This window comes from Ictidomys tridecemlineatus, chromosome 2 (genome assembly GCF_052094955.1).
Source record: "Ictidomys tridecemlineatus isolate mIctTri1 chromosome 2, mIctTri1.hap1, whole genome shotgun sequence".
In the NCBI taxonomy this organism is placed as follows: Eukaryota; Metazoa; Chordata; class Mammalia; order Rodentia; family Sciuridae; genus Ictidomys; species Ictidomys tridecemlineatus.
This window is the reverse complement of record NC_135478.1, coordinates 120460683-120604861: the sequence shown is the minus strand read 5'-3', so window position 1 is coordinate 120604861 and position 144179 is coordinate 120460683. Positions and strand designations below refer to the sequence as shown.

Genomic DNA, 144179 nt, shown 5'->3' with positions numbered 1-144179 from the left:
TTAGAAATGCTTTAGGATATAATTTTTGGGTCAGTAAGTAATATGCTTAATAAATATTGTGTTAGGTCAGCTTAGTATCTACATTTTTGTATTCTAGTAGCATTTTTATCTCATTTTAGTATGTTGATGAGAGAACCTATTTATCTTGAAAGACACTATTTAATGCTACTTTCAACATTTGCAGCTATGTATGTCCAGATGCTTGGGTGAAGCAGCTGTTGTGTACATAAAGCCTTTCCTGTTAGGTCATGTGTCAGTAAGGCAAAATCAGCACATAAGGAGTCTGCTGTCCATCGGAAGCCCCAGCAAAGGGACCAGGAGCTGCAAGGGCATTTAGGTCTTTTGGAAGTTGAATCCTGATTATTTCTTAACCAGCTTAAGTAATCTTCTCCCATTTACTTTTTCTTATGGTATTTTGAGTTGATGATTCTACTGCTATTTTTGGGAGAGCATAAACAATTTTTTAAGTTTGGTATAGTTTAAAAGAACATAGGATCATGTGCTTGTCACCTCTGGTAGGAAGGTAATGAGCAGCCACTTAGCTCCCTGTGTACAAGGAAGATGATCCTGAGTCTCCTGGGATAGTTAGCTAATTCTTGAGGTTCCTTAGGAGAGGGAAAAGTTGTCAGCTCCTTGAGTTTTATTCAAGAATGAGCACAGGGTGCTCAGTGGTCATGTATTAGTTTAGTGAGTGTTCCCTGCAGGAAATGGTCTCCTCTTTTCTGTGCAGTCCTCAAAACTGAACTGTCTGTCTTTCTCTCGGCTCCAGTATCCTTAGCTATTGAGTAAATATTGCCTCCTGAGATACTTCTTTGTTCATATTTCTGGGGCCTTGTTTCAATATTTTAGTTGAAAGAATAGGAGGAAATTGTCTTGAACGGCACACAAAACAAAGGGTAGTGGCTTTCTGCCTCCCTGAAAGAAGCAACGAAGCCTTTCCCTAAAGTCATGAAGATAGAGTGTCCACTTCTGTGGTTAGGACCATGCTGTTGGACAAAATCTTGGCCACTTCACACCATTCTTGCTTCTTGATATATTTTGTGCATCAGTGAATTTTACAACCCACATATTTTCTCTTCTTTGAGGCACTCAAAAAGGGAAGCACAGAAATACCATCCCCTTGCCATTTCATCAGATCCCTGGATCTCTCTACCTGCTACCACACAAACTTTTCTCCCAGAGCTCTAGAATCCCAGCAGTGCCCCCAGCTGTGGGGCTATGTAGCCAGACAGAAATGAGACTTCCCTTGACTCAAACTTAGAAGTGATCTTTATGACCTGGCTGATTTCTGTTTCTTAGAAACCAGATGCTGATGTGGATCCACTTGGAGGGAAGGGAGCTACAGGCCTTGGGCACTAGGATGCTATAATATGGTCTTTTCAATCCCCTGTAATGTACCCACATAATACAATGGGAAGAGAACTTGGGACAATTCTAAATCTCACAGGAAGCCATTGGTAGGTCTCTGACAAAGGGAAGGCTATCTCTGAATATCAGTCACTATAGCCTTCAAGTGGTGCAGAGAGGGGACCATGGCCAAGACAGGATTTGACTTTCTCTCTCTCACTGTGGGACTCAAATCATGGTAGAGTTCCATGTCATCCTTTGTTCCTCACCTTCCAATGCTGTGTCATCTGTAGATTTGTGTATTACAGACTCATAACTTTAGCATTAGGGTATCTCAGGGAGTACAAGTATGTATGGGTTCATTCCCCTGATGACCACCTAAAAAGCAGGTGGTCTAATAATCCTTGATGGACACATTGGGGAGCCATAGAGGTCTTGCAAGCCACAATGACTTTTTCAGGGTCACACACATAACCTAAAAGAGGAGGTGACTGTGGACCACGTTCTGTTCCAAACCAGAGGAGCTGCCTATTCCTGGCTTATCTGTGGACCTGATCCAGGTTGTGTTGGTGTAACTGTGTCCACTGGTGCATGTGTCATGAGAATATGGGAGCAGCCCACATCCCAGGGGGCCTTTGGAACCATCTTATGTGAGAATAGGACTCAGCTAAGGAGTCCCCAAGGAAGTGACCTCACTTTTTAGTCACAAAACATACAGAACTTGCAACCCTAGTAGCTAGGCACCAACAATCAGACACAGAACCAGTCTGCTCACTGGTGTTGAGACAGCAAGCCCAGTGCCAAGAGTTTCTGTCTACTGATCTGTGGATGCTCATGCCTCAGAAAAGCCCTGAATAGGGGCTATTCCTGAGTGCTGGGTCACTGCTGGGTCCTGACAGGTCTGGCAATTTTTCCCAAGGAGACCAGAGGTGAGACATGACAGGCAACTACAAGTGACCACAGTCTAGGCCACCACTCAAATTCCCCTTGATAGCTACAGACCCTCACCAGGTTTGTGTGTATACATGTGTTCTTTGTGTGTGTGATATCTCAAGAATACAGAGATAAATCCTTCAATTTAACTTGAGTGTATGGCAATGAGTCATTTTGCAGATGGCTACTTTTTCCATGTTGCAGTGTCCCTATTTGATTCCACAATCTAGGGAGAAGATGACCAAGATTCATCAACAGATGTGTCCTGTCTACTGAAAACCTTCACAGCACTCATCCTCCAGGAGCTGAGGAATGGCCTGGATCCTGTCCTACAGAGGGGAACACCTCCTATGGCCATAAATTTTTATATTCCTACTCATATCTGGTCAGTTGTCAGAAGGTGCCAGAGCTGCTATGTAAAAGGTGTGTATCAATCACGTCCAAGCCCTGGCACATAGACATCTCCTACTTGGTCCTGGGATTTCTGGGCAATCAGTCCCCTCTGGAGAAAGTAGTGTTTTCAGAGGAGAACCCTGCCTGGATGTTTAGAGAACCGAGTAGGATGAGTCCAAGGAGTGTCTGCCTCAGGCCTGGTTCTGTGTAACATGCTTCCTGCAGCTCTGGTCTTACCCTGTGAGAAAGTTCTCTACCTCAGGCCTCACTACTCTGAGGCTTCAGGAAAGCAATTTTCACATTTGGGAAGGAGTCTGTGGATTGCATCTGGGAGTGTTCCAACCTGCATGTAGTCAGAATAGGGACCCTTAGGGAGAAAGGAATGGGGTCCTGGCCCTGAGGTAGCTAGGCATTAGGTGGTTGGGCTCAGTCATCGCTCAAATGTATATGTAACACCACTATTGGCCATCACTTGGCCTATCAATTAGGAAGCAATGCAGACAAACCTCCTAGCCCTCCAGAACTTCCATGATTGTCAGGAAGTTAGTCAACCCACCAGCCATCTTGGCAGATGAGGGGCACAGGATGGTAGAGGTGACAGCCTCCTCACCTTCTCTAGGTATATAAACCTGCAGCCAGATGTTTGTGAGGAGTGGCTTCAAAAAAAAAAATGAGTGGTTTTTGGGCCAGTTGGGAGGGCTCCTGTTCTAAGAGGGGCCAATTGAGGGGCTGTTGTCAAACATAGCTGGGTAAACACCAATTTCCACCCTATGTGATTTCCAGCAGAGGACTCAACTATGGGGCTTATGCTGTAGAAAGGACATAGTGTGCTGCAATGGGATTCTGGACACCCAAGGAGGAGAGGAGTGGTTGGGGCCTCAGAACCAGGCTCTTGAGGATCCCATCTCAACACAGCCAATCCCAGCCTGAGTTGCCCACACATTTCTGTACAGAGACTGGACAGCAAATGTGTGGAGCCCCTTACCCACACATGTGCCTCAACGGTTGCCCTTTTGATGTGGTGCATGGGCCTGCTTGGCCACTCATTGGGAAGCCCATGATGCAGGGACCTTGGGAGGTGCTACCTAAAGGAGAGGCCCAGTCTCTCATGACTCCCTGTCTCACTCCACACTCCACAGAACCCTCTGCTCCATCATTGAAATGTGGCTGTACGTCTATCCAGAATATTTTTGAGGTCCCAAGACTTGGACAACCTGAAATACCTCAGGGCCTTCCTGTTACTCATTATGCCTGAATCAGAGGGGACCTTCCATGTCCTTCCCCACCTGGAGAACACAGATCCTGTGAGTCTGAGCTCTCTGATTATGAGGATGGGGCCTGGGGTGGATGACTGAAGGTGTGTGCAGAAGAATCTCTGCTGGTGCCCCTGGGATCTGCCATATGGTCCCAAGACACACATGGCTGACATCCTGCAGCTGATGGAACCTAGTCTGGGAAGATGTTCTATTGGGGAGGGCCTGGGCTATTCTCAGAGGCAGGGTTCTAGTGTGAATTGGGAAAGGCCCAAGGAAAGCCATTCATGTTGGATCTTTTCTCCTGCAGCTCTAGCACCACCCCAAGTGATGTAATTGCCTCCAGCAGCCATGGCCTAATTTACCTGCTTACATTTTGTGGAGCATATTATCACATTCCCTGTGAAGGAGGAGGAATAGCCCTGAAAACCTAAGTTGGCCCTACATCAGCAATGACCACACAGGACCATGAGTGGCCACTGTAAACCTTCAGGAAGAGGAGACAGCTTAGCTGCCACTAAACAAGTGAGTGGACATTGAACGTTATCCTCAACTTGATTTTATATATATATATAATTACATCTGGTGCTCCAAGCTGCCATCCCATCCTTTGAAAGAGAGCCAACATTTCTGGCAGCGACATAAATTTCAGGCACCAAAACACCAGAGATAGATAGTCAAGAAACTATTAAGCCAGCAGCCCTCCACTTCTCCTGGAATGTATGCTCACCACCCTAGTTCTAATGTTTTCTATGGCACCTCCCACATGTGAGCTTCTGAGCATTACCTAGTGCCGGACCCCCCAGCTCAGCTCTCCTTCCACTTCCCTCTGAGATTGTCTATTTTTTTTGTGATGGTAATTCTTTCATTTTGAAGATGGCATTGTAAGTATTTTTAGTAACAGTCTTTTATGTTGACCTAAAAATGCTCATTCATTCACCAGGCTGTGTAGCTGCTGATGGAGCCCATGTAGAGCTCATGGTGCTGTGGGAGAGGACACAAGCAGGCCATCCTGGAGAAGGTGAGATAGAGGCCTCTGTGTATGGAGCAGAGGTGACTGCATAATGAGTGTTGAAGATTTCAGGCCATTATAACTCGTACTGTGATCTGTGATATTAACTATTTTAACTGTCACGTGGCACTAAAAATCCTGTTCATATAAGATAACAACCTTAATATGTGCATTCTTATTGCTCCACAGATCATGGCTCACAATCCTCTTATTCTCCATGACACACTATTGAAGTTAGAACCATTAATAAATCAGTAATGGTCTGTACTATTTAAACAAAAGGAAGAGTCTTATGCTTTGTACTTCACATAAAAAGCTGTGCATCTTGCACTCCTTTGTCACACTGAGAATGCAAAGGAAATGTTCATGAAGGAAAGTAAAGGGCTGCTCCAGGGCATATGTAAATGACAAGAAAGCAAATACCAGCATTATTTCTCATTTGGAAAAAACTTTCTATAGTGTGGAGAAAAGGAGAAACGACCCATGTTCCATTCAGCCAAAGCCAAATCCAAATAAGGCCATCACTTTAGATTGTTCTACTGACAAGAGAAGTGAGAAAGCTGCAGAAGAAGTTTGAAGGTGCCAGAGTTTGGTCCATGAGGTTCTTGGAATAATAAAAGTATAAGGCAAAGAAGCAAGTGCTGATGCAGAAGCTCTTACAAGTCATCAAGGAGATCTTACTAACCTATTTGATGAAGATGTTTTGTGGGTTAGGTAGTATGTGTCCCCAGAAGCTCACAGGTTAGCCAATGCAAGGTTTATCAGTGAGATGATTTAGTTTTGAGATCAGTGAGTTAATCCCCTGACAGAAATGAACAGACAGCAGGCATGGAAGGGCATGTGATGGACCCTTCCCAAGCCTGGGAGTGCAGGTGGCACCTGTGGAAGTGTCCAGTGGCTGAGAAATAAGTCTGGTTTCCAGGACTAAAGCCTATAGAGGCCAGCCTTTGCCGAAGTCTGGCTTGGCACAAATCAGGAGCCACTTGTCAAAAAGAAACTAACTTTATTTTTAGAACTACAAACGCCAAACAAAACAGCTCCAGGGAAAAACCCTCAGAGCCCAACTGCCACCACCGGCTTCCACAAGCCTCTCTCCCCCACACCAGCTTCTCAACCTCCCACAATCCTCCTCCTCTTGAGGCCGATTGGCTGGGTTGCGTGGGCAGAGCCAAAGAAGTCACCCAATGAGCAGCTCCGTGGAGGAGCCAATCAGCTAGATGTTGCTGGGGCAGCTGTGAGCCAATCATCAGCTGGCAGTCTGAAGGGCAGGGAAACAGCCCAATGAACATCACCGCAGAGGAGCCAATCAGCTAGATGTTGCTGGGGCAGTCTGAAGCTTGCTGGCAGCTGGAAGTTTGCTGGGGCCCCTTTGGCTGTGGCTCTCAACATCTCCCCCTCTCTGTTTAAACAACAAGCATGTGGCTTATGGACCGTGCCTGCCTTAGGTTGTCCAATACATATGGTCCTTACCCGTCTTCGGATGAGCTGACCTCAGGGCGTCAGCCTCCTGTCTTAGGTTGGTACCATTGTAATTGGATCTTACCCGTCATTGACTACCGGTCCAGTACAGCCACACCTGTGGAGAGGTCTCAGCGGGGGGGGGGGGGTGAGGTTCTTTGCCTCACCTCTGTTGACCCCCAAATTTTAGCTGAATGATCATGACAAGCAGAAGGGAGGAAGATATACCAAGTCAATTGACGGCTCCTTTTGGGAAAATTGTACCACCGATGATATCATCAGCAAAAATACCCCAACACTACCACAAGTCGCTGCACCAACAGATAGTTCACAATGCATACAAATGACACATAGTTCTGTAAGCAGTTCAGTGCAAGTTCTGTAAGCAGTTCAGTGATGGCTATTGCAGAAACTGTAGATTAGTTTTTTCTTTGTCTTCACCGGCACAGGGATGAAGATAGGAATTCTGGCAATAATGACTAAAGAAAAAATTAGGTAACATTCCAGAAGACACTAAAAGAAAACAATTTTCTTAACAATTTATATTATCTTCATCGGCACTGGGATGAAGATAGAAATTCTGGCAATAATGGCTAAAGAAAAAATTAGGTAACATTTCAGAAGGCACTAAAAGAAAACAATTTTCTTAACAATTTACATTATAGTGAAGAGAATTATTAAATATAATGAAAACGAAAGGTGAGAGTAAACAAACAGATCTGTTAACCTCCTTTTTTGTTTACATATTAAAACAATTCTTAACAGTTATTTACCCAATTTAAATTAAACCATTTAAATCACGTGAATAAAAAAAAATATTTGGATCCATCTTTTCATGAGCGCTCATCATATATGATATATGGAAATACGTACATTGGACATACATAAATTCAAACATATAACACAAAACACAAGTGTGCACACATAATATAATACATACAACACATAACATAATAGTAAAGGCCTTATAACTTTTTACAGGTAAAATCTCTATTGCAATGTTTAAAAACTCTATAGTCAAAAAAAAATAGAACTGATCAGCAAAACATTAACCTAGGTCTGTATGAGCTCAAAAAAATAAAATAGAACTTCATGATATGGGAAAGGGCAATAATAAAATAGATATTGAAAAAAGCATCCTGGTTCTGTCGCAGATGTAAGGATAGCCAAATTAGAGTTTTGGATATCAGCTATTATGGATTTGAGCTAAATCATCTTCTTTTTGGTCTGTAGAAATCGCTTTAGTTAATCTCTCTGGAATCCAAATCGGTTGCTGTTCTCCCTGTGGAAACACAAAAACAGACCCCCGACTCCAGACAATCACTGGGTCAGGATTTTAGTTAATCTCTCCGGAATCCAAATCAGCTGCTGTTCTCCCTGTGGAAACACACAAACAGGCCCCCGACTCCAGACAATCACTGGGTCAGAACCTTGGTTAATCTCTCTGGAATCCAAATCGGCTGCTGTTCTGGGTCAGAACCTTGGTTAATCTCTCTGGAATCCAAATCGGCTGCTGTTCTTCCTGTGGAAACACACAAACAGACCCCCGATTCCAGACAATTACTGGGTCAGGACCTTTCCATTGTCCTGTTAGAATATCTTTCCAAAGTACCTTGGGCTTATGTACATTTTTTGGACACATATGCCTTTCTGCAGCACTAAGTCCTGATGAATCCAAATTTAAAAAGTTTAGAGTAAAAAGCGTTATTTTAAGTTTATCTTTGGGGAATATATACCCCTTCCCAATTCCATCTTTTTGCTTTAATAAGTACATTTTAATAGTTTGATGAGCTCTTTCAACTATGCCTTGACCCTGTGGATTGTATGGGATTCCTGTTATATGAGTAATGCCAAATGATGAGCAAAATTGTTTAAAAGAAGTAGACGTATAACCAGGGGCATTATCTGTTTTTAACTGTTTTGGAATGCCCACAGTGGCAAAATTTTGTAAGCAATGAGCTATAACATCTTTAGTTTTTTCACCGGCATGAAGGGAGCCCATCAAAAATCCAGAAGAAGTATCAACTGTAACATGCAAATATTTTAATTTTCCAAATTCTGGCAAGTGTGTGACGTCCATCTGCCAAATATGGTTAGGCATCAATCCTCTAGGATTGACTCCAAGATTAACTTGTGGTAAAAAGGTCACACAATTTTGACATTGTTTTATTATTTGTCTAGCTTGTTCCTTAGTTATTTTAAAACGCTTTTGTAAAGTATTAGCATTGACATGGAATCTTTCATGAAAATTTATAGCTTCTTCTAGTACAGAGAAAATATGTATGTCACGTGTAGTTTTATCTGCTAAATCATTGCCCAAACTAAGAGCTCCAGGCAATCCTGTATGTGCCCAACTGCCACCACCGGCTTCCACAAGCCTCTCTCCCCCACACCAGCTTCTCAACCTCCCACAATCCTCCTCCTCTTGAGGCCGATTGGCTGGGTTGCGTGGGCAGAGCCAAAGAAGTCACCCAATGAGCAGCTCCGTGGAGGAGCCAATCAGCTAGATGTTGCTGGGGCAGCTGTGAGCCAATCATCAGCTGGCAGTCTGAAGGGCAGGGAAACAGCCCAATGAACATCACCGCAGAGGAGCCAATCAGCTAGATGTTGCTGGGGCAGTCTGAAGCTTGCTGGCAGCTGGAAGTTTGCTGGGGCCCCTTTGGCTGTGGCTCTCAACAAGCCTTAGCATTCCACAGCAGGGTTCCACATTGGAGTTTCCCAGTGACCAGGAGCAGTGTCAGGATTCTGTAGCATGAGCATCCATCTGTGAGGAGGATGTCAAACAGGAGTCCCATGGCAGTTTGGGGAGCCCAGATGTATCAGTGGCAGGATGGAGACTTGGCCTCAGGCTTGGAGGACAGCCACAAGCAGGAGCCAGGGCAGTGAAGCCTTGGCGTTGTGCCTCTGTGGAAGTGTCAGTGTCTGGAGTTCAGTTATATCAGCAGTGGCAAAGGCAACTGAGGAGTCTGGAGGTGGCAGCAACAAGCCAGGCATCCAGACAGGAGCATCCTCATCCTCTGGCAGTGGTGGGAGTCTTGTCCCAGTGCAGTGGTGGTGGCTGCAGCATTACTGGTGGCCATGTGGGGACTCCAGTGGCCACAGTGTGGAGCTCTGGTAGCAGTGATGGTGACAGCATTGGACAGTGGGCCTCAGTTTCAGAGGGCGACTGGAAGCTGTGATGGTCTCCGCAGTGGCTCCTCCAGGTGACTGGTCTTGCTGCTAGTAGGGCCTGCCTGGTCAGGAAGCAGGACACAGTACCTCGTGGTACCCAGAGAGCTGCTGAGGACCTTATACTGACCAGGCCAGCCATGCCTGGCATTGGCCTTGAGTCCACCAGGCGGCTCCTCCCCTGATCCTTGAGCCCCTCCCTGGGTTGTAGCCTCTAAGGGGCGAGTAGGCCATCTGCCAGCTGGGGCAGCCTTTGGAGAGGACACCCACCCTCCCCAGCCACATCTCCCCTGGGCTGTGGCAGCAGAGTGCAGAGGTGAGAGGTGGGGGGGGGGGCTAGCAAATCCTCACCCTCCAAGCACATCCTGGGGCAGGACAAGAGTGGAGAGCAAAGGTGACAGAGGGAGTCTAAGGGTGAATAGAACTCTGTCTTGGTCTTCTGCTGCCCTTAGCCACAGAAATGTGCTTTGGGGGTGAAGATGTCCTAGGACCTCTGCTCTCTGTCCCCACAGTCCATGCAGGATGTGGCTGGGGACACTGGGGTTCTATCCTAAGGCCATCTCAACTTGCAGACAGCCTAGTTCCTCAGTAGAAGCTGTACTGGGGGATGAGGTGAGCAGACACCAAGTGGGCTCATGACCAGAGTGAGGCATGGCAGCTGAGGGCAGATAAGTTTCTGGACAGCTGCCTGGGTACTGCTGTCTCCCACATGCTTCTTTCTGAGCAGGCCAAGTCCACCAGGAGAAAGACCAAGGCCTGGAGCTTCCAGAGGCCATCCCAGCTACTGGTCACCTTCTCACTCTGACACCCACTATCCCATGCCCTCACTACCACAGCCAGCCTGGAGCTCTTTGCTGTAGCCACCCAGACTCCCCACATGGCCACTGGATGCCACCTTCACCATCCTGCAGCTGGACCACAATTACTGCTACAGGATGGAGATGCTCACTGCTGGACACTGCCTGTTGTTGCTGCCCCTGCTTCTGGGCTCTTCTGGTGCCACCACAATCATGCAGCAATTGAACTTTTAAACTCCAGCTTGACTCTGATGCTGCCCACCAAGGACCCAACATCACTGCACTTCACCCCAAGCGTAGTATCCGACCCCGATACTGAGGACCCCTGATGCAGGTGCATGTTGCTCTCACCCCTGCCAGACTCTGGAGCTCCACCCTGCTGCCACCAGCGTTTAACATGGACACCAGACAGTGACACTCAGCACTGGATGCCAACTTCATTGCAACTGCAGCCAGACTCTTGTCACTATGGCAGGAAGACAACCCTCAGGACTGGATGCCTCTGTTGTCACAACCACGCTTTCTGGATTCTTCTACAGTCACTGCCACCATGAGTAGGAAGCAAGGTACATAGCTGCATGCTGACACCTCCACAGACACCCACACCCAATGCCAATACTCCACTCCTGGCTTTTTTTTTTTAAAGAGAGAGTGAGAGAGGAGAGAGAGACAGAGAGAATTTTTTTAATATTTATTTTTTAGTTCTCGGCGGACACAACATCTTTGTTGGTATGTGGTGCTGAGGATCGAACCCGGGCCGCACGCATGCCAGGCAAGCGCGCTACCACTTGAGCCACATCCCCAGCCCACACTTCTGACTTTTGATGCCTGATGCCCTATGCTAAAAGTGGCTGGATGCTGCTATGGCCACCAGATGCCCCCATTTCATGATTGTGCCATTGGAGTGAATTGACTCCAAGGCTGCTGGTCTGCTCAAGATATACAAGAGCTGGGAAACTGGGCATTCTCCATCACAGCCACCTCACCATGCTGCCTGCCTTTTGCACTCTCCCCACAGGACCAGCCACCAATCCTCAGGACCCTTGAGGAGTTATGGCTCTAACTCAGGGAACTCATCCAAATAAACTAGTGAGCACAATAAATAAAGGCTGAGGTCCTCACAGCAGGCAGTGGGTGGGTCTAGGTGGGTCCAGCTCACTGCTGAGGGAGCAGTTTCAGAGCCTGGGAGCTGCTGACCCGGTCTGGACCTGATCCTATAGGGCAAGCTGGAGAGGGATCTGGATGCTCTGGGAGTCCATCCCTAGAAGCACCTTCTGGTCCTCTCTCCTAAACTTCCCACCACGTCTCCTTCCCCTATCCCCCACTCCTCCCTGAGGGGACTCTGAGTCCTGGACATAGGGTCATAAGGGCACTGGGTCTCTGGGCAGTGGTGTGAGGCCTGAGCACATTGCAGCAGGCTGAGGACAGCCAGACTGGCCATGCCTGGACTTGGAGAAAAACAGCCTATTGGGAAAATACCCTCCTTGATCTACCAAATTTAGCCTAACACTGGCTTCTTCCAAGAGATTATCAAGAAAGGAAAAAGCAAGTTTTGTCTGGCTAAGGGGTAGTGTGAAGAGAGGTAAAGACTTCAGATTGGGTAGAGCTGTATTCAAATCCCTGGGTGACTTTGACCAGGGTGCAGAACTAGGTACAACCTTGGGTTTGCATCTGGTAAAGTAAAGATCATGAGGAGGATAAGCCAAGAGTAAATTAAGCTGCTGAGCACTGCCTAAACTTTGAGATCCAAGTAGGCATATGACATAATTTCCATGCAGACATATATTCTGAGCTTGAAGTTAACCCACTTTGAAGTGCAATTGACCTTTGAGACAGAGGGTTAAAATTTATTTTTTAATTTTTAGATGAAATAATAATATATGGAAGATCATAAGCCAATGTTGGGTCAGGCTTCTGAAATTATATGTTGTTTTCAAAATTGTTTAAAGTTACTTTGAGATAAATCTACATAGTTCAAGCCTCCTGGGATATCCCCCACCTCTGTCACACCCCCACACTGAGCACTGTCCACAATCCCTTACTCTTCTTTAGAGTATCACCAAATATGTCTATACATGTATGTACACATGCAGAAATATACATTATGTAATATTTTGTTCCTTTTGGAATTTCCTGAAAATAAAATCTCTCATTTTACGTACATTCTTTTGAAGCTTTCTCTCCTTAATTTGCACCCTTTAAGCTGAGCATCCGGAAGAAGGAAACACCTGCCAAGCTCAAGAATCAGAAGGACACCAACCCTGCTCAAGTCACTCTGGAAGCTGACTAGCCTTCATGTGCCCAAAGCTAGAGGAAACATCAGCCCTGCTTCAGCCATTCTGGACTGGATGATCCACACAAGGTGTCAGATAAACTCACAAACAAAAAAATGGACTGTTTCTCCCTCTAAGACAGCTTTTATATTGTCATTGCCACCACTTCTTTCCTATACAGAGTCCTTTCTTTTGTCTTGACTCTAGGACTGATAACAATCAAACATATAGTTAACAATATCAGAAAACTACCACATGGACCAGTTCAAACCGGAAAGGGTATTATGGTTGGCATCCAAGCTCACTATTTGGTGGATGGTTTCCTATTCTTGATAGATTCAAATCTTAATTGACATAGCAGGGATTATGCTATGAACTTATTCATTGCTTCCATGTTTGTTTCCTCTTTACATTACAATTAGTGGGTCTAGTATAGAAGCAGCTGTTAAGAAAAAAACTATGATGTTACATTATATAAAGCTTAAGCCAAGAAGATAATAATGCTTTTTGACTTAGAGGATTAAATAGTGAGCAGCAAAGGGGGTAATGATGTAGCCCACAGAAGAACCCACTTCATTGTAAGATATAAGTCTCTCTCCTAGTCAAGAAGATATTGTTTAAGGAGTGAGCAGGATTTCTAGAGAACTTATTGTGCTTTGAGCTCCTCTTTGTTGTGAAGGCCGGTTTCTTGTAAAGGCCTGCAGGGCTAGGGTTGTGGTCAGTGACAGAGAACTTGTCTAGCATATGTGAGACCTGGGGTTTGATTCTTGGCACCACATAAAAATAGAAAAAAAAATACATGTATTATTATCATCTATAATTTTTTAAAAAAAGGTCTCCAATCATACATGTTGATGTGCAAAAGATCTGTTTCCATAGTAAAAAATTGGTAAACCTCTGTCCAACCTAAAACGTGGAACAAAATGTAACTGTTATGTTAACCATTGTGTTGTACAACCACCCACTGAAGTCTCCAAGAATTTCCAGACCTGAGGTCCAGAGATTGTTTGGCATTAGCCCTTCTGGATTATTGCAGCTTAAATAAATCTGCTTCCTCCAAATTCCTCAGGTGTCCAGCCTCATCTATCCTACATCAATGCCTGCTTGAAATGCTAGAATGTCCCCATTCTTGAAGGGCACACAGAGACAGTCTCTCAGACTGTGTCACAGTATGAATTTTATGAAAATTCATTCATCACAAAAAAAAACTAAAGGCAGGTTACACTATAGGGACTTCCTGGAAGTAACATCAAATTTGCATGATAAAACTTGTACACCTATATTGAATTGTCGTGATATACCCGTAAAGATATACAAATGAAATGAATAAAAATTTTTAATCTGGGGGAAAATATGCTTTGTGAGAAATCTGAAAGCCATGCTTGCATTTTGTGTTGTTTTAAATGTTATACTGTACTAATATTTGATAACATCATTATACTTTTTAAATTTGAAAAAGACATCAGAATTTTGTAGCATAATATTGTCAAAAAGGGAAAATTTTATTGATTATAAGCAGAGCTAACAGTTGAATTAAAGTTTTGCACCGGACACCAACTCTATCAGAACCACAGTCTGGTGAAGCCACCATTTGGTTTCTGCCCAGGCAAGTGCCCATGTGTGCCTGGCTCTTTGCCACCCAGTAGATAGGAGCCCTGACTGCGGGTGGTGGGACCTGAATTCCAGCCCCCTTAGTGCTTATCTTGGGGCAACTTGTACAACTGTGCTCTGCTTTAATTTCTTCTCTGTGAGGACTTGTGTCCAATCTGCCCATAAAGCTGTTGAAGATCAGTGAGGAGCTTCATCAAGTTTAAGGAAGCCTGGCTGCTGTACAGTGTGAGGAGGGACATCCTGCCAAAGGTAGCTCTGTGACTGACCCCCACCCTCTCCATACTCTCCTTCATGGTCTTTGTGGAAGGCAGGGTGATTGTATTCATCTGCCATGCAGCCTGCCAGCTCCAAGGCAAAGGGACCCTCCTCTGACCTCTACTGGCCAAACCAAAGAAGGCCATTGTCACTTCTCTCAGGTGGTGAGAGATGTTAGATCACAGTAGTGAGCACTGAAATGCAATAACATTTAAATGTTATGGAAATGTCATGGGTTTTCTTTATGTTGTTCTTAAAGTTTCCCTAAAATTACTTTTAAGGCAAGTGAGTAAACAGATAATGCAGAAAAAACAATAGATATATGAATAATCAGAACAAAGGGAGTCAATTAAGAAATACACCAAGAAAGATTAATGGGGCTATTACTAACTCTTGGAAGGATCATTGGGGTCATTGTGAAGCTAGAATTTATGGCCATAGGAGTCACAGTAAATTTCAGTAGAGAAATTTTCTTAGAATTTCAGGAGAAAAAAAGGTTCTGTCTTGTCATTAACCCAATATCACACTAACATAGTATTTACTTGTAAATGAAGCCCCCTCCCATTTAATATAATGGCCACTATGACAGTTCTGGAGAGGACCAACTAAGGTCAAAACCTCTACCCCCTGACATGAAGGAGTTGAACACATGAATGGCAAAGAGTGGAGAAGGTGGACCCAGTTCTCAGGGAACCATAAAATACCAATGAATTTGGGGACAGCACTCTTTCCTTCCTTTTTCTCTGTGGTCAGCTGACCCACTCTCTTGAGAACGCTCTTCATTTGAGCCTTACTTTAAGAAAAAGTTATCTTGCATTGCCTTTGGTGTCTGACTTCAAATTTTCTTTCTTTGGAACACAAGAAGTGAGGTTTGGAGCTTCATCTTCCCACTCTCCAGTGACATCTAACCAGGTGCCTTAACTCAGATTGACAGCCATCTACAGGAAGGCATTTGAACCTCACCTTGTCCCTCTCCCAAGTTTGGTTGAAATGATGTTTAACTTAGCCCTTGACAACTTGCAATTTGCTTTGGGTTTCTCTGTCTATACTTTCCTCTGCTGAAACCTCTTTCTTACGTCCCACTCATACCTGATGTCACTTCTGTTAATAACTGTAGTGACACCTTTTGTTTTTCCTGCTCATATGTTGATGTACACTCTCTCTTGCTTTTGTGTAATCCTTTTGAGCAAGGCCATTGAGAGGCAATATGTCTCCACTGTTATGGCTGTTGCCTTATGGTGTCCCCGTGACTCTCTTTAGCTATGAGCATCATACAACCATTTTTTTAGAGGCTGCTTTCAGAATCTGGAGGGCAATGAGTTCACCATCTTTACCTACTTACAAATCATCTCATGGGGCACTAGTTGAAGATCCCTCACAACTAAGAAACCTTTTCTCAGTTGGTATCTTTTCTTCACCAAAATGGTAATTATGGTTTTTACTCGACAGTGACTGAATGGACCCTATCTCCCCTCACATTTATTATTCCAAAGGAAAGCCAAAGAATATAATGACTCTTGCTCTTTTCTATGTCAGTTATCCTGTTGTTATTTTTGGACTATCTATGCTTCCAACAGAGTGACACAAAACACCTGCTTTCCCTCCCCTACTTTTCAAAATCATTCCCATCCTACTCTTAAATGGATTAAGGGTCACTCCCCAAGTTATATCAACTGGCTGGCATAAGGTTATTAAATATTCAATAAGATTACAGGCTTCAGCAACAGAGTACATCAAATGAGGCACAAGTTGATGAATTTGGAAAGGCGTTCTATGAAACCACACAGGGATGCCTCCTGGTTCTGGGTTTAACATGGAATGTATGAGAGGGACACATTCAGTCCTTCATTTCTCTTGCCTGTCAGTACTACTAGGGACTCCTGGGCGTATTGACAGACTTATCTTCAGGAAGTCTAAACTACAATACTCTTTCCCCATTAGATTCATATTGCAGAAAGCAAGAAAAATGGCCAGAAGTCCCCTAAATAAGGCTTTCTTTTCACTAAGGGATTCAAAAAATTATGTGCTGAGTGGAGCACTGATGAGGCCTTTCTAGCAATGATGAGTCAAAACATTACTGGCCTACAGTATCCCCAAACCACACCTCCCTTCCTCTCAACAATGTACTTACCACTCTAATCTGTCAAAATTGAATTCTCCCACTCTCCTCTGTACCCACCATTACCTGCTCCTATTTCCTGCAACCCTGGTTTCCCTCATTATGAGTCTTTCCCTACTCAGCCCACTGACAGGTTACACCCATTACAAGAGAAAAATGGAGAATCATGACTGATTAAAGTGCAAGTACTTTTTCTATGCAAGATCTAATGCAAGCCCAACAGGAATTATGAAGGCTTACTGACAACCCTGATAAATATATAGCGGGATTCCAACATTAATCCAGGATTTTAAGGTAATCTGGAGTCATACAACAGTAATTTAGAGTCAAACTCCAACAAACAGAGACATCAGGGGACAGAAGTTACTAAGGTGTGGAGGATGATTGACATCATACGAACACTTTATACCCTGTGGGCCCTTCTGCTGTTCAAACTGAGCATCCTCATTGGAATTATGATGAATCATTTGGAAGCTGGCAGAGGGATCACTGATTTCACTGGAGTGAAATCACAGGGCTTTTGAAGACAGGTTAAAGGAAGGCTTAGTAAAATATGCACACTTAGACCCTACATCTCTTGAAAGGCAACTTATTTTAAAAGATAATGTTTTCTTTAAGTTACCTTTAAGGCAAATGGGTAATTCATTGTTCAACTCGCTCCAGATATTAGAAATTACAAAATTGGTATCAGGCCCTGGGACTTCCCTTAAAGGCAGCCACGTAGGACTTTTATGATCAAACTAGGAGGAAACTAAGGGACCTAAAAAAGGAGAGAAGAGGAACAAGAGACCAATACAAGTATGGACTGCAGCTCTTCATGGCCACCCTCTTTTCTCCCCCACAGGACTCTTAAGCCTAGGTGTCTATCATCATTATAGAAAGTGAGGGCAGTAGAAGAAAGACCACACAATTAAGGGCAAGCTTCCAAAGACTTCTTGCCCTATATGTGGCAGGAGAGGTCACTGGAAAGTACCTCTCCTTTAGTCCCAGTGGCTGGGGAGGCTGAGGCATGAGGACTGCAAGTACAAAGCCAGCGTCAGAAAACTAGCAAGGCCCTAAGCAACCCAGGAAGACCCTGTGTTTGAATAAAATATAAAAAATGGTCAGGGATGTTGCTTAGTGGTGAGTTGCCCCTGGGCTTAATCTCTGGTGACCCCACCATAAAAACCAGATTTGCATTCCCCAAAAGATACTCTGTCCTCACCACCCTTGCCATGGAGACTATTTTTATTTGGTTGTTTTCTAGTACTTTCTGGTGGAGGAAATTGCTGGGTTTTGGAATAACTCATTCTATCTAATATTTCTCTGTCTCTTGTTGTATGAATCTTTTGTTATAGTTGTGTCTTTTTTCACAGGGCATTTGCCTCTAGGGTGATTTTACAATCTGTTTCTCCTATATCAGATGTTGTGGCCCCCTGGATAGACCTTAACTCATAATCAAGAGCATTTCACTGACTGCAAGTATGGGAGATACCTACCCTGATCAGCAGAAAGTAGGTGATGATTTGATTTAATCACCATTGTCCCGCCTTTGATTCAGGGGCTCCAACCTTGGCAGGGGGTATTAAGTAGCAGTTAGTAGTGAGCAGTGAAATGCAAACCAATAACATGGCAATGTCATGGGTTTTCTTTAAAGTTATTTTTAAGGTTTTCTTTAAGTTACCTTTAAGGCAAATGGGCAATCATATAACTTACAGAAAAACAACAGGTGTGGAAACCTTGAAAACTAAACAGGGAAAAGAGACGTAATTAAAATATATATCCTTAAAGGAAGAATAATGGGGTTATTACTAACTCTTGACAGGATCATTAGGTGTCATTGTAAAGCTAGAATTTATGGTCATAGGTGTCTCAATATATTTCAGAAGAGAAATTTTCTTAGTAGTGCAGGGGCAGTAAGGTAAATTCTGCCTGGACATTAACCTGAATATTCATATTAACATATGACTTGTAGATGAAGTCCTCTGAACAAGAAGGCCACCATAGGAGTTTTGGAGAAGGCCAACTAGTGTCAAAACTCCACCACCCAACATGAAGGGGGTGAACACCTGATTGGCCATGTGTGCTGAAAGTAGACCCAATTCTCAAAGCAAGCACAAAACACCAATAAATTCAGAGACAGCACTGGTTCTGTTGTTCTCTGCTGGGAGACGACCTTGAGGGTGTTCTCTGTTGAGAGATGACTCTTGAGAGTGAATTCTCTTTTACAATTTTCAGCATCTGACTCCAAGTTTTATTTCTTCCGAACCCAAGAACTGGGGTTTGGACCTGCAGCCCGCACTCTCCTGTGACAGGACAGACTCCTGGTCATTTTTGGATAGGATAGTCTCAAGCATGAAATTCAAGATCTGGGGTGATGCCACAGACAGTTTTTCCTGCAAAGGTGGGGAGCTCTGCCCTGGGCTATCAGATGTCTCCAAGAGTTGGATTCCACTGAGCAGCCTGGCTCCTGGGACAGCTGAGGTGAGGGGAGGAGTGAGCTGTGTAAGCCTCTTCAGTCCAGGCCTGAGGCTACCTTATCTTCAAGTAGGCCAGCACCTGGATGTGTGACAGCTACTCCCCAGACCTCCCAAACAGCCATCCTAGGAATGAAGACACAATTGTTGGCTGGTTGGTGGTGTTTTCTCTGTGCTCATGGGCAGTGTTTTGCAATGAACTGTCTTGCCTGGCTCCTCTATGTACACAGAACTAGCTTATATCCCAGAGGGTTGCAGGGGACAAGATATCCCAGTCCAGAGGGCTACCCATAGTATCCAAACCTTTTTTTTAGGTGTAGAACACCCCTCCAGTCTCAGATAGGAGCAAACATCAAAATAGTTCTGCAGTACCCTTTCTTCATGGTGCCCTATGGGCCCACTCTCACTTCTGTTGCCAGACCATTTACCTGTCCTGTCCCCATCACCTTAGCTACTTCCAGTGTCTTTTCCCTTTTCCTCCCCTCCAAAATCCCACTGATATTGCAAACCATCCAGAAGAATAGCCTCACTTTAAGACACAGAGTGTACACAAGCCAGATTTAGCACAACTGTCCATCAACAGAACAGGATGCACAGCTTATGAGACTCTCAGGCACAGGATTTAATTCAGCCACAGTGAGTAAACAGGCTCCATACAACAATATGATGACTCTCAAAATACTGAATGGAAACAACAAAATGTGCTGTATGTTTGATTCTTAAATCCTTCAAAATCAAGAGACATACAAGTATTATTTGGGGTGTGAGGACATGGTAATGACAAAAGCCAGGGCCAAGTCCACCTTGGGGGAGTCACCAGTAAGTCAGGGAGAATATGTGTGTGATTCCATGGTTGTGGGGATGCTGAAGGTCCTGGCTGGGGAGGTGGGTGTCAGCCACACTCATGGTACAATTAATCAATCTTCACAGATACACTTCATGTACTTTGTATTTTATTTAACAATGATCACAAAAAAAAACCACCCCCATGTTCAGGCCTGCATTGGTCTTCTCAGGGCACTAGATCACTCATGTCTTGCCCAGATGGTCTTAGTGAGGAAGACTGGGTGGGGAGCTGCCAGGGCCAGAGGGCAAGCCACCCACATTCCTTCCCCTTGGGTACCTTCCTGTTCCCAACACTGCCACACATTTGTTCCATCCCTCCTGTGTTCTCTTCTGTTAACCTGGGAACCTGGCTTCCTGGCTCTGTCAGGCCTGTCTGGAGTGGCATTAACTGACCAAGGTCTGTTTCTATGGAAGGGATCAGCTCTGATGAAGCAAGAACCCCAGCGTCCATGGTTAATGGAATCTCTGCAGTGGTATCTTTAGTGTTCATTCATGTATGTGGTCATCCGCTCACTTACTTACAGTTGAGAAGCACCTTTAACTACATATGACGATATCACTCATAACAATGGAAGCTCCGTCTCCATGCCAGGCACCTCATTAGGTATACAAGGCCAGAATACTTGTCCTTGTGGAGAGAAGAGGTGTGAGAAGACAGATTCATGTGATGAATGCTACAGAGCACTCTCGGGGCCTGTGGGAGCCACCAAGGAGCAAGGCAGGAAAGGGATCCCTAAAGAGTAATGTTTAGCTGCACAGGTGGCATGTACCTGTAATCCCTGTGGCTACAGAGGCTGAGACAGGAGGATGGTGAGTTTGAGCCAGCCTCAGAAACAAGTAGGCAATAAACAACTCAGCAATACCTTGTCTCTAAATAAAATACAAAATGGTATTGTGGCTCAGTGATTTAGTGCCCCTGAGTTCAATCCCTTGTAAAAAAAAAAATGTGATGTTTATATGGAAAACAATAACCTTAAATTCTACTATAGAGTGATAGTAACAAAAACAGCATGGTATTGACATCAATACTGACATGTAGATCAATGATACAGAATAGAAAGCACACAGACAAACTCACATAAATAAAATTATCTCATACTTGACAAAGTCTTCAAAAACATACATTGTAGAAATTGTCGCCTCTTCAACAAATGGTGCTTGGAAAACTGGAAATCCATATGTAACAAAATAAAATTAAACCCATATTTCTTACTTTTTGAGAAATTCAACTCAAAATGGATCAAGAACTTACACACTAGAACAGAGACCATGTACCTAAGAGAAGAAAAAGTAGGCCCAAATCTTCACCTCATTGGCTTAGAGGTGCATTATGTTTCAACAGCAGCCCTGAATATATGAAAATACCAAGGACATACATGAAAAGGAAATAATTTCATCAGGCCAGGATGTGCGATTTGAAAAAACTTACTTTTTTTGGTAAAAATTTCTTTAATGTTGGATATATATATCTAAAAAGTCACATTATGCATAAACTATTATAAGCTAAGCCCCTTATGAAAATAAAAAAAATCAAAAGAGATTAACAAAAATAAAGCTGGCACCGGGGCATATGTCTGTGATCCCAGAGACTCAGGAGATAAGGCAGGAGGCCAACAAATTCAAGGCCACTCCAAGAGCAGAGCAAGACCCTGTCTCAAAATACAAGTTATAAAGTCCTAAGGATGTGACTCAATGGTAAAACAGCCCTGGATTCAACCCTCAGTACCCTCACCCACAAAAAAGATGAGAGAAAGAGAGAGATTAACAAGAACAGATGAAAGAATATAAAACAAAGTGTGCAGAGAAGAAAATTTGAACACTTCACGGAAAAAAAAAAAAACCACAAAAACATCTGTTTTCCAGAAATAGAAGATAATAAAGAAACTAAAAAGAAAGTGTAATCACCATTTCAGACATGTCATCCAAGATTTGTCCTTTCACTTCATCAACTTCACTCTTCAGTGCTGATGTTCTTTTGTAGCTCTTCTTGAGTGGAAATATATCCAGATATAACCTTTCTCTCCTCAATAGTTTGGTGAAAGTAAGACACACACAAAAAAAAGTATGTCAATATTTTGTGGGATTCCATATGAAGTATGCAGACTTCATATTTTACAAAAAAGTTATAAGTAATAAATTTGTTTAGAATTCTGAAGGACAATCTTAAATGACTTTGAATATTACTTCATTCAGTTACATGCCTCTCCATGTGACCAACCTATACTAGATTTTACTATGGCATCTTCAGGTGCAGAGGAGACATTTTAATTGTAGCCTTTACAATAACACTGCATATTAGCACAGAACCTGAAACACAGGTCATACTCAATAAATACCTGATGAATGAATGAATTCTCAGGGGATAAGTTGTTCTTGCATTTGCTCACTTGCCCAATATTTACTGTATGTTTAACTATGCCAAGCACAGCTCTAGGCACCAGAAAATAGCAGTGCACAAAGAGTGAGTGGGGGAAACCCTTCCTTACATGAAGGCAACTACTTCTAATGCGAAAAATTAGCAACATGTAAATAAATAAATAAAATACATATCATGTGAGATAAGAATGGGGTTGGAATCTTAAATCATAAGGTGATTAGAGAAGGTTTTCCTGAAGTGATATTTGAGCAAAGTCCTGAAGGAAATGAGGAAGAGTCTCTAGCAAAGGAACAGAAAGAAGAAAAAGGAACAGAAAGAAGAAAAACCTGGATCGTACAGCACCCTAGAAGACAAGGAAAGAAAAATTTTGTAGGAAGAAGTAGTGATCTACTAGGTCAAATATTGCTAAAAGATCAAGTAAGGAAATAACTAAGAACTTATCATTGGAGTTAGCAATGGAAAGGTATTCATGATCTGACAAGGAAAATTGCAGTGGAATCGTTGGTTTGAAAACCTTTCTGGAGATGGTTCCAAATGAAGGGAAGGACCAAAAAATGAGAAAGATAAAGGAGGAAGAGGTGGGATTTTGGCCTGCCAACAGGACTGGTACTTCGAGGGATAGAAGGGCAAAAATAAAAATAAAGGGTAGAGGGAATTACAAAGAATTAGCCCAAAATTCTAGTGTGATTTCCCCTTTAGGCATTGCCAAAATCCTAAACTGTGCACAAGCAGAGTAAGACTCTCAGAAACCAAGTGGAAATCAGCAGATGATTGCTAAAGAGCTGAGCAAGGATATGAACAGTTTCACACTGCTAGGGAAATAGAGGTGGGGATTCAAGCCTTGTCAAGATGTAGAGGCCTTGCTAAATGCCCTAGGTTATCAGCTGAAGTCTCAGAAGAACTACTTACTTAGAAGTATGGGTATAACCTAGGAGTAAGAGGCAGGCTCTACAAGTCAAAACCACTATCTGAGGTTCTTCCTCAGATTTGAGGACTCTATCTTAGGAGTAAGCTACACCTAGAAAAATGTCAACTCTGACAAAAGCCACCCTCAAAGAGATCAAAGTGATCTTCTAGTTGATAAATAACATGGCCAGAAAAGGCATTCAAAAAACTGAGTTGTTGAACACCTGCTCTTAATCCATTCTGTTATCCTGCCTCTGGGCATATAATACCACCCACAGGAATGATTAAGAGAAAATACTGGATGTTAAGGTTGAATGAGTTTTTTAGAAGCTTTAATATTCATTATTTCATTGTACTAGAGCCCCTGAAGAGCAATTGCTCTCACTTTACAAACGGAAAACAGAAAAAATAAGTAATTTGTTCAAGGTCAACAGAAACATGTGGGAGATACCTGGATCTTAGCTTGGCCACTTATTAGCTGTGTGCTTCTTTAACTTCCCTCAGTCAACTGTGAAACAGAAATACTAATAACATCTCTTTCAAAAAGCAAAGAAGAATATGTAAAGCACACAGCATAGAGTTTTGTATTAAAGGTGCTCAATAAATGTTAATCCTTTGTTTTCCTTATTTTATTGAAAGGGTTTTAAGGTCTAAGCTATTTTTTTAATAATTCTAAGCTATCATCTTTCTACTTGCTGTCTTTTGCAATTGTAAACTGGAGTTTCCAAAGGTTGCATGATATGAGTTTTTTAAAAAGTAGATGCAAAAGGAGGTTTAAGAATCCAACTGTCTTTTTTTTAATTTGTTGATTGAACAAATAAAAGGTATTATGATTGAAAAGAAACAAAACTGTCCATGTCTACAGATACTATGATCACATATGTAGAATAATTCTACAATTATTAGAATGTGTAAGTTTAATATAAAACCAAAATAAAATTTAATTAAATTCCTATATATAATTAGAAAACAAATTAAAAATTTAAAATACTATATAATTATAAAAAATAAACTTCATAAGGTAAAGGATCTTTCAGGAAAAATTGTAATATATTACTGTGAAGCAATGAAACAAAAGGAAATGGATCAGAAGACTTATTATTGTAGTGGTACTAATTTGCCGTACATTGGTTTATAAATTCAATACAATATTTAAAAAAATACCCCCAAAGTTTCCTGGAAAAAAATGTTTTATACTTCTGTTCTACAAAAAGTAGAGAATAAGGCTGACTCAGACACTCTGGTAGAAAAACAAAGTAGAAAGATCTGCTCTACAGATATTAAAAGCTACGGTGACTGGGAAAATATCTTGTTCACACAGAAATATATTACAACAGTACAGAAAGGAAGAGCCTACAAACATGTCCACAAATACTTGATATATCACAGATGGCACAGCAGGTTATATATATATATATATAAAACCTGCTGTGGATATATATACTCCAAGCCCGGGAGCCCATGCAAGCCCTCAGGAGGCAGGAGAGACACAGCAATGGCTGCTGGAGGGCTCTGTATTGAGAGCTGGAGCAGGCCTTGAGGGGCCCCGCCTGGCAGGAGAGCGTTATCTGCCACTCTCCTCTGCTTTGCATATTCATTAGACTGACTCCGCCTCCTGTTCCTGAATACCCAGAGAGAAAAATATATTATTCACGAGGAAGCATCGCCCCGCCCAGGAAGGCCAGGCTGATTCTTTATGAGGAAGTGTCGCCCCGCCCAGGAAGGCGGGGCTGATGATTCATGAGACTGAGAGGTCAGTTTGGAAAACGCCAAAGAACCAAGGCAACAGGGTGAGAGGGAGGCTTCCACAGCTGAGGTGAGCGCTGTCCTGGGCCTTGTCTCCAGAGAAAGGGCTCTTGGGCCCTGTTCATCCAGAGCTCTTCATGTTGAAATTTTCTTCTTCTTGAAATTTGAAGTTCAATTTTAAAGTTCTCCCTGAGGGTCCTAAATTTCCTGAGGAGAAACAGAAACCCGAGGCTGAGGGGGCGACAGAGGGGAGGCCATGGGTGAACCCCCGACTTTTTACCAGAAAAAAAATTCCAAACTACAGAAAGGAGACTGAAAAGGAAATAGAAATGCAGTGGGACCCCCACATCCAGCCATCTAGCAGCTTAAGGTTCTGTTTGGAGGTGCTGCAGGGATGGGCCTGGGTAAGGGCCCCACAGCCATCATTACCCGCCAGGCAGCCCTGGGCTGTGCCCTGGGAGGAGGCGCCTGTGGAGCTTTGGGGGTCTTCCTGGACCTGCCAAGTTCTCTCCTCTATTGGTGGGTCCCCCTATCACTACTGCCTGGTGCAGTCCAAGAGATGAGCCAGGTGGCCCCCAGTCTCCTGGGACAACCTGCGCTCCTCTCTCACCTTATGGAGGGTTTGCCTTTTAATCTCTGTAGACTTCAGTCCTCCCAACAGACCAGGGCAGCCAGTGTCCTGGACCTCAAGACTACCCAATCACCAAAATGTGCCAGGTGTACCCAGCACTCCACTGGCTGTGCTCACCTGGTGAAAAGGAAGGAAAAGCTGGTTGTTGCCCCTGAAGGGGTTTAAATCTCATTAGGGTGAGACTCCACTCTCTCCCCCATGAACTCTGAGTCCCTTGAGATGGGAAACATGACTTCCAGCTTCTAATCCTGGAGGATGGCTGGCACAGGGCAGTTGCCTAGTGAAGGCTGAATGAGTAATTCAAGTAGCATGAAACAGATTTTTCAAGACTAAAAGAGCATGAACAAATATCCAGTCAACAGAGTGGCAACCATTTACTCTGAGTGAGCCTGAGTAGAGAAATATTAGGCCAAATAGAATTTGTTAAGCTGGTGAATAATAATGTATTGAAACAAGCTCTGTGACAAGTCTAAGTCACTGGGTGAACTCTGGCAAACCAAGTTCCCTTGCTGAGCTTCACTTTCCTTTTCTTTATGGCTTTATATTTACATTTTAATCCATGATCACTTTGAATTAATATTTGTACATGGTGTGAGTTTTAGGGTGAAGTTCTTTTCTTCGCCCCCTTTCCTTCCTTTCTCTCTAGCTGGGACATTCTCTTGTTCTACCACTATTTCTTGAGAAGACTGTCTTCCTTTGCTAAGTTCAGTTTCCTCTTCTTTCAAATGAAGGAGTCGGATTTATACTAGAGGAAATCACTGTTCCCTTCTAGCTTTACAAATCTTTTCTACCCACTTTTCCTGATGTGCACTTCCTGTGAACAAAGCTATTCTTCATATCATATACATGTAAAACAGGTCATCTAGTTGAAATTCAGAATTCATGTTGGATATTGTTCAGTTGATAGATTTTCCTGTAAAAACTATGCTTTTAGAAGTTTGATGAAAATGTGTAGAAATTCTTAATATTAAAAAAATCATTAGTCTATCATGTATGACTTTTTTGGACAAACTTATTGGATTGTGGGTTTTGCTTTACTTGGAATGGAGGGTGAAAGATGGTTTACTTCTCAATTAAAATGCAACAACTGGTTAATCTTTGTATTGGATTCACAAACTGAAGGGGTAAAATAGTAATTGTGTCATGATTATAAATAAAGTGAGGTGGAAATCAAGAGGTAAGGCTGGAGTCAATTTTTTCCCTCAAAGGATCACAGAAACCTTTAATCTCAAAAAGATTATCAATCCTCATCACAGAGAAAACATATCAAACAAGAGTGAATGATATGGATGCCCTGTGGAGATTCACATATTTATGTATCCAGTATGTAAACAAATATACAAGCAAAAGACATTTTAGAGTTCTGTTCCTAAAGACCATAGTTGTGAAATATCTTTTTAGTTTTTAGATAATGAATCAAAACAAGGGGATACAATACATGTCAAAGCTATTCTCTGAGAATGGGTGAGCTCTAGAGTCATACTTCCTGGGGCTGCCAGCTTCTGAGCTCTCAAAATTAAGCAGAGCTTTACTTTAGTAGGAAATATCCACAAAACACATGCTCAAAGGGAGAAACAATGGTAGCAACCAAATACTAGAGGTTGAAAGGCGCCTGGTTATATTGAGAAAATTATTTAGGTCTTTTTCTTGAAACAAGTTTGGCCTAAAACTGGAGAAATAGACCCAACCATGTTTAGATACAAGCAAGTAGCAAGCCCTACACCTAAGGAGGTACTGATCACTGCATCATATTAGATGAAGTGAAAGAAAAAGAGGATTTTATTTTGGAGAATCAGTCTACAAAAACTCCTACATTGTAAACCAAACCCTTTGTGTTTTAATTCTGACTTCTGTCACTCTATGTCTGACTATACCTGGGTCAGCCCAGGATTTTGGGGGATCTAGATTTTCTCACCTAGAAAATTAGATATTTGGACTAGATGACATTCAAATTTTCTCCTACCTCTAAAATTGTGTGACCTTTTTCTAGATCATAAATTCTTTCTTTCTATACTGCTTCTCCACTAGTTCAGCAAATATGGAGCCACTCTTTTGTTTCTATACTGTGACAAAAAGTGCTACATCTTATATAATTTATAAGAACTATTCAAAATGGGCAAGTCCATAGAGATTAAAGGTAGATTAGAGGTTACTGGTGGCTGAGAGTAGAAAAGAGTGAGAGTGATGACTAATGGGACTGGAGTGTCTTTTAGGAATGATGCTGGTTTGGGGATGTTTCCTATGAACAAAATCATAATATGTGGCCTTGTGTGTGCTTCTTGTAGTGTAATGTTATTTTTTTCTGTTCATGTTGCAGCATGTAGCAATACATTTCTTTTTTGAGTGAGTAATATTCCATTGTATGGACACAACCCATTTTATTTATCCATTCATGTATTGGTTATTGATTCCACATTTGGAATTTTAGGAATTATACTGCTGTGAATATTAGTGTTTAGGGTTTTGTAGATATGTTTTATTCCCCCAATATATGTCTAGGAATAGAATCGCTGGGTCATTGCCACATGCACCCATTCTGTGCTCAGGCCTGTGATCCCTTGTCATCCTGCCTGAGAAACTGCCATGTCTTGCAGACACAGGTCATTATCTCAACTTCCTTTGTTCTAGTCTAGAGGACTAGCTTACAACCCCCAGAAACCAATTACTTAGTGTTAATGTGGGATTTATATCTGTATAGGGTCCTCACTTACTGAGCCTAGTCCTTGTGTTGAGCTGTAGTCAAGCCTCACCTGCCACATCCTCAGCTCTCTGAGAAAGATTGGGTAGTGATCTGAGTTTGGCTTTCATTTGCAATCCTTTAGCTATTCTGTGTGACAGCTCCTACTATTCTTTCTTCAGTTTCCCAAAGCACTGCTTGCTTCCTGACCCTTTTATACACACACACACACACACACACACACACACACACAGGCATCATAATGTTTACTTAAAGAGCCTATCTATTATTAAGAGAGGCAACAGATCCTGTAGAATTCCCAGAGAAATAGAGTGCCTGGCTTCAAGATGCTGTAACATTCCTAGTACCCAGGAATGGGTCTGCGGCAACAAAGCTGAGGAGTGGAAACCCTTCCTCTGCTGCTGGCTGTGTTGCATTCTACTGCAGTTTCCTTTCTTTGCATTGCTGCACATAACCCCTCCAACCCCCTGTGCTGGCCCTGCTGGTCACAGTGGAGAATTTTGACTCCCATGGGTTCAATGTCCTGTCAAACAGTTTTTATCGACAGCTTTTTGTTTGCTATGCATCTCCTTGGCTTGCTTACCAACAACAACTAGATTTGGTTTCTTTCATACCCAAACCAAAACACATTTGGGTATCCTGACATTTTATACAGCATGTATTTTTTGTTATATGAACCTAACCTAACTTGTATTCTCATATGAAGTAATGCAAATCTACTTTTGTTCTAGTGGAGCTATTTTGGTAACATATAAGCAATTTTGGTTCAGTATAGGGGGTGAATTCAAGGTTTTTATAACTCAGTTTGAGCTTCATTTCATATTAGTGACAGCCATTTTAACTTATCTGAATAAAACATTTTTGTTTTCTGTCACTGTGTGTTACAAAGATTCCCCCCACTCCCCTGGTTCTTAAGAGAAAGAAAATCTTTGATTTATGTTTATGGATTCTATCCTCCTTTGAAAGCAGGGTCTAACTGATCATTGACACAAATTAGTGTTCTAGAATCTACCTTCAGAATTAGAGTATTATTGGGTGAGAAGAAGTGAAGACTATAGGTCGTGGGCTTTAGATATCTGCAAGGTTGAAGGGGGCAAGGTGAAGAGGTGGCAAGGTGAGGGAGAAGTGAACCTCTGCCCCTGTTCTCCTGAGAAGATCTGCTTAGTCCTGTTTTGTATTTTGAGAAACAACATAAGATCATGTTTACACAAGGAAGAAATTGTTCCACTTAACTTTAAAACAATAAAAGAAAATAGCTTTAAATATATTGCTAGAGGTCATATAGATAGGACTCAGGCTTTCTTTGCATTGCTGGATATAAGCCCTTGAGACCACACATGGGAGAAAAAAAAGAAAAATTAGCTACATGTTTACTAACTTCTGAAAATCACAATCACACACACCACACCACAAAATAGGCAAAAACAGGCACTTCTCTCAGGGCCATGTACATTTAAAGTTTAGATGAAATATGGTTAAGTGGTTTGCTCATTTTCAGAGTAAATGGGACAAATTTGTGGGACAGAATCAGGCTTTCTTATCTTTAAACTGGGGCAAATATCTCATAGTTATCTTTGTGTCTTTTTTTTTTGGACCTTATCCAGAAAGTATAAAAATTATTAATATTCTCATGTAGTAGAATGACAGGGGACTCAATTTTGTGCAGCCATGGATATCTTAGGATACATTCTATGGATGTGTTACTGCATATAATCTTATATTGTTACCACCCGCCCTTCCAGTAAGCAAATATGTAGGCCAAGCTGATGACACTCTACACACAGTGAAGCATTCATTCACCAAGGATGTTTTAAGAAGATATGATTAAGGAAGGGTACCATGGGGTGGAAAGAACAGGAACTGTAATGCCAGACAAATGTACATGGGAGAAGAGACTCAGCAAAAATAACATTATAAAAGAAATGACATATGACCTTGGAACCTGTCTCCTCATCAGTAAAAGAAAAATCATAATAACCATTTTGCAGTGTTGTTCTGTTAGAAATAATGTAGAGAAACAACCAGCTAAGAATCAATACATCATAGATATCACTCAGTCAGCACATAGTGTGGTGTAGTTCACTGACCTCATGATGACTTGTTTGGCCAGTGGCATAGCCACTGTGGACTGCCATAGCCCTGTGCCATTGGCAACTGTTACTCTTGTGGCAATTTTACTTCCCATCCTGCAGAAGAGCAGTGCCTTTGGGGACGTAGCCCAGGGTCTTGAAGGCATTGAATACTTGATGGAGGGAATTGAGCTCATCCACAAGTATTGGCTCAATGTGTCTCTTCAGAGCCAGCCTCCAGTTCTCATTGTATTGGTGAGACTTGTGCACCATCACACAGGAGAAGGATATTGCCTTCCTACTAGCAAATGAGACGCAAATGACTATCAATTTTAAAAAAAACTTTACTATGTAACATCTATAAAAGTTATGACCTGTGTATCAGGAACACAGTCTTTGACTCCTTTTTCTAATACCTGGCCCCTGAAGCTCTTCCTTTCCTTGAAAGGAGGCTTCAACCCTGTAGTAAAAGTCTACATATTGGGTCAGTTCACTCCTTGGGCCAGTGCAAGAAGGGAATAGTAGTGGGCCTGCCTTTCAAGAGCCTCGAGAAAGGGGTAGGAGGCAGAGTGGGACAACATGGGAGGAAAGTTCAGGGTGCAGAGGGGAGAGGCAGAGGGAATCACACTGGAAAGACAATCGGGAAGGGCGATGGGGTTTGGTGCTCTGGCATCCCCTTAGGTGAGGGCTCCTGTGAAACCACCAGAGCAGGTTGGAGGGAAACAGCGGCTTCCTCCTTGGGGCTTCTACCTCCGAAGTTGTGACACATGTCTTCACGGGGGAATGGATCTGATGGAAGAACCGGAATTTGGAGTTCAATATCAGTATAGGCAACAGGCTGGGGAGGGTCTATTCGGATGGTAGCCGTCATGCCATATCTGCGTCGTTTGTTGACCCAGTACATCAGTGGGTTATAAATGAAGGTGGAAGCTTTCATCACCTCCACCCACTTCTGGGCATGCTGCCTCCTCCGCAGGTTCTTCCTCAAGTGGAATAAGAGGATGAAGCCAGCAGTTATCACGGTGCAGAGCCCCAACAATCCGAAGTACCATGGCACCCACACTGAGACAGTAAATAAAAGAAAAGAGGCAAGCTGACTGACAGCTCTAGCTTGGGACATGAACTGTATCTCATTGGCTCATTCATCTTCTCATTCCCTCCCACCCTTCTCAAAGACATGCCTAATAATTTCCTGATTCAGTCAAAGCTATATTTGCAGGGCATGTAAGCGACCCCATTAGCCTTTTACAGATAAGGAACACTAGGTGTAGAGGGGCCATGATCTGCTCAGACTCAAGTCAGGCCTTCTGGCTCCTGCCACAGTCTGGCTGCAGCAAAATAACCAGGGGGTGATGAAGAACTTGTGTACATTGATACAGCAGGAGTGGGAGCTGTTTATTGTAGGACAACAGAGGTATTTATACATTCCACACAGCTTATCTTAATTAACATAAACTAGATATAGCAGTCAACCAATAAGAAATCTCGACACTTAATGGCTCCCTGGCATTACTTCACAAACCACTCCCTCTGGCAAAATGCCAAGCGCCATCCAGGCTTGTTTACAGACTCTAACAGGCTCCCAGTCCAGGACCCATACAGTCATTCAGACCGAGAAGCCTCACTAAGGGCAAGGACCTCAATTGTATCTTTTCTGCTTGGGTGGAACATGGTCTCTGCCTTCAAGGAGTCCTTAGTTTCTTAGAGGAGTCTGTTTCTTAACGAAATAGCACTCCATTCAGGCAGCCACCACCCCCATTCATGCAAAGAATCTTCCCTGAAAGTTTGTCCCCCACACTCATGGTCTGGGTTTACTTACTGCCTGGAAGGCCCATGTCCTCCTTTTGTGAATCCATAAGGTTCACTCTGGTTACCAGGCGTATGGCTCTGGAAAGAGTGAACTCACCCACTACTCTGCCCACCAATGGGAGTCCCCAGAAGGCCCAGGCCCATTGTTCTCTAAAGATGAGGTCACCAGGTTCTGAGCATCAGGAATTCTTGGGCTGGTGCTTGTAGAGTGGTTGGCAGTTGATGGAATAAGGGACTCCATCATGTGACATCTCATGAGCATGTTGTTCTCCATGAAAGACTGGTCCACCATTGAATTGTCTATTCCCAACTTTGTGTGGTGAACTCACAGGGCAGCCCCCAGGAAAGGCCCTTACACCCTCAGGAACTTCTACTTGTGTATTCAGTTGTTAGGGAGCCATTTTTCTGTGGGGAGTGGGGCAGGGAGGACAGTGAGCACTGGACAACCTTACCCTCAAGAATTGTCTTACCTAGTTGTCAGGGAACAAAAGGGCTCAGAAGAGCCCTACTTTTGCTCCTACCATCTCTCTTTTGTTTCTTCAAGTGTTTTGGGGGCATCATCAGGTCCCATGGGAGCTCCCCCATATGGGATCCTGCTTCTGTTTCCAGCTTCATCTCCCTCCCCATTCATCATATACTGTTTTCCACACCTCCTTATCCTCCCAAGTGGTCAACTCCCCAACTCTGAGACAAAGAGTCCTTTCAGTTGATTTCCAAATTTCTAGAACTCTGAAGCAGATGAATTTGAAACAAATTGGTTTTACTATAAGTTTTACTATAAGTTTGTATGAAGTGGAAAATATAATGTTCTACAGATTTAATATATGATTTTTAGAAAGTTGTTCTATATTAACTGGTATAAAAGTGATGCCTTTTTAAACAATACAACCCACCCACCATGGAAAAATATAGTTCAGTTAAGTATAAATTAAATTAAATACAACATGAAAAACCCCAACATGATGCTTTGCCACTGAACTTTATTTTAAAATCAAAATTTTTTATATCATCTTCCTCTCCCTGTACCTTATCTGGGGAGAACAAGATTATTTTTTGTCCAGTTATCTTTCCTTGAGCACATACCCACCACAGGAGTGAAGAAATTCAGAGTTGAGGATGGCACCAGAATATTTAAAAAATAATTATATCTCAGGTTAACAAGTGAAGCAGGACCAGACACACCTGAAATCACATCATTAAAAACTGTCTGTTCCCCCTGAAGTGTAGAATTACAGCCTCTGGAATAAGAGTCCCCTGTGTTTTTCCTTTGCTTGCAAAGCAATTAAACTTCTGTCCCTCAACTGGTATATAAATAAACAAATGGGATATATCAATCTAACAGAAAATATGTGTGGATTTGTATGTATATATACACATTATATTTACATAAGATTTTGATATTAGGGATGAACCCCAGTATTCAGTTATTGAATAAACACTGTAGGAAGCCTAAATCAATTAAAAATTGAGAAATAATTTTCTCTCTGAAAAAATTTAATAGCAATTTTTACTTATTTTATACATCTATATTATTTGTTGAGATGTGCATATATATGTTTATATATATGTATAATATAAAATATATAATACATATACATATGTATATGACTACATATATTTATATGTATATATCTATACATATGTATCTATATATTTATACATGTATATATATATATATATATATATATATAAAATTATTGCTAAAATGAAGAAATCAAAACCAGTTGACTGGTATGTATTTTAGACCCAGAGCTCAGGCCCTGAAACACTTTGCTTAATGTGCAGAGCTTGACCTTCACCCTGTTCTGCAGTTTCTTCTGCTTGCTGGTTGGAAATCTTGTCTGGTTATCCTCCTTCCATTCTTCCATATGAAAACAGCCTTACTCTCTGTGCCAACCTAAACCATGAAGTACTCTGAATGGAAACTACTTATGATTTTGTAATGAAGATATTTGAAAAAAAATGCAAGAAATACCAAAGAGAAAGTAGTCAAAGAATTTTGTTGGGTTAATTGTTTTTACAAAGTAAGTCTACATTTTTTAAAAATATTACACAATTATTAATTTGATTACTGCTTCTGCCCAAACAAAAGATGTTCCTATATTTGTTGAATCACTGAATGTTGAAGTTTAAAACTAGAAATAGCATGAACTCTACATCATAAGAACTATTTGCTGCTCATCTAATCTGGTTACACAGCCTTGTAGAGGGTCTCTAGGCTCTACTGTCCCTCAGTCTCTGATGCCCATTCATTGGGTCTGCTTACCCAGAGCAGCATGTTTTTTCTTCATTTCTTTTCTCTTTTTATTTTTTGTGTGAATTACAGGCTATTTTAAAAATCAGCACTTAAGTATAATGCATTGGCTACATTTTATTGGAATATTTTATCTTAATGTTTCTTCTACACAAGAAGTATTCACCTGATAAGACAATGGATTTGAATAATCAATTACTTTACCAAAGCAATCTTCAAAGAACAAAGCTGAAGAACTCACATTTCCCAACTGTGAATTTATTAAAAAGTGACAATAATTGAGACAGGGTGATACTGGCACAAAGATTGACCTGCAGGCCACCGTAATAGAGCTTAGTCCAGATGTTGGCCCTCATCTTTGCAGTTACTTAGTTTGACAGGAATGTCAAGATAATTAAACAAGGGGGAAATGTCTTCTCAGTTATATGCTGAGGTGACTGGATATGCACCTGACCCCTCACACAATGCACAGTGTTTACCCAAATTTAATTCCAGATCTAACTCAAAATAGACTTATATGTATGAAAGAGCTAAAGGGGGAATTTTCTTTAAAGGTATAGGAGTAAATTTTGACTTTATTAGGCAAACTCTTCTTGGATAGGACACCAAGAGCACAGTGATAAAGAACAATATGAGTAGATTGAACTTCAAGGTAACAACTTTTGTTCAAAGTATATTGTCAAAAAAGTGGAAAGACAACTGACAGACAAGGACAAAATATGTGCAAGTAACATGTCTTAAAAGAAAATGTATCCAAAATATATAAAGAACAGAACCCAACACAAAGATAGCCAATGTTTAAAAAATGAACACATCATCTGAGTAGAACTTTCTCTACAGACATTCCTCCAAAGCAGATATTCTGGCAAGTGAGCACATAAAAAGTGTTCAACATCATCACCCAGTGAGACTCAAAATAACGTACTACTTCACATCCATGAGGATAGCTAAAATGAAATCGGATATTAACAACTTGGTAAGGATTTGGGAAATGTAGAACCAACCTTCCTACATTGCAGTAGAAATGTAAAATAATGTAGTTTTTTTGAAAAATATTATTTGAGGAAATGTCAGACTAAAGATAGCACAACATATGACCCAGAAATTCCACTCCTAGTTATATACCTAAAAGAATGGAAAACTTTAAAAAAAAATTTAAATATTTTTATTAGTTGAGAGACCATTATTTTATTTATTTATGTGCTTTTCTGAGAATCAAACCCAGAGCCTTACACATGCTAGGCAAGGTCTCTACCACTGAGCCACAGCCCCACCCCAAGTAATGAAATTTTTGTCTCCCAAAATTGGTACTTGAATGTCCATAACATTATTCATAATTACCAAAAATGTAAATAACTCTAAGGACTATAAACTGGTATACAGATAAACAAATTGATATATCCATCCAACAGAAAATATGTATGTATTTGTGTGTATACATATGCATTGTATGTATATAAGATTTTGATATTAGATGTGGAACCCAGGGCCTCACCCATGCTAGGCAATGCTCTACCACTGAGCTAAAGTCCCAGCCCTATGTTTTTGTCTTTGTTTTGGGGGGGGGTTGTTTGTTTGTTTGTTTTGTGACAGGGTCTTGCTAAGTTGCTCAGGCTGGCCTGGAACTTGCCATCCTCCAAACTCAGTCTTTCTAGTCTCTGGGATTATACACATGGGGCATTACTTCTGGTTCCAAAAGGACATTATTTGGTAATAGAAAGAAATCAGTTACCAACACTTGCAACAGCCCAAATTAACCTTGAAAACATAAAGTTAAGTGAAAGCCAGGAAAGATTACATGTATAATTCAATCCACATGATTCTTGAGAAGGCAACTCTTAGAAGGTAGAAAGTTGATTTCTAGCTGATTTAGGGTTAGGAGGCTGGGGTAGAAATGAGTGGTTGCTGGTGGTTCTGATGCTCTTTCTGGGGAGGTAGAAATATACTAAGATTATTGATTGTACAACTCTGCAGATACACTGAAAGCCATTGGCTAATCCCCTTAAATGGGTGAGTTGTACAGTATGTGAATTGAGTATTAATATATCCTCTAATTACTTGGAGGATTGAAAATACTTTTGTATGCAATGACTAAGTGAAGAATACTCTCTTATGTTGGGATTACACCACAGATACAACAACAGAACCTATAGGGTGGATTCTGTCAATTGGAATCAGACTCCCAGAGATACATTTAAAAAAACAGATGGCATCTAAACCAGCATTGTGGACTTCTATCACCAGGTAGGAAATTTTATTTATAAAATATATTTGAATCTTAGAATTTTTAACCTTAGTAGAATCAAATTCTCTGAAGTCTTATTTAGAAACCTTAGATAAATAGTATTAACATAGTTTCCTTTGGGGACTAGGACAGTTTCATCCATTATCCATGTGTTCAAGTGCCTGTGTAGGGGTCAATATGGCAACATTAGACAGTTCTAGCAGGGCCACTCTGTCAGCATTAGAAGTGACTAGAATAGGTTTCAACATGTAGATGGACTGTCGGATAAAAATAAAACATGGTCAGTCTTCAGATAGAAAAAAATTGTACTTGTCTAGAAGTCTTAGCTCTGTAGTGCTTGGTGAAAAAAGAGTAAAAATGATTAATTACATTTGATGTGAAGTCAGTTATGTGCTGGGCCTTACAATTCATGGGTTCCCCAATCTCAAATTTGACTGTGCACAAAGAAATAGTAAACTTAGCTCAGTAAACCAGGAAGTGTAAGTTGACATGGTTGACTTTCTAGTTTTGACAAATGAAAGAATGATCATTTAAAGAAAGCCAGACACTTGGAGCAAGTAGACACCAGTTAGAGATAAATGATAAGGAAAAGACCTCTATTTGTTTATAAGAACCCAAAGTATAGCCATGTGCAGCCATTGGAAATACACTGCACCCTAATGGGCATCCAAGGGAATGGCCCAGTGTCAGTGTTACCCTGGCTTGTGGGCCAACTTCAATGTTTCTGTATTTTCTCCAATAAAGCAGTTAGTGCCTCAGTTGCATCTTGGCTGTGTATGCTAGGACAGTTGAGTCTCCTAATTGAGGGACTTGGGTTCTCACAGCAGGCAGATAGGATGAATCTATTCTGATAGTATTTCAGGTTATGGAAACTCTCTCATGGCTCTTTAGATTGTGTGTCATGGAAAACTTCTGAGAAGCTGAAATATGCATGTCAGAAGTGAGCTGTGTGCAGATCAGGGTGAGGAGAATGAAGGGGATGATGGAGGCACAAAGACACACTTTTCAGGATGGGCCTGTTGTGACCCTATATCAAACAACTGGTGTGTTCTCTAGAGAAGTAAGATGGATACAGGGCAGGAGGTGTAGGAGCAGGCAGGGACTGCACCCTTATTGGAGAGTGAGCTAGGGAAAACCTTGTATAGAACTTTGTTCCCTGGGACTAATTGGACTTTGTTGAGATCATGTAGTGTTATGTAGATGAATCAAGTGATCTGTTGTTTTTTTTTTCCTTTGGGGGGGGGTTGTTCTTTTGTTTTGTTTAATTCATTGTGGCCCTGGGATTGAACCTGGGTCCTTGAGCATGCTAGGAAAGCACTCTACCACTGAGCCACATCCCCAGCTCAAGAGATCTGTCTTTAAATACTATTTTATCAATATGTACAAAGTGGGCAGTGTCTAAATAAAAATGAAGGTAAGGCACCCAGTGAGAAAGTTGTTAATGTGACTCATGTAAATGGTGGTGTCCTGGCTTGGAGAGGTGAATAGGAATGGGCAGGATTTGTTGATGGTGTGGATCTTTTGGGTGCCAGAAAAAGAAGAGGAAATGGGTGGATGATGGCTTCCATTATCATCTGGGATGGGAAGCCTGGAAGAAGCTGGCTTGAGTGGGCTGGAGATATGAAAGCCTCTGATGGAGTTGCAAACTGCAGAATCATTGAACTCCATACCATGAGAAAGTTCTAGGACAGGGACACAGGTGAATACCAGGGGTTTTTCTAAATAATCACAGAACTCTTTGCATCAGTATCTTAAGAATTGAAACTAGGAGGCTAGCTTAGAATAATAGTCACAAATGCCAGATTTGAAGTTGTCTTCTTTGAGGTGTGAGAACTCTTGAACTTCTCAGGTGCTTAAGAAACACCTGGTGCCAGAACCCTTGTGACAGATTATCATTTTCAAGGTCCTTTTTGATGAGTGCTAAGAGAAGGCCCTAGCAGAATCACTATTTTTTGTTGGGAGGAAAGGCACTTTGCCATTTGAGAATTGCAGCATAAGTGTAGGAAGGTGTTTGTGACATCTTTTTTAAAAAATGCCTTTTCCTCCTGGAAACAGGAACTATGATCTTAGGGGAAAAGACTGAGAAGAAATGTTGGGTGTATATCTGTAATTGAAATTTTAAAAAGGGGTCAGGGTTTGCCCTTCCCCATTAGTACAAGTGTTCTTAAAAGTTCTCAGAATGCTTTAGGAATTTTCAAAGCAAACTCAGTGAGCATTGTATACTCTTAAGTGTCTCTCAGCCATCACTGCATACAAGGGTATAAAAGAGAATAGTCACTTTAGTGTAATGCTTTGTGGGATGTATGCCATGTGGGCCATGTATGCCAACAGGAACCACAATGATGGTCTCTTGGTCACAAAAGGCAGATGGAAAAAGTGTCATAGTCTTATTCCCTGTTCACATGTACATCTTGCTGAGCTGTGCTACCTGACAGGTAATGGTGACTGAGGTAGTCTCTGTAAAAGACAACCCTGTCTTTAAAAGTTGGATTTAGCTGTTGTCATGATGTGCATCTATAATCACAGCTACAAAGGCCAAGGCAAGAGGATGACAAATTTGAGGCCAGTTGAAGCACCTTAGTGAAGCCCTACCTAAAAAAAAAAAAAAATGGCAAGGACGTAGCTCAGTGATAGATTTCCTTCCCAGTTAAGTCTCTGAATATTAGTATCAAAAAGAATAAGTCACTATTTAATCATGATTTAGAAATAGTGTTTTTACAGAAGTCTATGACCCAGAATTGCAACACCTAAGTTGGTTGGTTGGGGCTCCCCCACCCCCACTACCATAGTTTTCTCTAATATATATTTATACTTGCTTGTGTAGCCATATTTTTAATTTTTTACAAAATAGTCTAATACATGCAAACCATAAAGACTGTATAATGATGAGGCCCTGTCTAAAGATATGAGACTGAGTCCCATGAGAAGGATGACAGTACTGAAGGAGTTTGTCAAGTAAGACTGTAGTAATTACTATTTTTCTGACTGTGCTTGTGTCTGCATGGTGTATGCACAGAGGTTGAGCTCTGTGTGTACCCTTTAGCATCTTAGATTCTTCTATTAAAAAATGTCTATGGATAATGTGGAGAAAATGTTTTGTTGTTGTTGTTGTTGTTGTTATTTTGTACCAGGGTTGAACTCTGGGGCACTCAACCACTGAGCCACATTCCCAGCTCTACTTTGTATTTTAGTTAGAGACAGGGTATCAGTGAGTTGCTAAGCCCTTTGCTATTGCTGAGGCTGGCTTTGAATGTGTGATCCTCCTGCCTCAGCCTCTCTAGCTGCTGGGGTTACAGGCATGTACCACTGCACCTGGCTGAGAAAATGGTATTCTTTTGGGGAGGAGAGTGAGCAATTCTAGGTTTTCTGAATCTGTAATGTTAGGAAATGCAGAAATAATGAAAGAGAGATGCTCTGAATTGCCTGTACAAATATAAATCTAGGGACAAGATTATTTCGGAGTTGTATATTGTTACCAGGGTTAAAATCCAGGTGCTTGCCCCACAACTGGCCAGTCAAGTTGACAGCTAAATAGTTGAGGCAATGAAAGTGACTATATTTACAAAGTGGCTCAGTGAGAAGAAAGTGGGATTCTGTATACAAAGACCTACCTCTTAGGAAGCTGATATTAGGGGGCTTATGTTAGTGATTCATGCATGTTTCTAGATCAGCAGGTGTTCTGCAGAGGGAAGGCTAGATAATGGTATCCAAGTCATGATGTTTTCCAATTTCTAAGATCTCACCAATTGTCACGACCCCCTTACCCGCAAGGAAGACGTGACTCAGGAATCTTCTTTCAGCAGTTTATTCAGGCCCTTGATATTTTTCTAATAATCCTCAGATGCCCCTCCCAGCCTTAATAAAGCACCGCGAACCCCAATGCGAAGCTGCCACGTGGACCCTTCTCACAGGGTGCTAGAAAACAACACGCCAACTCTCTCTGATAAGGAGTTGACAACACGCCAACTCTCTCTGATACGGAGTTGTCCTTCACAGACCACAGCGGAGCCAGCACCATCATGTAATGGCGACCACAGTCCGCAGGAATGGCTCACCACAGCTCCCCCTTTTTGTTTTACTAAGACAATACAGGCGAGAGTAGAGGTCCTATCCCACTGTGCAGAAGTGGCTGCATAGTATGGCCCAGCCCTAGGGGGCGCCTTCCCCAGATCTGACACCATATCAGCCGACTCCTTTTTTCATGGGGCGGGGCGTGGACACGTCAAACCCGCATGCAATAGGACATGCTCCCCTTGAGGTCCCTCTTCTCAATGGATCACTCAAGTGCAGTGCCTTGCCTTGCATCCTGTATCGTGACAATGGTGAGTAAGAGGGAATAGCTGAGGTTGAACTGTGGCTGTCCAGAAGTACAACTACAAACAAGTTGGCAGCACCCAGAAAGAAAGGCACGGACTTTAAGGCGATAGATAAGCACTAGCGTGGAAAACCATCTGCGTGCAATTGCAGCAAGACCGGCAGAGTGCAAAGGCTTTCCAACACTAGAAGGATGACAAAAGAAGGACATGTCGATCCCAGTGCAATGTTATAATAACTTGGGGTGCAACGACCATGTCAAAAGTTTATTGTTTAAGATGCGCAAGCCAGACCTGTGGCGAGTTACCATTTTCTAAAGCTGCAAGAGATTGTATGATCATAGCCTTATCTTGAGCACTACGAGCTTTAAGGCGACAGAGAAACCACAAACAGAGGAACATACCAAAACAACACAGTGCACCAAAAATGCCTACTCCCACCCACTCCTTAAAAAAGGAAAAAGCAGAAGATATCCAATTGGTGAATTGACCCAGAGTCACGGGATCGACATGGGTACTATTCAAGACAGCTATCTGGGTTAGTTGAGACTGGATCATGTCTTCCGCTTCCATGGACCAATTCCCGGCCAAAATTCCACCAATGATGTGGGAAGCATTCCTGGAATCATTAAATCTGACAAAGGTTATACATAAATGTGCACGTTGGTCAATGCAGCCTAAAAGTACTAGGTCAGCCAATTCCTCTACCTGAGCTTGAAGAAAATCTATTCTTTGGTTGGAAGCTAAAATCCCTGACAAAATATGTTGATTAATCGTATTTTGCGATTCAAGTATAGTGGACGTTTGTTGAACAACTTGATTAATGGTGGCAGCAGTTTGTACTTGACTGGCCATGGCTACTCCGGCCGTAACTGCTGCAGCAGCAGATGCCGCCACGGCTGGCACTATAGCTGCTGTGATTCCAAAATCTCTGCGGACTCTAAGTAGCTCTACAATAGGAAATTTATCTGGATCCACAGTGACTGGGATTGGGACAAAAGTTGGAATTTTCATAATCACTGCTACAGTCCAAGAACCATTCCAACACTCAGATAAGAAACAGGTAATATCAGAACAATCCAGCATCCCCGATGAGGTGTCATTAGCTAAAAGGAACAGGAACGGGGATTGGATACAGACCATTGCAGGAGGCAATGTGGCATAATGTAACAGAGAGTTGAACGAAACAGATGTAAGCCTATTACCTCGTTCACTCTCCTTAGTAGTGCCAGAAACATTAGCCAGCCAACTTTTGGCTCCTAGTAATTGAGCCAATGCAGAAATATCGGCTGAAGCCCCCTTCTCATTGGAAATGAGCCATTGAAACCAGGACCAACCTGTTCCTGTAGAGGAGTTGGCATTGTTGTTAAAGTTATAAACATATCTCTTAAGAGGGGGGGAAAAGGAGAAACCTTTAGCAACTTGATGTTTCTCCCAAGAATGATCCTGACAAGGCGTAAATGTTGGGGGAAAACCAAAATTAGGGGTACAGTAAGGAGAGGCCTTGAAATGAGTGGCATAGCAAGTACTATTAGAAGAAGGAGGCATTGGGATTAGTACCTCGGAGATAATTACTAAAGTAGTTATGTTTAAAACAGAGCTATTTGCGGGGGTCCCTGAGCCTGATTGCTTCCCTGAAACTACTTGGCTCAATACAGCACTGAGAATACTCCCTGAGACTCGACTGGACCGCAATGGGTCCTCCCAGTTAGTCAAATTTGTGGTCTTAAGGCTAATACAATTAGTGTTCCCAAGACTGAAACAAAAAACTCCTGTGAGATTAACTTGAGACTGATTAAAAATATTTTCCATGTCCCCTCTAGGAGAGGTACAAGGAGCAGACATCTCACATGAGGTAGAAAAAAGAGTGGGGAGGACACTAGAATTACTATGAACTGGCATTGGCATTGGCCATGCCCGTGCCACTGCCCACCACTGCATTGGTGTCATCTGTACCCTTGGCACCAGCATCAGAGCCAGAGCACTCATCAGAATGAAGCTCCTCATCATGGGACTGTTGTGGCACCTCCTGCTGCTGGTTAGTAGATCTCGAGACTCTTCTTGTCAGGCGTTCAGGGATCCACAGTGGCTCCGTGCGATCCTGGGGGAAAACACATACAGATCCTCATGCCCATGTCAGCACGGGGTCAGGGCCGTTCCATTGGCCCGTAAGAACAACCTTCCACTTAACATAGCCAGTCACAGAGGGCTGAGGGGACACATGTCTATCGGCCGCAGAGCGGCCATGAATATCCAAATTCAAAAAATTAATGGTAAAAAGAGCTAAGGTCAGGCATTCTTTAGGAGTGTGGTCAACTCCTATTCCCCCTTTTTGTTTTTCTAAGGTTTCTTTTAAGGTGTGGTGGGCACGTTCAACAATGCCTTGCCCTTGAGGATTGTAAGGCAACCCATGAGCAAGTTGTACTCCCATAGTAGAACAAAAAGATGTAAACTGTCTGCCAGTATAAGCAGGTTCATTATCAGTCTTAAGGGATGCAGGTGCACCCCATGCTGCCCATGCCTCTAAGCAATGAGTAATGACATTACGTGCCTTTTCTCCTGATAAAGCAGAAGCATGAATAATTCCAGAGTATGTGTCAATAGAAACATGTACATATTTGAGGTTACCAAAGACAGGCACGTGAGTTACGTCCATTTGCCAGACAACCAATGGCTTCAATCCCCGTGGGTTTACACCATAAGTAGGAGGATGAAGAAATGTGACACAATGGGGACATTGTAATACTATCTGACGAGCATCCGCTCTTGAGATGGAAAAACGTCTGCGCAGTGTCATAGCATTGACATGAAAGTTGTGATGAAACAATTTAGCTTCTTCTAAGGAGGAGGCCAAGCATACCAACTGGCTTCTAGTTGCTGAGTCAGCACAGGCATTACCCTGTGATAACGGGCCAGGAAGAGAGGTGTGAGCCCAAATGTGCATTGGATAGAAAGGGACAGTATGGCTACGGATAAGCTGTTGAAGCTGATTAAAGTAAGCAGATACATTATGGGTGTCACTAATAGCTCCTACAGCCTCCAGAATTTTGAGCGCCTGCACCACATAGATGGAGTCCGAAACGAGATTGAAAGGAAAAGAATACTGTTTAAAAACTTCAATGACAATTTGTAGTTCTACCCATTGTGGATTTCCAGGAGCAAATTGATGCTGGACAGGGGGAGAGTCATTAATCACATAAGCTCCCATTCCAGACTTAGAGCCATCAGTAAAGATGTTAACAGCCCCCGGAATTGGAGTGGGTGAAGTTACTTTAGGGAAAATGATGGGATGTTCTTTAACAAAATGGATTAATGGATGAGAAGGGTAATGATTATCAATATCCCCTTGAAACTAGCAACATAGAATGGCCCAGTTATCTAGAGTAGCACACAAAACATTAATTTGAACTTTAGAATAGGGTATGATAAGAGAAGAAGGTGCTTGTCCGAAAAATTGAATGCTCTGTTGAATCCCTCTAAGTGCTAACGCTGCAACAGCATCAGGATAGTATTCTAAAGATTTTCCTGGGGATACATGTGGGTGGATCCATAGTAAAGGCCCATCTTGCCACAGTACTCCAGTAGGCTGCCGCATAGTGGCAAGCACACATAACTGGAAAGGTTTATCACTCTGGAGCCTGCATAGAGTAGCATGTTGTATAGCTTCTTCTACTTTTATAAGGGCCGCTCTGGCCTCTTTAGTGAGGGTACGAGGGGAAGTAAGATCTGGATCACCCTTAAGAATAGCATACAAAGGCTGGAGCACGATATTAGGAATATGTAAATAACCTCTTATCCAATTAATATCTCCCAACAGTTTTTGAAAATCATTTAGAGTTTGGAGATCCTGAGTTCTTATAGTAACCTTTTGTGGTTTTAATATGTCATATCCAATCGTCGCTCCCAAATACTTAATAGAATCCCCTGTTTGAACCTTTTCAGGTGCAATATGTAATCCATATTGAGCTAACAACTTCACCAGGTCTTTATAGGCCTCATTAACTGACTGCTCTAATTTGGCTGCCAATAATACATCATCCATATAGTGAATAATCTTGATGGAAGGATATTTTTGTCTGAGAGGTGCGAGTGCCTTCCCTACATACATCTGACAAATCGTGGGACTATTAGACATTCCCTGTGGTAAAACAACCCACTCAAACCTTTGATCTGGTTCCTCGTGATTACACGAGGGAAGGGTGAAGGCAAAACGCTGTGAGTCTTTAGGATGCAAAGGAATAGAAAAGAAACAGTCCTTAATGTCAATAGCAATGATATGCCAGCCCTGAGAAACAGAGGAAAGCAGCGGCAGCCCTCTTTGAATGGGCCCCATAAGTTGCATTTGAGCATTAACTGCTCGTAAATCATGCAGTAGGTGCCACTTCCCTGATTTTTTCTTAATGACAAATATAGGAGTATTCCATGGAGAAGTAGAATGTTGAATGTGGCCCAAGTCAAGTTGTTCTTTAACTAGGTCATGGGCTGCTACCAGTTTGGCCGAGGGAAGGGGCCACTGAGGCACCCAAACAGGCTCCTCGGTGAGCCAAGTTATGGGTATGATTTTGGGCAGCCTGCTCTGCTGCGCCCTCTAACACAAATGCTCTCCAGTCCAAATATTTGCCTGTGGAGACGCAAGCACGAACGAGGCTAGCCCAATCAGAGGGAGTCATGCAGTATCTAGACAGATTCTCCACCTGAGTTAGTGTAAAAGCGGCATCGACCCCATAAGTGTGCACAGACTCCTCCAGGGTCTTTACAATTTTGAGATCCAAAGGCTCATGAAATCTTCCCCTATTATCATCCTGAAAAACTGGATAAGCAAGACCCATCTCAGCGTTAACAGCCCTCCATGTTTGGGCGTGGAAACTTCCTCCCGATACACCCCTGCCATACGGAGGCGGATTGGGAGGTCGTCCTTTCTTGAGCCCTTGCTTATCTCTGTTCCCTTTAGCTAAATTCCCTAGCTGCCAAGACAGTGTCCCCAGCTCCTCCTCCTCATCGTCTTCTACTTCTGACCCACTTTCGCATGGGGGCGTGCGCAGCACACTGAGATCTGGATACAGTCATCTCCTCCCGTTCTCCACGCCCTGCACATTCCCCTCCTCCTGAGACACTTCGCTCTCTGTCGTTTCTGACTTTTCCTCATGCAATTGCTCTAAAACTTCCTGTCCTTTAGCAAGCGCTTCCTGGCATCTGCCATCTGTAAGGCAACTACGGACCATCTTCCAGAGGGGTATCACCCCACCCTCTAGTATGCCCTGCTCACGAGCAAAATCAAGATCTTTGCCTAATTTATCCCAGCTGGGTGTAGTGAGGCTGCCCGAAAATGCGAACCATGGTGCAGCAGTATCCACCCTCTGTAAAAATTTCTCTAAAGTACTATGTTTCACCTCCAGTCCCTTGCAACGTAAAAGGCCATCTAGGGCAAGAAGAAGTGGACTTGAAGTCACGGCACCCATGACGCAACACAAGAAAACACAGAAAACGAAAGTGAAAATACACAAAAAACAAAACGAAAATACACAGAAAACAAAAACGAAAATACAGAGTGCAATTGCTATGAGATGTAATGCCCTCTCTTTATTTGCAGAGGAGCAATTACCTTTTAACGCTCCCTCTTTATTTACAGAGGAGCTTTCCGCTTTTTAACAGCGGGTCCCACTTTACCTGGGACTTACCGGCGCGCCTCCCTGGCTGCTGAAAGTTCTGGTTCCTGGTTTTTTCTCCCGGGTTTCGGCACCACTTGTCACGACCCCCTTGCCCGCAAGGAAGACGCGACTCAGGAATCTTCTTTCAGCAGTTTATTCAGGCCCTTGATATTTTTCTAATAATCCTCCGATGCCCCTCCCAGCCTTAATAAAGCACCGCGAACCCCAATGCGAAGCTACCACGTGGACTCTTCTCACAGGGTGCTAGAAAACAACACGCCAACTCTCTCTGATAAGGAGTTGACAACACGCCAACTCTCTCTGATACGGAGTTGTCCTTCACAGACCACAGCGGAGCCAGCGCCATCATGTAATGGCGACCACAGTCCATAGGAACAGCTCACCACAACCAATAAAGATCATGATTTTTTTCCTATTATGGACTAGTTGCATATTATACAATGATAGGGCCAGAAGAGAAGGTAATTCTTTCTAGACCCTCTTGCTGAGCTACTAGCTGAAATCCCTGTAATGAGGGAGAACATCCTTCCTCGGTTAGTAACATACTGTAAACTAGCAGTGAACACAGAGCATCCTTCCTCAGCTAGCTACTTCCATCATGAACAGAAACACCTCCACTGCTGAATTTCAGTATTTCAACATTGAGGACAGGCAGTAATTTATTCAAGGAAAATAGTCCTGATTTACAAATACCTAATTGTCATTGATTATTTTCTTTGGTTTCATCACAATAGGAATGTTTTAATTTTCAGAACCCAGAATGCACAAAGAGAAGTTAACACTGATGTTTTAGACTTGACCTAGATTTTCATAGAAAGAACTTTGAAAGAAGTAAGACTCTTCCAACATTACAAATCAGTAAGATGGATTTTGAAGCTATTCATGTCATTGAGGGGTCAAATAAAGACTAATGCACAAAGAAACCCATGCAGTCATGTTTATAGCTATGACTGTTGCTCTTTTCAGTATCCCTGTTCTTTCTGTGAGACAACAAGCAAACACTGAATCAGAATGTATGTAGAGCACTTTGCTATAGTGAGCTCTGTCATCTCTTTATCTAACATTGTAGACATTTGCTCATGGCAGTTGGAAGACTGATTTCCCAAGTCTATTCTTAAGGACCAGATACATAGAATCAAAATGATGCAGAGAAACCTACATTAAAAGAAAAGACTAAAGTTTTACCAGTATTAGAGGAAAGAAGGATTAATGAATTGGGCAGCACTCAGAACCAGAAAATGTTCAGAGTTTCATGGCAGCAGTGTGGGCAGTGAGCTTCCATAGGCTGATGTAGAAGTACAATGAAAAAAAAATATATTTGACTAGAGTCAGAAGACCCTACATAGATGTTGGTTAGCAGTTTCTGTAAATTGGTAAATTTCCTAGTTTCATTTTACTAAAAACTTAAACTGGTTCCTAGTTTTCATGTAACATTTTCCATTAATTCTCCATGTACCTGTGGAGGAAGCTGAAGTCCTGGAATCATCTCAGTCTAATGAACTCTCAACTAAACTTCATATCACCCAGGATAGAATCCAAGTTCCAATCCACTCATTGTTAAGACTAGAATTATGAGATTTCAGTAGAAAATAGCACCAATATACAATGGAAATGCCCTTGGATAATGTTGATGTTGAAAAAGCAGTAATTTATGTCTTGTGATTCTTTTTCAGTTTGAGGCTTATCCACTAGCAGATTGTTTAAGAGGATCAAAAATTACATCCTTACTTAGAGTGATGTCACTAAATGATGGGATATTTCTTTATAATAGGAGCTGTGTTGAAATAGAGAGTCATGACTATGGGAAAAGCAATTATGTAAGTACAGGGGCAATTTTAAATTTCCAATTTAAAAATTCAAAAATAATCAATTATTTACAATTTAAAATCAGTTGTTAACAATCTGAAAGTAGAGTCCCTGGCATATCAACATGTAGGAATCATTTTATGAAAACTCTGAAACCCTGGAAGTAAAGGTTAATTTCTGCCAGTCAGCAAACACCAGAACAGGTTTTTATGACATGGTTTGTGGCTATTAGGATAGATGTTGAAGAAGGCATGGGAATTAGAAATTTGGTGTGAATGAGTGGGTGGGGAATACTTTTTAAATGTGTTTAGTTCTATATGACAGGATAATGTACTTTAGCATATATTATATACATTCAGTATATATTATATACACTTAGGGTGTATATATATATATATATATATATATATATATATATATATATACAGAGAGAGAGAGAGAGAGAGAGAGAGAGAGAGATAGAGAGAGGGAATCACTTATACTATCCAGGATCCCACTCTTGTAATTGACATGATCTGGAGTTACCCTGATTGTGTATACATATATAAGGCTAGCAAAGTTATGACTGACTAATTCTACTGTCTTTCCTATTCCCCTCTTCCCTCCCTTAATTTCCCTTTGTTAAATACAATGGATTTCTATTATTCCCCTACCCAACATCTCTTGTTTTGGGCTAGCATCCACAAATCAGAGAGAACATTTGGCCTTTGGTGTATTGGGATTGGCTTATTTCACTTAGAATTATACTCTTCAATTCTAGATGGGGAATATTAAGAACTAGATCCCACTTGGCACAGTAGCACAAGCATGTAATCCTATGTTGCTCAGGAAGCTGAGGCAGAAGCATCACAAGTTCAAAACTAGTGTCAGGAACTTAGCAAGGCTTTGAGCAACTTAGAAAGACACTGTCTCTAAATGAAATATAAAAGGGCTGAGGATGTGGATCAAGGGTTGAATGCCACTTGGTTCAATCCCTAGTACCAAAACAACACAAGACAATCAGTAGCAAGAACAACAACAAAACAAGGCTCCAATTATGTTTCCAAAAATTGAACTTATTTTTAAAGAAAATTTAATCTTTTTATGGGAATTTTGGGTTCATAGAAAAATGAAGAAGATACTGAGACTTTCTGTGTACTCCCCCATTATCAATATCTTCCACCAAAGTAGTGCATTTATTCTAATTGATGAATGTACATTAATAGATTGCAATATGCTGCCCACGTTTCCCTAAACTAGCCAACAAATGCCAATGTACCTTTATAGTTAGTTAAATACACACTGTCAGGGTTTAGATATTCCTTAATATCACCATCTTATGCTAATGTTCTCAGACTTGAGAACTGGATATTATTTTTAAAAGAGAAAGGATACAGAAATGTAATGTAATATGGGTTATAGTAATCATAATTTTCATCCCCAGTCATAATCTAAGTACGTGTTCTATTTCTTCTAACTTGATTCCTTCCCCTTGGTCAATGGAATTCCTCATCTTTCCTTCCATCCATTGTCTTAGACCAAGTTGTCATTACTTGTCATCTGAATGTCTACAGAAAGATCCCATCTTACTCCCTTCCTTGAGTTCTTGTCATTAATTCATCTTGCATCCTCTTCTTGCTCCTAGGATAAAATTTGGCTAGGGAGGCTTTCTTAATCATGAAGCAAGCGTGTTTTTTGTTTTTTGTTTTTTTTAACATGGAGCCTAGACTTTCTTGTTTTAAGTGCTACAGGAAATCCTGGGATGCTACACTAAGAAACACCTTTTCTGAGCCATATTCATTTAAAAATAAAATACCTTAGCTCTTTAGATAAAAAGGTAAGTTAATATAGAAATATATATTTATTGGATACAACATGTCTGAAAGTATATATCCATTGTGGAATGGTTAAATCTAGCTAATTAGCATTCATTACCTAAATAGTTGTGTTTGTGGTGAACACTTAATATCCACTCTTAATATCCACATTTTTTAAACAATGTAATATCCACCATTATCTGTACTTGCAGTGTTAAACATTAGATTCTGGAATTTATTGCTCCTGCCTAACTGTAATTATGTGACATCTGACTAACACCCCAACAGGCTCCTCATTCTTTCTAACCAGGCCACTTGTGGTAAACACTTTCTGACTTTCCACTTTTGAAATTAATGTTCTTAGGTTACACACACGAGTGAGGTTTCTATGGTGCTTTTGTGTGCCTGACTTATTTCACTTAATGCACTGTCCTCCATGTTCACCCATGATATCAGAAATGAGGAGATTTCCTTCTTTTTATACTGAGTATCATTAATTGTGTGTATACCACATCACTCAGTGTGACTAACCTGGTTAGTTTGGAGTGGTGAATGTAACTTGAGCAGGCTTTCCCTGATAGCTCCTGGTCTTCAATTACTGTACTTCTTCCTCTATGGGGCTTTTCAGTTTCTTTAAATTCTCCCAGACACATGTACTTTTATCAGCAGATACCATGGAAACCACAGCCTTGCTTGCAGGGATCATCTCTTTGAGTCCCCATTCTCTCTTACCCTAGCCCAGTGATTCTCTATTCATTATAAACAAGGTTGATCCTTAAATAGCACACTCTTATACTTTGATCCAGACTCACTCTATTCTCTCAGGAAGCAACATGTGGTGACAGGGTTGCAAAAATAAAACTGAAATCCTAGGTGGTTTCCAAGCAAGAGCTATGTTAGAAATTACTTTACTCAATAAGGAGAAAACGTTGAACTGAAAGACGATGAAAGTGCTATGCATCACAGCTCTGTAGGCCACCTGGGCAATTCAGCAAGACCTTGTCTCAAAACACAAAGGGCTGAGGTTGAGTCTCAGTAGTATAACCTCTTGGGTTTCATCTCAACTACAACAAATTAAAAACAAATTGAAAGGTAGTTTTAGAAAATATTAAATTAACATTGTAAAAATGGAAGAAATAAAAACATTAGAGGCAAGTTGAGAGTTCATTATTATAAATATCACTGGAATTTTAAAGAAATGTTAAAAGAACATTGCAAGCTACAGTGTGCCAGTTATTTAAAATCTGAAAAAAGGTAACTTTTTGAAAAAGAAGAATGATTAGCTAATGTGATGACTAATAGAAAAAATATTTATCTTGATCAATGTGATAATGTACTTAAAATTTTATACCCTTTCAAGTGAAATGAAGAAAAATTTTGCTAATATCAAATGAAGATTTTAATCTAATGAAAGAATAATGTCCCACAATATCCTATAGCTATCACAGGATTTAAAATTTTAAAAAGATTATTTTTCCCATTGGGTAAAGTAATCTCTAACATAGCTTAGTGTCCTGCTGGAGTTCATATTGCAATGTTGGGCACCTTGTTAACTTGAATTCTCAAGCTAGTGTTCTCAGTCGTAAAATGGGGATAATAGTATTATTATTGGGTCACTGAAAAAATGAACTAGGTCAAGTAAAATATTTAGCAAGTGCCCTACATACAATAATCATCCTGCAAATGATGATTATCCTGATCCTGGTATACTTCCAGAAACACTTTCAACCCATCTTTTTTAACTTCATCCTAAATTCTTGGAAATTGAGTCACTGGGACAAAGGATTTTGCATGCTTAACCATTGGATGTACATTGCCAAACTGCCAATCCTATAGCCTTTTTTCTTCCACCCTCACAGTTGTGGGATAGAATGGATTCTGCACCCTCCACTTAGACTGCAGTAGTCACCTAATAGACTCTAGTTTGTCATTGTTCTGCCTTGAGATTATTTTCATTTCTCTTATCATTACTGCATTTTAAAAATTGAATTTCGTGTCTGCTTGCTTTCACAGTGGTGTGTATATTACCTAATGGTGTGAAAAACAGGTACTATTAAATTTTTTAAAACAAACATAAAACTTATGTGTTCAATACTTGACTCCAAGGAAGTGTGTGGTGACAAATCCCATGGACAGACCCTGGTTATTACTAACCATGGCCACAAAGGTTACCCAGCAGATAAATAGAAAGACAGGAGGAGCCCTCCTTCCATGGAGACAGGGGTATGTTGGATTTCATTACCTTTTATTTAATCGTAGTGAGATTTAAGAGTCTAGTTTTTTGTTGTCTCAGATCATCAAGCTTTTCTTTATTCAGTACTTAGCAGTGGAGCCAATTGGTTGAACCCTGACCTGGCTAATTTGGGCGGCAGAAAATTGGCCTTAAGAGTCTACATTTTCATCTAATGATTAAGTTTTGTTCCTCTTGTGTTCTAAATCTACCACTTTTTTATTGAAAGACAATGTTCATGTGTATTGATTGTTTCCATGATATGGTAAATCAATGGAAGACAAGTGAAGGATTTGGGGAAAAGGATATAAATTAACAAATAGTTCACAAAGGTCAGCCACAGGAAAATTAGAAAATAATTTGAGATGAGTTTTCAACTTACTGAAACTAAAGGAATGCTGTGAAAATAATGCAAATGTCCACTGTGACCAGGAAGAAACATCTAAAATCCAGAATCTTACAGTAATCATTCTCTCAAAAAAGTAGAATACCAAAAATTTAAAATAAAAATTAAAAATAACAAACACAATTCACATATCAATGTTGTATAGATATATTGGTATTTTAAATGTTTTTCATGCAATGTCCCTGTCTACTAATAACAGAGGCATTGCATAGGCCAACATTATTTTCTATTTATTCAAGCAATTTTATATTTATTTCATTGAAGCAATATTCATACTCTCAAAAGCAGATTTAGTGGAAAAGTTCTATGTTAGATAATGCATATCTACAGAAGCAACCTTCTTATTTGAAACAAATTTATTGTTCAATTTCAAAAATATTTTCTTGTGATTTAATTTCTACTAGATTCTCTGTTTAGGCAAATGACAAAAATTATAAAATTTCATTAAACCACACATTTGATATTTTTCTTGGAAAATATTGAAGTAAGTTTAGCCATGAATAACTGATTATTAAAGTTCAAGCAATAGAATATCATATGTAAAATGATCCCAGAGTGACTTCTTAAATCCTAAAACTATCTTAAAATTTAAAAGTAGTACACCAATTATGTCAGTGTTGATAGTAAAGAAGTTTTGGGTAACAACTGCATTTGGGTGGTATATTGTCAATTTGAAGCTTTTAAAGTAGCCATGGAACTTACACATATAATTTTCATAACATGGACCTGAAGTTCAAAGGGATTATGATTCCATGGTTGCATTTGATGAAATTAATTTTCTCAAACTATTATAATCTGTGATACAAATACATTGAAATAGAGCAAATTTCTATTTATCACATTCAGGCTGTATGCATCAACATGTCTATTAAGAAAAAATGCAACCTGACTAAAACAAATGAAGTAGACATCAATAATTATAAAATTATTATACTCCTGGTCTCTTTTGTGTTCTACAGGCATTTGATTTTTTTAAGTATCAAATACCTTTTTCTTTCAGTGCATATAATATGTACATACATGCAAACTCATGATTAGATGTATATTTACAGATTATATATACATTTTTGTGTATATGTGCATATTTATGTGCCAATCAGACTTTGACATATAGAGAAGGAAGAAGTAAGATTTAAATGATTTCAAAAAATATAGAAGAACAATGATGGGATCAATTTATTAGCATTTTTCAAAGCAAATCAAAAGCAATAAGAGGCAAAAATAATGAATAATATTTAGTGGTGTTTCCAATTATAATACCCAATTAAATCCCTATAACTTCAAAGGAAAAATATACAATAAAAATAATTTCAATCAAATGTTGTATGATATGTCAAGATCATTTTATTGTCATGAGCAACTAATAAAAATAATAATAATAATCTATAACTTTACCTCCAAATTTATACATATTGGAATGTCACTGACCCAGTATAACTTGATTTTCTAAGTTTTATTTTCTGTGGATATATAGGCACACTCTCATGAAAACTTCATTGTTTCTGTTTTATTTCTTCTTTGATATTTCTAAAAAATAAAAACACTAATTTTCATAGGAAAATTATTTGGGGGAATATTTTTTTCCTTTTGTTGGTAGTTATATAATTAATCTAAAATTATTCAGGAAAATGTCTTACCTCCATGAAAATTTATCCTTCTCAATGGGACTGAGTGATATGAGAAGAGGAAGCCTACTAAGCTGCTTTGAGACTAAAGATGCAAAGATCAAAGTTGCCGATGTTCTTATGCAGTAATTAACAGTTATTTTTTCCAGCAAAATTTCAGAAAATGTTTACCTGGTTTGAAGGCCGCTTTTAATCTTCCAGTTGAGATACATGACTTGAGTAGAATGGAAATAACCTATAATGCTCAAAAGCCTATTTATTTCCGTTGCTGGACTTAGCAGAATTTGTTGAGACTTTTAAACAGAAATGTATTACTGAAAACAAATTCCATTTGAGGACTACCGCAAGTAATGATTAAAGTAACTGTAAATTAAACTCCTCTACATATTATCCACTACCTCTCAGTATGGAAAGTGGTTTCCCTACCCCCATCCTGTACTAGAGATTGAACTCAGGGGTGCTCTACCACTGAGCTACATACCCAGACCTTTTATTTTTTATTTTGTAACATGATCTCAGCTTGCTAAATTGCCTTAAACTTGCAATCCTCCTGCTTTAGTCACCTAAGTAACTACTATGTATGCCATTGTGCCCAGCTGGAAAGAATTTTAAGAAAAGAGAAAAACAACTTAAATATACCTTTTATTACTAGGGTATCATCTGCTGTAAGCAGAAAGAAAATACAATATCTGAAGAGTGAACAGATAGTATGATGACATTTTATAAGAATGTAATAGATAATAGCCTTATTTCCTTCTTTTGTGTAGTAATTCATGTCATTTTATGTTTTTTTCTGGTTCCCAATAGAACAGAGTAGCTTTTTACCCATTCATGCACTAATAAACACAAATTATTTTTCAAAAGTGTTTTATTATTTATATAGTATATAGACTATGTTTTCAAGAAAGCTTGAGTTTCTTCTTTCAAATTAAGTATTAACTGTTATGTCATCCAAATTAATGAAGCATTTTTAAGGCACTTGTGCTCTGGAGAAGTCACTGCTTCTAAAAAAACAACTACATTAATAAGAGAAATATTATTAAATGTGGATACTATAAATAAGCTTTGGAAGCAACGAAAGCATTTCCTGTACATGCCACACATTCTTTGTGAAAGTTCTATAGAATATGGTACAGTTTGAAACCAATCCATGGGAAACAGAGAGCTAACTAAAAGTTCTCTCTCTCTCTCTCTCTCTCTCTCTCTCTCTCTCTCTCTCTCTCTCTCTCTCTCTGGTATACTAAACTTTGAGGAAGATTGCAGGTATGTACTCATAAAAATGCTAAGATTCATACAAAGAAAGAGGGCTAAAAGTGAATTTGGGCCTTAGAGCATAAGAGGGCAGAAAATAAGCAACACCCAAAGGATGTAATCAGAACACAACTTTATTCTCCCCTTCCCACCCCCCACTTTGTCAAGGTAAAATTTTTCTGTGGTCTTTGTTCTTTCCTTCCAAGATAATGTCTGTGACATGCCACAGGGTTCTTTTGCTTATTTCGGCATCCATAAAACCTCTGGTAACATCACTCAGGTGAAATTTCAGTTTAGTTTAACCAGTACTGTATTAAAACACAGCAATAACCTTAAATGCAAAACAACTTAAACCTTCTTCTACATCCAAATTTCTCTTAATACTTCCAGACATGGGAAGATTAAAGCTGGAGGAGAGTCATACATACACAGCAAAAAATTTTCCTTTGGCCCTGCTCTGGTGACTTATCAGGATCCCTGTGGGAATGGATGAGATTGGAAAGTTGTCTTTTCTCTAAGGTGGCCTGTGTCAATTCTTTAGATTTCTATCCTCCATTCTAATATGTTCTGCACATCTTACTTGCATTTATCACTGCATGGACAAATGCATCCTTCCCTAGACACACTTGTTAATTGCTTATAATTAATTTTTAAACCTTTTGGCATCTTATGGTACATTTCTAGCTTCTTTCTTTCTATTGATGTCTCCCAGCCTCCCTCAATGGTCCTGGATGTCTCTTTGATTGAAGTTCCTTGGACAACACTCCTCCATCCTTTGTTCTGGGAAATGCCAAACAAGTAGTTTACATTGATTTACACTTTACATAGACTGATTACCAGCCCTAATCCTTAGTCCTTGGGTTACTTAAATTTGAGTCCACCATTTTCTACTGTGTGCTCCAAGTTTGGAAACGTGTCAATTCCCAAGCAGGCACATGGAAGCTGCCCACTTAGATGTTAAGACCCATGATGCACTGAACTACTTTCAAAATATTTCTCTCTGAATCTCTACTCCCTAAGTATATAAGCTTTGAATCTTTTTTTTAACTTTTACTAAACATGATGCCAGGTTTCAAAACCAGAATTAAGCAATGGACTTGCTCACCTTTTTGAGTGTTCTTATTTAAGAATATTGGATCATTAATCTACATTATCTTCAACCAAATGAGAGAAAAAGCTTCCACCTGGTGAAATGTTTTATATTATGTTAACTGAATATGGCTCCTGTGGAAGGTTGCAAAGCAAATAGAGTAAGAAAGAGAGGGAAAATTTTCTTTCTGATGTAATTAAGTTCTTCTCTGATGCTTTGGACTTAGAATCCTGAAGAAATCTAGAAAAAAAGTAAATACTGCATCTGGAATATGGATAAGGGAAAAAAGAAAATCTCTTGCCTTTGCTGAACATAGATACAATTATCCAATTAAGTCACTTATTTATTTAAATAGTAAATTTTTCATTTGGCTTTTATTCAAATATGTCTATTAAAACATACTCGTAATAAACACATATTTCAATCCTGAAAACATTTTTTAAGTTTTACCCATGGGATATGAGAATTTTGTAATGTTAGTTCTTAGGTCAACCCAGATTGAGTTCTTTCTGTTACCACTGAGTTAAGATATAAATTCTGCTAACAATGTGTTTGCTATAACAAACTTACATACATGGATTCCTTCCTTGCACTAACATACCAAATACATTTGCCCAAATGCACTTTCTTTATCTAATATATATTAAAATGCTTATTCCTTTATGATACTGAAACCACAAATATGAGAATGATACATTATTCTCATAGGGCCCTAATTCTAATTTATTTCTCATTAAATTTTTTGTGCACTAGTATTAGCTTTCTCTCCATATATGTATATATTATTAATATATTATTAATTATTTTGGGCAAGGTTATCTAAAATAATTTCATTACTATGTCAATAGGGACACATTGACAGGCAAACATAAACAATAATTATAGTGACTTTGTCACTCAAAGTTTAATTAATTACAAAAGTACTCCTTAATATGACTTATGCAATACTAGTTTCATTTCATTTAAATTCCTGATTTGATACAAAAATTTCTCATGAAATTGGTAGATATATTAATGCAGGAAGAAGACTATTAATTTCTGCATTAAAATATAAATCCCTGGGTGAAGTCAAATATGTATGGGATCAGCATAAGTTTATGAGTGTGTGAGTGTGTGTGTGTGTGTGTGTGTGTGTGTGTGTGTGTGTATATTACTGAATTGATATTTTTCCAATTTGGTTTCAGTATTTTTTACATAGATCTTTCAAGATAACCTCTTATGATTGATTGATAAATGAAAACTATTGCTAGCTTTTCAATTTTTCTTGTGTTTCTAAATATGTGAAAACAAATTAAACCAAGAAAATAAAACAAAGCAAAAACAACATATCCGGAAAACAAGTTTAGTGCTGGCACAACATAGCTAAAATTAATTTACACATTTTTTCATATTTAATATATTAAAATGTAAAAACAAATTATTTTACTTAAAATAATTTTTTACTAAGAAACAGAAGTATTAAAATGCAAAACATGAGAAGTTTTTAAATATAATAGAAACTTTAAATGAAATGAAACAATTCATTGTATTAATTCTGTGGGTTTTCTTAAAATACTTTCAAATTTTAACTTCACTCAGTGCACAAGCTAGGCTAGTAAATTCACTTTCGTTTATTATCCCCCCCACCATATAGTCCAAAACCAAAGTAAAACAGGAATATTCTAAGTCATAATAATCCTATAATAAGATTGAAAATGTTCTTAAAAGAATATTCAATAGAGATGAAATTAACCAAGCAAAATGTCATTATCTGATAAATTTTGTCCATACAGTCTCATAATTCAGATAAATAACATTGGGGATTAAATACGTGTTTGCCTGAATTCTCTGAATATTTACTAACTTTAATCCTCCTTTTGAGCCAGGCTCAGTGACACATGCCTGTCAACCCAGTGGCGGGGGAAACTGAGGCAAGGCGGATATGAGTTCAAAGCCAGCCTCGACAAAGGCCACACACTAAGCAAGTAAGACCCTGTCTCTAAATAAAATACAAAAAAAGGGTTGGGGATGTGGATCAGAGTTTGAGTGCCCCTGAGTTCAAACCCTGGTATGCCCCCTCAAAAAAAATCAAAACACCTAATTCTCCTTTTGATTATATGGCTCCAGATGTGGTAAAATTATGAAACAAGATTAAGTTTAGAATTAAAAGAGAATTTACAGGGCAAAGTTTTCAAATTAATATTTCATTTATTTTTTGATGAGAATTTAAATTAGTATAGCCATTATGGCAAATAGTATGGTAGTTCTTCAAAAAATTAAAAATAGAACTAGGATATGATTTAGCCATCTCACTACGATGTATATATCCAAAGGAAATGATATTTGTATATGGAAGCAACATCTGCACTACCTGCTCATGGCAGGATTATTTTCAGTAGCCAAGTAATGAAGACAACTTAAGTGTCCATCAAGTCATGAAACAGCATGTATTTCATATACAAAGTTAAATACTGTTTATTCATTAAAATAGAATGAAATCCTGTCATTTGCAGCAACCTGAATGGAACTGCAGATCACTATGTTAAATGAAATAGGGCAAGCACAGGAAGATATATTATTTAACTAATATTTTGAATCTAAAACAGTTGATCTCATAGAAGTTGAGAGTAGAATGGGGGTTACCAGGGTTTGAGGAGAGTAGAACAATGTGAGAGATGGGAGAAATTAAGTGATGATAGTAAGTTACCATTAAATAGAGTAAGAAGTTCTGGTGTAATATTGCTTAGTAGAGTGATTATTGATAACAATAATGTATGGTCCATTTTAAAAAGCCAGAAAAAGAAATTTTGAAAGTTATTACCACAAAGTGATAAATATCTGATGAGATAAATATGTTCAATTTGAATTAAACTTTATGTAATTCATAATTATATTGAAAGGCACAGTACATCATTAATATGTTCAATTATATGTCTTTGTGTGTTTGTTAAAATATTTTAATTAAATATTTAAAAATATTTAAGAGCACATGTCTGTATTCCCAGTGGCACTAGAGGCTATGGCAGGAGGATGGTAAGTTCAAAGCCAGCTTCAGTAATTTAGCAACACTCTGTCTCAAAAAAAAAAAAAAAAGAAAAGAAAAGAAAAAGAAAAGAAAGAAAGAATAGCAACAATGGGCTGGTAACATGACTCAGTTGTTAAGTGCTGCTGGATTAAATTAAAGTTATCAATTGACATTTTTATAAAGGCAAAAAATACAGGCTGATGCAAAGAACACATATTATTTGCAGTTTTCATGATATTTTTCCTGGCATTAATATATTGAAAATATTGTGTAAGTAAGGAAATTTTTGCTACTGAGCTGCAAAAATAATGAATAGATAAATGAAGTGAAGAAATGTATATATAACTGCCTTACAACTGTTGTTTATTTGAAGAAATGTGAATTGAAAAGTAATTACAATTGTTGGTATAAAACAAAAATACTCATTCACCTCTAATATCTCTGTATAAAAAAGTACAAGCACAAATCAAAAAGTGAAATTTATAAAAGGAGAAAAGGGGGAGCAAACAAAAGATCATCTCAGTTTGAACAATGTAAAATCACTCCCCTTTGGGTGACAGAAACTCCACCCATAACCTGGCCTCCTTCATGCTCAGGAACTACTTTCTTAAACTAGATAAATTGGGTGTAACCAGCTTAACTATTCCACTTTCAAAACATGCAAAGAGTACTAAAGCATCATCATTTGAGGGAACTTAATTCACTTTAATTTTTATCATGACTTTAACGTGCATAGATTTCACCTCCATATAAATGTAAAGTCTTCAACATGGTGAACCTCTATAAACACACTACTGATGCAGATTTTCCAATGTGGCCAAACCAGAGTAGACTCACTACATCATGGCCCCAAAACCACAGTAACCACCCCAATACATAATACATGAGGAGAGAGACTCCCAGACCAAATATACAATCTTTTTCCATTTGGAAAGACACAGGCCCAGTAGTCTCTGGATGACTCCCACTTCACATGGATCACTCTCTTTGCTTATTCTGTAAGTTTCTTAACCAAAATTTTCTTTGAGTAAGTGAGAAGTAATATTGCCCTGCAATAGCTTTATATCACTTATAATGCTAAGAAATATATCTGCATAGGATTATAATTTTAATTATTAAATATATGTCCCCTACTACCTTGTATCACACTTTTAAATAATATCACAACCTTGAAAGTACAGATATTTAAATCTTATGTAAATAAAATATAATTTGAGGACCTCATAAAAATAAATGTTATGCTAAATAAATCAGATTTATCAAATAAATTTATCTTCATTATCAGAACAATAGCATAAAACATTACACATTTAACTTAATGTTAATTTATGTTAAAAATTATCTGATGAATTTAAATTATAAGAAATTAAATTTTAACAAGCACTTACACTTCACTTTTGCCTGCAAATTTCCAGTGGGTGGCTAAATGTGGGATTAAAGAATTGGCACTTCTGCCTCCAATATGCATTAATCTCCTTTGTTCTGAGTCACCTTGGATTCTAGGAACAATGCTGAATCCTACAGATATCTTGTGATGAGTGAAAACTACCCCCAGGCAATAGCAACTTTCTAATGCTGGAAAAGATCCCACCTGACCAATCCTGAGATAATGATGGACAAACACACTTGATCAAGATCACCTGCTTTGACAATTGTGGGAAGCCTCCCTAGAGGCAAAGCCATATCTAAATCCATAACATATATTCAAGTAAGAAGGCAAAATATAAATTTTTAAACATCACCTTTCTTCTTTGGGAAGAAAATGTAAGTGGAAAGGAAAAAACTGGAAAGATTTTTATAAGGTTGTTTTAATTCAAAGAACATACAGAATAATGACAAAAGGCAAAAAATATCTTGTTGAGAATCTTGTCACATCTATCAGTTTCTTTTTCACTATTTTTGTGCTAACCTTTGATGGAAACGTGATAATAATAATAAAAGTAATTTCTCTTTTATATTGCGTCATCTTAGAAGAAGGAGGGGAAAAAACATGCACTGAAGAGAGTTGTATAATCTGGGAAAAAATCTTGGATTTACTCAAGTACCACTGAATCATGTCACTACTGTTACAGAGGGTGTCACCCTGTAAAGTGTCTCCTGGTCAGCTTGTTTAATTGATTGTCATGAGAGAGAAATGGTAATCAGGTTAGGACCTACGAAAGGTTAGCAACAAGTGACAAGTGTGGGCTATATGCAGGAGACATAATGAGGGACTAGTAATTTTGACTAAGACATTCTACAGTTAAGGTGTATCCTATTCTTCTTTAAGGTGGGATACATGAGAATCCTGTCTTTGGGGAAATTCAACTTTTACCCTAAGTGAAGCTATATATCTGGAGTCCCAAATAGAATCCTTTTGATTCAGTATTTGAGATCAATGTTTTAATCTGGTTTAACTCAGGTCTCTTAAAAGATTGATATCATACATATAGATTTAACTGGAAAAAGTTAGACTATACAGCATATGCTTTATAAACATTTTCATTTATGAAATTAAATAGGCAGGTTGCGGTGGTACACATCTAATCCCCAGCAATTTAGGAAGCTGAGGCAGGAGGATTGAAAGTTTGAGGCCAGCCTCAGCAAGTTAGTGAGGTCCTAAGCAATTCAGCAACTTTCTGTCTCAAAGTAAAAATTAAAAAGGGCCAGGTATGTAGCTTAGTGGTAAAACACCCCTGGGCTAAATCTCCATCATCTAAATCAAACCATGTTTATTATTATTTATTTATATATTTAGGTACCAGGGGTTGAATTCTAGAAACATATATTTTATGTCCATAAGATGTCATCTGATGGAAAATCTCTAAAAGTTGTTAATATATATTTCATATGAATGATAACATTTCTATGTTCTGGAAGAAAGAAAATTTGCAAAGGTTGCATTATTGATATTATCATAGGGATCAAATCACATCAGATAAGGACAAAGTGGCTGCTGCTTGTGAATCCAAATTTTAATTCTGACCCACACTGGCAAGCTGTACTATATTCTAGTTTCTTCATCTGGAAAATAAGAGTAATAGTAAACACACAAGATCAGGATTAACAAAGTATTTATAGTAAACACTCTATATGTGGAAGTGATTAATGTATGATATTGTCAAATATCAGAAAGGAAAGTAATTTTAGCTTGATGGTAGAGCACAGTGTCTACTGAAAACAAACAGAATTACTTGAACAGTAATTGGAAAAAATACAATACATTTGTATAAAATCACACACATACTCTAAGCAGTAAATAAGGAAAACATTTCCTTTTGGGGGGATCAGTGCAGTTTTAAAGTTTATCAAATAATAATAAAACTGCATTAATTTATTTACATATTATAACATACTTTAGCTCATTTTAACATTAACAATACTTTTTCATTAAAAAACATATTAAGACAAAAATATATAAAATATGCTTAATTAAATATGTTGATAGCAATATGTCCTTCTCAGAATTAATCTATAAGCACAATTTTCATCTTATAAGATACAATTTTTAAATGTTGCAATTGATTTTTTTAATTGAAGGTCAGCTTCAATGTGATACATTTATATGAAATTAACATCTGAATTTGATCAAAAGTATAAAATATTCTTTTGAAACTATGAAGTACATTCCTTTGAGAAATACTTCATAATTTATATTATTTCAAATGCATACATAACCACATTAAGAAAGAATGAAAGATGAAAGGGGAAGAGAGTGAGCTGAAGACAGGAAAAGGGACAAGAAGTAAAACTAAGCACAAAAAACATCAACAAAATATTTTATATAAGGGAAGAAATACTTCATAATTTATATTATTTCAAATGCATACATAACCACATTAAGAAAGAATGAAAGATGAAAGGGGAAGAGAGTGAGCTGAAGACAGGAAAAGGGACAAGAAGTAAAACTAAGCACAAAAAACATCAACAAAATATTTTATATCAGGGAAAAATTTTTCAGATTGAATTCAATAACTACTAATTTATAACATGCTGCTATTCTTTGTTTTAATGCAATATTTTACTAACACGTGTAATCATATATTTTGAAAATTGTCATCTTCATAATTACATTAATATTACTGAAGATCAAAGAACAGAAATGGTTAGCTATGATGTCCCAAGTATTTGAGTGCTGAACTCTGGTCCAAATCACTCCCACCTAAGAACTGAAAGAGGGTATTCAAGATTGCAGAAGACTGCCATTGAAATCTATCCTCAGGGAATTTCAAACACACAATGGATTGTATTGCAATTTACACAGCACTAAAAAATTGTTGAATTTATTTTCCTGAAACAAAATTTTGTAGCCTTTGATCAACCCTTTCCCAAAATCACTACATTGATAATTAGTTTGTGAGGTAATGTGTATGTTAATTGTCTGGATTTTGCTATGCTACAATGTATGTATATTTCAAAATATTATGTTGAACAATGTAAAAATGTATATAATTTGTCTTTGTCAATTTAAAATATGATTAATTTTAAAATTATTTTAAAAAGATAGCATTTAAATGAATAAAGTCATAAAGCAAGATTCAACTTCTTAAACAGGTTGATAAATATAAATATCAGTGATACATGAAAAGGCATAAAATTTTATATATATATTATATATATATATGGTAATATTTTATTCTTTTATTCAACATATAAAACAAATATTTTATGTATATATATATAAAATCTCCCAATGACCAAGTTCACAAGTCCACCTGAATAGAAATGAATTAAATTTTTAAAGGTGAGAATATGATGGAAGGGGAAAAGGAGTTAAATCTGTTCTCTATTATTTCATTCAAGAAAAATTTAAATAAGAAAAAGAATAATTACTTCCATTCTTTGTCCCATTTCCCAGACTTTGGGGCTCTGAGCAATTAAAAAAAAAAGTAAGCTAAACTGTGTAGTCTATAAGGCACACATTCATCAGCACTTTGTTTTCATCATTACCATTAGTACTACTGATAATATAAACTACACAAATAAATCATTAAAAATATAGAAAGACAATGTTACAATTAAGTAAGTCAGACTGGATTATGAGAGAGCTCTAACATCACAAGTTTTGGAGTGAAGAAAAGTGAGAAATGGGGGATATAGAAATACAGGATGAGATTTAATTTAAATAAATATAGAGTAATATACAGAGGGAATGCCAAGAAAAGAAAACAAATTGAAGAGTATTAGTTAAAGAATACTACTTGGAGTTTAATCATGGCTTATTATAGGAGAGAATGTTTTTAGATAATAGTGAAGTTAAAAACAAGTAAAATTGTTTTTGAGTATTTGAACTATTACCCTTTTATTCATACATCTTCTTTTTTTAAAGAGAGAGAGAGAGTTTTTAATATTTATTTTTCAGTTTTTGTTGAACACAATATGTTTATTTTATTTTTTTATGGTGCTGAGCATTGAACCCAGCATGGAAAAAGTGGAATGGGAGAAATTTATATTCCTGAAAATTCCATATGCAATTCTAAAGTCACATATAACTATATAACAGTAATCACATTTGGATTAATATTGGAACACATTCAATTTACTAAGGCCTTCCATATATCTGATTTGATTAATGTAATTAATCAAATTGCTGGGCTCTGGAGGTGCACTGACTTAAAATCTTCAGCCCAACTAGCATTCAATAAAGATCCTAGAGCCCACCTAAGCCAAACACTGCCTCCAGGAATTCTACCTACAGGATTATCTCTCACTTCAACAATCCCAGCAATATAGAGCGTGGAACATCACATTCCTGATGAACCCACCTAACACTGCAGAGAAGAGAGTCTGAGTATCTTTTGAACTGAGAAGGAACTAATTGTTTATATTTTCATCGAGAGTCCCCTCCTTTTTCTCTTTTCTCTGTTTAATTGTGGTCTTAATGGTTCATGGACATTTATATATACTTATATTTAGTTTCATTTTTGTTTTTTTCTCATTTCTAGCATTTTTGAAGTCATTTATTTTTCACACATCAGTTTTTTGATGACTAGGGTGTTTTATTAGTACATTTCAGGTTTTTTATATTCTTTTATTTTCATTTTTATTTTTAACATTTCTAAATTTTATCATATATAAACATCTACATACCTCTATTCTCTTTTTCTTTTTCTCCTGCTAAAAACTAATATCTATTGTTCACTCCCTATTAAGTTTTTACTTCTATTACTTTTATCTTCATTCCTCCTTCCTCATAATCTTCACATCCTATATCATTTCTGTTCTCTCCCTGTCCAGCATTTGAAAATGTAAACCCTTTGACAAACTTTTATTGCAGGCAATAACTGAACATATTATTTCTGTTTATTGTGACAATTAACATTTTAGACATCATAGCAGGAATTATTTGGTTTAATTCTGTACATTGTTATGATTTGTCTCCTCCGAAACAGTGAGTTACTGAAAACCTTCCAGGATACTCTAAGTTCACAGGGTAGAAACTCTACTGCCTCAGCTCCATACTGTTTGATGAGTAAACATACACATACACACACACAAAAAAAAAAAAAACATGAAAAAGTAAGGGAACAAATTATTCCAAACAAACCAAGATACTCCAATAACTCCATCAACATGACAGTGGAAGAAGTGTCAGAGAATAATTTTAGAATGCACATAGTTAAACTGACAATATAAGAGGACAATATAAGGAGTGAAGGTAGAGGACAAAATAAGGAGTGAAATTATAGAGAAAATAAAGTAAGTGAAAGGTCACTGTTGAACCATGATGCAGAGAAAAGACGACTGACTCCAATTTGGATCAAATTAAAGCAAGGTTGTATTGTGTCCACAAAAGACGGCCAGTGGCTCTCTCTTGCATGAGTGGACTAGAGATCAGCAGCACAGCTTGCAGGTATAAGGTTTTATAGCACAAAGAGTTACAAAGAGGGTTGTCTTGGGAACTCACAGCTAACAGGATTCTGGCAAGCATAATAAAAAGGCACATAGGAGGTTAATAATCTACATGGCTAAAATTTCAAGGTAGGGAATAAATTGAAATTCCAACATCAGAATTTATGAGGTGCCACTGAGGTTTGGGGGAGGGTTATTATCTGGTCAAGGAGAGCCAGGCATGTGTGAGTTCAAAGCATGGGCAGGAATTTCAGCAAGTTTGAACATCAGGTTGTCAGGCCAAATAGAAATCTAATTAGTATTTTATATTAAAACATAAATGAACTTTTCATAACTTTATGACAATATGACTCCCAATCTTAAGATGGAATTAGGTTGAGTTTATTATTCCCCTTGTCTTAGGTGTCCATTTCAAATTCTTGATGGGAGGAGAAAGGGCTTTGAAAGAATTTTAAGCCCTCAGGGAACAGTCCCCAACTTCCCAGACTCACTCAAAATTGGCTTTCTTTTTTTTTTTTTAAGAGAGAGTGAGAGAGTGAGAGAGAAAGAGAGAATTTTTAATATTTATTTTTTAGTTCTCGGCAGACACAACATCTTTGTTGGTATGTGGTGCTGAGGATTGAACCTGGGCCACACGCATGCCAGGCGAGCACGCTACCGCTTGAGCCACATCCCCAGCCCATCAAAATTGGCTTTCTTGATCTGACCTGACTCAATCTACCTATCTATACTAACTATCTATACTAATTCTGGCTTCATTTTTCCCCCCTTCTAATTTTAGGAACTTCTTTCTGCTGTAAGAAAAAGGGGCAATGACCTCTCTGGCTTCCTCAGAGCTGAGAAGAGGCAATGTAAGATGGGGCAAACAGCTTTGGAGTTCCCTTTTAGATGTCAGGTTGGATTGAAGTCATGTTGGGAAACAACAAGTTGTAAAGTCATCTGGGGAAGGGTGCTTCTATAAGAGCAAAACAAAAAGACATGAGCACAAAATAAATATTGTAACATCTAGAATATATCAATGTATATCATGAAAATGATAGAAATCAATAATTTCTCATCGGGAGATATGAGGATTGAGAAGTTTTTCCCATAATAAAGCCAGAATGGACAGGCCTTTATGTGGAAATGTAAATCTTTCATATCCTCAGAGTTATCAGGGATGTAAACATTTAAGATTTAATTTTAATTTTTACAAATGTCCTTTCTCACAAGATGTATTAGCTACTTAATGTCATTTAATCTTTTTTTACTGGTATGACCTCTGTGTCTACTACAGAATTCTTTATTTCTGCTACTGAGGGGTGGATAATCATTCTATCAAACATCAAGTCTACCTGTGTAGGTTAGGAATATCTAAAGGCCTTAAACTAACTAACAACTTCTGACTCTGGCAGTTACTCTTGATAGTTAGATTCTTTTGATGGTTAATAGGCATTCATGCCCAAGAATCTCTCTTTTGTAGCCTCCAGTCTTACTTTTTCTTGGAGGCCAACACAAGGTATATCCTAACTTATATTAACTATTATTTTTTTAATGCTCAGGAGTGGCTGTGTTACCTGTGTGTTACCTGCGAAGCTAGGGTAATTAAGATAAAGCAAGTCAAACTGACTTTTCTTTCTATCTATTGTTAACAGTCAGCTGATTTTCCATGGAAGTCACTCCTGGGGGAACTTAAGAGCAGTTTCTTAGTTACCCTAGTGCCATTTGTACTAGAATGGGTCCAGGTCTTGCTAACCATGTGACTTCCCTTGGAAGCATCAAGGATGTCTCCCTTCTCCAGTGACCCTCCTCTTCATAGCAAGTGCAGTGATTGATTTTCTGTTTTCCAGTGGTCTCATTAATCTTGCTTATCAGGAGGTTATGTGGCCCAGAGTTGCAAAGCTCTTTAGAGAAGTTCCCTGTTCCCTGGATTTAGACTGCCTGGGAGGGCAAGAGCCAAATATTGGTTCTTGGTTCATTTAATTTAACTTTAATTTAAGTCTGATCTTAAACATTTAGCAAATAAGTCTCACCAGTCTTAAATTAAGAGTACTGGGCTTTAACCTTAATGTCTATAACCTTCCAGTCATTTACACTTTTTATTAATTGCAGTCTCTCCTATAGATGATGGCTTATTATAATAAACCCAGGTTGTGTTCTTGAAACAATACCTCTGCAAAACATTAACAGGCAACATTTAGAGAGTTTATAAGGAAAATACAAAATAAAATTAAGAAGAGCAAAAACATATTTAATTTGTGTAACAACTAACTTGAATTTTGGTTGAGTTATATATTATATCCTCTGAGATCCTAGTAATCTTAACAACAAAAATCAATCCTTTAAATATAACTTTAAATGAACTGAATTCTGGCCTATTTTGGAGGAATTCTGACATGTAGTAAGGTAAGAGGCAGAGCCTTATCTCAGATAAGGTGGAGCTCCTTATAAGTCTTAGGTAAAGTGTTCTAGTTTTGAAGCTAATCTTTGATTTTTAAATATCATTTTACAAAGTTTACATATATTGTTTGAGTTCACGTGAAGATTAGCTAACACAATATGAAAGTACATTTAAAACACAAATTAAAGAAAGACTGAGAAATTTTAACCTTCAGTGGAAAAGTAGCAAAATTCTTTTGTGTTTTACAATATTAACATTTACATAGATTAGGCTGTCATTAACTTAAAAATACATTTAAATTTTACCCCAGTGTAAAAAGGAACATAAAACTTTACATATCTTATTGATAAGGGGTCCTGTTATAGAAAATTAAATGATATAAATAAACCTCCAGTATTCTATTTTTATAAGACTAAAATTATCATATAACTTTAGTTTGGAGAACACCATCCTTATATAATGTTTTGTAAACCTTCTTTTTAAATACTTATATACTTGGAAGATATGAACACATTTAATATATAAAGAAGAGTAATAGTACCAAAATTACATTGATGTTTTTATTTTAATCAAGTTTAGTTCTAACAAAAATAACATATTAAAATATTCTAAGATAACAGTTATTGTTTAATTGTAGTTATAAAATTCTTAATCTTTTTAAGATTACTTGTTCATAAAAAACAAAACTTCTTAAACACAATGTTATGGGCAAATTAATGTTTCAAGAAGTTTTTTCTTTTTAAAACATAGATTAAACTTTGGCCTATATCAGTATATTAACATTTGACCTTAGGAAAAAAACCTTAAATAGCTTTGACTGATTGTTTCATATATATGTATACATACATATATAAGCAACTTACACAGACTTTTTTTAAATCACTTATTCAAACCATCTTATTCATTTTATCACATAAAGTCTTGCTTATACAGAAACACTTCATTTTCCTTCTATTAAGTATGGTTTCCATACCTAGAACATTCTAATTTCTCTTTCCAAACAGTTAACCCCCTTCTCTATTCACATTTTGAAGCAATCTTTGTAAATTTCTGAGTTTACATAAATTACTTCATTTTAATAAAAAGAAATATTTTATGTTACTTATAGTACTCTTAATTAGAACACTTGAAACTTTTGGGCCTTTATACATAGAAATCTTCTATAAACCTTTGTATATAGTATCACATCTGTTTATCATTTCATGAAAACATAATGTTTAAGTATATAGAATTATACCTTATAAATTTTTGGTAACTTTTTTACAGTGATGACAAAGCAACTTTAAACCCTTTTTGTTTTCTTTATTTACCAATTTATGAAAATATCAACAATATTACCCAATAGAATTCAAGGAGTTAAGAGAACTTGATGGTATATTTAACAGTTAGCATTTTAAATTTGTAAATTAATCATATGTCTAACAAACACATTTATGAGTAATCTTATTCAAATCTATTTTATTTATTCTATGAAAACATTGGACAGGTGTATTAAACAGTATTATCCAGTTTTTGTTGAGGAAAATTTTTAGAACCAAGAGATACTAGACATTTTATAGAGATCAACATTTTAATAATTCTTTGACCACCTAGAGAGACTTCTGGATTAAGTGTGATTTTAAAGACATTTTACTTTTATCTTTTTACCAATTTAAATTGAACCATTTTAAATCATGTGAATTAAAGATATTTGGATACATTTTTTAGAATTTATTAATGCTTCTTATATATCTGCCAATTTTTATATTATATTCATGACATATGGACACACACACTCATGGACAACAACACAATACACAGAGTGCACACATACGAAAGTAAAGGCCTTGCAGCTTTTGAGGCAAATCTCCATTGCAATGTTACAGATGTTTAAAAACTCCATAGTTGAATAAAAATTAGGACTGGTCAGGAAAACAAAAAAATTTACCTAGATGCCTAGGACTAAAATCATTAGCTCAAAAAATATGGAATTTAAGAATAAACAAAGAGACCTACAAAAATGACCAGCTGGTAATTAGTAAAGTACCATACAATTTGCTTTTGGGATTCGTCTAATGTAAATTAAGTTAAAGACACTTTTAATCCCCCCCCCATCTTAGACCATCTCCTACTCAGCTTCCATTTGCATTTCAATGTAAGTCCTGGCTGATGTTGGGAAAGAGCTGCAGAAACTGTGGTTATGAACAGAAACCTCATACCTAAGGCATTTTAACCATTTTTATCTAGTTGGTAATAGGACAGATTTGGATATTGAAAATCATGATACCATACTTTCTATTATTTTTGAGAACAAACCTAAAATGTTAAATTTCTTACTGATAAACCATTGGCTGTTGAGCAGGTAGATAAGCAGGAGAAGCCTACCTGGGGCATTTAAGGTTAAAGTTTGACTAAGTAATAGCGTAACATCTTTCCAGGTGAGGTCAAACATATGGCATGAGTTCTGAAATATCTCAATATAAAAATATATTGAGTACATCTGAGCACAAGAACAGTAATGGGAGATTTTAAACTGGCTTGTGAAGGCTAACTATGAGTACAGATGCAACCTGGATGTTTTCTTACAAATTATCTCATGTCTTTTTTTTCAGTTCTACGATCTGAATTGTTAGTGTTTCTGATAATTATTTTATCTCTGATGAACCAACACCCAACTGCAAGATTGTACAATAATTCAGAAAACCATTCAAAGACCAGATTGTTACAGTAAAACATCATTTTTTAGACATGATTACATCTGTAGGTGAACCATTCCACCAAGATCTTTCCCAAGAAACCATCTAAAAGAATAACACACTATTGTTTATGTCTTAGAGAGCCAAAAACAGATACAACAAAAAACACAATGCCAGACCAACAGAGAGTATCTCAAACAATGACCAACAAATGGAAACCTTTAAAACAGATCAGATAAAGGAAGAATCTCCCCAAGTTTTCAACTCCCATTTAATTGTGACTCCTACACCTGTGGTGCCACAGAGGTTCTCATGAGGGGATGAGATTCTCTCACAAAGGGAAACCAAAAGTGTAGAATCAAGGTTCTAGGTGTGCACGCTGGGAAAGCTTACCAAATGGCCAATGTGTTCCAATCTTACTGCATTCCATTTCCTTTTTCTCCAAGTACAGAAAGATGTAGCAATCCTTACAGTGCAGGGAAGGAAGACAGGAGTTCCTCAAAGCAGAAGGGACTTCAGCAGCTGCTGGGAGTCTCTCAGTCCCTCACCTTACATACAGGAATAGCTAGTTCCTCTGGTTTGGTTCAACCTCAGGCACATTCACCCATTTCCTAACTCTCCACTAGTCAGCTCTCAAAAAGTTACTTAGTTTCTTGGAGTGCCAGGCCTTCCCAAGAATCTGGAGCAGGGGCTGTTCTGGGGTCCCACCTGGGGTTCCAAACGTTGTAACTGAAAGCTCGGTCCCTGTCCCCAAAGTCAAATGCTAATTTAATAATGAGGACATGGTTTTGAGAAAAAGAAAAAATAAGATTTATTGCTTTTCTAGCAAAGGAGAAACCCAGGGGACTCTTGTCCCAAAGGCTGTGACTCTCTCAATCAGGAGGGACAAGGTGTTTTAAAGGAATTTTTCAAGAGTTACATTTCAGTAGGAGTTCCCAGGGAATTCTGATGGCATGTTAGGATTCACTTGTTAATTTGGGAGATATTCATTTTCTAAATCCCCAGCAGGCAACTTCCTCCTGTGGTGGGTGTGCTCAAGGGCAGCCAACTAGCAGAAGAAATTGTAACATTGTTTCCCTAATCCTGCTTAAAAAAGGGTGTTTGTCAAATTTCCTTAAAACACAGCCCAAAGGAGTATCAGGGTTACTTGTCTTATTACCCATTTTGTTGTTCAATTATCTTATATTTATACCAAAAAAGACACACAATGAAAAGGCAAAAAAAACATATAGAACATATAGAATACAGAACAAATGAGACACAGGGGAAGAAGAATGAGGCATCTAAAAAAAACAGGGAGAAGTGCAATGTCTTGCTAATGCTCCAGACAGGAGAGTGCATATGTACCTCATCAGACACCTCACTGTCCCCACCAGACTAGAGGATGGTGCAACACTTTGCAACCATCCTAGACAGGAGTGCCTATGTATCTTGCCAGACACTTCACTGTCTCCAGAAGGAATTCCTCACCAGACCAGTAACAGAGGACAGTGTGACAATTTGCTAGTATCATAGACAAAAGTGTATATATGCTTCTCCAGGCACCTCACTGTCCCCAGAAGAGACCTCTCTAAAAGCTCAATATCAGATGTTACGGGGGCTCCATTTACCTGCAAAGGCTTCCTCAACTAGATACTTTCTAACTCTTTTAGTGCCCCAGTTCACTCCTGCAATCCAAAGAACCACAGGTACACCCAAGGGCTTGGAAATTCTCAAGGTGTACACCTTATGGGGAGGCACTCTGGCCTGGATCCCAGAGCGACTGTCCAGCTTCAGAATTTTGGTGATCTGCATCTCACTGGGGCCTTTAAAATGTTGAACCATGAGGCAAAGAAAAGACCACCAACTTCAATTTAAAGCAAATTAAAGCAAGCTTGTATTGTGTATATAAAAGCTGTCTGGCAACTGTCTCTCCCAAAACTGGGCTAGAGATCAGCAGCCCAGCTTTCCAGGTAAAAGGTTTTATAGTACAAAGAGTTACAAAGGGGGGAGGGGTGTCTTAGAAACTTACAGCTAACAGGATTCTGGCAAGCATAATACAAAGGCATATAGCAAGTTAATAATCTACATGGCTTAACATTTCAAGGTAGGAAGTAAATTGAGATTCCAACATTAGAATTTATGAGGTGTCACTGAGGTTTTAGGGAGGGTTGTTATCTGCTCAGGGAGAGCCAGGCATGGGTGAGTTCAGAGCATGGACAGGAATTTCAAACAAATTTAAACATCAGGTTGTCAGGCCAAATAGAAATCTTAGTATTTTATAGTAAAACAGAAATAAATTTTTCATAACTTTGTGATGAGATGACTCCCAATCTTAAGGTGTAATTAGGTTGGATTAATCAATCGCTTCAATAAAGAGAGAGAAATTCTGAAGAAAAAAAAAGTTAAACAGAAAAACCTGAAATAAAGGAATTAATAAACCAAATTAAAACTTCAATTGTAAGTATCATCCACACACTAGGAAGATAGAGTTTCAGGCAATTGAGACCAAATATATTGTCCTAAAAACAAAGTTGACCATGGAGAAAAGATGTTAAGGGATATTTTAACAGTCAGATCTAGTGACAGAGGTAGCCCTACTCAATTGGGAAAAAAAATAGGCTATCATTTTTAGGAAAGACTGATAAAGAGATGATAGCCAGTTGAATTTGATTGCATCTTTCAAAAGTATGTTATGGTTTCTAATTTACAGAAATATTCTTATATTCCTACAAATTATGATATTTTTTCTCCTATAGTTGATACATTTTTATGGATAAATTTATAGAAAATATTTAACTATACTCTTAATTCAATAAATGCCATACTTTCATAGTGTTTTCTAATGTTTTCTTGTGAAAAACTCATTTTTTTATTATAATGCTTTCAAGCTGAGGTATTTGTGCTCTCTAGATATGCAATTACATCATTTGTAAATAGTAATTGACTTTTTTTCTTTCCCTGTTTCTTACCAAGTTTATTGGTCTTATTATAGTTAGTTAACTTCAGAATAAACAAATTACTTGAAATCATGAACTACTTTATTTCATGCAGCACTAGGTTTTGTTGGGGAGCATTTATGTCACTACATAAATCCAAATATACATTGTTCATACCACAAAGCACTTTATTGTTTTAAAATGTAGATTATGGAAAGAGAGAACAGTTATTTTTAGTAGGAAAAATTACTTGCTTAAAAAACCACTCTAGGGCTGGGGTCATGGCTCAGAGATAGAGCACACACCTAGCATGCATGAGACACTGGGTTCAATTCTCAGCACCACATAATGCAAAATAAAGACACTGTATTCACCTATAACTAAAAAATAAAAAATAAAAATAAGTTTTTAAAAAAACACTCTTTACTTTTCAACATGAAGAATTGATTTTTTATTTTCCATGTGTAATAAATTCTAAAAGAATAAACTCTGTGAGAATAAACTATTTTCCTTTCTTCATAAGAAGGTGACTTTTGCATGATTCCATAGAGATTGCTTTTAGTTTCTAATGGAACACGTTCCAGGATAAAAGGCAAAAGCCACATGTGAACATGACACACATGAAATTTGGCTGGTTTGAATTAAATGTGCTGTAAGTATAAAATACTTGCTTGAATATACAGATAATACAAAAACTATATAGCAGTAACAATCATAATAATAATATATTTAAATATTTGGGGGTGTATATTGATTTAAGTAAAATATATTGCATGTTTAATCTCATTTTTATCTGATTTCTAGAAAATCTGAAAAAAAATGCTTTTCAGTTTTATTTGTCAGCACTTTTCTAGAATCTTTTTTTAAATTTTAACTGACATATAAATCATATAACATACAATTTACTATTTAGAAGTATACGAATCAGTACATTTAGTGCACTTACAATCTGCGCAACCACCACTCTCTGCATTTGTAAACTTTTTATGAGCCAAGAAGAACATCATATCCATAAACAGTCATTCTTCATCCCCTCTTCTCTTCATCTCCTGGCAACCAGTAATCTTTCTACATCTATAAAATTTCTTCTTAGCATTGTATATAAAAGGAATCATTCCATAGATGACCATTTTGTCTTTATTATTTCACTTACCATAATGTTTTATCAAGACTCATCTAAGTTGTAGAATATATCAGTATTTCATTTTCTTGTACAGATGAATAATATGCCAATTATGATTAAATACTTCAATTCTTTTATCTCCTCAGTTTGGGTGAACATTTGGATTGTGTGTACTTTTAGCTATTGTGAATGGTACAGCGATGAACACTTATGGAAAAAGTGTCTGTTTGAGTACCTGTTTTCAATTCTTGGGATTATAGACATGGGAGTGGATTTGCTTGGGCAGATGGCAATTTCATGATAAACTTTTTGAGGAATAAGCAAACATTTCTACAATGCCTGTGCCATTTTACTTTATTATCATCAATGTGGTAGGGCGCCTGTTTTTCTACATACTTGCCAACACTTATTCTAGTTTTTGATTATGGCAATTACAACAGGTGTGAATTGATATGTCATTGTAACTTTAAATTGAATTTCTTTAAAAATAAATGATGCTAAACATATTTTCATATGCTTACTAGCCATATGCTATTTGGGGAGGTATAAATATCTATTCAAATCCTTTGCTTATTTTTTGTTAAGTTGTTTGGCCTTTATTATTGAGTTATGAAATTTCTATATATATTCTAGACTTAAAAAATGTTATCAAATATATAATTGTGAAAAATTTTCCTTTCCTTTAGGCTTTAAAAACCTTCTTCTTTTGCCTATCTACTGTGAATTTTATTTTTCTTGTTTCTTTTTATTTGCATACAACATTAGAATTTATTTTGACATAATTATAAAATATAATGATGAAATGTAATTTGGTCTTACTCAGTTCCCAATATTTCATTTTCTCTGTCATACTCTCTCCCCCTGGTACCTTACCTTTACTCTGTTGATCTTTTGCTATTTACTTATAGATTATACAGTTTTTTTGTTTATTTGTTTGTTGGATATACATGATGTTTATGGATATACATAATGGTGAGATTCACTGTGATATATTCATATAAACACATAGAAAATTTAGGTCAAATCATTCCACTTTTCTTCCCTTATCCTGTCCTCCCCCACCCTTACCCCAATTATTCACATGTCTACTCCACTGATTTTGCTTCTATTTTTATGCAAACACCCCCTTTTTTCTTTCTTTTGACAATGTCTTTGGATGTGGTTTTGTATTTCATTCACTTTTACAAATTTTAATTTAACTCTCTTTTTATTTTATTGTGGTTTTGTATATCATTCACTTTTACAAATTTTAATTTAACTCTCTTTTTATTTTATTGTTCATGCTTTTTTGTGTCAAATTGAAAAGTACACTGTGAAATTCAAGGTAATGAATATAGGCCCCTATATTTTCTTCTAATAACTTTAAAGATAGAGCTCATTGACTCATTTTGAGACAATTCTTCTATATATAATGAGGTAGGGCAGGTTGGCACCACCCCTTCCAGTCTGTGTCTTGAACTTCCCCAAATCCTCCCATCCTCACCACCATCACTCGCCCTGCTCCAGCCCCTCCCAGCCCCTCTCCCCTCCTCCCTGCCTTGTCCATAACAAGTGAAAAAACTCAAAGCTGACAGCCATTTCCACATAGTGCTTTATCTGCACCTGTCCATCCAACTGTTCTTGACTCCAAGTTGTCTCTAGGGGAAGCACAAGGCCTCTCTGCTTTAGAGGTGGAGAAACTGAGGTCCAAAGAAGTAATTTCTGCCTCTATTTCAGATCCTGAGCCATCACCCCCTCCAGGAAGCCCTCCTTGACTTCCCCGCTGCCCTGTCAGGTCTGGTTTCTTGGTCATTTGTTCCCATAGAACCAAGCTTTTTGCTGTAGGGAACTAGCCTTAGGCTGTCACTGTTATCCATTCTCATGGTTCAGCTCATGTCTTTTATTGTGCGTTCAGGAGACACCAGAGAAACACAGTTAAGCATGGACAGCAGCAAAGAGCCTGCGACACTCCAGGCCACCTTCACTAAAAGAGATCTCCTTTATAAATCTGAAATTTAGATTTATCTGAGCATCCCATAGTTTATCTGCAAGTCCTCCCCCAAATCCAAAAGATTTGTTTTCTGATCCTTTGTAGAAAAACTCCAGCGACTCTGGTCTTAAACTTGTCAGTGTGATTGGCAGCAAAGAGAGTTTGTGACAAGTGAAAGGAAAAAGTGTTAGTGGAACACAGAATAGGGTGTAGGAAGAGTCTAAGAAGCTTCTAGAAGGAGGTGATGCCTTGGCTGAGCTTGAAGCCAAGCAGTTGGTCAGCTTGGACAGAACTTGGCCAGAGGCCCTGCATGAGCAAAGGCAAGGAGGTGAGGCCCTGGCCCCTGCCACTGTCAGGAACCTGGGTTCACAGTGGTCCAGGTAGCTGGCAATGAACAGTGGTCCAGGTAGCTGGCAATGTGGCCTGTGAAGGCCTCTGCTCTACCCCATAAGCCCAGGTGCCCTTGAGGCAGGCAGGGTGGCCACGCCTGGTGTCTGCTCACCCCCTTGCTCCAGAGGTTGCCAAGGAGCATTTGAGTCACCCCTTCTTTGCCCCACTTTGTTCACACTCAGATGTTTTTAAAGCCACCTGCAAAGCCCTCCAGGCACCCTGACAGCCTCCTGTCCTCTGTGATTCTCTTGTGGAGGTAAAAATCAGGGCCCCTGAGGCCAAGCATCATTCACCCGACTCTTATCGCTCTTCCTTTCCCTTGCCAGGTGCCAATTACCTGGGACCCAGGTGGGGCAAGGCGGGGATCTGAGTTCAGTGGAGACGTCTGGCCTCTGAGGAGCCCTTGCGAGCCTGGTACCTTTCGCTTAGATCCTCACTGGGCACCACAGCCCTGCGCTGGTCCCTGTGGGTCAAACACAGTCTGTGTGTTTACCTTTAAGCCAGGAGTGCTTTTTTTTAAAGGATTATAAACAAAAAACAAAGGAGACCATGTGATTTAGACTACATGTAGCCGAAAATAGGTTTCCCAGATTTAGCAAATAAAAATAATTTGCCAAAGTCAGCAAATAAAACTATAGAATACACAGTTAAGCATGAACAGCAGCAAAGAGCCTGCAATGCTCCAGGCCACCTTCGAAAGATGCTTTTACTAAAAGAGATCTCCTTTATAAATCTGAAATTTAGATTTACCTGAGGATCCCATAGTTTATCTGCAAGTCCTACCCCAAATCCAAAAGATTTGTTGTCTGATCCTTTGTAGAAAAACTCCAGCGACTCTGGTATTAAACTTGTCAGTGTGATTGGCAGCGAAGAGAGCTTGGTGAGGCAGAGACCCAGCAGCTGGGCTGCTGGTGTTCGTGGGAGGGATATGATCGGAATGGTCACCAACATATATTGAGTGCCTACTGCATGCTGTGGCTCCAGGTCTTCCTGGGAGAGATGGGTGTTAAACAGATAAGCCCAGAGATGTTTGCCCTAAAAGGAGCAAGGAGGGTGTGAGGGGAGGTGGTGGAGAGGTGGCTCGCAGGAGACCCTATTTTAGACAGGGTGATCAGGCAGCCCCTCCATGAAGGAGAAGTGTGGACCCTGAATGAGGGGACACTGCTGTCTGGGACGCCTATTACAAACACTCGTGGTGTGCCTGGCCTTGTTCTGACCTGGGCAGGCCTTGCTCACAGAGCCTCCCAGAGCATCCCTGTAAAGTGTGCAGGCAGCATTCCTACATCACTACCAGGAAACTGAGGTCTGAGGTCACCCGAGAGCAGAGCTGGAGCTTGACCTGGCCTGCCTGGCAGCTCCCGAGGTCTCGTTCCTGCTTGTGCCTCCCTTGACTTGGGCCAGCTGTGGGCTGGGCTCTGCTGAGCCCTCTCCCTGTGTCTTCCATCCGCCTCACAGCAGTCCTGTACCCTAGGGCCTGGCAGCCCCATCCGGGGCTCAGACGAATAAACAGGACCCAGCACAGCAGGGCAGGGAGGATGTGACCTGACTGTGAGCCTGGCCTGGCATGAGGGTACCTGGACATGGGCAAGTGGCAGGTGTGAGGAACCCATGACCGGCCAGGTTTCCCATCTGCCCTAACTCCCTCCTGAGGTTAATTCTACTTTTATGCTGTTTAAATATTTGCAGGTGGAGGGAGGGAGGGATCTCAGCTTGGCCTCTGAATGGAGGCCGGGTGGGGTGGGAGGTGGTCAGAGGCTTGTGGTAGAGGGGTGGGGCAGCGCCCAGCAGGCCAGCTATGCCTGCTGGCCTGGGCCCGGAAGCTCAGGCAAGAGGGAGCCGCACTGAAGAGTGTCTCCACAGCTAGCTCTCACCTAGTGAGCACCTCACGTCAGCCGTGCGTGAGCCCTGGAGTCCGTGTCTCCCCAAGCTCGTGTCTTTGTCTTGTGTAGTTTGTGGGGCCCATCCTGAGTGTCAGGCACTGTCTTGCTGATCTCAGTCCAGCCTTACATCCTCCTATAGGTGAGGCTGCTGCTACCACTTAACAGACCGTGAATGGAAACATCCCCCAAATCACACAGACAGTGAGTGGCCAAGGACCCGACCCCAGGCCAGCGACTGCATTCTCACATCTGCCCTGAATGCTAATGAGCTGGCTCCAAAAAGAGTGAGCTCCCCATCACTGGAGGAAGCAAGCAGATGCTGGGCGGCCTTGTAAGGAGTAAGATCTTCCTGACCACTCTGACCTTTGGTCCCCTTCTCTGGAAGAGGCTCACAGGGTGTGGATAGCAGAGTCTGACCCAGGAAGCCTCACAATGAGTCTCCTGACTTAACAATTCAATGTTTCTTTTGCTCCCAAGTTGGGGAGACTGAAGAGTCCCTTTTCGCAGGTTTCCAGGCATCTTGGGTTTCAAGATGACCCAGTACTGGATGGGGCTGGAGATGAAGCTTCACAGAGACCTGGGTTCAAGCCCCAGCTGTGTCCTTTCCTGGCAGTGTGACCCTGGGAGTTGTGCATAAACCCTCTGAGACTTGATTAAACATCTTGTATTTTTTTTGATGCTGAGGATGGAACCCAGGGCCTCACATGTGCTGTATCGCTGAGCTGCCCCAGATGTATGTACCTTTAAAATGAGAATAATCATTAGTACTCTTGTGGGGACTGAATAAAGCCCTTGGCACATAGTAGATGCTCAGTAAGCCTCCTCTCACTCTAAGCTGGAGGAGTAACAAAAGCATTTGTTCTAAATGGCCTTTGCTTTCTGCTGTGGACAAGATATCCATTAGGATGAGGCCCTTGGTCTGCCTCCTGCCGCCTCTGTATAACCGTGTGTGGGTTATCTTTTAAGATCTGTGCCTCAGTTTCCCCACCTGTAAAGTGGAATCATTTGGAAATAACCTCATTAGAACTATGCTTACACACAGTCCCTGGCACAGAGTGAGTGCTCCGAAATAATGAGTGCTGAGCACTGCCATCATAAATCCCCCACTGTGTGCAAGCCCTTCCTGCTGTTTCACACAGTACATCTCATGTAATGTCCCTGCCGCTCTTCACAGAGGAGCTCCTGAGATGCCAGCAGGGCATGACCAGCTACACTCAATGCAGGACTGGAGTGGCTGCGCTGGGGCGCTGGGGCCGGTCTGGGTGGCTCCAGAGTGGCACCACCCCCTCCTCTGCACTTCCTGAGGGTGGCTGGTTCCTGGATTCCTGGGGCAGAGCCTAGAAAAGCATGCTGGTCGTGCTGAGCCAGGGAGCCTCGCTGAACCAGGGGACCTTGCTGCCATCACTGGCCCAGCCCACCTCTGTGGGGGAGAAAGAGTTGAGCTAGATTCTGTATCTTCCTCCCCCAGGGCTGTAGCCCCTGCCTGCCCACACTCTGGTCTGTCCCAGGTGGTTTCCTCCCCTTGGGGTGGACAGCAGCCTCTTTCTGATGCATGGAGAGAGTCTCACAGCCACCTTCTGTGCTGGGCATCTGTCCCCAGCCCTAGTCACCAGCCTTTTTAATTTCCTCTCCTGGCCTCGGGCTGCCTAGTGTTATTAACTTCCCCTGAGATCCTGATAGCTAGGCTTTGGAGGTGGGAGGTCCTCACCTGCACACACCCATGGTGCTGGCTCCCCACCTCCATTTGTCACCCTGCCCTGGATCTGTGCCCAGGTGAGAGGCTTGGGGCCAGACAGCCCTGGGCTCCTCCCTACCATGTGACCCAGGGGAGGGCTTAACCTCTCTGAGTTCCAAGATCCACAGCTGGAAGCAGATGGCCTTCTCCATTCTGCATGCTCAGACTTGAGAGGGTTTGTGCATACAGTCAGGATGCAGTAGGAATCAGATGGTCCCTCAAACTCAGCCATGAAGGCAGGCAGCGTAAACAGGGGGACTGTGGACTCCGGTGGGAAGGAGGCTGGGAATCTGCAAAGTAGGACATAGCACCCTGTGGCTGGTAACAGCAGGGAGCCAGGGATCATCACAACCCTTAGGGCTGGAAGTGATGGTGTAGGGAGGGGGTCCTGCAAGAGTCCTGGCTGAATTTCTTCCTTCCCCAGGGAAGCTGGAGACAGCTCCTTGTTCAGAGTCACCCTCTTCCTTTCCTCTTCCTCCTCCACATTCCCTCTCCTTCCTCTTCCTCTTCCCCTCCAGTTCTCTAATCCAATTTGGGCATCTCTCAGAATCACCTGGAAGGCTTGAGAAATGCCCCACTTTTTCTGGCTCAGTAGTTCTTGGGCGGGACCCAGGAATTTGCATTTCTAAACTGGTCCAGGGGAGGCGGGCGCAGTAGGACCAGGAGTGGGGCATCTGCTGGGCACCTCATCAGCCCCAGGACTCCATGGACTAGGAGCCCCTCAGGGGCAGGACCCTCTGATTCCGTCACTGTAGCTCCTCACGCCCTGCCCTCTGTACCCGAGGGCTGGTGAGAGGGCCCAGCCTCCACCTCCTGCCCAGGTGAATTCAGGGGCAGTTGCACCTCCATTCGAAGCATTTGTACCTGGCCTGTGTTCGCCGCTGTTCTGACCGTCCACGCAGCAGCATGGCAGTCCTGGTTGAGGGGGGCTCATGTGCAGGGGGTTTATGAGGCACACTCTTGGGATCGATAGCAGGAAAGGAAAGTCAGCAAATGGGAGTGGGCAGGGACAGTAGACCATGAGGCCATCTCAGTGGAAGCCCTGATGTCCCTCTGAGGGAGCTGGGACTGCCTGTCCAGCTGTTCTGAGAGGGGAGAAGGTGCTGGGTCTTTCTGCCCCCATCAGTGGTTGGATGTGGCCACGCTGGGAAGGAGTGAGACTGGGAGGAGGCTTTGTGCACCTGGGGGCACCCCTGACCTTCAAGGCTGCAGCCGAGTGTGGGTGGCTCAACCGTGGGGATGAGGATGTGATAATAACAATGACACTGAGGGCAGACGTGCCACAGAACACGCCATTTAACAAACAGATGTATTCTGTGTTGGTTCTAGAGGCAGAAATCCCAGATCGAGCTGTCTGGTCGGTTCCTACTGCGGTCTGTGATCTGGGTCTGCTCTGGCCCCACTCTTTAGCATGGAGAAGGCCACCTCCTCCCTGTGTCTGAACATGGTCTTCCCAGGGTGGGTGTCTGTGTCCTGGTGCCCTCTTCTTGTGAGGACACCAGTCATTTCAGATTAAGTCCACCCTAATGACCTCATTTTACCTCAGTCACCTCGGTGAAGGTCTCATCTTCTGGGCAGCCAATTCTGAGCAACCAGGAGTTAAGAACATTTCAATATATGAATTTGGGGTTCGGGAGAAAGACTCAACTCAGCCCATCAGAGTGGGAGAGGTGACATTGCAGGATCAGATTCCCAGGGTTGGGAGAGGAGTGATAGGAAAGGAAGGGCAGGAGGTGGCATCCTAGAAAGTGGAAGTCGGGCAGGTCTTTGAAGCCTGAATGGAAAGGGGCAGCCCAAGGCCACTGACTGGATGGTGACAAGGAGGACTTTTCCTGCCTGGCCCCTCCCTTCCTCCCTGAGCTCCGAGTGAGAGCTGAGGATCTGGCTGTTCCGAGGGAGCTCATTGCTTCTTTCTGGGGACATGGAGCAGATGGGGCCTGGTGCTCTCTGCAGCCACCATAAGGGAGGACACAGGTGGGCAGCAGGGTCTGTGTCAGAGCCACTCCAGAGAGTGACAGGCAGATGGTGGCTTCTGGAGAACAGGAGGACGTTGGCAGGAGAGCAACAACCTGCCTAAGAAGGGTCAGCCATGGAAAGGGCTGGAGTGTGCGCCTTTGGGCGGGAGCCATGTTAGCAGGGGTCCCAGAGACTGCCGCCTAGGCTGGAGGCTGGGCCAGGGTGCAGAGTGGGCCGGCCTGGCAGAGGCACACATTCACCATTTATTGAGTACCTACTGTGCGCCAGAACTCGGGGTGCAGGTTAGCATAGTGCTAAAGCAGGGAGTCGCAGAGTACTTGTTCTCACGGGGTTCAGAACCTGGCAGGGGAGCTAGGTGCGGACCACAGCACTGCAAGTCTGATCAGTGTTGGGAATGCAGCTGCTGTGGGAATGCCAGCAAGGGAATTTAACGTCCTGAAGGATGACACTCTAGCCAGGGCCAGAAAAAAAACGGTAACAGGAAGCAGGTGAGGCTCCAGGCAGAGGTGACATTTGTCACAGGCTCATTATGTGCCGGGCTCCACACTTAGGACCTGATGTTCCCTACCTTGTTCAGAGAGGTGATGTGATTTGCCTGAGGGAACACAGCTAGTCACCATAAGGACCAGGATATGGCAGCTGGAAATGGAAAAATCTTTTTAAGTCTGAATTCCAGCTCTGCCTTTTCCTGGCTCTGTGACACACTGGGCCACTTCACCTCCCTGAGCCTCGGTTTTCCCATCTGTAAAACAAGGCCCGCTCCCCAGGATCTTGGTAGGTTTTCACACTTAGAAACGCTACAGGCAAAACCCAGCCTGAGCTCTCTGAGCTGGAGGTCGGGAGCTGTTCCTGGGGCTGGTGCTGACAGGAGGGGGGGTGGTCCAGCGGCCAGCTCTGAGTGGGCCTTGTTCCTCCGTAGCACACAGCCAGGAGTGCTCTGAGCTCTGCCCTCATCCCAGGAGACATCCAGATGTAAGGGAGAGTGGGCAGTGAGGCCTGCACTGCCCTCAGCAGGTGCCCAGATGTGCTGTAGAGTGCGTGCAGAGACCATGGGGAAGGGACCTGGGCAGTGCTGAACTTTCCCCCTCCTCTCTGACCCAGAGCCCAGTGATTCAGAGCTGAGCAGACCTTTATGGTCTTCTTTTGACACCCTCCATCTCAAGGTGGGAATTTGGGCCCAGAGAGGACAGGGCTTTGCTCAAGTCCCATAGTGACTAGAGCAGCTTGGGATCTAGAATCCAGTGAAGCCACCACACGGAGAACTACATGAGCAGAGGCCTGTCTGCCCTTTCCCACTGCCCCCTGTGCTTGGCACATCGGGGACCTCAGGTAATATTTGTTGAGTGAGCAGGTGTAGTGAGAAAGCCCACAGCCTGGGGCGTGGGGCCCGAGGTGGACTTCTGTCCCCTCTCTGGCCAGCTTCATCTCCCTGGGCAATTGCTTCCCCTGCGGAGCCTCCGTTTCCCACAGTGAGTTCACAAACCCATGTGGGAGGTGCCCAAGCAGAGATTCAAACCCAGGTCTACTGGATGCCAGGGCTGAGTGTCTATGCCACTCCTCCTGGTTCATTTGCCCACCTGATTCATCCAAACACTCACTCATTGAGATCTTTACTGAGCACCTATTATGTTCTTGTTATACTGCAGTGAAAACAGGAGAGGAGGTGTCTGCTCTCCTAGACCTTATATTCTGGAGTGGGAGGGGTGCAGACAGTAAGCCCAAAGAGAGAAAGAACAGGAAGGGCAGTGAGTACTGTGAAGGGCCCGTGGTAAGGGCCAGGATATGGGCTGCTGTGGTCAGGGAAGGAGAGGACATTTGGTGTGACGTCTGACCTGGAAAGGCTCCGGGGAGCAGCACAGCCCTCTAGGGAGCTGCCCTGGTGGCACAGGTCTCTTTCGTCTGCCTTGCAGGTGAAGCAGATCATGGAAGAGGCCGTCACGCGCAAGTTTGTCCACGTAGACAGCAGCCACATCATCTCCTTCTGCGGTGAGTCGGTGGCCGCGGGAGAGTGGGCAGTGAGGCCACTCATGTAAGAGTTTCTGGAAAGGCGTCTTCCAGCCAGAATCGCGCGTCATGGTTTGCATTGTGACTCCCAAGTTAATTTTGGATCCTGAAGGGACTCAGTTGGAGAAACTGGAAATGCAGAATAGTGAGAGAGGCAGTTGACAGTGACTTCTGCACCCCCCTGGAGAGGTGGCTGAAGCTCTTCACGTGGGCACCACCCACATGCTTAACCGTGGTGTCCTGGCCCCTGAGCAGCGACCTCCGTGCTAGTTCCCTGCTCTGCCATGAGCTGGTGAGGTACAAGAATAGGGTGGCTGGGGACTTTCTAAACACAGGGATTGAAGAGCCACTGACACCTCCCAAGGGACCATGGCCAACTGGCTCAGCAAAGGCACAGGCCTGGTGCTCGGAACGTGACTCAGACTTCTCTGCTAAACCCACTCTGCCCGCCAGGTTCCAGGATAATGGCACTGCTAGGTGCTGCTGTGCTTTGACGGTGGCTAGGGACGGGGCTTAGCGTGAGTCTGAAGTCAGCACTCAGCTCTCGGTCAGTGTGCGCCCTGGGGGTGATTCTCCTCCTTCCTGGGAACTTGGTCTTCAGTGACGGCAGTGTCTGCTGTGAAGGCTTGCTGCAGTCCCCCTCCCTATGACTTCGGCCCCAGGAAGAGCCTGAGCAAGGGCACCCGCCAGCCCACCAGCTCCATGTGCATGGCTGGGACACCATGCAGGGGCTCACAATATGCTGAGCATGCGCGTGACCTGGGGGACCAGAGCCTCAGTTCACCTGCTTTTCACCTAGACAGACCTGTGTCTGCCTCTTGCTGGGTGACTTTGGGCAGGAATCAGGGATTGAACTCCGGGGCCCTCGACCACTGAGCCACATCCCAGACCTGATCTGTGTTTTATTTAGAGACAGAGTCTCACTGAGTTGCTTAGCACCTCACATTTGCTAAGGCTGGTTTTGAACTTGCCATCCTCCTGCCTCAGCCTCCCGAGTCCCTGGGATGGCAGGTGTGGGCCACTGCCACCCACAAAGTCTTATTTTTTAAGTGGAATGTGTTTATTTAAATATACACACATATATACACACTCAGGTACTTATAGGTGTATATATAAATATATGTATTTTCATATGTGTATATGAGTACATATGAATAAGTACATATGTATATGAGAATATTATATATCTAGGTTTATTTGAAACATTAATATTTTGTTATATTTACGTAGCTTTTTATTTTCTCCTGGACTTTTTTATTTGCAAATAAAAAGCATACATGTCCATGTCAAGACTTGCTAACATATCTATCAGTTAAGGCCTTAGAGAAGGAGAACGTGATAAGAAGCATAGTCATAGTTCCCTAACTCTGACCAGTTTCTGTATGAGAGAAATCAGATGGCAGCAATTGAGGCTTGAAGGGCCCATCGAGGTTTCTTTTATCCATTCTCCTTAGAAGGTTCTGTCAGAAAGGATCCGACACTGTATACAGAGCCTGAAGGTGATCAACTTATCAGTATAAACAAAGTGGAAAGTTTTATATGTACAAGTTAAAATTAAGATCGTAAAAACGGTTTCACCCAAAATATTTCAAATGCATGAGCAGAGTGGGCGGTGTGATTTGGAAATTCATTCAAACAAGTACTTGCTGACTCAGAGATAAGCCACTGACACAAAGCCTCTTCCTGTCCCTCTTTGCTCTTGACCTTGGCCAAGCCATCCACCAGACAAAACCAAAGAAGAGCTCACTAGGGCTCTTCATGGGTTTTGTCTCAAGAGTTAAGTGAAGTAAACCTTAACAGTTATCTGACACCCAGCAGGTGCCCAATAAGGAGTAGCTGCTGTTACATACTCACTTTTTCAGTAAGCATTAACGATGTACCAGATGTATACTGGCATGAGGAGAAGGTGAGAAGATGGAGGGCTCCCAGAAGTACCAGAGGCCATCAGAATGGCCTGCGCAGGACCAGTTTCTCAGAATGACTCCCTTCAGCCCAGAGAGGGAAAGTGGTTTGCCTGAGGTCACACAGTGAGTTAATGGTAGAGACCAGGCTATATATAATCCAGGTGTCCTGTTCTGAGGAGAGCTAGGAAGGACTTCCAGGGAAAATGGAAATGAGAAGATTGCTATGAAATCCTCAAAAGAGTTTCAGGTACAGCACACCTTGAACTCAGATTGGGTTTGAATCCTGACTCTTATCACTCATTTTCTGGGTGGCCTTGAGCCATTAAGTTCACCTCTCTGATCCTCAGTGTCCACATCTGAGGAGTGAGGATAGTTTTCCTTTCTTCCCTGGCCTGGAAGAGAATAAAGGAGACCCATACGTGTTAGCTGCGCTACAGACACAGTGTCGATGATGATGATATCAATATTGATATTCCGTGGCCAGGTAGAGCTTAGCAGTCCCATGTTCCATCTTTCCCTCTCTGACAGCACTATAGCTAACATTCATAAAGCACCCACTATGTGCCTGGCTCTGCTAAGTACTCCCATGCATTCTCTCCTCTCGTAACAGCAGCTCTGAGGCCAATGCTCACACTTCTGCCCTTTCCAGGTAAGGAAACCGAGACACCAAGGAGGTCATTGCCCAGTCACACAGCTGGCTAGTGACCAGCAGAGGACCTGAGTAGAGGTGGTCCAGCCTTGAGCCACGATTGTGGGTCACCCACTAAGCTCTCTTGCTTCATTAGAGGGGGAAGTCGGCTGGGGTGCAGGGAAGCTGGAGGCAGGTGATGCTGGGGACTGGCTGTCCAAGGAGCCCGTGTCTGACTGAAGCTCTGAGCCTTGCTGGGAACATGGGCAGGAGAGTCAGTGCTGCTGACCGCCATGTCCCCACAGCCGCGGTGGAGGCCTGCATCCTGCACGGGCTGAGGCGGCGGGCAGCTGGCTTCCTGCACAGCAACAAGATCACGGCTCTCTTCATGAAGGTGGGCAAGAGCTTTCAGCCGGCCAAAGAGCTGAGCCACAAAGTCCAGGACCTGGAGCAGCTGATTGAGAGCACGTGAGTGTGGGGACCAGGCTGGTCAGTCCCCTGGAGAGCGACCCCCAGTCCCTTCAGGAATCCACAGCCCCTGCTACTCTTTCTGCTCCTCAGACCCACCAGCCTCTTTCCACCTCAGGGCCTTGGCACATACTGTACCTCCAGCAGGCTCCCTAACTTGGTCTTCCATGGCTGTTTCTTGTCATCATTCAGAATTCCCCAGCTCAGTCACTGCCAGCCCTCACCCCATCTTCTCCTCCACATCACCTGGTTACTTCCTTCCCATTTGTTCCTGCCATTGGGAATTAGCTATTTCTTGTTTAATTGTGAACTTGATCATCATCTCTGCATGAGAAATGGCAGCTACATGCATGCCACCCTATTGTGTCCCCAGCATCTGAGGCAGTGTCTAGCACCTGGAACATGCCCAGGAAACAGGTGGTGCTGAGCCACACCCTGTTCTCAATGCAAAGTTTCATAGAATCAACATGCTCTCATCTGCAAGGGGCAGCTGCTGGAGCCACTGGGTAAAACCCTTTTTGAGGCATCCATTGAAGGGGGAGGAGTGTCACTCCCCTGTCGTGGTGACTGGTTAATGAGCTGGGGAGGTTTATGGACTGACTGTGTCACATGGTCCCTGTTGCCATAATCACCCCCTCAAGTCCTGAATACACAGCCAAATCCCCAACTTGGGGCCTGGTTAGGGGTGGCAAATAGGTTTAGCTCCAGTTGTGCCTGGGGCTCCCAGAAACTGCAATGAAGGACTCTGAAGCCGTGGTTGGGCATCCTGGGAAAATGTGTGTGGATTGATTGGCCATGTCTGTCACATGCAAGGGAAGGGAAGGGGAGTGATAAACATACTCTTTGTCAGTTCTCTGTTACTGTGACAAAATACCTCTCATAATTAACTTAAAAAGAGGAAAGGTTGACTTTGGCTCACAGTTTGAGAAGGTGTTTTTGATGATCAGTGGGCCCCGTTACTGGGCCTATGGTGCGATAGCTGTTCACTTTATGGCCAGGATGCAAAAAAAAAAAAAAAAAAAAAAAAATTAAAGGAGGAAGGAAGAAATCCACATCTCACAGGGCTGCTTGAGGGCACTCCCTAATAACCTAAAACCTTCCGCCAGGCCCTCCCACTAAAGGTTCCACCTCCTCCCTATAGCCCCAGGCTGAGGGGGAAGGCTTTGACACATGGACCTCTGGGGGACGTTTCAGATCCAAACTCTAGAGTGCCCTAAGGTTGCCATCTCTGTGTAGGCTGCACTCCACTGAGGGAGAAACGGCCCCCCTTTTGCTCTTGCCCTTCAGGCCCTGCCTGTCCAGGGCTGCTCCATAACTGAATGGTGGGCAAAGCTCATGACTGGGCTTTGCCAGCTCCATTTGGAATGACTTCTTAGCCACCTTTAGGTTCCTTCCAGCTCACCTGCTGAATTCCTGGCTGATTACAGATAACAGGGCCTTCCACAGTATGGGTCTGACTTCCTAGGGAGGAATCGGACCTGCCCTTGCCGGGCCATAAGGGACAGCCATCCATTAGCTTGTGCACTCATTCATGAACACGATTACTGAGCATCCCCGCGTACACAGGCACTGTGCTGGGCCCTGGAGGTTCAGACACAGGGGGGCCTGTGCTTGCCACATGCTTAGTCCATATTCTTAAGATCACAGAATGGAGGGGAACACAGAAAATGGAACAGCTTAGTGGGCAGAGATCAGCTTTGTCTGGTTCCAGGGGGCTTCTTGTAGGAGATGGCCTTGCTGAGACCCAAAGGGCGAGAAGGGATCAGCCCAGGAATGGGAACAGGAGGGAAAACAGGAAGCGGCATCAGCATGTGGAAAGTTCTATAGAGCCTGGCAGCCTCAGGAGTCTTCTCGTGCTCTGTGTCATGGAGTGAGCAGGTAGAATAAGGGGCTGCTGGAGAGGTGGGGGCAGGTCATGGAGCACCCTGCCAGTCATGGGGAAGACCTTCCTTTGCAGGGACACTGGGGAGCCACTGAAGGATCTTTAGTCCAAGGCTCTTGATCAGCATGTCATTCCAGGAGAGAGGGAAGGTGTGTCAAGAGCATCTGAAACCCTCTGTTGAACCACATCTGCACACTCACTGGGGATTATTACTTTTTCAACACTTGACCCAGATGATTGGAGCAACATGGGCTCCTGTTTAGCTGTCCTTCCTTCATTTTCTAGCAAGAATGAGCATTTTCCTGTTTGCATATTGGTCCTGTGGATTTCATTTTTTGTTTCCGTTCTTTCTTGTTGGTCTTGAAGGCGAAACCAGATCCAGGGCCTCCAGGAAAATGCTCGGAAGCTGCCCAAGCTGCCCAACCTGTCCCCACTCTCCATCAAGCACCTGTGGATCCTCACCGCCTTGTTTGAGAAGGTCCTGGACAAGATTGTGCATTATCTCCTGGAAAACAGCAGGTGAGGGGGAAGGCCAGATGCCTGGGTGTGCTCTGCCTCCACCTGCTGCCTGTCCTGGGAGTTGCACCCTCGCGTCTTTCTTTGTCCCATTGACAATGCAAGTGGGTTTGAAAGTGATTTTAAACAGGCCTCCTGGATGTTCCACCCTGAGCCAGGCCAGCTTAAAAAAATGAGAGGATTTGGGTGTTTAAGATCAAAGGCTTCTGACTTAGGGCAGGGTGAAGGGATCCTGGGTTTCTTCCTTTTCCTGTAGAAGACTCCACTTGTGGCCTTAAGGGGCGGGTGCGGGGGGCAGGAGAGAATAACCTGTGCAGGTGTGTTCTGTTCCTCTTCCCATCTTACCGCAGAGGACTCTGAAGTATTCACTTGCCTAGGGAGCCACAGCAAGGTGGCAAGTGGCTGAGTGGGGCTCCCATGCAGTCTGTCTGACCCCATACCCATATCCTCCACTCACTGCTGAGTGACAGCAAGGGCCAAGCCAACTGGATGTAGCCCAAGCCTGCACAGCCCTACAGATGCCTTGACCTGACATGTGTCACCTCCAGCAAGTCATTTACCCTCTCTGAACCCAGCATCCCTGGGAGGCTCCTTCCAAACTTTGAATTCTGTTGGTCTGGGGGTCGCATGGGTTTTCAAGGATTTAGAAACCATGACACCATCGTAAGTCACACAAACAAACAAATGCAGAAGCATTCAGCCTGATCCTTGTCTGGATGACGTCCCATAGTACCTTGCAGAGCCGAATTTCAGGAGGCTTTTCTGAGCATCTCAGGCCAGTGTTCCCAGCATGAGGTGTCGGGGCAGGAAGGCCTGTTAGCACAGCATTGGGAGCACAGTGCAGGTAAGAGGCATTTTATTGTCTCAGAGAGAGAAAGGCAGACATAGCTGAGCCTCTCAGGACCTCCTGTCTTCAGCAGAAGTCCTGGTGGAATCATCCAGCCTGCCGCTCATTACTCCTGTTGCTCAAGGGCCCCGTGTGTTCAGGTGGATACCAAACTCCACACTGATACTGTTCATCTCGTTTCTCTCAAAAGTCCTCCAGCAGCCCTGTGATATATACCGTGATAGTCCCCATTTGACACATGGGCAGCCAAAGTTCTGGCAGTAATATGTGTTCTCTGCTGGCCTCCATCCAAACCCACGTGTCCTTTCCTCTTCTAGTAAATACTATGAGAAGGAAGCTCTCCTGGTAGACCCCGTGGACGGTCCCATCCTTGCATCCTTGTTGGGTAAGGGGTCTGGTGCTCTGACTTCCATGTGGTCCTGGGCCTCAGGGGTGCCTCCTGAGGGCCCCTGGCTCCTCTCCAGCCTCCTCCATCCAAACTGCTCCCTGCCTCCTGCTCCCAGGGCCTCCTCTGGCCTCTTCTTTGCAGGACTCTGGAGCTTCCCGGCTGGCTGAAGGGGAGGGGTGGTGGAACGAGTGGCCCCTCCTTCGGGAGTTGGGAGGGTGGGCTCTCTGGGGCTGCAGTTCCCAGCCCCCTGTGCTCTGCAGTGGGGCCCTGTGCCCTGGAGTACACCAAGATGAAGACCGCGGACCACTTCTGGACCGACCCCTCCGCGGACGAGCTGGTGCAGAGGCACCGCATCCATAGCTCACACCTGCGGCAGGACCCAGCAAGCGGCCAGCCCTCTGTGTGAGTGCTGTGGGCGGTGGGGCTGTGGGAGGCGGGGCTGTGGGAGGGCCTTGGGCCAGGGGCCAGGGTAGAAGTCACTCCAGGGCCACCTGTCTCCTGTCACACTACCAGATCCAGAAGAGGCATTCGAGCGGAAGCATGGATGACCGGCCGTCCCTGTCTGCCCGTGACTATGTGGAGTCCCTGCACCAGAACTCCAGAGCCACCCTGCTCTACAGCAAGAACAACGTTCTGGTTCAGCAGGTGAGTGTCCACTGTGGGTCAGATCTTGCTCTGAGTGTCTGCTCTAGGTTATGGAGGAGGCTTTCCCTCTGGCTCTGGGTTGTTCGTCTGTTTATTCACCCATCCATCCATCTGTCCACCCATCCTCACCGGATCTCTAGCCTGCTGTCCAGCCAGTCAGCTCTCTTCCATTCTCTCTGGGCCTCCTTCTGTCCAGGCTCCACCAACCATTTGTCCATCCGCCTGTTTATATTTTTACCCACCCACCCATCTATCTAACCACCTTTGCACCCACCCATTCACCTGTCCTAATACTGAGGCCTGTACAGGTGAATTAGGGGACAGAATCATGATTTGAATTCATGCCAACGGGTGCCACTCATCAGTCACCTTCTATGCCCCAGAGGCTGGCCAGGCTCCAGGGGTGCAGGGACAGTGAGGCACATTCAGCCCCTGCCCTAGTGCATTGTCTCCTTTGGCTGTCCCCTCTCCAGGGCCATTGGGTCACAGCGTCAGCATAGTGTCTGGGCTCTGCTGGGAAGAAGCTCTGTGAGTCATCAGCCACCCGAGATGTGTGGGTGCAGTTTCAGTCAATCACTGGGTGACCCTGGGCAACTCCTCGTCTTAGCCACAGTATCTGCTCTCTGTGGGCACAAACCTTGTTTGCTCAAGTCTAAGAAGCCATGATTTTAAGATGTGCCTTTTTTTCTAAAATGCTATTTAAATTACACATGGGACTTTTTCACTACACAATTTCACCTTACCCATTTGAATCAGGTCTTTAAGACGTAACCAGATATAGGTTTTTTTACTTGTCTTTTAATCATACATTGCTCTTTCATACACACAAGAGAAAATGTAATTAAAATACATTAGCTAAGATATTCCTAAAGCCTCTGCAGTCCAGAGTTTAATCTTCTATATCACTTTGGCTAAGAATCATTAATGCCCTAGTTTTTCCACATGCTTCTCTGTTCTACTATTACCCATGGGCCAAATGTGGTCTTCCACCTGTTTTTATAAATAGAGTTTTATTGAGACCCAGCCATGACCATTAGTTTGTGTGTTATCTAGCACAGCTTTCAGGCTATGGTGGCAGAGTTAGGTTGTAGCCGAGCCTGTATGGCTCACAAAGCCAAATGTTTCTTTACACAAAAAAATGTGGTGCCCCCTGACCCACAAGCCCAGAAAGTGCAGCATTTCTTCAGGAATATGCATCCTTATCTCTGAGATGGGTCTGACATCCTGTGAAGCACTCACTTGCTGTTTTACAAGGGCATCTGGATTCACAGGCTTCCCTGCAGGGATGAATAATGTGCCTGCTTTGCCAATATCACGCTAGTAGTCTGCGGCTCTGTTCTAGTCTCTCTATGTCACAGTAACTTTTTTCAATTCAAAGCTGAATCACAGGCTAATCTCTCTGAAGGCATTTAAAATAACACCTGTCCTGCTCATGCAAAATAATAGCCATGCACAAAACTCAACTGAAGCGAGGACAGGCTGTACAGCTCTGACTGAGTTTCCGTGAGTTCAGGCAGTCACCTCTGCGTCATGGTTGTGAGTTCTCATCAAGGGTCAGACATGTCCCCATTTAGGGAGGTTAAAATGTGAAAGGAACAGAATGTGCATCTTGGGATTGATGGAAGGCTGTGGTGGTGCTCCTCCATGGGGCACGGGGCTCAGCGGAGCCTGTGTATGAGGACTGAGCCATACTCCCTAGGCTCAGTAAACTGCACTTCGTGCTCAGTAAATGGTGCTGGGTCTCTGCCTGTCGTTGAGGTGGATTGGGTGCAGGGACTGCCTCCTTCATGTCTGAGGGATGTTGACACATCTCTCCTACTTGGCGTAAAATAAAGCAGATGAGAAGTCCTATGGGGAGTTAGGAAGGTGGAGGATCTGACCGCTGGGCCAGAGCATGCTGGGGACACTGAAGGAGCAGGTTGCTGGGGAATGGGCCACAAAACTCAGCTGCCACCTCTGCCTCCCTTAAGATTGGCCCACATAAATGCCATTTTGAAAAGGGACAGAGCCCCCTTCCTAGTTCTAAAGACCCCTAGGCCTGAGAGGGAGAGTGTGATGGTGGGCGGCTTTCACAGCTGTACTTGGTAGTACTGCCCCACCCACAGGTTGGCTGCAGACAGCTTTGCTGAGTGCGGCCACCCAAAGAGGCTCAGAAGGACTTCAGCTTCTCAGATAACCTGCTCTGTACCCCAGAGTCTAACGGGTCAGGGCCTGCAGCCATATGTACTCCAATACCATGACCAGTCCTAAGCCCTTGTCTCTCTTCAGAGGGATGACATGGAGGCTGTACCTGGGTACCTGTCCCTGCACCAGACAGCTGACATTATGACCTTGAAGTGGACACCCAACCAACTGATGAACGGGTCCATGGGGGACCTGGACTATGAGAAGAGGTAGGTTGCTGGGTCCTCGTTGCACCCCGAGTCCATCCCCTCTCCTGGGCCCCACCTGGGAGCGGAGATGTGCACCCTGCCCTGTCTGCCCCTCCACCTGGTTGTTATGGTGACCTGGCCCAGCCTCCCTGCAACTGTGACCTTAGGGGAAACTCAGAGACTCAGGAAGATGAAGAAACCAAGGGAAGAGTGTTGGGGGTGGGGGTTGCCATTGGCTTGAACACCACTCAGAGAGGGAAGTCTACAAAGACCACAGAGCCTGCAAACACAGGATAGTGGCCAGCCTCGGCCCACCCTTCCCATCACGTCCTAACAGCGGACTGGCGTTGTTACTGGGTTTCTGGTCCCTGGAGCTGTCTCTTCTTTGGTACCCATGATATATGCAACTCCACAGTGGCTTTGGAGTCATACTGGGAAGAACCACCAGACTGGGGCTCCCTCCTGCAATACCTGTGTTCTAGCCAAACCAGGGACAGCTTCAGGGAGAACACAGGACAGCCATGAGTCTGAGGTGGCCCACTTGTCATTCCAGCTGCTGATGGGGAGAAGCAGTGATTGGGCTGTTCTGAATCCATGTCAAATTCTCTCTTTCTTTAAGAATTTAAGCTTGATTTTTTTTAATTTTTATTTTTTTATGTGGCACCGAGGATCAAACCCAGTGCCTCACCCATGCTAGACAAGCACTCTGCCACTGAGCCACATCCCCAGCCCTCAGATTCTGTTTTTTCTTTTGCATTTTCTTAAAAAATATTTTTAAAGTCAAGAATTTTTAACTTAAAAATAGTCATGGCACAGGTTCCCATGCCCCAGCCCTCTTGGCCGTTAACCATCCCCTACCTGGACATGTTTGAGAAGCTTGCAGATGACCTGTGATTTCATATGCATTTTAAAATGTAGTGTTAAAAAAAATAAGGACTCATTTCAAGAAACATGGCCAAAACACTATTATTGTGTTCTACTTAATATGAAGCTCAGTGGGGTCCATATTAGATCTTGGGGTGATTCATAGCATTTTCTTAGCTATTTACTTCCTGCTCAGAGGTGGTCAGTGAGAGGTACCAGTGGTCCCAGGCTGGGCTGGGTAACTCTGTCTCTGCCAGACCATGGGGTTTCCAATGAAGAGGCCCTTGCCGAAGAACAGTGGAGGGCTGAGGAGAGGCCCTTGGCCTGGAACTCGCCTCTTCATCGTGAACCTTGGAACTGGGCTTTCCCTGGCCTCCCAGCAAGAGTGGCTCACCCCAGCCCTGAATCTCTCTCCTACCATTTGCCAGACTGTAGTCTCATGATCAGCTGTGCACACTCCTCTCTCTCCTGCCTCACCCTGACTTCAATTTCCTTGAAGACCAAGATCCTGCCGTGCTCACAGCTGATTCCTGATGCCCGCTGCAGATTGTAGCACGCAGTAGGAGCTCAGAAAACCTACTTGTTACATATTTACTGAGCACCCTCCCTGCAACTGTTCTAGACACAAGGCACTAGCAAGTCAATCAAAGGAAAGCAAAATCCTTACCTTCTCAGAGCTCAAATTATGCTGGGGAATAAAAGAAATAACCAAGTACACAAGGTCCTTGCCCAGCCCTCACCTTTCTGGGTGACCCAGAGAATGTCACTCCACCACTCTGAGCCTCAGTTTCCCCTTCCTCTTCAGTGAGGGAATTAGACAAGATGGTCTCCCCAGAATTCAAGGGCCCAGAGGGTCTAATAAGTGCTTCTGCACCCCCGAAACATGTTCTACCTAAAGCTTTAAACAGCCCCAGGACCCTGCTCTTCACTTGGATGGAGGCCCAGGAGTGTGAGGGTGGGAAACCTGTGATGCCAGCTTGGAGAAAGGCCCTGGCCAGCTCATCCCCCACTGCTCCAGCTCCTGCCACCAGGGGCTCCACGTTTCCACATCATGTTCCTCTGTGAACAGGCGCAATGTAGATGCTGCAAAATTGAGTTTCAGCTAAATCTGGACCTTCAAGGTCACCATCCTGGGGTTGGGGATATCCACATCTCTGAGCTCTGAACTCCCTGCCACCTTGTTACTCTCAACCAGAGCCTCAGTTGGAAGAGAGAAACAGGCAGGAATCAGAAACATGAGGATGGAGTGCGGGGACGGGAGATGACCAGGGGCTTCAGCATCCCCTCTGGGACTAAGAGACACTGAAGACAAAGGGGGTGGTCCTTCTGGGAAAGCACAGGAGTTCTTCTCTCTTTTTCCAGCCATCACCTCCTCTTGCACAGCCATGGTCATAACTCCCCAGCTGGGCTTCTTAGTGTTAGAGAAGAAATATCCCCAGGAGGCAGCTACTCAGGCTCTGGAGTCAGACTGGGCTTTCCCCTGTCCCTGCCCTGCTATGTGGAGCAGTGAAGTGGGAGAACCCCTGTACCCTTTGGCAGGTTCATCCATTCAGAGGCCCCAGCACCTCCATGCCTAGGGATCTACCCAGGAGCATGATAACTTACCTACACATAAGCTTATACACAAATGTCCACCATAGCGTTGTTCCTAATAGCTCAGCTGGAAGCAGTAATTCAGATATATATATTTTTTATTTTTTAGTTTTGTAGTTGAACACAATACCTTTATTTTATTTACTTTTATGTGGTGCTGACGATCGAACCCAGGGCCTGGCATGTGCTAGGTGAGTGCTCTACCACTGAGCCACGACCCCAGCCCCTCACATATAATTTTAATCACTGGGTTTCAAGGGTTCTTCTTGGGTCATGGGGCCATCCTGCACCAGTCACTGTCACTGGACAGTGGAGCATGCTGATTGGCCAGGCCTGAGTCAGGTGATCATTGCTGGAGTCCTGGGGTAGAGAGTCGTGGATTCATCCTACCTGGGCCACATGGGCCGGGGAGGACGCTTCCCTCAGAAACTGAGGCTCTGGAACCAAAAGAAGAGGAGAAAGGCTGGGCAGGCTGGGAAACCAAAGTTGGGGACAAGGGAGGACCTCAGGAGTGGTCCTCTGGCTTCCAAAGCCCCTGCCCACCATAAGGTAGGTGGCCTTCCTACAAGCCTCACCTCTCTCCCTTCCAGTATCTACTGGGACTACGCCATGACCATCCGCTTGGAGGAGATTGTCTGCCTGCAGTGTCACCAGCAAGGTAGGGACCACAGGAGATCACGGGACTGGCTGGTGTTCCTCTTGGATGCCCTGCTGCCTTTAGCTCTGATTGTTCATTAACCTCATGAGACAATGTGGTGGACATCCTGTTACCTGTGCAACTTCAAGCAAGTGGCTGTACCTCTCTGAGCCTGGGTTTTCCCTCTATAAAATGGCGATGCCTATTATTTCATTGTCACGACAACCCAGTGAGAGGTGTACTCCCATTTTAGAGGTGAAGAAGTCACCTGACACAAAGCCACACACCGTGTAAGCTCCAGAGCCTGGACTCAAAGCAGATCTTTGTGACTCCAAAGTCAGTGCTCCTCAGTGGTTCTTTAAAGTCAGAAGAACTTACAGTCAAAAGAGGCAGATGGCCGTCCTGCTTTAGGAAGCCAGTGGCCTGTGTCTTACCGAGGTGTGAGACACTGTGGCTCAACTCCTAAGACGGACCTGGGTCCAGATCTGTGAACTTGAGGAAGTAACTTACCCTCTTGGAGGCTGGGTTTCATTTGTAAAGTAGTAGATCGGCCTCATGGGGATATTGTGAGTGTTGGACAAGACAGTTCTCGTAGGTATTGTGCTGGTGCACAGGAAATGTCCCCCACACTAGCCAGAGTCACCTAGGGGCCTGAGAGCAGTGAAATCTGGACACCCCGTGCCACAGTGAGCCAGGTGGATTTGCAGCAGATTCTGGAGGAGTGTGGGTGTTTCAGAGCATCTTTCCTTTGGCAGGTAACTTTAGGGAGGCCACCACACTGTTCCTGACCTTGTCCTGTAGCTCCCCATCCAGGTGGATGGTGGGTGGGATGGGTGGGACACGGGAGAGGTGAAACCTGCCCTGACCTTTTGCCCAGGCCTGGCCCAGAGCCTCAGATGCTTGGTCTGGCTGGGCACCTCTGGGAACATGTATTTGCAGAGTTGGGGGCTTGTCACCATGTCTCATAGTGACTTCCCACTGGGTCTTCTCTGGTGGTCATGGTGGCAGTGGACAGCGGCGGGACAGTCGTGTTGGTCAGCCAGGATGGGACCCAGAGGCCGCCCTTCCGCTTCCCCAAGGGTGGGCACCTTCTGCAGTTCCTCTCATGCCTGGAGAATGGGCTGCTTCCCCACGGGCAGCTGGACCCGCCTCTCTGGTCCCAGCGGGGAAAGGTGAGTGGCCTTAGGGGTGTGGGTCCTTATGTGACTTCGCGGGCTGGTGCACGCCCCACCGAGACCCTTAGGCTGTGCAGGTTTGAGGACATCTGTGTCCTTTCACTGGGACGTGTCCTTCTAGGGCAAAGTGTTTCCCAAGCTGCACAAGAGAAGCCCTCAGAGTTCCTTGGAGTCCACGTCTTCAGACAAGGAGGATGAGGAGGCCACAGATTATGTGTTCCGGATCATCTACCCCGGCTCACAGTCTGAATTTGGTAAGCCGCCCAGCCCGGCCCAGGGGTCCACCTGCCACCAGAACCTGGGAACAGCCCCAGGCATTTGGAACAAGAAGACAAGGGGTAAGGATTCTGGGGCTGGCTGGGGACCTGGGACCTGGAAGTCAGTATCTTGATAGCCTCAGCTCCCTCCACCTGGCTCACAGAGATGCCACTAGACAGGAAGCAACACGGGGTAGTGACAGTGGCATGGGCTCTGGAATCCAAGCTGCACCTAGCAAGTCACTTCACCCTGCGTGCCTCCGTGTCTTCAGCTGTAAGTGGGCCTGTTTGCAGCACCTGTCTCATAGGGTTGCTGGGAGAAGGGACCCAGACAGGGCCTTTGGCACCTAAAGATGACTCGAATGTTAGCTGCCCTCCTGTCCGCCTTGCAATATTCACTTCAAGTCAAAACTTTGGTGACATGAGGAGGTGATGAGAGAGCAGTGCGTTGGGGGGGGGGTCTTGCCCATGGTAACCGTGGTGAGCGGTGGTGAGAACGGCAGTGGGGAGGCGAGCAGCGGCACTGTCACCAGATCCTGGCAGATGCCCTGTGGTCCGTATAGTGACTGCTATGAGGAGATGCTCTGCCCAGGGCAGCTCACCATGATGGGGCGGGGCTGTGCAAACACTGTGAATGACTCTGCACAGCACTCAGAAGGGGCCTGGCACTTAGGTGGCCCTCTCTGGTGTCTCTTAAAGTAGTTCTGAGTTACAGCTTCTTTTCTGTTAGGCTCGTTTGCTTAGACCTCTGCAGGCATGTTGATCCCTTTTGAGGGACAATGGCCCTGAGCCTCCCTTTGCATAAGCGACCCTGTGCTGAGCCGTGAGAGGCTCTTCGGAAAGCAGACAGATGTCCTCCCTGTCAGGGGCCTCATGGAGCCAGGCCCCTTACTTTCCTGGCTCTCCTCCTTGGCCAAGCACCATTGGGCCTGGGGCAGGCCTGGCGGTCAGGTATCCTGTCTCTTGCATTAGCCTGTGCTCCGGACCCTGCCCCCCTAACCCCGCCGCTATGATGTTCTTTCAGAGCTCAGCAAAGCCTTGTTCCCACCTCACCCAGGTGTCCATGGCCACTGCTGCCCAGCATTAGACCTCCCCATGGGAGCTGGTCTCTCAGGTAGCACTGGGCGCACCCCAAGGCTGTGCTGGCCCAGTGCTGCTGAGAGCAGAATCCCCCAGGATGGGGAGCTGGCTTCTATTCCCTTTCCCAAGAACCTGGGCTCCATCCTGAAGACTGACAACATTAGGACACCCCCTGGTGAGCCTTGTATCAGAGAGCCCAGATCCCTGGGGCTCTTCCCAAAAAACGCTTCCTGTGGATTCATACCCAACAAATAATTTGCCTACTCTGCCGGGAACCAGGCTGGTGCTGGATGCTTATTTGGGGGATGTTTGTGCTGTATCCTGTTGGGGATCATGTGGCCAGGAACAGAGGCCAGCCCGGCTCACCCATAGTCCTTGGTGCCTCCCATTCTGGGCCTATGGTTTAACTGCCAGCTCCCATGGAGGTGTCTGCTTGGTGGAAAGGCTTCTCTGCCACCAGGCTCCCTTCTCCGTGAGCGAGGCACGTTGGAAGTGCCCTGGAGCCTCCTCTGGCCCATGACTGATGGGATTGGTTTGCAGATCCCAGCTCCCTCGGCCCTCGGGTGAGCAAGCTCTGAAATGTGCATGCTTTGCACAGCCCTCGGGGTCCCCAAGGCCATCGGGCACAGTTGCCCCTCGTGGAAACCTGCTTGGTCATACCCTCCACTCCAGGCCTTTCCTGGCCTGTCTTGCTCACCTCTCTGCTACCTGTGCTTCTTAGGAGCACCTCCTAGATAATCGACTTGGGGTCCCTGCCTATCTTTGAGGAATCCTGATGACACAGTGTATGTGGGACAGGGCCCCTCCACCTTGGCTCTGCTGAGGTGAGGCTGAAGTACCCTTCACAGGACGGGCTTGTCCTGTTCATGGAGGATGCTGGCCACATCCCTGGGCTCAGACCCTGGATGCCAAGTAGCAAAGCTCTCATGTTCCTCCAAGTTGTGACAACAAGAAATGTCTCCAGACATTGCCATGTGTCCTCTCGGTGGGCAGACGGGTTGCAAAATTGCCCCTGCTTGAGAACCACTGGTTTCCAGAAAAGAAACCATTACTGGATACTGCTCTGCCACTGCAGGACACTCACGGAGTCCTTCCTGTTCAGGTCTCCCTTCCTTGTCTGGAGGACAGGGTGACAACACTGCCCCCCACCCCGGGTCAAATTCTGAGGGGTCAGAGCAATGATTTGTGAAACACCTTTCACCAGATGCAGGCCCATTCCTTAGTGGATGCTCAGGTCACAATCGCAGGTCTCCTGTACTGAGTGCCACACGTGCCAGGCCCACTTCTGCACTCGCTGTGTCTTAATTCACCTCACCCCCAGCGTAGCTCTCCCGAACAGGATGTCATCACCATTCCCTGTTGTGCAGAGGAGAAAACTGAGGCACAGAAAGGTAAATCAACTGATCCAAGGTCACTCAGCTGGTTTGGGGCACAGCTGGGCTTTGCACACAGGTGCCTCCAGCACCTGTGACTCTAAGCGCCACTCCATGCCTATGGTCCTGATGGTGGGGAAGAGGGCAAAGTACTTTCACCTTCTTCAACCTTGAGGTCAGAGGCAGCCCTCAAAATGGTGACCCCACCCCCATCCTTGGTTGAAATTCTCAGGGGCCTGAGCCACACAACGTTACCAATTTAGAAAAATCAGAAATCAACACACCTCTTCCCGTGGGCCACATTTTGCAAATAATGTTTTATTGGAACACGGACATATTCGTTCATTCACATATGGTCTGTGGTCACTTTCATACCTCAACATCAAGGTTCAATAATTGTGACAGAGCTCAGATGGCCCCAGGCCAAAATTACAGATTATCTATCTCTGTGGAGAAACCGTGCAGATGTTTGCCTTAAAGAGGAAGACGATGACTTCAATATGCGGGAGGGAAGACGTGGCTTAGCTGCTTCTACACTGCCTCCCCCTGTCATATGCTCCTGTCTCCACCACTGGATCTCTGGCCTGTCTTTATGCGCAGAGGGGCAAAGACCAGCACTACAATGCGGACAGGTCACGGTCGGATCCTGGCCTTCCAGGCTCCTCTCTTGCTGAGGTTGTCTATGCTGCAGTGGCCACAAGGCACATGTGCCAACCGAGCACTCGGAAGGTGTGACTGGTGAAGTTGAGGTGTGAGGCATGCTGTGGGTGCAAAACACGGCCCAGATTTTGAAGACTTTATGTGAAAAAAAGAGAATGTGGATTTTTGCATGAATAATGTTATATTGATTATATGTTGAAAGGATAACATTTTGGAAATGTTGGGTTGAAATTATTGAGACTGTTTTCACCTGTTTAATGTGGTTACTGGGCAGCTTTGAATTCTATGCATGGCTCCTCCATATTCTCTCGGACAGCGCTGGCCTGGGGCAGACTTCTCAACCTCAGCACTGTTGGCCTGGGGAGTCGAATAATTCTTTGAGTGTGAGGCTGTCTTGTATGTTGGGGGGTGTTGCACAGTGCCCCTGTCCTCCAGCCACTAGGTGCCCAGAGCATTGAGCTTTTCTGCAAGTGTTGACAGCTGAAGTCTCAAGAGTCTCCAGAACCGCCCCGTTGAGAGCCGATGGGTGGGGAGACAGGAGCCAGTGGGAAACAGCAGTGGGAGTTGGTGTCAGAGCTTAGAGTCGGGCTCCTAGATTGGAATTCAATGTACTAGCTGGAGAGCCTTGGGCATGTCACTCTATGTGCCTCAGTTTCCAAGTCTGTTAAAGAGGATGCTGAGGGTACCTGCGCTCAGTGAGAGATCACTGTCATTAGAGGAAGAAGGGAGACTTCAGTCAAAACGTCCAGCTTTGTCAGTCACTCCTTGATGGGTCTTAGGGTGACAAAATCCTATCATCATTCAGACCCTCAACAGGGGAGAGCCGAGATAGGAGGAGTTGCCCAGGAGCCTTGTGGAAAATGTGCACATCTCTGTTCCTCAGTTACTTCTGCCAAATGAGAAAACAAATGCCCCCCTTAGAGGTTCACTGTGACCATAAGACACAGCACGGCCCAGCCCATCACCCATGCGGAGCAGTCACTTTATGAACACGAGCATTCTTTCTTCCTCTAATCAAACTCAGTATGCATGGTGGGGGGACAGCTGTGGAGAGCAGGGCAGGGATGGTTCCAGCCCCAAGGCACTGGTTCTCGTGGCCATCTCCTGCCCCACCCCACACCTCGCCTTCACTAGTGCTTTCTGTTTTGTATCAAGCTGCCCCAGGCCTCTTGGCCAGCGCTTGTCCCATCTCTGTGGGCCCCGCCTGGATGATGATTGCTGCTGGTCAGTCCACGCTGGTAGTGGCCAGGGGGAGTTGGTGGGCACGAGCCAGATGGAATACCACCCTCCCCACACAGGGCCTGAAGGAGCAGTCCCCCTGTAATGTCTGGGCTCCCCACTTCCCCCAGGGTTGGGTCCCAGCCACCTCTACCATGTTGTCATTTGAGTCTTGGTCCAAGGGAGATGGAAGGAAGGTGCAAATCGATGCCCCAGCTGTCTACCTGAAACAGACAGCTGGCAGCCCTGTGGGTCCACTGGTGAAGTCTGCCGGGGTGAGGGGCTGGGATGGAGCCAGGATTGTCCCCACATGGGCTGAGCCAATCAGTGCTTCCCTGAGACTGGCGAGGAATTGGGGATGTTTTTCTAGAACAGACTACAGGTATCACTGGCCTCTCTTGGCCATCTCATTGGTGAGTCTGCATGGGGCGGAAGAGTGTGATGCGCCACTTTGGGTGGCTGCAAGAACCATGTTCTGTGGGCAGCTTCCTTCTCTGTCCGTGGGCAGAGGCAGACCCTGATGGCTGCCGAGCTCTGATGACCAGTGGGGTCAGGCCCCCAGCTCTCTCTCCCCATAAAGCTCTAGGGGAGAGCTGAGATAGGACGAGTTGCCCAGGAACCATGGCGAATGGGGAAATGTGCACCTCTTTGAGTTCCTGGAACGAGAATAAGAAAACCATAACCCAAGGGCCAAATCTAGCCTCATTCTGTACATCTCTGAGCTGAGGATGGTTTTTATTTGTTTCAGTGATTGAAAGAATCAAAAGAGTGATATTTTATGACTTGTGAAAATGATGCAAAGCTCACATTTCAGTGTCCATCAACAAAGTTGCCTTGGAGCACACCCGGGCCCCTCTGTTGACATTACAAAATGCATGGCGACTTTTACACTGTGAGAGCAGAGTGTTGAGGACACAGACCAGATGGCTCACAAGCCTAAAATACTTCCCACCCCGCAGACTGTTCAAAGCCAGACTCAGCAACAGCAAGGCCCTGAGCAACTTGGCAAGATCTTGTCTCAAAAAATGAAAAGGGCTGGGGGTGATGTTCAGTGGCTAAGCGTCCTGGTACAAAAAAAAAATAGATAAATAGATAGATGGATCTATCTATCTGTCTCCAGGGGGTTAATTCATAAGGTCAAGGGTACAGGATGGGCATGTGACATTTAGATCCTGGGGATCGCCAACCCATCTGCACCAGCTTAGTGGAGCAGCTTTCTGGCTCAGGACCACGGACAGCACCCGCATGGCCTCCCCATCCACTGCTCTCTTGTCCTGAGTCAGGCTCCCTCCTATCTGACCACCAGGAGCTCCCCAGGAGGCCCCTCTCTGGGGACTCAAGCCCTTGGCCTTCTCAGAAGCACCCAGCAGGCTCCCCTGCTTCCCCTCAGTGTCCTGTGGGCACAGCTGAATGACAACATGGCGAAGCGTGGCCCCCTGTTTAGGTAGCTCTGGTCTCTGTTCTCTTCCTCTCTGGCCATCATCTGGGGCCAGCTCTGCCCGTCTCCTGGGGCCTCCAGGTCTTGGTGGTGGCTTTCATTGGATCAGGGGGCTCAGGGGCCTCAGTTGGACTGTGATCTGGAGAGTTCTTTCCCGGTCTCTTTCAGGGCCTTTCCCTTTCTCTGTGCCAGCCTGGAGGGTGTGGGGAGCTGTTCGCTGTGGAGAGGTTTCTGTGGCCTACACAGACTTAACCAGGGCTCTTCCTTTGCCCCTTCTTCTACACCCCACAGTCCCCCAGGATCTGATGGATGTCTCCGTGAACAACCTCCCATCCCTATGGCAACGCAGCCCCCGGAAATCCTCCTGCTCGTCCTGTTCACAGAGTGGCTCAGCTGGTGGCAGCTCAACCAATGGCTGCAACCATGAGAGGTAGGAGGGGCTCGCGCTGTGGTGGGGAGAGGCTGAAGGGTTACCCAGAGCTTGGTGGATGCACTGAATCTGGAAGAGGGAACACAGGCTGTGGAATCAACCAGAGGTGGATTAAATGCTGGCCCTGGTGTAGTTCTAGCTGTGGGAAGTCACTCACACGGTTCAGTCAGGATAAGCAAGATCGAGCCACAGGAACAAATACCCCTGAACCCTGAGTGTAACTTACAGCAAACATTTTATCCTGCATTGTGTGTCCCTCATGGTTGGCCAGGAACTCAGCTCTCTGCATATCAAAGGGCAGCACTGCTGAATGTTGCCAGTCCCAGGTGACAGGCAACTGTAGCTCTGGCGGGCCTTGAATCAACAATAAGTGTCCCACCAAAAATGATTACTTATAATTTCCTCTTCCAACTGTTGGCCCCACCCACAGGAAACCAGGAAGTACAGCCTGGAAGGAAGAAACCAAAAATATCACTTAAAGACAAATGCCTCCTCAGTTTGACCCTCCACAAAATTCTTCCCTTATGTGATTATGAGGAACAAATAGAATAATGGTTTAAGGTGGCCAGCACACAGAAGCTGGCACGTGGCAGTGTTCAGTAAATGACACTCACTGTTTTCTTGTTCCAAGTTAAAGCTCAAGTTCACCTCTGTCCTTACCCACAGAGCTCTTCTCTCTTTGGAACTACTTGGCCATTCATGAGATTGGTTCTAGTTTCCCACTGGCCCCACTTGGTCTGGCCAGGGAGACTCCCTTCCCCCGTCCTTGCTGGCCTTCTTCCCTGTGGTGTCCAGTCTTCAGCCCGTCACAGTGTGAGGGAATGGGACTCGAGGGCTGGGGGCCAGCGTCAGATCTTCAAAGCCCCCTCACCCCTGGCTTTCCAGTCTGTGACCAGCAGCCGCACCTGGGCAGATTCTCAGCTTGTTATCCCAAACCCACTGAATCAGAACCTGTATTTAACACCTCTAAGACCACTTGTCGGCATGTAAGGGTCAGAATCCCTGATACAACTGGAGAGTCTCAAACTTTAATGTGCCTCAGTCACCTGGGGCGGTAGCAACACGTATGGGTTCTAGGACTTCTTCCTAGAGATCCTGATTGAGGACTCTGCAGGGCCCAGGAATTCACATGTCAGAGAAACCCTGAGTGTCTCGGGCTGGACTGTCACCTCCATGGGGCATTGAGAAATGCCTCTTTCCCCAACACATACTCTGATAGCATCTGCTTGCATGTCCATAGCAGTGCTGTGGGACACTAGTCAGTGTGGTGCTGTTCTCCTGCAACCTGACCAAGTCAGCCTCACCACCCTGAGGGCACAAAGAGGACATTTTCCCAGGTGCATAGCTGGAGATTGAGCTGCGTTTCCTCTCCAGCCTCCCTGGGTTTTTCCGGGTGTCCCCTGGGATGTCCTGAGTACATACATGGCACAGTTCTGCTCTGTGCTCTGCAGGAGTGTACCGCACTCCTTTGGCAGTTCTGTGGTTTTCAGCAATGCTGGGAGTGAGGGTTTACTCCCCCCTCAGCCAAAACAGAACCCAGAAGTGACCACACAAGGGGAAGCCAGGTGGCATCACCTGCTTTGCAGTCATCCCCACTGAATCCCAGTGTAGCTCAGTTTGGGTCACTTGAAGAAAGTGACAGAAACCCTCTTCAAACCAATTAAAGAAGAAAGTAAAAGTGTTGGCATAACTAAGGTTCAAGGCAAGCGGCCTCAGGCCTGGCCGAGTGCAGGTGCCCACTGCAGGAAGCCCGTCTGCGTCCTCAGGTGTCACCTCTGCGGGCCTCTATGCTAGTACCACACTCTAGTCTCAGGCAGGGAGATAAAAATATAGCAACTATTTCCAACAACAAACAGTCCCAAGACTGATTCTCATTGGCCCATGTGACCATCTCTGAGCCAATCACTGTGACTTCAGCCTGGGTCCCGTACTAGGTAGAGTCCTTTGTCCCATCCAGACCACAGGGACAGAGGCTTAGGGGAGAGGTGATACCTCAGAGGAAATCTGGGGTTCTGATAAGAAGGGCGATGCAGCTGTATGGAAATCACAGGAGGCCACTCTTGGGTCCTCTGAGAGAGTGGGTCATGGTCCTCTTCAGCAAACCTGGGCCACGGGCACCTCGTGTGAGCATCTTCCTTCCCCCCAACCCCGCAGGGCTCCTCTGAAGCTGCTCTGTGACAACATGAAGTACCAGATCCTCTCCAGAGCCTTTTATGGATGTACGTATAGGTCTTCATTGCTGGTGTGGTCTCCAAGGAGCATGTATTGAGTGCCTACTGTATGCCAGAAATACCAGGGGACAGAACCTGGCTCTGGAGTTTGAACATCCCTATCTTCTAGATATCTGGTTTCAGGCGCAGTTTGCTCATCTACAGATCAGGGATAAATTTTATCTCTGGGTCCTAAGAGAAGGCAGTGGACTGGGGACCCTGGGAGAGGAGGCCGGATCTGGTCACCATTGCATTCTAAGGTCCCACCCGGAGGGTGTGTCAGGATGGAATGAGAAGCGAGCGTGTGTAAAGTCTTTGGCCTCTAGTCTTGCATGTTGTAGGTGCTCAGTAGATGTCAGTTCCACTCCACAGCAGAAGAGAAAGGTGACCTGATCCCATCGCCCAAGCTTAAAAATTAAAACTAATAACACAAATATTCTAGTTATTCCCATTAATTAGACAAGGCACAGAGAGGCAAAGTGATTTGTCTAGGGTCACACAGCTAACAAGCTTAGTTTTTCTCTGTCTTGTTTCTCAGCACACTTTATTTCCCAAACCTCATAGCCTAGCTGGGGGAGATCAAGCATGCATTTTTAGGGATTCTAGAGGAGTTTTAATTATACCCTGCATGGGCCTGCATGTTGATGTTGGAAAACAGTTTCCTTGTCAACTAGTTTGGGAAATGTTGAAGTTAAAACAATTTTCTGTATTCTTTGGGACTATCACTATCACACTCAAGAAATTGAGGCCGTGGGAGAGTAAGAGCAACATCCCTCAAATGTATTTGGCCACAGAAACCTGGATGGCTGCCTGGGTGCTCATCATCTCCAAGTGTCCAGGGGACAGGGAGTGGAAGGTGCCCTGGGCTGAGGTTCTTGCCTGTCCTGTGACCACCATCCCCAGTGCCTGAGGCAGAGTGTGGCGTGGAGTGGGCGCTGTGCAGGTGTTTATTAGACCCAAGTGCAGAATCTTCCTGGAGGAAGGGCAGGGTTGAGATGAATCTGAAACGAGGTGATCATATGACAATATGGCGCATCCTTGGTGCCTGTTGAGAGCCCAGATTCAAATGAGAAGGCCTGGGACAAATCTCAACCCTGAACTTCTTGGAGAGATGGGTTAATGATGTAACCAGTGTGTGCCTCAGTTTGCCCATCTATAAAATGAGGAAGGTGCCAATACCTGCTTCCTGGGGTCGTGGTGAGAAATAGCTTTGGAAACTCAGGGAACAGCCCCTGGATGTCCGTGCTGTGTAGCGTCATGTGCTGTGTGAGTGTTGGACATTCTGTGGCCACCACCATCATTGTACCTTCCTGCTGTTGGTGGGGGTGAATCCTCAGGCTCTAGAAGGTCAGTTTCTCTCTGGGAATTGGTGATGAGCTGCTGGACAGAGCCAGGAGGAAGGGACGCCGTCAGCAAAAGGCATGAGCTAGGGGCTGGGGCTAGTGCTCAGTTGGTAGAGTGCTTGCCTTGCATGCACAGGGCCCTTGGTTCAATCCCCAGCACCAAAAAAAAAAAAAAAAAGAAGAAGACGGGCATGAGCTGGCATTTGCCAGGAACTTCTTGGATTCCAGGCACCCTCGGGGGCCCAGGTTACAGCAGACGAGGGGTGGCAAACATACCTTTAAGGTGACAGGTCCATCCTGGAAAGCAGACTGGGTGCCCTCAGCATCTCCAGGTCACTGACTTGCTTGGACTTTCTTTGTCCAGCCGTAGTCTGAGCAGGAGTCTGTCATTCTCCCTATCTGTAAGGATTGGAGACAGAGGCACAGTTAGCGCGAGGGGTCCCTGGCCCTCTTTCTTCCTGATCCTTCCCTGCCTGCAGCCTGTCAGTTAAATGCATTGGATTCCAACCCAGTGGGCTAGCATCACCCTGACTGAGGCTGAGAAAGGCGACAGAACTTCCCTAGGGCTGAGCAGTCAAGCCACCAAGTGACATCACCCCTCTGGGCTTCACTTTCCTTTTGTGGGAAAGGGAGTGATGAGAATTTGCAGGACATGGAGGTTCAATTAGCTGGGGAAAGAGACACCACCTTGAAGACTCCATGAGCCAGCTGGGGGCACCAAATGGCAGAGGGTGACTCGTCCCTTCCCTCTGTAATAGGGCTCGCCTACTGCAGACACCTGTCCACTGTGAGGACCCACCTGTCAGCCCTGGTCAATCACATGATCGTGTCTCCAGACTTGCCCTGTGATGCTGGCCAGGGGCTGACAGCCAGGATCTGGGAGCAGTACCTTCAGGACAGCACGATAAGCCTTGGCGGGGAGTGGGCCACCATGGGGCAGGCTGCGGGGAAGGCTGTTCTGTGGGGACTAGAGTTCACCTGCCTGAGTTCTCTACATGCACACTGAAGGTCAGCTCTTCTCGAGAATTTCAAGATGCCCAGCTCTCTTCTATCCTTGCAAGGTGGAGATTGAAGGATGTATATAGGTTGAACATCACTGATCTGAAAATCCAAAATTACCTGGGCATTGACATGACACCCCAGTGGAGAATCCCACACCTGACCTCATATGACAGGTCCCAGTCCCAACGCAGCTTCACTAAAATACTGCATGTCATTACCTTCAAATGATTTCTTGTTTGTACTCAGACCACATCCCCAAGATATCTCATAATGTAGATGCAAGTATTCCAAAATTTTAGAAAACCCAAAATCTGAACACTTATGGTCCGAGACATTTCAGATAAGGGTACTTAACCCTAAGCCTCCCCAGAGGGATGAAGAGGGAATGAATGGCAAACTGTAAATGATACAGCATTGTGTGTGCTCCGTCCTGAACATGGTGCTGACTGGATCCAGCTGCCAGGAGTTTACGGTGCTGTTCAAGCTCCTAGAATGAGAGCAGCTCCTCGGGAGGCAGGCCCCAGACCTCTCCCACCAGGGCTCAGAATTCTCCCATTCCCGACTGTGGCCTAGGTTCTAGGATTAGGCAGTTCCCCTACAGAGGCTCATTGCTTAGAAGCTTTCTAAGATTTCCTGATTGCAGTAAAAGTGGAAGGAAAACATTGATGTTTGAAAAAAGTTTCTTTGTCAGCTAGTTTGGGAAACACTGAGGTTAAACAGTTTTCTGTATGTCTTGGGACTTCTCCAAACCTTGCCCCTGCTAATGTCCTGGTCAACTCAAGAACTCAGAGGCACAAGGGAGAGTAAGAGGAACATTCCCTCCCATGTATTTGACCACAGAAGCCTGGTTGGAAAATTACCTCCCACGGCTAGTGGGAGATGGAATCCACTCTGAGAAGCTCTAGTTTGGGCCAAGAACAGGATCTTGGAGGAGGCGCCTGTCCCCATGCTGGGTGGATTCAGTGCCCTATTGGCTGTGTGCCTTCCCACCAGGTGCTGGGGAGGACCTAGCTGGTGCACCCTGGGCTGGGCTGCCTCCCCTGCCCTTGCAGGGAGATGCTATCCGGTGCCTTCCTGGAGTGCCAGGGGACTAAGTGGGAAAGACCAGCTGTTTCCCAAGCCCAGACTAACAGAAAGGTGGTTTTGCTTTTTGCCAAAGATACTTGCTTTTTAAATTATAGGAGTAACGTACATGTACTGTAAGAATTCAAACAATGAACATAGGAGTATAAAGGTTTAAAAGAAATTTAAATAACCTCTTTCTGCTTCATTCTTCTAGTTCCAAGCCCTGGAATGAATGGCCTCAATTTGGTGTAAATATTCCATATATTTTTATATTTATCCATAAGAATATCTTTATATCTTATCCAAAGCATGTGCTCCAGTAGTGTTATTTCAACACCATTTTTTTAAATATCATCTTGCCCTATGTGATTGCAGAGGTGATCTTAGATGTAAATTAAGGAAACATACAGTAATCCCCTTCCTCTTGATTTCCCTGTCCTGCTGCAGCCAGGGGCAACCTCTGCAGAAGGGACTCAGCTCAGGAGCAGGGTAAGAGGACTCAATGTACAGTTTGTTTCATTTTTATAATTACACATAGAGGGTCACTGGCCGGGAAGAGGTGGGAGATGCCCTGGAAGACTGAGGAGCTCTGCCCTTTGGATCCCTAACCTGTCCTTCTCTTGGACCCCAGATCCCTCCAGAGTGTTGAAAGCCCCTGCCCACACTGCACTGCGCTGACCTGGGATCTCTGTAGGACCCCAGCTCAGCGGCCTGTCCTAGGAGGCAAAAGTTCTCTGGGAACCTCACCTGCCCAGCTGGGCAATGCTTCCTCAGAAGCCCCAGGAGGCTGTCCTTGACCTACAGGTTACCTAGGCCCAGCAGTCAGACACCAGCTACCAGAGGCTGCAGGAGCTTGAGGCAGGTCCCTCCAGCCCAGCCCAGGAGCCCATGCAAGCCCTCAGAAAGGCAGGAGAGATACAGCAATGGCTGCTGGAGGGCTCTGTATTGAGAGCTGCAGCAGGCCTTGAGGGGCTGCGCCTGGCAGGAGGGCGTTATCTGCCAATCTCCTCTGCTTTGTATTTTATTAGACTGACTCTGCCTCCTGTTCCTGAAAGCCCAGAGAGAAAAATAGATTATTCATGAGGAAGCATCACCCCACCCAGGAAGGTGGGGCTGATTATTCATGAGACTGAGAGGTCAGTTTGGAAAAGGCCAAAGAACCAAGGGAAAAGGGTGAGAGGGAGGCTTCCACAGCTGAGGTGAGCACTGTCCTGGGCCCTGTCTCCAGAGAAAGGGCTCTTGGGCCCTGTTCATCCAGAGCTCTTCATGTTGAAATTTTCTTCTTCTTGAAATTTGAAGTTCAATTTTAAAGTTCTCCCTGAGGGTCCTAAATTTTCTGAGGAGAAGCAGAAACCCGAGGCTGAGGGGGTGACAGAGTGGAGGCCATGGGTGAACCTCTGACTTTTTACCAGGAAAAAATTCCAAACTACAGAAAGGAGACTGAAAAGGAAATAGAAATGCAGTGGGACCCCCACATCCAGCCATCTAGCAGCTTAAATTTCTGTTTGGAGGTGCTGCAGGGATGGGCCTGGGTAAGGGCCCCACAGCCATCATTACCCGCCAGGCAGCCCTGGGCTGTGCTCTGAGAGGAGGAGCCTGTGGAGCTTTGGGGGTCTTCTTGGACCTGCCAAGTTCTCTCCTCCATTGGCCGGTCCCCCTGTAACCACTGCCTGGTGCAGTCCAAGAGATGAGCCAGGTGACCAGCCAGTCTCCTGGGAAGGCCTGCACTCCTCTCTCACCTTATGGAGGGTTTGCCCCTTAATCTCTGTAGACTTCAGTCCTCTCAACAGACCAAGGCAGCCAGTGTCCTGGACCTCAAGACTGCCCAATCACCAAAATGTGCCAGGTGTGCCCAGCGCTCCACTGGCTGTGCTCACCTGGTGAAAAGGAAGGAAAAACTGGTTGTTGCCCCTGAAGGGGTTTAAATCTCATTAGGGTGAGACTCCACTCTCTCCCCCATGAACTCTGAGTCCCTTGAGATGGGAAGCATGACTTCCAGCTTCTAATCCTGGAGGATGGCTGGCACAGGGCAGTTGCCTAGTGAAGGCTGAATGAGTAATTCAAGTAGCATGAAACAGATTTTTCAAGACCAATAGAGCATGAACAAATATCCAGTCAACAGAGTGGCAACCATTTACTCTGAGTGAGCCTGAGTAGAGAAATATTAGGCCAAATGGAATTTGTTAAGCTGGTGAATAATAATGTATTGAAACAAGCTCTGTGACAAGTCTAAGTCACTGGGTGAACTCTGGCAAACCAAGTTCCCTTGCTGAGCTTCACTTTCCTTTTCTTTATGGCTTTATATTTACATTTTAATCCATGATCACTTTGAATTAATATTTGTACATGGTGTGAGTTTCAGGGTGAGGTTTTTTTCTTACCCCCCTTTCTTTCCTTTCTCTCTAGCTGGGACATTCTCTTGTTCAACCACTATTTTTGAGAAGACTCTCCTTCCTTTGCTAAGTTCAATTTCCTCTTCTTTCAAATGAAAGAGTTGGATTTATACTAGAGGAAATCACTGTTCCCTTCTAGCTTTACGAATCTTTTCAACCCACTTTTCCTGATGTGCACTTCCTGTGAACAAAGCTATTCTTCATATCATATATATGTAAAAAAGATCATCTAGTTGAAATTCGGAATTCATGTTGGTTATTATTCAGTTGATAGGAGTTTTCCTGTAAAAACTATGCTTTTAGAAGTTTGATGAAAATGTATAGAAATTCTTAGTATTAAAAAAAGAAAAATCATTAGTCTATCATGTATGACTTTTTTGGACAAACTTAATAGATTGTGGGTTTTCCTTCACTTGGAATGGAGGGTGAAAGATTGTTTACTTCTCAATTAAAAAGCAACAACTGGTTAATCTTTGTAATGGATTCACAAACTGAAGGGGTAAAATAGTAATTGTGTCATGATTATAAAATAGAGTGAGGTGGAGATCAAGAGGTAAGGCTGGAGTCAATTTTTTTTCCCTCAAAGGATCACAGAAATCTTTATTCTCAAAAAGATCATCAATCCTCGTCACAGAGAAAACATATCAAAAGAGAGTGAATGATATGGATGCCCCGTGGAGATTCACATGTTTTTGTATCCAGTATGTAAACAAATATATAAGCAAAAGACATTTTAGAGTTCTGTTCCTAAAGTCTATAGTTGTGAAATATCTTTTTAGTTTTTAGGTAATGAATCAGAACAAGGGGATACAATACATGTCAGAGCTATTCTCTGAGAATGGGTGAGCTCTAGAGTCATACTTCCTGGGGTTGCCAGCTTGTGAGCTTTCAAAATTAAGCAGAGCTTGTACTTTAGTAGGAAATGTCCACAAAACACATGCTCAAAGGGAGAAACAATGGTAGCAACCAAATACTAGAGGTTGAAAGGCGCCTGGCTATATTGAGAAAATGATTTAGGTCTTTTTCTTGAAACAAGTTTGGCTTAAAACTCAAGAAATAGACCCAATCATGTTTAGATACAAGCAAGTAGCAAGCCCTACACCTAAGGAGGTACTGATCACTGCATCATATTAGATGAAGTGAAAGAAAAAGAGGATTTTATTTTGGAGAATCAGTCTACAAAAACTCCTACATTGTAAACCAAACCCTTTGTGTTTTAATTCTCACTTCTGTCACTCTATGTCTGACTATACCTGGGTCAGCCCAGGATTTTGGGGAATCTAGATTTTCTCACCTAGAAAATTAGATATTTGGACTAGATGACACTCAAATTTTCTCCTACCTCTAAAATTGTGTGACCTTTTTCTAGATCATAAATTTGTTCTTTCTATACTGCTTCTCCACTAGTTCAGCAAATATGGAGCCACTCTTTTGTTTCCATACTGTGACAAAAAGTGCCACATCTTATATAATTTATAAGAACTGTTCAAAATGGGCAAATCCTTAGAGATGAAAGGTGGATTAGTGGTTACTGGGGGCTGAGAGTTGAAGAGAGTGAGAGTGATGACTAATGGGACTGGAGTGTCTTTTAGGAGTGATGCTGGTTTGGGGATGTTTCCTATGAACAAAATCATAATATGTGGCCTTGTGTGTGCTTCTTGTAGTGTAATGTTATTCTTTTCTGTTCATGTTGCAGCATGTAGCAATACATTTCTTTTTTGAGTGAGTAATATTCCATCGTATGGACACAACCCATTTTATTTATCCATTCATGTGTTGGTTATTGTTTCCACATTTGGAATTTTAGGAATTTTACTGCTGTGAATATTATTGTTTAGGGTTTTGTAGATATGTTTTATTCCCCCAATATATGTCTAGGAATAGAATTGCTGGGGTCATTCCCACATGCACCCATTGCTCAGGCCTGTGATCCCTTGTCATCCTGTCTGAGAAACTAACATGTCTTGCAGACACAGGTCATTATCTCAACTTCCTTTATTCTAGTCTAGAAGACTAGCTTAAAACCCCCAGAAACCAATTATTTAGTGTTAATATGGGATTTATATCTGTATAGGGTCCTCACTTACTGAGCCTAGTCCTTGTGTTGAGCTGTAGTCAAGCCTCACCTGCCACATCCTCAGCTCTCTGAGAAAGATTGGATAGTGATCTGAGTTTGGCTTTCATTTGCAATCCTTTAGCTATTCTGTGTGGTAGCTCCTACTCTTCTATCTTCAGTTTCCCAAAGCACTGCTTGCTTCCTGACCCTTTTATACACACACACACACACACACACACACACACACACACACACACACACAGATACTGGCATCATAATGTTTACTTAAAGAGCCTCTCTATTATTAAGAGAGGCAACAGATCCTGTAGAATTCCCAGAGGAATAAAGTGCCTGGCTTCAAGATGCTGTAACATTCCTAGTACCCAGCAATGGGTCTGCGGCAACAAAGCTGAGGAGTGGAAACCCTTCCTCTGCTGCTGGCTGTGTTGCATTCTACTGCAGTTTCCTTTCTTTGCATTGCTGCACATAACCCCTCCAACCCCCTGTGCTGGCCCTGCTGGTCACAGTGGAGAATTTTGACTCCCATGGGGTCAATGTCAAGCAGTTTTTATCGACAGCTTTTTGTTTGCTGTGCATCTCCTTGGCTTGCTTACCAACACCAACTAGATTTGGTTTCTTTCATACCCAAACCAGAACACATTTGGGTATCCTGACATTTTATACAGCATGTATTTGTTTGTTATATGAACCTAACCTAACTTGTATTTTCATATGAAGTAATGCAAATCTACTTTTGTTCTAGTGGAGCTATTTTGGTAACATATAAGCAATTTTGGTTCAGTATAGGGGGTGAATTCAAGGTTTTTATAACTCAGTTTGAGCTTCATTTCATATTAGTGACAGCCATTTTAACTTATCTGAATAAAACATTTTTGTTGTCTGTCACTGTGTGTTACAAAGATTCCCCCACTCCCCTGGTTCTTAAGAGAAAGAAAATCTTTGATTTATGTTTATGGATTCTATCCTCCTTTGAAAGCAGGATCTAACTGATCATTGACACTAATTAGTGTTCTAGAATCTACCTTCAGAATTAGAGTATTATTGGGTGAGAAGAAGTGAAGACTATAGGTCGCGGGCTTTAGATATCTGCAGGGTTTAAGGGGGCAAGGTGAAGATGGGGCAAGGTGAGGGAGAAGTGAACCTCTGCCCCTGTTCTCCAGAGAAGATCTGCTTAGTCCTGTTTTGTATTTTGAGAAACAACATAAGATCATGTTTACACGAGGAAGAAATGGTTCCACTTAACTTTAAAAGAAAATAGCTTAAAATATACTGCTAGAGGTCATAGAGATAGGACTCAGGCTTTCTTTGCATTGCTAAATTTAAGCCCTTGAGACCACACATGGGGGAAAAAAATAAAAAATTAGCTACATGTTTACTAACTTCTGAAAATCACAATCACACACACCACACACCACAAAATAGGCAAAAACAGGCACTTCTCTCAGGGCCATGTACATTTAAAGTTTAGATGAAATATGGTTAAGTGGTTTGCTCATTTTCAGAGTAAATGGGACAAATTTGTGGGACAGAATCAGGCTTTCTTATCTTTAAACTGGGGCAAATATCTCATAGTTATCTTTGTGTCTCCTTTTTTTGGACCTTATCCAGAAAGTATAAAAATTATTAATATTCTCATGTAGTAGAATGACAGGGGACTCAATTTTGTGCAGCCATGGATATCTTAGGATACATTCTTTGGATGTGTTACTGCATATAATATTAGATGGTTACCACCAGCCCTTCCAGTAAGCAAATATGTAGGCCAAGCTGATGACACTCTACACACAGTGAAGCATTCATTCACCAAAGATGTTTTAAGAAGATATGATTAAGGAAGGCTACCATGGTGTGGAAAGAACAGGAACTGTAATGCCAGACAGATGTACATGGGAGAAGAGACTCAGTAAAAATAATATCAAAAAAGAAATGGCATATGCTCTTGAAACCTATCTCCTCAGAAGTAAAAGAAAAATCATAATAACCATTTTGCAGTGTTGTTCTGTTAGAAATAATGTAGAGAAACAACCAGCTAAGAATCAATACATCATAGATATCACCCAGTCAGCACATAGTGTGTTGTGGTTCACTGACCTCATGATGACTTGCTTGGCCAGTGGCATAGCCACTGTGGACTGCCATAGCCCTGTGCCATTGGCAACTGTTACTCTTGTGGCAATTTTACTTCCCATCCTACACAAGAGCAGTGCCTTTGGGGACATAGGCCAGGGTCTTGAACACATTGAATACTTGGATTGAGGGAATTGACCTCATCCACAAGTATTGGCTCAATGTGTCTCTTCAGAGCCAGCCTCCAGTTCTCATTGTATTGGTGAGACTTGTGCACCATCACACAGGGGAAGGACATTGCCTTCCTACTGGCAAATGAGACGCAAATGACTATAACTTTTTAAAAGAACTTTACTATGTAACATCTATAAGGGTTATGACCTGTGTATCAGGATCACAGTCTTTGACACCTTTTTCTAATACCTGGCCCCTGAAGCTCTTCCTTTCCTTGAGAAGAGGCTTCAACCCTGTAGTAAAAGTCTACATATTGGGTCAGTTCACCCCTTGGGCCAGTATAGGAAGGGAATAGTAGGGGACCTGCCTTTCAGGAGCCCTGAGAAAGGGGTAGGAGGCAGAGTGGGACAACATGGGAGGAAAGTTCAGGGTGCAGAGGGGAGGGGCAGAGGGGATCACACTGGAACGACAATCGGGAAGAGAGATGGGGTCTGGCGCTCTGGCATCCCCTTAGGTGAGGGCTCCTGTGAAACCACCAGAGTAGGTTGGAGGGAAACAGCGGCTTCCTCCTTGGGGCTTCTACCTCCGAAGGTGTGACACATGTCTTCTCGGGGGAGTGGATCCCATGGAAGAACCGGAATTTGGAGTTCAATATCAGTATAGGCAACAGGCCGGGGAGGGTCTATTCTGATGGTGGCCATCATGCCATATTTGCGTCGTTTGTTGACTCAGTACAGCACTGGGTTATAACTAGAGTTGGCAGCTTTCATCACCTCCACCCACTGCTGGGCATGCTACCTCCTCCGCAGGTTCTTCCTCCAGTGGAGTAAGAGGATGAAGCCAGCAGTTATCACGGTGCAGAGCCCCAACAATCCGAAGTACCATGGCACCCATTCTGAGGCAGTAAAAAAAAGAAAAGAGGCAAGCTGACTGACAGCTCTAGCTTGGGACCTGAACTGTATCTCATTGGCTCATTCATCCTCTCATTCCCTCCCACCCTTCTCAAAGACATGCCTAATAATTTCCTGATTCAGTGAAAGCTGTATTTGCAGGGCATGTAAGCGACCCCATTAGCCTTTTACAGATAAGGAACACTAGGTGTAGAGGGGCCATGATCTGCCCAGACTCAAGTCAGGCCTTCTGGCTCCTGCCACAGTCTGGCTGCAGCAAAATAACCAGGGGGTGATGAAGAACTTGTGTACATTGATAGAGCAGGAGTGGGAGCTGTTTATTGTAGGACAACAGAGGTATTTATACATTCCACACAGCTTATCTTAATTAACATAAACTAGATAGAGCAGTCAACTAATTAGTAATCTCCACACTTAATGGCTTCCTGGCATTACTTCACAAACCACTCCCTCTGGCAAAATGCCAAGCGCCATCCAGACTTGTTTACAGATTCTAACAGGCTCCCAGTCCAGGACCCATACAGTCATTCAGACAGAGAAGCCTCACTAAGGGCAAGGACCTCAATTGTATCTTTTCTGCTTGGGCAGAACATGGTCTCTGCCTTCAAGGAGTCCTTAGTTTCTTAGAGGAGTCTGTCTCTTAACGAAATAGCACTCCATTCAGGCAGCCACCACCCCCATTCATGCAAAGGGTCTTCCCTGAAAGTTTGTCCCCCACACTCATGGTCTGGGTTTACTTACTGCCTGGAAGGCCCATGTCCTCCTTTTGTGAATCTATAGGGTTCACTCTGGTTACCAGGCATATGGCTCTGGAAAGAGTGAACTCACCAACTACTCTGCCCACCAATGGGAGTCCCCAGAAGGCCCAGGCCCATTGTTCTCTAAAGATGAGGTCACCAGGTTCTGAGCATCAGGAATTCTTGGGCTGGTGCTTGTAGAGTGGTTGGCAGTTGATGGAATAAGGGACTCAATCATGTGACATCTCATGAGCATGTTGTTTTCCATGAAAGACTGGTCCACCATTGAATTGTCTATTCCCAACTTTGTGTGGTGAACTCACAGGGCAGCCCCCAGGAAAGGCCCTTACACCCTCAGGAACTTCTACTTGTGTTTTCAGTTGTTAGGGAGCCATTTTTCTGTGGGAAGTGGGGCAGGGAGGACAGTGAGCACTGGACATCCTTACCCTCAAGAAGTGTCTTACCTAGTTGTCAGGGAACAAAAGGGCTCAGAAGAGCCCAACTTTTGCTCCTATCATCTCTCTTTTGTTTCTTCAAGTGTTTTTTGGGCATCATCAGGTCCCATGGGAGCTCCCCCATATGGGATCTTGCTTCTGTTTCCAGCTTCATCTCCCTCCCCATTCATCATATACTGTTTTCCACACCTCCTTATCATCCCAAGTGGTCAACTCCCCAACTCTGAGACAAAGAGTCCTTTCAGTTGATTTCCAAATTTCTAGAACTCTGAAGCGGATGAATTTGAAACAAATTGGTTTTACTATAAGTTTTACTATAAGTTTGTATGAAGTGGAAAATACAATGTTCTACAGATTTAATATATGATTTTTAGAAAGTTGTTCTATATTAACTGGTATAAAAGTGATGCCCTTTTAAACAATACAACCCACCCACCATGGACAAATATAGTTCAGTTAAGTATAAATTAAATTAAAAACAACATGAAAAAACCCCAGCATGATGTTCTGCCACTGAACTTTATTTTAAAATCAACATTTTTTTATATCATCTTCCTCTCCCTGTACCTTATCTGGGGGGGAACAAGATTATTTTTTGTCCAGTTATCTTTCCTTGAGCACATACCCACCACAGGAGTGAAGAAATTCAGAGTTGAGGATGGCACCAGAAGATTTAAAAAATGATTATATCTCAGATTATCAAGTGAAGCAGGACCAGACACACCTGAAATCACATCATTAAAAACTGTCTGTTCCCCCTGAGGTGTAGAATTACAGCCTCTGGAATAAGAGTACCCTGTGTTTTTCCTTTGCTTGCAAAGCAATTAAACTTCTGTCCCTCAACTGGTATATGAATAAACAAATGGAATATATCAATCTAACAGAAAATATGTGTGGATTTGTATGTATATATATACACATTATATTTACATAAGATTTTGATATTAGGGATGGACCCCAGTATTCAGTTATTGAATAAACACTGTAGGAAGCCTAAATCAATTAAAAATTGAGAAATAATTTTCTCTTTGAAAAAATTTAGTAGCAATTTTTACTTATTTTATACATCTATATTATTTGTTGACATGTGCATATATATTTTTGTATATAATATAAGTATAATATAAAATATATAATACATATACATATGTATATGACTACATATATTTATATGTATATATCTATACATATGTATCTATATATTTGTACATATGTATATATATCTAAATATATATATATATAATTATTGCTAAAATTAAGAAATCAAAACCAGTTTACTGGTATGTATTTTAGACCCAGAGCTCAGGCCCTGAAACACTTTGCTTCATGTGCAGAGCTTGACCTTCACCCTGTTCTGCAGTTTCTTCTGCTTGCTGGTTGGAAATCTTTTCTGGTTATCCTCCTTCCATTCTTCCGTATGAAAACAGCCTTACTCTCTGTGCCAACCTAAACCATGAAGTACTCTGAATGGAAACTACTTATGATTTTGTAATGAAGATATTTGAAAAAAATGTGAAAAATACCAAAGAGGAAGTAGTCAAAGAATTCGTTGGGTTAATTGTCTTTACAAAGTAAGTCTAAGTTTTTTAAAAATATTACACAAACATTAATTTGATTACTGCTTCTGCCCAAACAAAAGATGTTCCTATATTTGTTGAATCACTGAATGTTGAAGTTTAGGACTACAAATAGCATGAACTCTACATCATAAGAACTATTTGATGCTCATCTCATCTATTTACACAGCCTGGTAGAGGGTCTCTAGGCTCTACTGTCCCTCAGTCTCTGATGCCCATTCATTGGGTCTGCTTACCCAGAGCAGCATGTTTTTTCTGCATTTCTTTTCTCTTTTTATTTTTTGGGTGAATGACAGGCTATTTTAAAAATCAGCACTTAAGTATAATGCATTGGCTACATTTTATTAGAACATTTTATCTTAATGTTTCTTCTACACAAGAAGTATTCACCTGATAAGACAGTGGATTTGAATAATCAATTACTTTACCAAAGCAATCTTCAAAGAACAAAGTTGGAGAACTCACATTTCCCAACTGTGAATTTATTAAAAAGTGACAATAATTGAGACAGGGTGATACTGGCACAAAGATTGACCTGCAGGCCACTTTAATAGAGCTTAGTCCAGATGTTGGCCCTCATCTTTGCGGTTACTTAGTTTGACAGGAATGTCAAGATAATTAAACAAGGGGGAAAGTCTTCTCAGTTATATGCTGGGGTGACTCAATATCCACTTGACCCCTCACACAATGCACAGTGTTTACCCAAATTTAATTCCAGAACTAACTCAAAATAGACTTATATGTATGTAACAGCTAAAGGAGAAATTTTCTTTGAAGGTATAGGAGTAAATTTTGACTTTATTAGGCAAACTCTTCTTGGATAGGACACCAAGAGCACAGTGATAAAGAACAATATGGGTAGATTGAACTTCAAGGTAACAACTTTTGTTCAAAGTATATTGTCAAAATGTGGAAAGACAACTGACAGACAAGGACAAAATATGTGCAAGTATCATGTCTTAAAAGAAAATGTATCCAAATTATATAAAGAACAGAACCCAACACAAAGATAGCCAATGTTTAAAAAATGAACACATCATCTGAGTAGAACTTTCTCTACAGACCTTCCTCCAAAGCAGATATTCTGGCCAGTGAGCACATAAAAAATGTTCAACATCATCACCCAGTGAGACTCAAAATAAGGTACTACTTCACAACCATGAGGATAGCTAAAATGAAATCAGATATTAACAACTTGGTAAGTATTTGGGAAATGTAGAACCAACCTTCCTACATTGCAGTAGAAATGTAAAATAATGTAGTTTCTTTCAAAAATACTATTTGAGGAAATGTCAGACTAAAGATAGCACAACATATGACCCAGAAATTCCACTCCTAGTTATATACCTAAAAGAATGGAAAACTTTAAAAAATTTTTTAAATATTTTTATTAGTTGAGAGACCATTATTTTATTTATTTATGTGCTTTGCTGAGAATCAAACCCAGTGCCTTACACATGCTAGGCAAGCTCTCTACCACTGAGCCACAGCCCCACCCCAAGTAATGAAATTTTTGTCTCCCAAAATTGGTACTTGAATGTCCATAACATTATTCATAATTACCAAAAATATAAATAACCCTAAGGCCTATCAACTGGTATACAGATAAACAAATTGATATATCCATCCAACAGAAAATATGTATATATTTGTGTGTAAACATATGCATTGTATGTATATATATTTTGATATTAGATATGGAACCCAGGGCCTCACCCATGCTAGGCAATGCTCTACCACTGAGCTAAAGTCCCAGCCCTATGTTTTTGTTTTTGGTTTTGTTTGTTTGTTTGTTTGTTTTGTGACAGGGTCTTGCTAAGTTGCTCGGCTGGCCTGGAACTTGCCATCCTCCTAACTCAGTCTTTCTAGTCTCTGGGATTATACACATTGGGCATTGCTTCTGGTTCCAATAGGACATTATTTGGTAATAGAAAGAAATCAGTTACCAACACTTGCAACATCCCAAATTAACCTTGAAAACATAAAGTTAAGTGAAAGCCAGGAAAGATTACATGTATAATTCAATCCACATGATACTTGAGAAGGCAACTCTTAGGAGATAGGAAGTAGATTTCTATCTGACTTAGGGTTAGGAGGCTGGGGTAGAAATGAGTGATTGCTTGTGGTTCTGATGCTCTTTCTGGGGAGGTAAAAATATACTAATATTGTTGATTGTACAACTTTGCAGATACAGTGAAAGCCATTGGCTAATCCCCTTAAATGGGTGAGTTGTACATATGTGAATTGAGTATTAATATATCCTCCAATTACGTGGAGGTTTAAAAATAGTTTTGGATGCAATGACTAAGTCAAGAATACCCTCTTATGTTGGGATTACACCACAGATACAACAACAGAACCTATAGGGTGGATTCTGTCCATTGGAATCAGACTCCCAGAGATACATTTAAAAAAACAGATGGCAGCTAAACCAGCATTGGGGACTTCTATGACCAGGTAGGAAATTTTATTTATAAAATATATTTGAATCTTAGAATTTTTAACCTTAGTAGAATCAAATTCTCTGAAGTCTTATTTAGAAACCTTAGATAAATAGTATTAACATAGTTTCCTTTGGGGACTATGACAGCTTCATCCATTATCCATGTGTTCAAGTGCCTGTGTAGGGAGCAATATGGCATAATTAGACAGTTCTAGCAGGGCCACTCTGTCAGCATTAGAAATGGCTAGAATAGTTTTCAACATGTAGATGGACTGTCGGATAAAAATAAAACATGGTCAGTCTTCATATAGAAAAAAAATGTACTTGTCTAGAAGTCTTAGCTCTGTAATACTTGGTACAAAAAGAGTAAAAATTATTAATTACATTTGATGTGAAGTCAGTTATGTGCTTAGCCTTACAATTCATGGGTTCCCCAATCTCAAATTTGAATGTGCACAAAGAAATAAGTAAACTTAGCTCAGTAAACCATGAAGCGTAAGTTGACATGGTTGACTTTCTAGTTTTGACAAATGAAAGAATGATCATTTAAAGAAAACCAGACACTTGGAGCAACTAGAAACCAGTTGCAGATAAGGAAAAGACCTCTATTTGTTTATAATAACCCAAAGTATAGCCATGTGCAGCCACTGGAAATACGCTGCACTCTAATGGGCATCCAAGGAAATGGCCCAGTGTCAGTGTTACCCTGGCATGTGGGCCAACTTCAATGTTTCTGTATTTTCTCCAATAAAGTAGTTAGTGCCTCAGTTGCATCTTGGCTGTGCATGCTAGGACAGTTTAGTCTTCTGATTGAGGGACTTGGGTTCTCACAGCAGGCAGATAGGATGAATCTATTCTGATAGTATTTCAGATTATGGAGACTCTCTCATGGCTCTTTAGATGTGTGTCATGGAAAACTTCTGAGAAGCTGAAATATGCATGTCAGAAGTGAGCTGTGTGCAGATAAGGGCGAGGAGAATGAAGGGGATGATGGAGGCACAAAGACACACTTTTCAGGATCGGCCTGTTGTGACCCTATCTCAAACAGCTCGTTTATTCTCTAGAGAAGTAAGATGGATACAGGGCAGGAGGTGTAGGAGCAGGCAGGGGCTGCACCATTATTGGAGACTGAGCTAGGGAACACCTTGTATAAAACTTTGTTCCCTGGACCAAATTGGACTTTGCTGAGATAATGTAGTGTTATGTAGATGAATCAAGTGATCTGGGGTTTTTTTTGTTTTTTTTTTTTGGGGGGGGTGTTGTTTTGTTTCATTTAATTTTGTTGTGGCCCTGGGATTGAACCTGGGTTCTTGAGCATGCTAGGAAAGCACTCTACCACTGAGCCACATCCCCAGCTCAAGAGATCTGTTTTTAAATACTATTTTATCAATATGTACAAAGTGTGGGCAGTGTCTACATAAAAATGGAGGTAAGGCACCTAATGAGAAAGTTGTTAATGTGACTCATGTAAATGGTGGTGTCCTGGCTTGGAGAGGTGAATAGGAATGGGCAGGCCTTGTTGTTAGTGTGGATCTTTTGGGTGCCAGAAAAAGGAGAGGAAATGGGTGGATGATGGCATCCATCATCATCTGGGATGGGGAGCCTGGAAGAAGCTGGCTTGAGTGGGCTGGAGATATGAAAGCCTCTGATGGAGTTGCAAACTGCAGAATCATTGAACTCCATACCATGAGAAAGTTCTAGGACAGGGACACAGGTGAATACCAGGGGTTTTTCTAAATAATCACAAAACTCTTTGCATCAGTATCTTAAGAATTGAAACTAGGAGGCTAGCTTAGAAGAATAGTCACAAATGCCAGATTTGAAGTTGTCTTCTTTGAGGTGTGAGAACTCTTGAACTTCCCAGGTGCTTAAGAAACATCTGGTGCCAGAACCCTTGTGACAGATTATCATTTGCAGGGTCCTTTTTGATGAGTGCTAAGGGAAGGCCCTAGCAGAATCACTATTTTTTTGTTGGGAGGAAAGGCACTTTGCCACTTGAGAATTGCAGTGTAAGTGTAGGAAGGTGTTTGTGACATCTTTTTTAAAAAATGTCTTTTCCTCCTGGAAACAGGAACTATGAGCTTAGGGGAAAAGACTGATAAGAAATGTTGGGTGTATATCTGTAATTGAAATTTTAAAAAGGGGTCAGGGTTTGCCCTTCCCCATTAGTGCAAGTGTTCTTAAAAGTTCTCAGAATGCTTTAGGAATTTTCAAAGCAAGCTCAGTGAGCATTGTATACTCTTAAGTGTCTCTCACCCATCACTGCATACAAGGGTAGAAAAGAGAATAGTCACTTTAGTGTAATGCTTTGTGGGATGTATGCCATGTGGGCCATGTATGCCAACAGGAACCACAATGATGGTCTCTTGGTCACAAAAGGCAGATGGAAAAAGTGTCATAGCCTTATTCCCTGTTCACATGTACATCTTGCTGAGCTGTGCTACCTGACAGGTAGTGGTGACTGAGGTAGTCTCTGTAGAAGACAACCCTGTCTTTCAAAGTTGGATTTAGCTGTTGTCATGATGTGCATCTATAATCGCAGCTACAAAGGCCAAGGCAAGAGGATGACAAATTTGAGGCCAGTTGAAGCACCTTAGTGAAGCCCTACCTAAAAAAAAAAGGGGGGGGGTAAGGATGTAGCTCAGTGATATATCCTTTACCCAGTTAAGTCTCTGAATATTAGTATCAAAAAGAATAAATCACTATTTAATCATGATTTAGAAATAGTGTTTTTGCAGAAGTCTATGACCCAGAATTGCAACACCTAAGTTGGTTGGGTGGAGCTCCCGCACCCCCACTACCATAGTTTTCTCTAATATATATTTATTCTTGTTTGTGTAGCCATATTTTTAATTTTTTACAAAATGGTCTAATACATGCACACCATAAAGACTGCATAATGATGAGGCCCTGTCTAAAGATATGAGACTGAGTCCCATGAGAAGGATGACAGTACTGAAGGAGTTTGTCAAGTAAGACTGTAGTAATTACTATTTTTCTGACTGTTCTTGTGTCTGCATGGTGTATGCACAGAGGTTGAGATCTGTGTGTACCCCTTAGCATCTTAGATTCTTCTATTAAAAAATGTCTATGGCTAATGTGGAGAAGATATTTTGTTGTTGTTGTTGTTATTTTGTACCAGGGTTGAACTCTGGGGCACTCAATCACTGAGCCACATTCCCAGCTCTACTTTGTATTTTAGTTAGAGACAGGGTATCACTGAGTTTCTAAGCCCTTTGCTATTGCTGAGGCTGGCTTTGAATGTGTGATCCTCCTGCCTCAGCCTCTCTAGCTGCTGGGGTTACAGGCATGTGCCATTGAACCTGGCTGAGAAAATGGTATTCTTTTGGGGAGAAGAGTGAGCAATTCCAGGTTTTCTGATTCCATAATGTTAGGAAATGCAGAAATAATGAAAGAGAGATGCTCTGAATTGCCTGTACAAATATAAATCCAGGGACAAGATTATTTCGGAGTTGTATATTGTTACCAGGGTTAAAATCCAGGTGCTTGCCCCACAACTGGCCAGTCAAGTTGACAGCTAAATAGTTGAGGCAATGAAAGTGACTGTATTTACAAAGTGGCTCAGTGAGAAGAAAGTGGGATTCTCTATCCAAAGACCTACCTCTTAGGAAGCTGATCTCAGGTGGGCTTATGTTAGTGATTCATGTGTGTTTCTAGATGGGCAGTTGTTCTGCAGAGGGAAGGCTGGACAATGGTATCCAAGTCATGATGTTTTCCAATTTCTAAGATCTCACCAATAAAGATCATGATTTTTTCCTATTATGGACGAGTTGCATATTATACAATGATAGGGTGAGAAGGGGAGGTAATTCTTTCTAGACCCTCTTGCTGAGCTACTAGCTGAAATCCCTGTAAAGAGGGAGAACATCCTTCCTCAGTTAGTAACATACTGTAAACTCCTAGCAGTGAACACAGAGCATCCTTCCTCAGCTAGCTACACCCATCATGAACAGAAACACCTCCACTGCTGAATTTCAGTATTTCAACATTGAGGACAGGCAGTAATTTATTCAAGGAAAATAGTCGTGATTTACAAATACCTAATTGTCATTGATTATTTTCCTTGGTTTCATCACAATAGGAATGTTTTAATTTTCAGAACCCAGAATGCACAAAGAGAACTTAAACACTGATGTTTTAGACTTGACCTAGATTTTCTTAGGAAGAACTTTGAAAGAAATAAGACTCTTCAAACATTACAAATCAGTAAGATGGATTTTGAAGCTATTCATGTCATTGAGGGGTCAAATAAAGACTAATGCACAAAGAAACCCATGCAGTCATGTTTATAGCTATGACTGTTGCTCTTTTCAGTATCCCTGTTCTTTCTGTGAGACAACAAGCAAACACTGAATCAGAATGTATGTAGAGCACTTTGCTATAGTGAGCTCTGTTATCTCTTTATTTAACATTGTAGCCATTTGCTCATGGCAGTTGGGAGACTGATTTCCCAAGTCTATTCTTAAGGACCAGATACATAGAATCAAAATGATGCAGAGGAACCTACATTAAAAGAAAAGACTAAAGTTTCAACAGTATTAGAGGAAAGAAGGATTAATGAATTGGGAAGCACTCAGAACCAGAAGATGTTCAGAGTTTCATGGCAGCAGTGTCGGCAGTGAGCTTCCATAGGCTGATGTAGAAGTACAATGAAAAAATATATATATATTTGACTAGAGTCAGAAGACCCTACATAGATGTTGGTTAGCAGTTTCTGTAAATTGGTAAATTTCCTAGTTTCATTTTACTAAAAACTTTAACTGGTTCCTAGTTTTTATGTAACATTTTCCATTAATTCTCCATGTACCTGTGGAGGAAGCTGAAGCCCTGGAATCATCTCAGTCTAATGAACTCTCAACTAAACTTCATATCACCCAGGATAGAATCCAAGTCCCAATCCACTCATTGTTAAGGCTAGAATTATGAGATTTCAGTAGAAAATAACACCAATATACAATGGAAATGCCCTTGGATAATGTTGATGTTGAAAAAGCAGTAATTTATGTCTTGTGATTCTTTTTCAGTTTGAGGCTTATCAACTAGCAGATTGTTTAAGAGGATCAAAAATTACATCCTTACTTAGAGTGATGTCACTAAATGATGGGATATTTCTTTATACTAGGAGCTGTGTTGAAACAGTGAGTCATGACTATGGGAAAAGCAATTATGTAAGTACAGTGGCAATTTTAAATTTCCAATTTAAAAATCCAAAAATAATGAATTATATACAATTTAAAATCAATTGTTAACAATCTGAAAGTAGAGTCCCTGGCATATCAACATGTAGGAATCATTTTATGAAAACTCTGAAACCCTGGAAGTAAAGGTTAATTTCTGCCAGTCAGCAAACACCAGAACAGGTTTTTATGAATGGTTTGTGGCTGTTAGGATAGATGTTGAAGAAGGCATGGGAATTAGAAATTTGGTGTGAATGCCTGGGTGGGGAATACTTTTTAAATGTGTTTAGTTCTATATGACAGGATTATATACATTCAGTATATATTATATACATTCAGTATATATTATATACACTTAGGATATATATATATATATATATATATATATATATATATATATATAGAGAGAGAGAGAGAGAGAGAGAGAGAGAGAGAATCACTTATTCTATCCAGGATCCCACTCTTGTAATTGACATGATCTGGAGTTACTCTGATTGTGTATACATATATAAGGCTAGCAAAGTTATGACTGACTAATTCTACTGTCTTTCCTATTCCCCTCCTCTCTCCCTTAGTTTCCCTTTGTTGAATACAATGGATTTCTATTATTCCCCTACCCAACATCTCTTGTTTGTGGCTAGTATCCACAAATCAAAGAGAACATTTGGCCTTTGGTTTGTTGGAATTGGCTCATATCACTTAGAATGATAGTCTTTAATTCTAGATGGGGAATATTAAGAACTAGATTCCACTTGGCACAGTAGCACAAGCATGTAATCCTATGTTGCTCAGGAAGCTGAGGCAGAAGCATCACAAGTTCAAAACTAGTGTCAGAAAGTTAGCAAGGCTTTGAGCAACTTACAAAGACACTGTCTCTAAATAAAATATAAAAGGGCTGGGGATGTGGATCAAGGGTAAATGCCACTTGGTTCAATCCCTAGTACCAAAACAAAACAAGACAATCAGCAGCAAGAACAACAACACAAAACAAGGCTCCAATCATGTTTCCAAAAATTGAACTTATTTTTAAAGGAAATTTAATCTTTTTATGGGAATTTTGGGTTCACAGAGAAATGAAGAAGATACTGAGACTTTCTGTGTACTCCCCCATTATCAATATCTTCCACCAAAGTAGTGCATTTATTCTAATTGATGAATGTACATTAATAGATTGCAATCACCAGACATGGTGGTGGAGTAGGCTTGTAATCACAGTGGCTCAGGAGGCTGAGGATTCTGTGTTCAAACCATCCTTAGCAATAGTGAGGCACTAAGCAACTCAGTGATATTCTGTCTCTAAATAAAATACAAAATAGGGCTGGGGTGTGGCTGAGTATTCAAGTGTCCCTGTGTTCAATCCCTGGTACCCCAATCCCCCAAAATCCATTGCAGTCACTCAAAATCTGCAATTTACATTGGAGTTCATTCTTGTTTTACATTCGTACACATATGTGTATGTGACATATATCCACTATTATAATATCAAGAAGAGTAGTTTCAACTAATTTTTTGTTCTTTTTTTCTACTATCTTGATATTTTTTCCTTTTCCAGAATGTCATATAGTTGAAGCATGTAGTAGATAGACTTTTAAGATTGGCTTTTTTCAGGTAGTAATATGCATTTAAAGTTCTATTATTTCTCTGGATTGATAGGTCACATCTTTTTAGTGCTAAATGATATTATGTTATCTAGATGTAGTTTATTTTTCCATTCCCTTACTTAAGGACACTTTGATTCCTCCCAATTTTTGACAGTTATGCATAAAGCTGTTCTAAATATCTTGTGCCAGTTTTCTTGTGGATGGACACAAGTGTTTAACACTTTGTGGTAGATAGCAAGGAACATGATTGTTGGATCATTTTATAAAAATATTTTAGTTTTTAACAAACCACCAAACTGCATTCAAAAGTGGCTGTAAAATTTGCATTCCACTTGGGAATGATCAGAGTTCTTGCTGCTCTAAATTCTCACTGGTATTTGGTGTTACAGGTGCTCAGGGTTCAGGTCATTCTAATAGATATAGTGTGACATCTTGTTTTAATTTGCATTTTCTCAAATGATATGGAGCATCTTTTTACATGCTTACTTGTTATATCTTTTCATATATGTCTTCCTTGGCAAGGTGCTTGTATGTTTGGCCCATTTTAAAGTCAACTTCTTTTCTTATTGGTGAATTTTTAAGAGTTTTTGTTATATTTGGGATAACAGCCATTAATTAGATGTCTTTTGCAAATATTTGGTTTTAGTCTGTGTCTTGTCTTCTTTCTTATCCCTTGCAGTGACCTTCACAGAGCACACATTGGTTTTAATGAAGCCCTACTAACCTATTTATTTTTTCATGGATTTTGCCTTTGATGTTATATCAAGTCCTTGTCATAATTAATCAAGATCATTGAAATATTCTCCTATAAAACTCTAGGAGTTCTTAATTTTTGTGTTGTACATTTAGGTCTGTGATTTATTTTCCCAGTAGTTGGGTGAAGGGTATGAGTTTTGTGTCTGCATTTATCTTTCTTCTGGCATGTAGATGTCTAGTTATTCTAGGATCATCTGTTGAAAAGATTATCTTTATTGCATTGCCTTTTTCCTCTGTCCAATTATTGATGTAAGTCTAATTCTGGCTATAAAGTCTTCTTCATTTACAAATTTGTGCATGTTTTTCCCCAAACCATTGTAGTTTTCTATTAAGCCTTGATATTGGATAATTCTTTCCTCCATATTTGTTCTTTTTCAATATTGTATTATTTAGATGTAATCTACCAATATAAAAATGTGGAAAGAGAAAAAATATATTCTATTGGTCATAGCGAATGTTTTGCTTCTCCTTGTAACTTGGAAAAATTATTTTGCCACTATTCACAAAATAATTCACTGATTTTGATTAGCATTGCATTGACTGTATAAATTAAGTGGGAAAGAACTGACTGACATCTTGACCATAATGAATCTTTCTATCCAGGAACATGGAATATTGCTCCATTTCTTTCTTTTTTTTTATTCATTGGAATTTTAGTTTCCCTCAGATAAGCCTTGTACACATTTTATCAGATTTACACATTTGTATATTATTTTTAGTATTTCAGTTTTTAATTTCAAATTCTTCTTTTGTTAATTGATAGAATTAAAAGAAAAGCATTTGGCTCTTATGTATTAACCTTCTAAATTGAAATCTTACTGTAAAATCTTATTCATTCTAGGAAGTTATTGATGCCAATTATTTTCACAGATGTCATCTGCAAACAAAGACAAGTTTATGGGTTTGAATTTCTTGTGTTATTACATGAGTAATTTTTACTTTGAGTAAATTGTTAAAGGAGTTGATGAGTAAGGACACCACTGATTTTTCAAAACTCAGTTTTCTTTACTCAAACTTTTTGGTTATGAGTGACAGTTGAGCTAAGTTTCTGAGAGTTCTGGCACCCTCCATTGTTTTGTCTTATATTTAGTCTGTCTCTTCTGATTGTGTTTTTGCCTTTTGGTATGGCTTTAATTTTTCCTTGATGGCTGGATATGATGTGCTGGGTCAAAGAGTGTGCTGTAAGTGGTCATGTGGTAGCAAGGGGAAGGGAAACTAGACTCCTAAAATTAGGTCTCAGTTCTCTGGGTAGGTTGTGCCTGTGGACTGTGAATTTCACAGGTGCTTAAGTTCTTTTCTCTTCCCTTTGGATAGGTAGGACTGAATGGCTAGAGTGTGCTAGAGTTGCTATTTCCCTTACCATATGCAGGTTAGCTGCTAATTCTCCACAGATCATGCTCTGATAACTGGTTTTTCCTGCAGGCCAGCCTTGCTGGGAAGAAGAGTTCTATAGAATATTTCAGAAGGATGCTTCTTTCTCTCTCTTTCTGGAGGCATAAAGGAGTTTTTCTCTGGTATTTTTATGAAAACCTAGTTGATCTAGAACTCAATCTTTCAAAATTATGAGGTCCTCCCTGAGCCGGCATATATATTTTGTTTTTAATTTCCTACAGATGTCTGCACTGAGCCTTCAGCAATTTCAATGAATTGTCAATTACATTTAGGTGTCTCTTTTCTTTTCCTTGGCTGCATGCTCAGAGGTGCTCAGGTAAGGCCTGACTCCTGTGCTACCTGTTTTTTTCTTGGTGGCAGCCATTTGGTCTGTCTTTACCTCTCTTAGAGACCCCAGAATGATCATTCATTTTTTTTTCAGTTGGTCTATTTAGCTTTTTACTTCTTAAATATGAATGGTGACACCTAAACTCATTAGAAGGGAAACCTGATCTACAGATTTCTTTTAAAAATAATTAAAATGCACATATTGGTGTTTGTATCATAGCTCATTTTGCATTTGATTCATGCATGAAGTGTTACATTGTATTTCACTGTTCTTTGCCTCTTCAGAATAGATGATACACCTATTTTCTAGGTACAAAGTAAATGAAAACCCTAGCTTACATATAATCGTGTTATAGAAGCATATCACACGGCATACACAGATGGTGAATACTCAGTGTGTCTTCTGTCTTTAGTTCTAAATCTGCATTTACAAGTACTTTAAAATTTAATATGCTGCCCATGTTTCCCTAAACTAGCCAACAAATGCCAATGTACCTTTCTACTTAGTTAAATACACACTGTCAGGGTTTAGCTACTCCTTAATATCACATTTTATGCTAATGTTCTCAAACTTGAGAACTGGATATTATTTTTAAAAGAGAAAGGATACATAAATGTAATGTAATATGGGTTATAGTAATCATAATTTTCATCCCCAGTCATAATATAAGTACGTGTTCTATTTCTTCTAACTTGATTTCTTCCCCTTCGTCAATGGAATTCCTCATCTTTCCTTCTATCCATTGTCTTAGACCAAGTTGTCATTACTTGTCATCTGAATGTCTACAGAAAGATCCCATCTTACTCTCTTCCTTGAGTTCTTGTCCTTAATTCATCTTGCATCCTCCTCTTGCTCCTAGGATAATCTTTGGCTAGGGAGGCTTTCTTAATCATGAAGCAAGCGTGTTTTTGTTTTTTTGTTTTTTTTTTAACATGGAGCCTAGACTTTCTTGTTTTAAGTGCTACAGGAAATCCTGGGATGCTACACTAAGAAACATCTTTTCTGAGCCATATTCATTTAAAAATAAAATAACTTAGCTCTTTAGATAAAAAGGTAAGTTAATATAGAAATATATACTTATTGGATACAACATGTCTGAAAGTATATATCCATTGTGGAATGGTTAAATCTAGCTGATTAGCATTCATTACCTAAATAGTTGTGTTTGTGGTGAACACTTAATATCCACTCTTAATATCCACATTTTTTAAACAATGTAATATCCACCATTATCTGTACTTGCAGTGTTAAACATTAGATTCTGGAATTTATTGCTCCTGCCTAACTGTAATTATGTGACATCTGACTAACACCCCAACAGGCTCCTCATTCTTTCTAACCAGGCCACCTGTGGTAAACACTTTCTGACTTTCCACTTTTGAAATTAATGTTTTTAGGTTACACACATGAGTGAGGTTTCTATGGTGCTTTTGTGTGCTTGACTTATTTCACTTAATGCACTGTCCTCCATGTTCACCCATGATATCAGAAATGATGAGATTTCCTTCTTTTTATATTGAGTATCATTAATTGTGTGTATATCACATCACTCAGTGTGACTAACCTGGTTAGTTCTGAGTGGTGAATGTTCAAAATGTAACTTGGGCAGGCTTTCCATGATAGCTCCTGGTCTTCAATTTCTGTACTTCTTCCTCTATGGGGCTTTTCATTTTCTTTAAATTCTCCCAGACACATGTACTTTTATTGGCAGATACCATGGAAACCACAGCCTTGCTTGCAGGGATCATCTCTTTGAGTCCCCATTCTCTCTTACCCTAGCCCTGTGATTCTCTATTCATTGTAAACAAGGTTGATCCTTAAATAGCACACTCTTATACTTTGATCCAGATTCACTCTATTCTCTCAGGAAGCAACATGTGGTAACAGGGTTGCAAAAATAAAACTGAAGTCCCAGGTGGTTTCCAAGCAAGAGCTATGTTAGAAATTACTTTACTCAATAAGGAGAAAACATTGAACTGAAAGACTATGAAAGTGCTATGCATCACAGCTCTGTAGGCCACCTGGGCAATTCAGCAAGACCTTGTCTCAAAATACAAAGGGCTGAGGTTGAGTCTCAGTAGTATAGCCTCTTGGGTTTCATCTCAACTACAACAAATTAAAAACAAATTGAAAGGTAGTTTTAGAAAATATTAAATTAACATTGTAAAAATGAAAGAAATAAAAACATTAGAGGCAAGTTGAGAGTTCATTATTATAGATATCACTGGAATTTTAAAGAAATGTTAAAAGAACATTACAAGCTACAGTGTGCCAGTTATTTAAAATCTGAAAAAAGGTAACTTTTTGAAAAAGAAGAATGATTAGCTAATGTGATGATTAATAGAAAAAATATTTATCTTGATCAATGTGATAATGTACTTAAACTTTTATACCCTTTCAAGTGAAATGAAGAAAAATTTTGCTAATATTGAATGAAGATTTTAATCTAATGAAAGAATAATGTCCCACAATTTCCTATGGCTATCACAGGATTTAAAATTTTAAAAAGATTATTTTTCCCATTGGGTAAAGTAATCTCTAACATAGCTTAGTGTCCTGCTGGAGTTCATATTGCAATGTTGGGCACCTTGTAAGTCAGATGATTAACTTGAATTCCCAAGCTAGTTTTCTCAGTGGTAAAATGGGGATAATAGTATTATTAATGGGTCACTGAAAAAATGAACTAGGTCAAGCCAAACATTTAGCAAGTGCCCTACATACAATAATCATCCTGCAAATGATGATTATCCTGATCCTGGTATACTTCCAGAAACTCTTTCAACCCATCTTTTTTTAACTTCATTCTAAATTCTTGGAAATTGAGTCACTGGGACAAAGGATTTTGCATGCTTGACCATTGGATGTACATTGCCAAACTGCCAATCCTATAGCCTTTTTCTTTTACCCTCACAGCTGTGGGATAGAATGGGATTCTGCACCCTCCACTTTCTTAGACTGCAGTAGTCACCTAATAGACTCTAGTTTGTCATTGTTCTGCCTTGAGATTATTTTCATTTCTCTTTTCATTACTGCATTTTAAAAATAGAATTTCATGTGTGCTTGCTTTCACAGTGGTGTGTATATTACCTAATGGTGTGAAAAACAGGTACTATTAAATTTTTTAAAACAAATGTAAAACTTATGTGTTCAATACTTGACTCCAAGGAAGTGCGGGGTAACAAATCCCATGGACAGACCCTGGTTATTACTAACCATGCCACAAAGGTTACCCAGCAGATAAATAGAAAGACAGGAGGAGCCCTCCTTCCATGGAGACAGGGGTATGTTGGATTTCATTACCTTTTATTTAATCGTAGTGAGATTTAAGAGTCTAGTTTTTTGTTGTCTCAGATCATCAAGCTTTTCTTTATTCAGCACTTAGCAGTGGAGCCAATTGGTTGAACCCTGACCTGGCTAATTTGGGTGGCAGAAAATTGGCCTTAAGAGTCTACATTTTCATCTAATGATTAAGTTTTGTTCCTCTTGTGTTCTAAATCTACCACTTTTTTATTGAAAGACAATGTTCATGTGTATTGATAGTTTCCATGATATGGTAAATCAATGGAAGACAAGTGAAGGATTTGGGGCAAAGGATATAAATTAACCAATAGTTTACAAAGATCAGCCACAGGAAAATTAGAAAATAATTTGAGATGAATTTTCAACTTACTGAAACTAAAGGAATGCTGTGAAAATAATGCAAATGTCCACTGTGACCAGGAAGAAAAATCTAAAATCAAGAATCTTACAGTAATCCTTCTCTCAAAAAAGTAGAATACCAAAAATGTAAAATAAAAATTAAAAATAACAAACACAATTCACATATCAATGTTGTATAGATATATTGGTATTTTAAATGTTTTTCATGCAATGTCCCTGTCTACTAATAACAGAGGCATTGCATAGGCCAACATTATTTTCTATTTATTCAAGCAATTTTATATTTATTTCATTGAAGCAATATTCATACTCTCAAAAGCAGATTTAGTGGAAAAGTTCTATGTTAGATACATATCTACAGAAGCAACCTTCTTATTTGAAACAAATTTATTGTTCAATTTCAAAAATATTTTCTTGTGATTTAATTTCTACTAGATTCTCTGTTCAGGCAAATGACAAAAATTATAAAATTTCATTAAACCACACATTTGATATTTTTCTTGGAAAATATTAAAGTAAGTTTAGCCATGAATAACTGATTATTAAAGTTCAAGCAATAGAATGTCATATGTAAAATGATACCAGAGTGACTTCTTAAATCCTAAAACTATCTTAAAATTTAAATGTAGTACAACAATTATGTCAGTGTTGATAGTAAAGAAGTTTTTGGTAACAACTGCATTTGGGTGGTATATTGTCAATTTGAAGCTTTTAAAGTAGCCATGGAACTTACACATACAATTTTCATAACATGGACCTGAAGTTCAAAGGGATTATGATTCCATTCTTGCATTTGATGAAATTAATTTTCTCAAACTATTATAATCTGTGATACAAATACATTGAAATAGAGCAAATTTCTATTTATCACATTTAGGTTGTATGCATCAACATGTCTATTAAGAAAAAGTGCAACCTGACTAAAACAAATGAAGTAGACATCATTATAAAATTATTATACTGCTGGTCTCTTTTTGGTTCTACAGCCATTTGATTTTTTGAAGTATCAAATACCTTTTTCTTGCAGAGCATATAATAGCACATACATGTAAACTCTCATGATTATATGTATATTTACAGATTATATACACATTTTTGTGTATATGTGCATATTTATGTGCCAATCAGACTTTGACATATAGAGAAGGAAGAAGTAAGATTTAAATGATTTCAAAAAATATAGAAGAACAATGATGGGATCAATTTATTAGCAGTTTTCAAAGCAAATCAAAAGCAATAAGAGGCAAAAATAATGAAAGATACTTAGTGGTGTTTCCAATTATAATACCCAATTAAATCCCTATAACTTCAAAGGAAAAATATACAATAAAAATAATTTCAATCAAATGTATGATATGTCAAGATCATTGTATTGTCATGAGCAACTAATAAATAATAATAATAATAATATGAATCTATAACTGTACCTCCAAATTTATACATATTGGAATGTTACTGAAACCCGAGTATAACTTGATTTTCCAAGCTTTATTTTCTGTGGATATATAGGCACACTCTCCTACCCAGAAACATACTGAAAACTTCATTATTTCTGTTTTATTCCTTCTTTGATATTTCTAAAAGATAAAAACACTAATTTTCATAGGAAAATTATTTGGGGGAATATTTTTTCCTTTTGTTGGTAGTTATATAATTAATCTAATATTATTCAGGAAAATCTCTTACCTCCATGAAAATTTATCCTTCTCAATGGGATTGAGTGATATGAGAAGAGGAAGCCTACTAAGCTGCTTTGAGACTAAAGATGCAAAGATCAAAGTTGCCAATGTTCTTATGCAGTAATTAACAGTTATTTTTTTCCAGTAAAATTTCAGAAAATGTTTACCTGGTTTGAGGGCCGCTTTTAATCTTCCAGTTAAGATACATGACTTGAGTAGAATGGAAATAACCTATAATGCTAGAAAGCCTATTTATTTCCATTGCTGGACTTAGCAGAATTTGTTGAGACTTTTAAGCAGAAATGTATTACTGAAAACAAATTTAATTTGAGGACTACCTTAAGTAATGATTAAAGTAACTGTAAATTAAACTCCTCTACATGTTATCCACTACCTCTCAGTATGGAAAGTGGTTTCCCTACCCCCATCCTGTACTAGAGATTGAACTCAAGGGTGCTCTACCACTGAGCTACATACCCAGACCTTTTATTTTTTATTTTGTAACATGATCTCAGCTTGCTAAATTGCCTCCTGCTTTAGTCACCTAAGTAGCTACTATGTATGCCATTATGCCCAGCTGGAAAGAATTTTAAGAGAAAAATAACTTAAATATACCTTTTATTACTAGGGTATCATCTGCTGTAAGCAGAAAGAAAATACATTATCTGAAGAGTGAACAGATAGTATAATGACATTTTATAAGAATGTAATAGATAATAGCCTTATTTCCTTCTTTTGTGTAGTAATTCATGTCATTTTATGTTTTTTTCTTGTTCCCAATAGAACAGAGTAGCTTTTTACCCATTCATGCACTAATAAACACAAATTATTTTTCAAAAGTGTTTTATTATTTATATAGTATATAGACTATGTTTTCAAGAAAGCTTGATTTTCTTCTTTCAAATTAAGTATTAAATGATATGTCATCGAAATTAATGAAGCATTTTTAAGGCACTTGTGCTCTGGAAAAGTCACTGCATCTAAGAAAACAACTACATTAATAAGAGAAATACTATTAAATGTGGATACTATAAATAAGCTTTGGAGGGCTGGGGATGTGGCTCAAGCGGTAGCGCAATCGCCTGGCATGCGAGGGGCCTGGGTTCGATCCTCACCACCACATACCAACAAAGATGTTGTTGTGTCCGCCGAAAACTAAGAAAAAATAAATATTAAAATTCTCTCTCTCTCTCTCTCTCTCTCTCTCTCTCTCTCTCTCTCTCTATGTCCCCCCTCTCTCTCACTCTCTCTTTTAAAAAAAATAAGCTTTGGAAGCAAGGAAAGCATTTCCTGTACATGCCACACATTCTTTGAGAAAGTTCTATAGAATATGATACAGAATGAAACCAATCGATGGGAAACACATAGCTATCTAAAAGTTCTCTCTCTCTCTCTCTCTCTCTCTCTCTCTCTCTCTCTCGGTATACTGAACTTTGAGGAAGATTGCAGGTATGTACTCGTAAAAATGCTAAGATTCATACAAGGAAAGAGGGATAAAAGTGAATTTGGGCTTAAGAGGGCAGAGGAATAAGCAACACGCAAAGGATCTAATGAGAACACAACTTTATTCTCCCCTTCCCACCCCCCACATTGTCAAGGTAAAATTTTTCTGTGGTCTTTGTTCTTTCCTTCCAAGATAATGTCTGTGACATGCCACAGGGTTCTTTTGCTTATTTTGGCATTCATAAAACCTCTGGTAACATCACTCAGGTGAAATTTCAGTTTAGTTTAAACAGTACTGTATTAAAAAACACAGCAATAACCTTAAATGCAAAACAACTTAAACCTTCTTCTACATCCAAATTTCTCTTATTACTTCCAGACATGGGAAGATTAAAGCTGGAGGAGAGGCATACATACACAGCAGAAATTTTTCCTTTGGCCCTGTTCTGGTCTTTTCTCTAAGGTGGCCTGTGTCAATTCTTTAAATTTCTATCCTCCATTCTAATATGTTCTGCACATCTTACTTGCATTTCTCACTGCATGGACAAATGCATCCTTCTCTAGACACACTTGTTAATTGCTTATAATTAATTTTTAAACCTTTTGGCATCTCATGGTACATTTCTAGCTTCTTTCTTTCTATTGATGTCTCCCAGCCTCCCTCAATGGTCCTGGATGTCTCTTTGATTGAAGTTCCTTGGACAACACTCCTCCATCCTTTGTTTTGGGAAATGCCAAACAAGCAGTTTACATTGATTTACACTGTACATAGAGTGGTGACCAGCCCTAATCCTTAGTCCTTGGGTTACTTAAATTTGAGTCCACCATTTTGTACTGTGTGCTCCAAGTTTGGAAACGTGTCAATTCCCAAGCAGGCACATGGAAGCTGCCCACTTAGATGTTAAGACCCATGATGCACTGAACTACTTTCAAAATATTTCTCTCTGAATCTCTACTCCCTAAGTATATAAGCTTTGAATCTTTTTTTTAACTTTTACTAAACATGATGCCAGGTTTCAAAACCAGAATTAAGCAATGGACTTGCTCACCCTTTTGAGTGTTCTTATTTAAGAATATTGGATCATTAATCTACATTATCTTCAACCAAATGAGAGAAAAACCTTCCACCTGGTAAAGTGTTTTATATTATGTTAACTGAATATGGCTCCTGTGGAAGGTTGCAAAGCAAATAGAGAAAGAAAGAGAGGGAAAATTTTCTTTCTGTATTTTCAGAAAGAAAATTTTTAGGTAAGTTCTTCCCTGATGCTTTGGACTTAGAATCCTGAAGAAATCTAGAAAAAAAGTAAATACTGCATCTGGAATATGGATAAGGGAAAAAAGAAAATCTCTTGACTTTGCTGAACATAGATATAATTATCCAATGAAATCACTTATTTATTTAAATAGTAAATTTTTCATTTGGCTTTTATTCAAATCATGTCTACTTAAACATACTCATAATAAACACATATTTCAATCCTGAAAACATTTTTCAAGTTTTACCCATGGGATATGAGAATTTTGTAATGTTAGTTCTTAGGTCAACCCAGATTGAGTTCTTTCTGTTACCACTGAGATAAGATATAAATTCTGCTAACAATGTGTTTGCTATAACAAACTTACATACATGGATTCCTTCCTTGCACTAACTTACCAAATACATTTGCCCAAATGCACTTTCTTTATCTAATATATATAAGAATGCTTATTCCTTTATGATACTGAAACCACAAATATGAGAATGATACATTATTCTCATAGGGCCCTAATTCTAATTTATTTCTCATTAAATTTTTTGTGCACTAGTATTAGTTTTCTCTCCATATATGTATATATTATTAATATATTATTATTTTACTAAAATAATTTCATTACTATGTCAATAGGGACACATTGACAGGCAAATATAAACAATAATTATAGTGACTTTGTCACTCAAAGTTTAATTAATTACAAAAGTACTCATTAATATGACTTATGCAATACTAGTTTCATTTCATTTAAATTCTTGATTTGATACAAAAATTTCTCATGAAATTGGTAGATATATTAATGCAGGAAGAAGACTATTAATTTCTGCATTAAAATATAAATCCCTGGGTGAAGTCAAATATGTATGGGATCAGCATAAATTTATGAGTGTGTGTGTGTGTGTGTGAGTGTGTGTGTGTATATATATATTACTGAATTGATATTTTTCCAATTTGGTTTCAATATTTTTTACATAGATCTTTCAAGATAACCTCTTATGATTGATTGATAAATGAAAACTATTGCTAGCTTTTCAATTTTTCTTGTGTTTCTAAATATGTGAAAACAAATTAAACCAAGAAAATAAAACAAAGCAAAAACAACATATCTGGAAAACAAGTTTAGTGCTGGCACAACATAGCTAAAATTAATTTACACATTTTTTCATATTTAATATATTAAAATGTAAAAACAAATTATTTTACTTAAAATAATTTTTTACTAAGAAACATAGAAGTATTAAAATGCAAAACATGAGAAGTTTTTAGATATAATAGAAACTTTAAATGAAATGAAACAATTCATTGTATTAATTCTGTGGGTTTTCTTAAAATACTTTCAAATTTTAACTTCACTCAGTGCACAAGTTAGGCTAGTAAATTCACTTTCGTTTATTATCCCCCCCACCATATAGTCCAAAACCAAAGTAAAACAGGAATATTCTAAGTCATAATAATCCTATAATAAGATTGAAAATGTTCTTAAAAGAATATTCAATAGAGATGAAATTAACCAAGCAAAATGTCATTATCTGATAAATTTTGTCCATACAGTCTCATAATTCAGATAAATAACATTGGGGATTAAATACGTGTTTGCCTGAATTCTCTGAATATTTACACTAACTTTAATCCTCCTTTTGAGCCAGGCTCAGTGACACATGCCTGTCAACCCAGTGGCTTGGGAGACTGAGGCAAGGGGGTCATGAGTTCAAAGCCAGCCTCGACAAAGGCCACGCACTATCAAGTAAGACCCTGTCTCTAAATAAAATACAAAAAAGGGTTGGGGATGTGGGTCAGTGTTTGAGTGCCCCTGAGTTCAATTCCTGGTATGCCCCCTCAAAAAAAATCAAAACACCTAATTCTCCTTTTGATTATATGGCTCCAGATGTGGTAAAATTATGAAACAAGATTAAGTTTAGAATTAAAAGAGAATTTACAGGGCAAAGTTTCCAAATTAATATTTCATTAATTTTTTGATGGGAATTTAAATTAGTATAGCCATTATGGAAAATAGTATGGTAGTTCTTCAAAAAATTAAAAATAGAACTAGGATATGATTTAGCCATCTCACTACGATGTATATATCCAAAGGAAATGATATTTGTATATGGAAGCAACATCTGCACTACCTGCTCATGGCAGGATTATTTTCAGTAGCCAAGTAATGAAGACAACTTAAGTGTCCATCAAGTCATGAAACAGCATGTATTTCATACACAAAGTTAAATACTGTTTATTCATTAAAATAGAATGAAATCCTGTCATTTGCAGCAACGTGGATGGAACTGCATATCACTATGTTAAATGAAATA

General features: G+C 41.6%; 1 protein-coding gene across 1 annotated transcript; it reads left to right on the top strand.

Moving 5' to 3' along the window:
• The first annotated feature begins 30372 nt into the window (after window positions 1–30372).
• On the top strand, window positions 30373–110662 carry LOC101966989 (small G protein signaling modulator 1-like). The gene is given in 19 exon segments (XM_078027582.1): window positions 30373–30603; window positions 31030–31208; window positions 31325–31418; window positions 78953–79012; window positions 85635–85710; window positions 88566–88728; window positions 90977–91129; window positions 92291–92358; window positions 92622–92735; window positions 92738–92763; window positions 92875–93006; window positions 95275–95399; window positions 98426–98493; window positions 99481–99644; window positions 99769–99901; window positions 104173–104337; window positions 105965–106103; window positions 108258–108322; window positions 110415–110662. Coding segments are annotated over 19 exon segments (2403 nt in total).
• Window positions 110663–144179: the final 33517 nt, after the last annotated feature.